Source organism: Aplidium turbinatum, chromosome 2, assembly GCF_918807975.1.
Source record: "Aplidium turbinatum chromosome 2, kaAplTurb1.1, whole genome shotgun sequence".
Taxonomy (NCBI): domain Eukaryota; kingdom Metazoa; phylum Chordata; class Ascidiacea; order Aplousobranchia; family Polyclinidae; genus Aplidium; species Aplidium turbinatum.
Window position 1 is genome coordinate 30,360,889 of NC_137473.1, and position 144,179 is coordinate 30,505,067.

The following is a 144,179-nucleotide window of genomic DNA, read 5'->3' on the forward strand; positions in this document are numbered from 1 at the left end:
TCTTTTTTTGGAATTAAAACGTTATGTACCTACTGAAAGCGTTTAGTAGCCCACCCGGTTCAACTCAATAGAACCACCTTGTCCACAGCTAACACATTCTTTACTCTCTATGTCTCTACTTAGTCAGGCTTTAAGTCAGTGGTTTTCAACCAGGGTTCCGCGGAACCGTAAGGTTCCGCCAGTAAGTCTAGGCGTTCCGCAAGTTTACATTCAAATCCGAGAGTCTATTATATTATTATATGCATATTGTTTAAATATAATCAAATATTGATTAAGTTTGCCACTATTAATAAATTTTCTACACTTTAACACGTTCTCTGCGATCCCGAATTTTCGTTGTTTTCTTGTGGTGCGATAACCTTTAACTTTCTGCTTTCCCGCCAAATTTTGTCGACATGTTTTCTTCGTTTTAAGGAGTTCTTTCAGACAGTTCGTTTGTACACCGGTGGGTTAAATTGCCGTTAACGTGTTAGAGATCATTTTGCTTTGCCAGTAGGCTATTAGGTTTTTACAGTTTGTATTTTTATTGTACATAAATAAATCTGAACATGAGTATTTTAATTTAATTTTATTAATCAAATGATGTTTTTTGCATAAGGTAATTAAATTATTGAACAGGGGCTCCTCGAGCTTTTGGAATGTTTCGTTGGGTTCCGTTCCACCAAAAAGGTTAAAAACCACTGCTTTAAGTGATACATTTATTTGCAATTTACATAAAATAATACTTTTTAAACCGGTCAAAATTTGCAGCCATAAAAAGGGCCAAATAAGGCCAGATTTTCTGGTCTTATTTGCATCAATTTTTTTAAGCCAACTGCAATTTAAAAAGGCCAGATTTTTGGAATTTTGCCTAAAAGCCATCTGGCAACCCTAATGTTGTTCACTCGCATCAAAGCAAGCTTTGTGATGTAAGAATGCTGCCTTGCAATTTTGCAATGCGGGGTTTTGAGCACTTGGAACCTGTATGGAATTACGGGAATTACAGTACCGTAGTTGATACTTCATAGAGATTTTGTTGGTGCTGAATAGATGCTGTTGGATATGATTTCAGCTTAATTTAGTATCCAAACGACGATACCAGCCAGCACAAATAAACTACCGTACTCGTAAGCGTTACGTAACGTTTTGCTTGAACCCCCTCCCCCCGATGTGACGCTAACGTAACGCTTTTCATAGACCTCCCCTCGATAGCGTTACGTAATATTTGAACGGTCCCTTAACCGATGACGGTTCTATCAAGCCTGACGTTACCTAGATAGAAGGATATCGGTAAAAATCACCGAAATTGAACGCATTGGTGTAGTCGTCTGCCAATTCCGAGACGCGCGATCACCACATTAGCGATAGAATTCTTTTGAAATGCAGTATGCATGTAAAACGAATGTATTTGTAGACTCTGCGTCTAACGCAAGAACACACTGGCAAAAGTTATATCTTCAGACATGCGTGTCGGAATAATCTGTAGTCACTCAAAACTTTTGAAAACAGTTACGGAAGACGAGTTTCTTTGGAAAACTTACAAAAAATCACGGTCAAAAAAGTCTTCTATTGGAAAACGTCACTGACATACCGCCGAAAATTCCACCGACATCTTTTCAAGTTACAGTACGAGTTTGGGCATTTGCGCAGGAATTTTGCGTTAGGATGGATTACTGTTCATGAAAGGAAGAAATCCGCAATAATTTATTGCGTCATATCAACGGAACAATAGATAAGAAATTTCTCGCAATAAGCCACGTTACGTTTTAGCATAAAATGGCAAAACTGTCGGGCAAATCCGGATAAAGCGATAGAGAAAGCGCAACTTTTGTCCGGAATAGGCGAAGATCCGGATTGAATATTCCGGATAATCCGAAGCTGTTTCTCAAGAAAAAGATTACAAATCATTTGTACTTCCAGTTTTATCCGGATTAGGTGAAGATCTGGATTAACCGAATCCGGATTAATCGAGTTCTACTGTATTACAATAAAATTACACATCACGAAGATTCATGACTTGCTTGCAAAAAACAAACCACTACCGACCTCAAAGAATCACATTCATAATTCTCAAAATCGTGTGTGTTTTTTTACCCTACTCGTGTCCACTAAAACACCGAAAATTCTCAAGTGAGTCATCCCGTTGTTCAGAGATCCCTGTACCTACTGAACAAATAAGAAGTATTAAAATATGTTGGTAACACTGTGCCTGTGCAAGAAAGCGGGTATTTCACGTCCATAGGCGTAGCCAGGGGCGGGGGCGAAAGGAGCCATGGCCCCCCCAAATTTTCAAAGTTTGGATTCCGAAGTTGAGCCCTTTGTTGAAAATATAATAAAATTTGTAATAATTTATAACGTTTTCCAAGACATCTGGCTATTAATACCCTCAAGGATTTGTTTTAGACACACAGAAAGACACCAATAAATTTTGAAAATTGTAAATCGCGCAAAATTTACGCGATTTACGTTTCTTTTAACTAATTTGGGTGCTGGTATAGCGTCGGCCGCCTTGCTTTGGTCAGTGACGTCTAAAAAGTGTAACATCTTACAAAAAAACGCAACTACTTTTAGGAAGGGTGCAAAAACGCGGAATAGAAGTAAAAGGGGAATGGGCAGGGGCGCAGGAAGTAGGGGTGCTCAAGGGGCTGCAGCCCCCCCTAGAGAAAATTCAGCCTCCCCTGTAATTTTCAATAATTTCTTCAGCCCCCCCTACAAAATTTTTACAATTTAAGGTACATAACATATTTTCAGAAAAATTTTGAACAATAACTGCTACGATGAATCGAGTTCCTGTTACGTGTGGTCACGCTCATCATTCACAATAGCGCTACATAAATATAATGCATACTTTGGCAACTAATCCATCCATACATACTGGCAACTAATCCATTTGGGTAGATGAGGCATCATGCTTTACAACGATAGGAAAATTGTTAAAATCCGAGCAGAAATGAGAAAGCTACAGCATATTTGGTGGAGGCACTATTCATCGATCACATCAAACTGTGGGCGGCTTATAATGAACATGCGGGGGAGGGTCGCTAGTCCTCACACCCGTTGGTCGACGTTGCCTTACATGCGAGAGTGGGGTTTTTTTTTTTTTTAGCGCAACGCTCAGAGTTCAAGATGGATACCACTACATCTTGCAGGTTTACAATTTTCCATATGAAATGGATTTGTTTCCTGTCTCATCATTAGTGCGTTCGCTCCGGGAGCCGTCCACACACCCAAACACTCAGCAGGCACACCATACTTACATGGAAGATACCTACCAGGGAGGCGAGGGACTCACTACGACCGAAGGGACCCACCGCGGTAGATGGTAATCTGTGGATGTAAATGTTTGGTTAGTGGCTGCCTCAAGCTGATCTGCCTGTCTCGACTTTTCTCTTGCTGATCTTGAATCAAACTAGGAGATGGCGGGTCAAGCAAGAGAACTAGCGCGTTTTAGTAAAGAATTAATTTTTATTTTATTTGAGTTTGTTTGTGTGTGTGTATCTTCTTGTTGCCCGCTTCAAGAAGGGCACCTGTTCGGAGAAAACGGGCCACTGCAGTCTGACATCTCATTTGGCGGAGATGCCAGAGAGGAGTGGCCAGAGGGAGGGTAGCTTTCGCTGACCCTAGAGTCATCTTGGAATGGGCCGCTGCAATCCTGTCATCCCAGGGCGAGTGGGACGACGGAGAGGGACGGTTGAAGATCCCCCGCTGCAATCACTCTTCCGGCATCAGGCCGTTGCAGATGAGTGAGAGGGACGGGTTAAAAGTGGGTTGTTACGCCCTTGGCTGTCTAAGCTTCTTCAAAGATGATCTACGACCGTACTGTGCTAGTGAGATCCACCGCTGCAATCAGTCATCCCTACCACCGAGGACGACTGAGAGGGCGGTTGAAGAGTGGATCTCGACTGGTTCTTCTTTCTTCTGACCGTAGGAGGAGGTTTAGAAGGAGTAGAAATGTCAGATGACAAAGGAATGTTATGCTTTTGTGTCATGTTTTTCGTTTTTGTCATGATGACCCACAGGGCTTGAATGGTGGACCGTTTTGTGTCCTGTATATATGTGTCGCCATGTATCTCAGTGATAGAGCTGCTTTTACAGTTTTTTTCTTCTGCTTTGAAGAAGCTTTTTGATGGCTCTTCATCGCTTGTTGGAGTTGTTCTGGATCTGATTTGAGATCCGATTGCTTTATAATCGTAGAAATTTTGGATTTTCTCTAAGAATTCCGGTCGACTTTCTTCCAAGACGTGGTTTGGATGAGCGTCCAGAGTGAGTAGCATCTTTTTAGCCTGATTGTAATCTTCTCTGCGCTTGAGTGCGACATCTTGCGAGAGTTCGATTAGTCGATTTTTCAACATTTCTTTGCCTTGATCCCACCATATTAGCATGTCTGGTGGTTCCATTTGTGGTACGTTTATAGTCCAATTTTCCCAAGCCGTTTCGAGCTCTGTTATGACGTGTGCATATTGTAATATGCTATTATTGATTTTGTATGAATATTCACCCCATTTGATGTGTTGTTGATATTTGAGATGAATTATCGGTAATGTGCAGTGGTCTGATGATATGAAGTATTCATGTTTGATGTTATGATAATTTTCAAGTGCATGTTGATTTATGTGGTCCCTCTATTGCGGTTTTTGTATGTGAACAGTCTTTTGTATGGATGTTCTTGTCTGAATATATCTGTCAACTGGTTATGACGTATGAGTGTTGTAAGTGATGTTTTATCCTGTGTAGTTTTGAAGTTTTGCGGCTTAGCAGTGTCCAACGGATCAAGGATCATGTTAAAATCACCAAGTAAGACCATATGTTCGTGTTCATACTCCAGCATAGCATCGGAGAGTAGCTCAAAAGAGGACTTTCTCTCTCCGACGCTCTGCTGAAGGTATGCGTTGAAGATGTTTATGTTATTTTTGCCACATTTGATGTTGAGGTGATGTATTCGATTTTGTAGTATGGTGTGGTGTGTGATTTCGGACCTGTCGTGTATGTCTTTCCTGATGACGAACATTGTCCCTGCATAGAAGGGGGTTCTATCAGGTTCTATGTTGGTGTATGTTATGTAATTGTTATGTTGAGCCCACGTCTCGAGTTGATCGGTGGGGATTCTGTGTGTTTCCTGAATTGCCAGTACAGAGAGTCTGTGAGATGTAAAGAAGTGTTTGACATCTCGCAATTTCTTGGATATTCCGTTGATGTTCATTGAGCCAACCTTGAGGTTGCCCACTCCCAGTCCGGCGTCCGAATCGTCACTCTCCGTATCTGCGAACATGATTATAGATAGAGAAAGCAGCAGGTTAAAGTTTAAGAGGTTGGACTAGGCCGTGTGGATGGCTGGATCGTCATCTGAGTCCGTAAGCTCGCCCATCGAACTGAAGACATTTCGATAGGGAGGAAAAGTCCCGGGCAGTCCAGCCCGCAGAGACTCTCTCGAAGAAATGGACTCCGAGTCAGTTGACGTGTTGTCTTTGTCAACTGAGATCGGCGCATCCTTGGAGCTGGCGTGGGATGCGTCGTGATCTCTGGGATTCATCGTCTTCGGAGATTCAGGTTGGGTAACCGATCTCCGCGTGTGTGCGAGTTCTTTTGGAGTCGATGTCTTGGACTCTGTGTTGGACATGGGCTTATCCAATTCAGCATCTGGCGAGAAGATGCTGCGCACGTGGGTTTTGGGTTTGTGTTTCCCTCCTTTGCCCACGGTGGTAAAGCCATCGTCGCTCGTGGGGGGGGGTCTTCCTCTTCCTGTTGTTTGGGGCGGGGGGTGTTCTGCCTCTTCCTCTTCCCCTTCCTCTTCCACTACACGTTTCCCGGAACTTTTCTCTTGCGTCACATCCAGGCTTGTGAAGGCCTGTTGATCGGCAAACATGTCAGGGAAGATGGTACCTGGCCGGTGACGAATCCCGGGAGCGTTTTGAGTATACTTTGTCGCTCCTGTCCCGGGAGTGTTTTGTTCTTCTTTTAGGCGTCCGATTTCTGGTCGGCTTGGACACCCGGTCACGGGGTGGATCAGTTTTGGACGCCCCGTCTCGAGGTGGGTTGGCCTGGGTTTTCTTCGGCTCCGTGGGGCATTTGGAAGTTAAGTGGCTCCGGACTTTGCAAATCTGGCAGAGTGGCAAATGTCCCTCTCCAGGCTTGGTGATGGAGACCCATTCTCCAAACATCTGCACTTTCTCTGGGATGTTATCGAGTTGAGTGTTCTGCAGGTAGACATGCAGAAACTCATTGCAGATGGTGGGGTGCTGTTTATGTATACCTTTGGTCATCTGGTAGATTTTCCCCCAGTTTGCTTGGCAAGCAAACTCGTTGATTAAGTCCAGATGCCACTCGCCTGGCACTGGATATAAAGTAATCACATCGCATGGTGGCATAGGGCGCCATGCTTTGATTGCATAATCAGTTTCATTGTGATTGTAGGTCACGTGTGACTGATGGTCTAGCGCCAGCTGTTCCATCAACAAGGATTTTGTTTCATTCTCAGAAGCTGAGAATGTAACGGTGAAAATGTGCTGCCGCAGGCTCTTGGCACGAACAGAGTTTAGCTCCTTTCCATATTTGGCAAGGAAACCGCCTTCCATAAAGAAACCTATGAAGGTGCTTACATCAAGCCAGGACTGGCTGGATGCTTGCACAACCAAGGTTCTTTCATACTTAAACTCATTGGCCTTAGAATCGCCCATCATGAAGTAAGTATAGTGTAGAGATGTTTAATTAGGTAAGTAAGAAATAAATTCAAAAGGACTTACCGTAATTCAAGCTTTAAAAGTTTTAAATTTTCCTTCTGAAGGAAAATTTAGGTAATTCTGACTTGACCACACCCTAAAAGCTGGTCACGTACTGTCTAGACTCGCTGTAGCTAACTGGCTATTCTCACCTGACCTACTTTCTACGTGGCAATCAGCTAATTCCCTTAAGGGGAAAGGGCTGATACCAAAAAAAAATCTAGGAAGGGAAAAAAACTAACTACTCGCCTAGATCAGTGGTTCCCAGCAAGGGGGCCACTGATCTAGCTGTCGTAGGCTATTTTCTAAACTTTCTAGTTATTTATCTAGCTGACTTTTAAAAAAAATCTAAAAAGGCTGTTAAAAGTTTAGGCCGGTGTCGCTTTCACTCGCTCGCTCTAGCGAGGAAAGCAAGGCTTGCTGTTAATCGCTTTTTGGCAGCACTGTCTCCAATGCCACCAGGTCGCAAATAATCGTTCGCACTTTGAATCAGGGTTCACCAGGGGGCGCACTTACCTTTCAAAGAATGGGAGCTCCCGATGTTGGGGTGCTCAGCAAAGGCAACTTGTGTTGTATCCTTGTATTGTATCAGAAACAACTTAGGTTTGTGGTACGTAACGAAGTAAAGCAAAATCCCCAAAACGAATTTAGCTGCTTCGTGCCACATAACACCTCACCAGTGTATGAGGGCTGGGTTGGCCCGAGACACGCAAAGGTAGAGTGCCCTGCGTTGTTCTGAACGTCGGGGATCACCAGTGTGGGAGGGTCGCTACTCCTCACACCCGTTGTCGACGTTGCCTTACATGCGAGACTGGGAGCTCCCGATGTTGGGGTGCTCAGCAAAGGCAAGTCGACCCTTGTGTTGTATCAGAAACAACTTAGGTTTGTGGTACGTAACGAAGTAAAGCAAAATCCCGAAAACGGTTTTAACTGCTTCGTGCCACAAACACTCGAAATTGATCGCTTTGTGTTTGCATTGTTTTGGTAAAAAGCTTCGTCGAGCGGTTACGTTTGAACAACGATTGCTTGTTTTGTGGATTAGATATACTGTAAATGTGAAAGTTAACAGATGAATAAACCAAGACATACTCTTTTAATTTGTGTTGGTTTGGTATTTTTATTTTAAAAAATGAATTCCTTAGAACTGGTACAAAATAGTAAAGTTTAAGCTGGCGCTTCATAAATATAATGCCTACTTTAGACTGGCCATTAATCCATTCGGGTAGATGAGGCATCATGCCATCCAACGATAGTAAAATTGTTAGAATCCGAGCAGAAATGAGAAAGCTACAGCATATTTGGTGGAGGCAGTATTCACCGATCACATCAAACTGTGGGCGGCTTATGATGAAAAAGCTTCGTCGAGCGGTTACGTTTGAACAACGATTTCTCGTTTTGTAGATAACATATAAACGTGAAAGTTGTTAGGTGAATAAAGCAAGACATACTCTTTTAATTTGTGTTGGTTTGGTATTTTTATTGTAAAAATTGAATTGCTGAGAATTGGTACAAAATAGTAAAGTTTAAGTTAGCGCTAGATCAATAGAATGCATACTTTAAACTTATAACTAATAAATTCGGATAGATGCAGTATCGTGCTTTCCAACGATGGTAAAATTGCTCAAATCCGAGCAGAAATGAGAAAGCTACAGCACATTTGGTGGAGGCAGTATTCACCGATCACATCAAACTGTGGGCGGCGTATAGCCTAATGAACACTCGAAATTGATCGCTTTGTGTTTGCATTGTTTTGGTAAAAAGCTTCGTCGAGCGGTTACGTTTGAACAACGATTTCTCGTTTTGTAGATAACATGTAAACGTGAAAGTTGTTAGGTAAATAAAGAAAAACATACTCTTTTAATTTGTGTTAGTTTGGTATTTTTATTGTAAAAATTGAATTACTAAGAATTGGTACAAAATAGTAAAGTTTAAGTTAGCACTACATCACAATAATGCCTACTTTAGACTGGCAATTAATCCATTTGGGTAGATGAGGCATCGTGATTTCCCACGATAGTAAAATTGTTAAAATCCGAGCAGAAATGAGAAAGCTACAGCCAGTGGCGTACGCAGGATTTTGTCAAGGGGGAGGCCATTGACAGTAGCGTATAGCCATAAATTTGAAAAGGGAGGGGTTTGACAAGGGCGGGCGAAGCCCGACAGCGTTTTTGCCTGAGAGGATACCCAGCGGCGGGGGGTCTGGGGGCCACCCCCAGAAAATTTTGAAAAATTACTTTGAATTTGGTGCATTCTGAGAGCATTTTCAACAAAAATGTGGGTATGAATATTCCTGTAAAATGGTGCTGTCAGGTGGCATAGCAAAAGGATAAGATCATGTTTTCTTCGGCATTTTTCGGAAATAAAGCTAAGTCTCTATGTTTTCTTGTTGCTAATTCCTGGCTGAGATGTTTGAATGTTTGGTATTGGCAAAACTCGCTCTTTTAATGCAATTTTGTTTAAAATTAGGCAAGTTTTTTTTAGACTGAAAGCATCATTCCCAAGCATAAAGAGACTGAAAGCATGATTTTCAATATCGTGATGTCACACGCGTGCCAAAGGGGGGGTTGTAACCCCCAAACCCCCCTGGCTACGCCACTGGCCATTGATATCCCAGACGTCTTCATGATATCCCAGTATGGTTTTAGTTTAGACTTTATCCATTTTTTTCTCACTATAATAGGCTTACAGAACACTATGTTACATTGGCATACCTGGGGTGGGGCTGGTGGATTGGACCATGTATCTCGTATTAGCTTAGTCTATAGAACAACATTGTTAATTGCTCTGACAGTGCAATCCAAAACATATTAAATGCCTTAATCTACGTCGTTAACTACTAAAACATTTTTAGGGGGGGGCATGGCCCAATGGCCCCCCCCCCCTGCGTACGCTAGTGGCTACAGCATATTTGGTGGAGGCACTATTCACCGATCACATCAAACTGTGGGCGGCTTATAGGCCTAATGAACATGTACCGACTGCTGTCTTTTATTTGTCACCAGCGATCATTCTGTAGTGCAGTCCAACGTTCTCATAATTCCATAATTCTACTGTTTGGCCAACGTTCATGTTTTATTAATTTATTTCCAATGCGCCTGGCAGCACCGACATATTTTCTTGCATAAAAGCGACTAGCTTGGCAATATTCGTTCTTTTTAAATTGACACAACTTGGCGTGACCTGTTCTTGTCTCGGCTATCTGATGACATCGACTTGTATGCTGGGTAATCAATAAAGAAACCCTTTTGAGAAGCAACAGTAGTGCTTTGTTTATGTATACAGAATGTTAGCTTAACCACTTCTGTTACAATGGTGACCCCGAGTACATTTTTCGAATTCACGACCTTCAGCAAAGACATCAACGCCACCTGGTAATGTACCACGTTTTTGCAAAAATTTTTTTAACTTCTGTAGTTATCTTCTACTGTAGTCTACATGCATAGTTTCTAACTTCTATTCCTACGGTACCTTAACCTTGTGGTTGCCATACAAACCACCGCATGCAAAATTTGTTTAAATTTCTGCAATTATCTCCTACTGTATTCTACATGCATAGTTTCTAACTTCTATTCCTACGGTACCTTAACCTTGTGGTTACCATACAAACCACCGCATGCTAATTTTTTTTAACTTCTGTAATAAACTCCTACTGTAGTCTACAAGCATAGTTTCTAACTTCTATTCCTACGGTACCTTAACCTTGTGGTTACCATACAAACCACCGCATGCTAAATTTTTTTAACTTCTGCAATTATCTCCTGTAGTCTACATGCATAGTTTCTAACTTCCATTTTTTTCTACGGTACCTTATCGGTTGCAATAGAAACCACTGCATAAACAATATTCTTTAAAAACTCTTTGTAATCAACCAGTACCCACTGCACCCTACAGGCAGTTGCTAGCCATACTTATTAATCTCCCCACTATGCCTCGATTCGTTTCAGTTCTTACTGACATTCCGGTAACTCAACATTCCACTCCCGCTTGCGCTGTGGCCACACATTCCTCCAATCTCTTTTCAAACTCTCAAATACCAATGCATTCCAACAATTCCTTTTACACTTTAGATAGTACAGCTTCTACCACCCCCATTATGACATCCCACACTGACGCAACCTTCACCACACCCATGCGCTCCTCCGCAACTGCGCCACACGATATCACTACAATAGGCTCCACTTCTACGCCTACCTACTATTCACCCGTCGATATTAAACTTCCTGCATTCTGGACGGAGAACGTGCCACTCTGGTTCAGCATGTGCGAATCCTTATTTAGGTCGCACAACCTCAACAATGAACAGATCCAGTTCGATCTTGTACTAAATACTTTATCCTATGCTCAATTGCGTGATGTTGACCATCAGCCTTATTCTACATTCAAACAGGCTCTCATCTCAGCCAATCAGCAGAGCTTTTCCGCGCGTCTATCCACCCTCTTCCACAAATGCACTCTAGGTGATAAAAAACCTACCGTCCTCCTAAATGAGATGCGTAAGCTGCTGGGCCATGACAATGCTCACAATCCCACGGCTAATGCCATTCTAAAAAATTTATTCCTGGAGCGCATGCCGCAACAAATACGACCCATTTTAGCTGCCTCCACGCATCTAGATCTTGACGCCCTGGCCCTTCAGGCCAACGACATTCTAGACGCCTCCACTTCACATGACCCTCTCACATCCAACGATCATTCTTCTCAATCTCTAATCAATCAGCTCTTAGAACAAAAAATCTCTTCACTCACGCATTCTCTCAAAACCTTCATGTCGCTGACCAATCAGCAATCTGCACCTCTTCCCACGCAAAGCAATGGTCCACGATCACCCTCGCGCCCACGTTCTTATCCTCAGGCGATGCCGCCCTTCAACCCTCATCGTCGCACCAATAACAGCACACGCTTCACCCCCCCACCTATCTGTTATTACCATCACAAGTTTGGCCACAACGCACGGAACTGCTCCCCTGCTTGCGCATTCTCCGGTCCACCAAAAAACGGCGCCGCCCCGCTGCCTCGTCAATAGGACTCACAGCGGGGCTATCCACACAGTTATATCCTTCATCGCCTCAACCTTTTTACATTTACGATTCTATTACTCAGCTTAAATGGCTTATCGACACAGGTAGTCCTTATTCCATTTTTCCCGTGCAACATGCACCTTCTCAACGTAGTACATCCCATCTATATGCTATTAACAATACCAAAGTCCCCACCTTTGGCTACACTAAACTGCATCTCTCTCTAGGGTTCGACAAATCATTTTCATGGCGTTTCCTCATCGCGGATGTTCTTCATCCCATTCTAGGAATGGATTTCCTTGAACATTTCAAAATTTCACTTGACATCTCAAAGCGTAAATTAATTCTACCACCTGATAAGCATCCTCCATGCTCAAACGACGCTCGCTCTTCCACTAATGTTATTATGTGTCCCCGTAAATTGCCTTCAGCAAAGTCCATTCATGCAAGTCGCAACATTAATCGAGCTTCTACGGCGCCACTACACGAACTTGCCTCTCATAGCATCTCTAGTACAGTTCCTGCGCCATCTTCCATTGAATCTCTCCTCGACTCCTTCGCTGACGTTTTTGATCAATCGTCGTTTACTAAATCTATTTCTCACCACGTACAACATCACATCATCACCTCTGGCCCACCAGTCCGCTCACCCAAACGGCGCATGTCCCCTGAAATGCTCGACACATTGTCCAAGGAACTGAATACTCTTTTTGATCTTGGTGTCATTGAGTATTCTAATTCACCTTACGCTTCACCCATACACATGGTTAAAAAAAAGGACGGAATGTCCCATCGCATCACAGTTGATTATCGCAAACTTAACCTCCAAACTCAACCAGACCGCTACTCACTTCCCTTCCTTCACGATTTTGCTAACCGCATTAATGGCTGCAACGTTTTTTCTAGTTTAGACTTACTCAAGAGCTTTCATCAAATTCCTGTAGCACCTGAAGACATTCCCAAAACTGCTGCCATCTCGCCGCTTGGCTCCATTCAATTCCGTTTCATGCCCATGGGCCTATCGAACTCTAGCCAAACCTTTCAGCGCCTCATGGATGAAGTTCTACGTGACTTACCCTTCATTTTTTGCTACATTGACGATATACTAATTTTTTTAAAATCGCATGAAGAGCATTTATTTCACCTGCAAGAAGTCTTTTCACGCCTTGCCAACTTTGGCCTAACCCTTAACAAAAACAAATGCACATTCGCAGTATCCCAAATCACCTTTTTAGGTCACTTTCTCTCATCGCAAGGTATTCAACCCAATCCTGAAAAGGTAGACGCAATTCAATCGTTTCCTCAACCAATCACGATGAAACAACTACGCAGCTTTGTAGGTATGATCGCTTTTTATTCCAAATTCATTCCCAACTGTGCTGACACTCTGCGACCGCTACATGCTTTGCTCACACATAACAAAGCCAGTCGCAAACGTCTCACGTGGACTCCTGAAGCCGAAGCAGCGTTTGCTCAAGCAAAATCATCCTTATCCAAGGAGTGTCTTCTTGCATTTCCCGCACATGAAGCTCCCACTTTTCTTGCGGTGGATGCATCCGCCACTCACATAGGCTGCGCACTGCAACAAACTGTACACGACCAATCCCGGCCCATAGCGTTCTTCTCAAAATCTCTCACTACTGCACAACGCAATTACTCAACGTTTGACCGTGAACTTTTAGCCGTTTACCTCGGCATACAACATTTTCGCTATTTTTTAGAAGGTCGTACCTTCACCGTCCTCACGGACCACAAGCCGCTAATTAGCGCTCTCCACCGTCCTACCGCATCACATTCGCCGCGACAGATTCGCCACATGTCTTACATAGCTCAATTTACTAAGAATCTTCAGCATCTCGCCGGTGAAGACAACATAACCGCTGATTGTCTCTCCCGGCCTCCCATAGCCGCTATTTTTGAGGATGTACCCTCCCTTGATTATAACCGCATGGCTATTCTACAGAATCAAGACACTACGCTTCCGCCTCTCCATGACAACTCATCGCTAAAACTGACCACTCGACCCGCCCCAAATGGCCTCTCCTTGTTAGGCGAGACATCTACCGGCCGTTTTCGCCCTTATGTTCCTCCGCTCATGCGCAGACAAGTATTCGACATTACCCACTCCCTGGCTCATCCAGGCATCAAACAAACACAGCGTTTACTATCTGACCGCTTTTTCTGGCCTAAGCTTAAAATCGATGCTCGCGACTGGTGCCGCACCTGCTTACACTGTCAACAAACTAAAATCTTTCGCCACAATCTCTCACCCTTACAGCAATTTCAACCTCCAGCTGGTCGTTTCGCTCACATTCACCTGGACCTCACTGGCCCGCTGCCATCTTCCCAGGGCTTCTCCTACATTCTTACCATTGTGGATCGCTTCACTCGTTGGGTCGAGGCCATTCCATTACGTGATATAACCGCAAAATCCTGCGCAGACGCTTTTCTCATGCACTGGGTCAGTCGATTTGGCGTGCCTGCCAGAATTACTACTGACCGAGGCGCTCAATTCACTTCCACTTTATGGAAAGACATTGCACAATTTCTTGGATCTAAGCTCTCCCATTCCACTAGCTATCATCCTCAATGCCAGGGCGCTGTTGAAGAATATAACCGCGTGATTAAATGGGCTCTAAAAGCACAAACTACCTCTGCAGACTGGGTCTCCAACCTTCCATGGGTTTTATTAGGTTTGCGCTCTGCTTTGAAGGAACAAATCGACTGTTCTGCCGCAGAATTGACCCTTGGCACACAACTCCGTCTGCCGGGCCATTTTTTTACTCCTTTAGATGACACACCTTCATCTCACACTCCACTCGTCAAGGACTTTATTAAGTTCATGGCCGCGTTGCGTTATGCTCCCACCCGCGTATCGCGCAACGGCCAAACTCACATCGACGATGCCTTATTCTCCTGCTCCCATGTCTTCATTCGCGACGACTCAGTTAGATCTCCACTTCAACGTCCGTATCAAGGGCCTTTTTGTATTCAATCACGTTCTGACAAATATTTCACTTTAGACCTCGGTTCGCGCATTTCCAACGTATCCATAGATAGACTCAAACCATTCTACCCGCTTGCACCACCTGACCTCACCCTGTCACCTACAACCACACCTTGTCCACCGTCCGCATCTTCTAATAGTGAAGACAACTGTGTTACCTTTTCTCAATTGCCTTTCCCCCTATCAGAATCCATCGTGCGCGAACCTTCGTTCATTCGCTTTCAACCCAAAGCGACTCGTAGTGGACGCATCATCGTCCAACCTTCTAGGTTTACAGACTAACCTGCATCCATTCTACAGCAATTTACCGTCCTGAGCAAGACGTGAAAACTGCATCCATTCTATAGTCACTCGTTTAACTACAGTCACGTGACGTTGCAACCACTTCTTGTACTCATATTTGTCGCTACTTTTTAATGTATCTTATCTCAGCCGGCATTTGCCGCCATGACACGTCATGCTACGTCATTGCAACAATTTATTTCTGCTCGTGTTTGTCGCTTTTTTTTTAATGAGTGCTGGACCTACTCAGTACCCATGTACTACGACTCTCATACTTTCATGTCTAGTTTCCTACCCATCATCAGCCGGCGTCTGCCGCCATGGCACTGCCATGCAACATATTGCAACTACTCGTATGCCTGCATGCATCGCTATATTTTTTTCATTATGTGTCCCATCATCAGCCGGCGTCTGCCGCCATGGCACTGCCATGCAACATATTGCAACGACTTGTATTCCCGCATGCATCGCTTTTTTTAGTGTGTCTGAACTGCTTATGTGTTACTTTCTAGCGGACGCTACTCTGTATCAATTTTGTTTCAGACGTGCCCATCAACACGGTTGCTGTGAGACTTGATGCGCGACTTCCAGGGACTTCAATACAGCACCACGATGATGTCACGACAAGCTCACTGATGAGACCACTTCAACATGGTACCACAGCACTCCATGTTCTCCACGACTTGCACTGAGTTGAACAGTCCCTCATTACATACCTCACCACGAGATGTCTCCACGGAGATGATTTCAACACGGCTATCCTCAGCCGCCGACGCAAGCAATATGGTCAACCCCATATCTGCCGCTACTTTCTGCGACACACCTTCAACGTGCAATTGCTGCATCGTTCATCATTCAAGCCTTCTCTGCTGCGTCAGAAGCACACCGCGACGTCAAACAAACCAGTGCCGCTATTATGCGCCACTTTTGACATGCAATGGCTGCATGTCACACAGCTTGCAACTATACAAGCTGGCCTTTTTCCTGTCACATTCGTCCCACATCAACGGACTCACAACTCAACAGCTGTCGTGCTCGTCATCCATCAATGGACTACTAACTGAACTGCTTATCAACTGCTGTCGTGCTCATCTTATATCATCGAACTTACACATCAACTGCTGTCTCGTCCTCCCTCATCAAAATACTCGAACTAATAGTATGACTTTAGAACATTCTGTCTCGCACAACCGCGCGCGCGCGCACACCGTTAGGCTACATACATTTTTTTACTATTCTGATTTGCTTCCATGGGTGTCAGGTCCTATCTCTTCGGAGGCGGGACATGGACAGCCATGGACGCTTACCTGTTTGTATACATGCTTAATTTTTTCTCTAAAAAAACGCTTCTAAATATTTTTCTCTCATGGCTGATTTTACAGTTGCGCCCCCGTATTCAATTTCAGTTTCTAACCCTAAATCATAACTTAATGTTTTCGTCATTCACGACATCTCTCCTACGTTTCAATGTCGCTTTGACTGGGGCCAACGTATGTACCGACTGCTGTCTTTTATTTGTCACCAGCGATCATTCTGTAGTGCAGTCCAACGTTCTCATAATTCCATAATTCTATTGTTTAGCCCTTTCAAGTTTCAATTATTATTTAATTAGCTTTGCGCCTGGCAACCCGCGGATGAATATTGTTTCGCATATAAATTAAGAGACTAGGTATGAATCTGCCCTTTTTCGATCTACGCTCTCACAACGAGAAGTCAGTGACGTTTCTGAATCCGCTCTAATCGCTGCAACGATTGCCGCAATAAAGATGAATTCTCAAATCTAGTGTTGTCTTATACCCTCTAACTCAGCAGCGTCATCCCTTCAACCCAGAAGCGTTACAAACACTCGAAATTGATCGCTTTGTGTTTGCATTGTTTTGATAAAAAGCTTCGTCGAGCGGTTACGTTTGAACAACGATTTCTCGTTTTGTGGATTAGATATAAATGTTAAAGTTAACAGATGAATAAACCAAAACATACTCTTTTAATTTGTGTTGGTTTGGTATTTTTATTGTAAAAAATGAATTGCTGAGAATTGGTACAAAATAGTAAAGTTTAAGTTAGCGCTACATAAATATAATGCCTATTTTAGACTGGCAATTTATCCATTCGGGTAGATGAGGCATCATGCTTTCCAACGATAGGAAAAGTGGTAAAATCCGAGCAGAAATGAGAAAGCTACAGCATATTTGGTGGAGGCAGTATTCACCAATCACAGCAAACTGGGGGCGGCTTATGATGAACAATGATCGAATCGCCTTGGCAATTAGTTCATTCGGGTAGATGAAGCATAGTGTTTTCCAACGATCTAAGCAGAAATGAGAAAGCTAGAGGCACTATTCACTACAAATATTTAAAAATCAGTAGCCATTGCGCTTTTACTTCTATTTCGTGTTTTTGCACCCTTCCTAAAAGTGGGTCCACGTCTTTTAGGCGCTGACAGTTAGGCGCTGGTCTAATAGGCGCGCACACTGTGGCGTCTGGATATTTAGGTGCGGAGCACTGTGGCGCCCGTTCATTTAGGTGCTATTCCTACTAAAGTCTGTAGATTGTATCAGCTTGGCAGGTAGGGGCGTAGGGCAATGCTTTTCACACAAAATATCATATTGAACAGGAAAATATATTGTTTTGTTAATGCGTGTGCGTTGTTGGTCATGGCTTCAGTGAGTGAAGTTGCCTAAACTGGCAATGCTTTATCACACAAAATGTTTTATTACACAAAAAAATATATGGGTGAAGCTGCTTGAACCGGAAATGCTTTTCACACAAAATGTTATATTGAACAGAAGAATATGTTATGGCTTCCGTTAGTGAAGCTGCTTAAACCGGCAATGATTTTCACATAAAATGTTATATTGAACAGAAAAATATGTTGTTTTTTTTAATGCGAGTGTTCAGCATTTATTTGTTGTTAGTGCAGGTTTGCGCCGGCGAAAGCTTTATCAATAAATTATTCAAGTTTCCGAAATGTATGAGATTGAGTTCACTTTTAGTTAGGTCAAATAATAACTAAACATCAGTAAAAAATGTACCGTAGGCTGTACTCAAGCGGGCGGTAGGCTTGAGTGAAGAGTAACTTAGTTTTCCGTCAAAACCCGGACTAGGTTTAACGAGCGAAGTCTCACCATTATGCTTGCAACTTGTAGCCAAGGTGTAGCCTATATGCCCTGTAAAAATGTATTCATGTGAACAGTAGTAGAGCGTCTTACGCGTTCTCGTCACATGGCCAATCCATCCCGAACAGAAGTAATTTATATTTAATCTAAATTACCAGACATTTTTCACACAAATCTGTTGTATTTACGCAGTAAAAACATGTCATGTGATCGACGTAGACGCACAATCTTGACATCAAATGAAAGCATACATCTTCAGCTATCCGAAGATGCAAAGCTTTGCAATAAAATTTAAAACATTCTATGTACAACTAGCAACTTTCCAAAAGGTATTTTTTCTAATTTTTTTAAAAATTAATAATTGGCAGAAAAGTATACTCCATTATAATTTTTACTACCCAAGCATGATACAATAATATGAAAATATATGTAGTTTAATCGAATGCCAAAACAACTCTGCACATAAGAAAAAATTTACTTCGTTTCTGCGCGCAATGCTTTAGGAGGTATAGCAGAATGATTATGGAGAAATTTGGAAAATTTTAAGCAAAAAGTTTACGTAATTTAGCCTACAGTCTTTTTGATCGAGAAATTCCAAAGTAAGGGGTTGCCTAGCCAGTTTTGACTGCCAATTCCCATGAGTGAAAGAAAAAAAATCCACTGTGTCCCCATCTTTAAGAAGTCCTCATCTGATAACTGCACCGCCAAAATATATTTTTTATATTAGCCAAAAAAGGACAGGCAAAGACTATGGATCTGCCATCATTTACATTATTTTTTTGCTTGAAATAGGCTACCTTTTAACCTTGAACGTAGGGATACTTCCTTGGTCATCATGGCAAAAATCCCAACACGTGTGTATACGTCCGTGGTCGCGAAAGAGTTAACTAAAAATGATCTCAATAATGTTCGAAAGCTTCAACAATTTATTGATAAAGCTTTCACCAAAGCAAACCTGGACTAACAACAAATAAAACAATAATAAATCAACTAATAAAACAACAATATATTTTTCTGTTCAATGTAACATTTTGTGTGAAAAGCATTGCCGGTTTTAGCAGCTTCACTCACTGAAGCTATGATATAATTTTCTGGCAAGCTGCCAAGCTAATACAATCTACAGACTTTACTAGGAATAGCACCTAAATGACCGGGCGCCACAGTGCTCCGCACCTAAATATCCAGACGCCACAGTGTGCGCGCCTATTAGACCAGCGCCTAACTGTCAGCGCCTAAAAGACTTGCTCCCCTAAAAGTAGTTGCGTTTTTTTGCATGACGTCAGACTTTGTTATGACATCACTGATCAAGGCGGCCGATGCTATACCGGCACCAATTATAACCAAGGAAGATTATAGTCAAGTCAAGTCAAGTCAATTTATTTTGTTTTAACAGCGCCATATATTAACAAATAATCAGAGTAAAATGTAATTGTCAAAACAATGCATTGTACAACTGTTGGTTAGATTATGGCGCAATCAGGATGGTAGCGAAAGACCATAAGCAGTCATCTAGTCAGCCACCACCCCATCACAGTAAATCTAACTACACATTCATACACACTAGTGTGCAGAGGCAGGCACACTACTTCATTGAATAAAAAGAGTTCGCCACTGAGATTGAAAAACAACTACTGTTGGTTTGAATCTGCATTCTCAGACTGAGTAAGCCGAGGATGAAGATTCAAACCAACGAGCAACGACCAAGAATTGACCAACCACCAATAATTAGTGATTGTGTGCTATAATAGGCTACAGCACTTGCGAAAGTTTTCCTGAAATAACGAGGAAAAACGTGGATACCACCACCGAATTGCAACAATTTTTATGTGAAGCATACAAAAACAGGGCAATTTGATACTAATAACTGTAGAGAACAAATATTAATAAGTAACTTACGATATGATGATATAGGCCTACTGTAAAGGTAAGTTATCCTTTGTATTGAGCACTTAAGGTACGCATGTATATTCAATATTCATGTAACAGTTGGTTTTTGAGATTTTTTTTAAAGCAATGGAACGGTAAATCTTTTACATCGTGTGAAATTTCACTCCACACTTGCACACACAAGAAATGGAGTGTTTTTTTGCCAAAGTTTGTTTCAAACCTGGGAAGAAAAAATCTGGTTTTAGCCTTATGTCTTGTATCATGTTGATGTATGTCGTCTAATTTAACAAAGTAGCCAGAGAAACATGCTGGCAAAAAATTATTTTCGTACTTGAACATGAACTGTGCATATGCCAGCTTTGCAAGGTCACTCACTTTTAATACCTGAAATTTGCTGTACATGTAGGTCGTCGAAGTTTTCCTGTCACCAAACAAACACGCTCTAATAAATTTGTTCTGAATCACTTCCACCTTGTGTACTAACGTTTTGTTGGCCCTACCCCAATTAATTATCGAATATAATAGACGAAACATGCAGAAAACATTAGAAATAATATTAGATTTTGTAAACATTAGAATTTTCCTCTTGAATTTGTATCGATCGCTTTAAATGAATGATTTCGTCCGGGTACAGATAAGGCAATCAAGGCCAGGCTAGAATAGCTAATTCTTTGTCTTGATTGGGATTACGAGAATGAGGATGGAGAAACTAAAAGGATTTTTTTTCCTTTCTTTGAGTTTGGTTTCTAAAATTTGGTAAATTGGCTAACTTAGGATGCAACCTTATTAACCCACAAAACGAAACTGCAGCTGGCTTTAGGTTAGTCTGATTTGTAATCTTCATATAGTCGCAACTTCACACATTCTTAAACCATTTTTTTTTTTTTGGTATCAAAAAAACGGCAATTAAATTTTCTTTACAATCTTGTCAAACTTGACGTGTATCCAGTCCCTAAGCTTGTGTGGATTACTGTTTAAAAGGTGGGTCTGGAGAGCAAACAATTTGCTGCCTACTTTCGAAAGTGCAGGAAACTTTTTTGGGAGTGAGTAGCAAGCGCAGACAGAGCAAAAAAGGTCGCTTTGCACGCACAGAATTGGATCATTGCACGGTCAGTTTACACTAGGCTAATATTCTAACAAACTAACTGTGATATATCCACTTCTACAAATAATTGTTAGTTTTCTCTCTTGTTGCCGACCCCCTTTGATTTTTTCTAGTTGCACCGCTGGTTGCATTAGATATAATTAATCTTATATTTCAGGTGTAAGTTTTTACTTTTCTACGTTCTTGTACAACTAAATTATGTCTGCGCTTTCAGGAAAAGTGTCAATTGTCACGGGAGCTGCTAGTGGGATTGGACTAGCTGTGTCCAAAAGGTTTGCAAAAGAAGGTTCAAAGGTCATGATGATTGATTTTAATCTGGATGCTTTAACTAAAGCATGCAATGACATTTGTCTTAGCCATGGTGGTAAAACATGCTATTTCATGCAAGGCGATGTTACTCAGAAAGATTTTGCTGTGAAGGTGATGATTGCTACTGCAGAGTACTTTGGAAAGCCTGCAACTATTTTAGTTAATTCTGCAGGAATTGCCGAGGAATCGAATGTATTGATAATGACTGAGGCCCAATTTAAACACATGATGAATGTCAACCTCAATGGAACTTTTCTTTTTCTTCAAGCTTTTCTTCAACATCTCAAAGAGAATAATTTGGATGGTAAACAACTTGATTCAAGCATTGTAAACCTTTCAAGTATTGCTGGAAAGTTAGGAATGCCTGGAGGTGCTCATTATGCTGCGTCAAAAAGTGGTGTTGTTGGGTTGACAAAATCTGTTTGTGCTGAATTGGGAAAACATGGTGTGAGATGCAATGCATTACTGCCAAGTTATATTGAAACACCGCTGGTTGATTCTGCAGCAAATTCTAGAAGACTAAAATCTTTCATTCGCTCTCATCCCATGAAGCGCTTAGGAAAGGCTGAAGAGGTTGCTAACGCTTGCGGAATGGCCCGTTTCGGCGAGTCCGATTCGGCGAGTCCGATTCGACTAGTCCGATTCGGCGAGTTCCCTATTCGGCGAGAGCCTTTTTCGGCGAGTGCCCTATTCGGCGAGTTTTTGAAATTTTTAAAATGAAATTATCGGGTACCGTAGCCTAACTACAATTGCCGTTTTTACATCGTTTTGACGTCGCTAAACGTTGAAATCGTGCAGAAAGGAATAAAAATAAAATGTTTGAACTATTAAATTAAAATTCGTCATGTCAGTTCAGTTGTTTTTATTTTTGACCATCATATCAAAACCAATACACGTCAACATAGCAAAGGTCGAGAAAAAGGTAGAAGCGACAAAACGCGAAGTTAAAACGTGCTTGTGACCGAAGTAAGTTATTGAGTTGAAAGAAATTTGGCACGGTCGCAACACCTTCAGAAAAATTTAAGATATGAAGGGAAAATAAACCAAACAATGTTACAAAAAACATCATGTTTATGTCTATAAGTTAGTACTTTTGAATAGTTAAAATGATTAGTTTGGATCAACAAATGTGTGACCCACAGCTTAGATTGAAAGGAAATTATCGGGTACCGTAGCCTAGTTATCCCGACTAGCAAAAATTTGTTCCTAGAACCCAGTTAGCCTAACAGTTCATTTTTACATTGTAGTAACAGAATAAAAAGGCTAACCAAATGTGTGGCCTATCGTTTTAACGTCGCTAAACGTTGAAATCGTGTAGAAAAGAGAACTTTGCTGACTAGGATACGTTGAAACTGAAAAACATTCACAGAAGCCCTACGATACGTTGCATTTTTAAGATAATGTATTCAGACGTTGAATCAATGTACAAATGAAATGTTATGCTAAATGGGTTCTTGGAACAATTCGAAAGGCTTCTGTGAATTTTTGCTGGTCGGGATAACTGGGCTACGGCACCCGATAATTTCCTTTCAATCCAAGCTGTAGGCGGCCTACAGTAAGCCACACATTTGGTTAGCCTTTTTATTTTGTTACTACAATGTAAAAATGAACTGTTAGGCTAACTGGGTTCTTGGAACAAATCGAAAGGCTTCTGTGAATGTTTCTCAGTTTCAAAGTATCCTAGTCAGCAAAAGCTCCCTTTTCTACACGATTTCAACGTTTAGCGACGTTAACACGATAGGCCACACATTTGGTTAGCCTTTTCATTCTGTTACTACAATGTAAAAATGAACTGTGTTCTTGGAACAAATTTTTGCTGGTCGAGATAACTAGGCTACGGTACCCGATAATTTCCTTTCAATCCAAGCTGTAGGCCACACATTTGTTGATCCAAACTAATCATTTTAACTATTCAAAAGTACTAACTTATAGACATAAACAAAATTTATTTTATTTTTTTTTGTAACATTTTCTTTATTTTATTTTCCCTTCATATCTTAAATTTTTCTGAAGGTGTTGCGACCGTGCCAAATTTCTTTCCATAGGCGCCGACTTTTCAAAAAACCTTGGGGGGCGAGAAAGGTGATGACGTCATAACCATAACGCTATTTTACTCAATTAAAATAGTCTTTAATTAAGCTTAGTGTCTTGTTTATATTAACAAATAGGTCCCAAACCGTATTTATTAGAAGCGCTGCTTGAAAGGATTAGTTTTACGCATGCAGTACGCCTAGTCGTAAAATTTTTGAAATTGTTAGCTCATAATTGGAACTGTTGGAAAACAAGCCGATTCATTTCCTTTTCGTGCGAGTGAATAACAACGATCAAGACAGTGAAGTTATCGAAATAAAACGCAAAAATCATGATCTCAAGCAGAGTGAAAACCTGCTATCAGTTTTATTAACCTCGTTTCGCTAATTACTTTCAAAGCGTTGACAACGGCGAAGTGTTTTCTCTTCTGTTTTTTATCGAAAGTCTTTATAGTCTTTTATTGAATACAGTAGGCTATACTCGAGTAAAGGTCGAGATGTTCCCACGTGATTTTCACCTCAAAAAGACAAGTTCAACTAACACGGGACAAGCTGTTGTCTCCAGCTCGGCAATTTTCAAAATGAACGCACTAAAAATCATTGTCGACGTAGATTACGGAGTGTGAAATCGCGTCGGCCTAAGTAAAACTTTTGAATACGTTTATTTGCAGTGATTTAAACTTAATTTTCAAATTCAATGATTTCTTGTCAATTCTAAACTTTATGCACTTGTTGAGCAATATGCAAAGCTCACGAGACAAAACAGAAAGAGGAGATCAATTTTTTTATTTTTGCGTGTAGGATATAATCGTTCTTATTATAACGTAACATTCCATGATCGTTGAAGTCGATGTCAAACCTTAGCGGTCGCATAAAACAATGATGTCAGGTTAGCTAGGTGATAATAGCGGTAAGAGACGTCGTTAATGCAGGCAATATCTGCGACCAAGACCATTAAACACCTTTTCTTTTATCGGTTTTCGATTTAATTCTCACACATTGCGAAGAAAACAATGCGTTCTGTTGAATCATAATTGTCTCACAGCGGGAAGACCTCGTTGAAAATAGCGCGTCTAATTTAGCTGGTTTACTTAATATTGCAGTGAATAGTTACGTGACTATTCCAGCAGTGCAAGTTACTCTACCATCTACTTTGAAACTTCCATACCGTATGAGAAAGCCATGCGATCAGCTGCTGTTTTGCGGGCAAGAGCAACGTAGGCTTTTCTTGCTTTCGGCATTCTTTAAGTCCGTTTAAATTATCTAAATCTCTTTCACGAAGTGTTTTATCTTTGAAACACCACTTGTCATCACCATTTTTGTTGCCCTTCAACCATAAATTTACGGGGGGCGCCGCCCCCCGGAAGTCGGTGCGTATGTTTCTTTCAACTCAATAACTTACTTCGGTCACAAGCACGTTTCAACGTTCGTGTTTTGTCGCTTCTACCTTTTTCTACCCCTTTGCTATGTTGACGTGTATTGTTTTTCATATGATGGTCAGAAATAAAAACAACTAAACTGACATGACGAATTGTAATTTAATAGTTTAAACATTTAATTTTTATTCCTTTCTGCACGATTTCAACGTTTAGCGACGTTAAAACGATGTAAAAACGGCAATTGTAATTAGGCTACGGTATCCGATAATTTCCTTTCACAAATTTCAAAAACTCGCCGAATAGGGCACTCGCCGAAAAAGGCTCTCGCCGAATAGGGAACTCGCCGAATCGGACTAGTCGAATCGGACTCGCCGAATCGGACTCGCCGAATAGTAGCAGACCCAACGCTTGCTTGTTTTTGGCTTCTAATGAAAGCTCATATATAAATGGTACCTGCTTAGAAGTGAGTGGCGGCTTTGGTATATAACTACAACTCTTGTCATATATATTATATATGTCAGAAGTGGCCAACTTTTTATCGACTGCAATCAACTAGAAATTTTTTTAATTACTAGCGAGTAGCGATCAACCAGTCACTAATGAACTTTTTTCCTGTAATACCTTTTCTGTAAATGCATTCATATTTATCATACATTTACCATTGTCCGCTCTGATCAGTATATATTATTTAAGTTTCAGTTAATTTACCCCTACCGGTACCCCATAGGCGTGGATGTGCCTAGAACTTCTTCGAACGGATATCGGGCTTTTCTGCTTAACCATGCACCAGTGGGGAATGACCTTTTCTTGTGAATGTGGTGCTGAGGAACAGATCGCAGATCACATCATTGATGATTGTACCATTTAGCATTTATTTGATTTAGCACTATCGTTTAGTTTGAAGGACTTTTAAGTGTAGAATATATAAGGTGTTCGTTGTGGTGTGTAAAGCAGAAAATGAGCAAGCTCTAATAAAGGTGGAATAACGATGAAACCAAAGACTGGCTGAGTCTCTAGCCTTCCATTGTAGTCCGGGAACATTGTGAGACTTTGGAGGTAAAGGGATAGACCTTCAGTCCCAGAAGTTCATACAAAAAAGAAGAAGTTAGTTTATTGGTATAGATTAGACTAGGATTAAACTACAATAAACGCATGTAACAACTGAGGTTAATAACTAGCCTCCTCTTTCAATGCAAGCAACAATCAAACTGGAAAGTTACTGCTATCTCTTTGCTAAGACATCTGTTTTTTAGACTACTTTGATTTTTAAGCTTGGATGTTCGTACTTGTTACACCATAATATGGTTCCATAGACGTGTAAGACAGGTATTTTGTTTTTATACCTACCATAGCCGGGATTGAATTTATCCAACCAAGTAATTTGTCTGGGTTGATCGACAATTTTTCTCAAGAATATTCATTGAAAAATGCACTTTTTTTGGAATTTTGTCACATTAGCGCAAAATCAGACGTGATGACCACCTCTGCTATATGTTATTGTTTGTTGCATAGCCAATGTTAACTAAATGGTGTAATAATTTACTTATAAATTAGGTTTTAAATTGCTTTTATGCTGCTTTTACCGAACGTGTAATGATAAGGTTGAGAGATAAAAATTATTATAGTTTTTACTAGCTTTATCAAGTAGAAATGTGCCCCAAAGGCAAAGCAATGTAAATTTCCTCCACATAATTGATTTTGTTGTCGTATGCTTTTTTTTCGCAGTGCTCCAGTACTATAATGCAAGCAAATCTACCTGTAAATAAGCTGAATTGTTTTCTGCCTACGTTTTTATCGCTGCTCTTTGTGTTCTACTGGGTGTCTTTAATTTTGTTTTGGAACCGGTCTTGACAATCTTGTGTGAGATAAATAAATACTTTAATACTAATGTCTAGGGCCATTTTTATTTGGACCTAAAAAAAAATTTTGACTTTATTTTTATCAAATTTTGACTTTCCTTTGACCTAACAAAATTGCTTATTTGTCGAGGCCACAGTTCTTCCTTGAATTAATACCAGTTACCCAAACATAATATTTTGTCGATTTTAGGCCCAAACGTAATATTTTGTTGAAAAGTCAAGTTGTTTTATGGATTATAAAAAGTACGTCGTGTTTTTTGGCGATAGGAAAATTTCGACAAATCTGTCTAACTTTTGCTGAAGACGATTTAGCTTGCTTAGTCATTTTTGTATTACAGAATGTCAGTAGGCTATTCCTAAAATCTAAACTGTTGATCTTCGAAAAGAACACGTTTGTGAAGGGAGTGTTTTATAACAATTATATACTTATATTATATACCGTATGTAACAATAAATTTAAACAATGGACAATTTGCGGTAAAAGTTACTGTTGATCCAAGTGGGCATTGTGACATGTTTCCTGCTTTTATGGGTTAATATGGTTGATTGTGTCGTTGTTCCTGATTTGCAATGCTTCCATGAAGATTTTGACAAAAATTACTCTCAAGAAATACAAAAAGTTTGTCAAAAGCCATAATTTGACAATTGACAAATTAATAAAAAATTTGACTTTATTTTGCCCTATAAACTTCTTAGAAACAGTCCCTTAGGTGCTGAAAACAACTTTATTCTTTGATTCATGGATAAACAAGGTCTTAAAAAGTTCTGATTTTATTGACTATTGCAGGCCCTACTAATGTCACATTGTGTTTTAATTTTAAATGATGGCTAGAAAGAACATGTTTCCATGATTCAGCGCTGTGTTAACTCTGCGACAGTCCGATAATGTCTTTGGTAAATTCTGATTGTTTTTATTATCAGCAGGCTCTATATCTTGATCATTAATTGATATATATATGTCTGGTTTGTTTTGTCTTTTTCGTTTTTGTGTGGTTATAATGGAAAAAGTTTTGTCTGAAATAAGATTGTAATACAGTAGTTCAACATGTTATTTCTATACAATCAAGTTATTTGCTGAATGGTAAGTGTCAAAGAAGTTGTATGTGAGCCACTGCAACACTGGCTGTGTTAAGCAATTAGCCTTATGTGTTTGTTTATCATATGCACTTTGTCGCACTCAGATAATTGGCATGATACTGTATTTTGACGTCATTGATTGTTGTGCTTTATGTAGTTTATGAAATGATCATATCTTCGATTTGTATCTTATGCAAAAATATTAAACAGATTTAATTGCTATGTTTTTAGTGTTATTTTTTGTAATTTTACAGCGGAAGAACAAGTTTTATTGCAAAAAGTATGTTATAATTTGTTACCGGTACCGGTATGTTAGAATTGGCACTAAGAAAATTGCCCATAGGATAATTGCTTGCCAGAAACTTGCCCGTGTGGGAATATTGCCCGTCTTTGAGTAAGAAATAGCTTCGAAAAAAGTCCAGCTGTGAGTCTGTATTGAACCACTGTTCCTCTAAGTAATAGTTTAAACTTAGACCCAGCTGTGATACAAGGCGTGATAAGTTTTAAATTGCAAATGTCAAACTAAATGAAAAAAATGCTTCTGGGGAATATAAATATCAACTCTCTATCTCCTACCGACAAAAGTATACAGCTTTACACTGAGTTTTGAGGACAGTCTTCTTTCAGATTCCACTATTGTCTCAAATTTTGTCACCCTAAAATGGTGACCGTCATAAAAAGTGAGCGCGGAAAAGACATTCGTAGATGAATTGCAATTTATGTATCATTGGAATAAGACGAATAAAAGTGGTAGCCTACTACGATTTATTGGGAGTGCAGTAAAAAAAAACTACAAGTTGCAAAGCAAGATTACACACGAACTCGTATATTGACAATATTCAAATTTAAAAAAAGTAAATGAACATACACATTCATCAGGTAAAGATATTGTGGAAGCAAAACAAGCTTTGAAAGATGAGGTAGTTTCTTCTCACCAATCATGCCATGCCTTAGTTTCTGAGTGTGTTTCATCTCTAGACGAATATGCACTTCCCAAATGCCAAGTTTAAATCACATGAGTAGAAATGTTAGAAATTTGAGACAAAAGCATTGTCAACCGGACAGCTCAGACAAAAGCACGTGACCTAGTGCATTGCACCGGGTCACGTGCACTTGATTACGTCGTGCCGCCCTGTGGCTGTGAGTAGTTGGTAATTACAGCAGCATGACTTCTTGGTAGCTACACAATGATTTGTCCTTAGTTCTATTCTAGCTCTACTCGTGTTGAGACCTCTTTTCAATTCCTTTACGTTTACCTACAAGCGTAACAATTTTCCACCTGTTCCAACTGTATGAAGCGGTTATGATATTCCATTGCAATTCCAAAGTCTTGCTTCAGGTGCAAAATTTCTACAATACGATTCTGGAGTACATGATGCTAGTAGAATATTAATGTTTGCATCAGATGAAGGGCTCGAAGATCTCAAAAAGTACAAGAACCGGGCGGTCGATGGGATCGCTCCAGACATTTACAATCAAATTCTTACTGTTCATATTCAAATCACTAATGCAACAATTCCACGAATATTTGACCTTTTACCAAATAAAACCGTGGTACATATAGAGCGGTTTATGCCAAAATTAAGGAACTGGTTGATTATGCTCCAGAGTATGTGACAAGTGATTTTGAGAAAGCTTTGAAGCTTTAAAACAAGTCTTCCCTGGTGCTACTCATAATGGCTGTTTCTTCCATTTTTGCTAAGCTCATTACAGAAAAATTGCTGCCATAAGAGCAACACATGAATACCATAATAATAAAAGCTTCAGTTTGAAGATGCGTTATTTTTCTGCTCTCGCGTTTGTTCCCACTCAAGATGTTATTGAAGCTTTTGAGGAACTCTCCGATGATGGAGAAATCCCTCCTGAATTGTTATCCTATTTTGATTTTACCTATATAGGAATTGAAAGGGGAACTCGACAAAGTAGGAGGAGGGACCTCCCGCAATCCCCCATTACTAGTTGGAATGTTTATATTCGTTTTGAAAATTCATTGCCACATACCAATAATAGCGTCGAGACCTTTCACAATTCTTTAAATAAATCTGTTTGTTGTACTCATCGTAATATTTGGAAATTAATCAATGCCTTAAAAAATGAAGAAGGTTTAGCGCATGCGAGAAGTATTCAAATGGAAAGAGGGGATACACCTCCCATGCGAAAAAATACCGAGACTTAGATGTCCGGCTTTGAAATCTTATTTCAAAATATGATAGTAATGATAAAATGTCATATTTTAGAAGTGTGGCCTATCATATAATATGCATATATTTTTAATTTTTAAAGTAACCCCCATTAGGCTTTACCGACATGCTTTTGTAAATCTCTGTAATTGATGTTGTTATTGTTAACTATGAAGTGAAAACTTGCTGATCTGCCATGCACAACGCACATGACACGAACTGTTATGTTGCCACCCTTCTTAATTGTTTTACACTTTTTATATTATCATGGAATCAGAGTCACTATAGTCGTCCATTTTTTTTTATGGATGTATTGTATTCTCATTATTTGCCTTCTGTATGATCGCTTTGGTTAACACATGAGCAAAAATAGTAATGATGTGAATTTCTAATATCAATTAAACCTTCCCCATATTTGTGATTCCCGCATGAAAGTTGTTGCTACTTTCAATATCTAAATGATAAATTTATGATGTGATGTGCCTTTATTGCTGCAAATTACCTAATGTACCGTACACTTTCAAGCTTGCTACAATGCTACAGATTAAAGTAGGCTACTTCATGAATTTCGCTTAATACGACAAATATCAGTGTCAAGACGTGATAATTAAATCTCGTCGCACCAGTCTGGTTGCAAGTGTGCTAAGTTTAGACTACTTGAGGAACAATGGTTCAATACAGACTCACAGCTGGATTTTTTTGCAGCTATTTCTTGCTCAAAGACGGGCAATCTTCCTGTCACGGTTAGAATTGTAGCAATGTTCCCTGAGAAAGTATGTTTCAAGCAATGTGCAAAGGATCGAGAAAGAGCCTGCAGAGGCCATGCAGGCGTAGATGGAGTATTTCAGACAATGCAGGAAATGGATTTTGAGAGAGGACCTTGGTCTTCAGCATGCAATGGAGACTTCAGAGCAGTAGCGGCCTATCTTGAAAAGGGTGGTGCACCAAATTTGCGCGATTCATCTGGATATGCTCCGCTGGTAAGTCTTTCACACACAAGATTTTGTTTAGAATTAAGTTTAACCATGGTTTAACTTAAAAAGTTAACACGGTTCTTTGATTTCCATCTTATAACTACAGATATTAAAATCAGGTAATACATCAAATATAACTTAGTTACCGTATATACTCACTCGAGTAGTCGAGTATAGGACGAGATTTTTGCAAGTAATTTTCACCTCAAAAAGCAGAGGTCGACCTAAAGAAGGGACAAGATTTTGTCTCCATTAACTTTCTCCAGTAACAAAATTCTGTCTCTAACTTTTCAATAAAAAGGTGCTTTTAGCTTGTTTTGTTATGATAACTGATAAAACGTCTTTGGCTTCTGTCTGCAAAAATTTACATTGCATTTTCGATTTAAGCCCTCATTTTGAGATTCTCCACTTAATCCCTCTCCAACTACTCCTCTATTTCATTTGCTGGTTTCAGTTTAATCACATAGATTGACTTGACTTTGGTAATGGTATACTTCTGCCCTGCTTCTGCTGCAACAACCAATTGAAAACTTCAGGCTGACAACTGCTGCTTAAGATGCTTCTCAACAGCAAGTTGTGGTAATGGATGATTGCCGACGCGAAGTGGTTGTTGAGGAAGTTCTATCAAAAGGACACTACACAATGCGCTAATCCTGTGAAGTTAACTTTCAGAAGGTCTTTTTTTAAATTTCCTTAAAATGCACTGCATGGAATGCGCCGATGTGTCGGCCCTTGGCGATGTCGTCCCTTGCCGATATCGTCCCCTGCTGATATCGTCCCCTCATACATCGGGATGCGCAATTGTTTACGCCATCAGAAAAAGCTTCATAACAGGCAGGCTGTTGGATTTCAGCTCGAACGTTAATGCTCATGTGTAAACATGAGTAAATTCATCTGTTTACAAACACAGAAAAAACAATCGCACCATTTTCAAAGGCTCTGATTTTATTAGGCTACATTTCCAAAATAAAAGTTGCTCACTCATTATGAATTTTTTCAAATGCTTGCTATCCTGGGTTAATTATTTTGTTTGTGATGAGAGCACAGCATTCTGCACCACCAAGTATATAAATTTGTTCACTTTCGTTTAATTACGTGTCTGAAAATGCGCTATCGTGCAATAGGCTATACAAGCCAAATACAAAAAAATGATGCTTTCTATGATGACCAAGACATGAAAATAGCCCACTGCTCAGCCTAGACGAGACCCAAGGCTAGGCGATATCCCTGAGCGTGTAGGCTAAAAACAATCTTTTCTGTAAAGCTACACAAATGAAACATCTAAATAAACTTCAAATTATAACAAATCCCACTTTAAATGGAATAAAAAAGTCTTATAAAGGATAGGCATACAGACAAATGAAGCTAATTATTTTTGCTTTGTGTTGTTTACATTTAGGTAAGATAAAAAGCAGATTAGTTTTGGCATAGAAGATTAATTATCTTGTTGTTTTAACGTGGAAATTGGTGCCAATCAAACGACCCTTCAGGCAGTGGCGTAGGCCTACACAGGATTTTCTCAAGGGGGGCATTCGAAATTTTTTTTCGAATTGGAACTAAAACGAATTGAAAATACGCCTGTTTACTAATAATAACCAGGCTAAGTCATATTGTGTAAGATTAGTCTACCATAGGCTACTCAGCTTTCATTGACGATATTTTTTTAGTTTTCAGCAACTAGTTTACTCATTTAGATAGGCTAGATTTTGTATTAAAAACAAAAAAATGTGAACACTCTTGACTTGACGTCGCATATAAAGTTTTACGTAGACGACGTAGGCTAGTTAGCTTACTCAACCCATTGAACGACGCGTACTGAGGGTACATTTAGAGGCGTACGCAGTACTTTTTACTGGGAGATGGGAGCGTTCGATATGATTTGACTTTTTTTTGTTAGAAGCGATGAGATAACTTCCGCAACTGACCAAGTACCTACAAAGAAATCATGGTTTTGCATACATATTACAGTGTTTGGAAAACTGAATGGTGGGAATTTCTTTACGTTTGTAAAGCACCTTTTCCTCAGAGTACTTGCGGATTTTTTTTATCTTGACTTACTTTGGAAGACTTGCCTGATGCGGATGCAGCAGTTGCTTATTTTATCAGTGGATACATCGGACACATCCTTGTAAGACGTAAAAATGCTCTGTTGCAAAAATTTTTTAGTTAAAAGTGATAGTTTATCTAATTTACAAGACAAGACAACAAGCTAATGCTAAACAAATTTTTCAAGGAGAACAATCAAAATAAAAAAAATTTCTAATTCTGTTACTCAACTAGTCTTTGAGCGAACCACTTGACGTGAAATGCTCTAAACATCAGTTCGGCTTTCATTTAATCATACAGTGTGCTTTTAATTGTTTTGCCAAAAGAAAATAAAACGTTTAACAGTCGTTTGATCAACCCAAAAAACTATAATACCGCTAAAAAAAATCTGTGAAATGCGAAAACTGACTCCTAGTCCTAAAGCGTCCTGCAAGACATAGAATTTTGTATAGGTTTTTGGCTTGGAAGGTCGTCTGTAGCGTCGATGGTTTGCAATGTCATTATATTTGCGATTTTGTGAAACGTATCTGTATGCACTGGAAAGTGTTATTCAGACGTTATTGTTATGCAATAAACTGTTGTATAGAATAGATGACAGCTGGGGTCTGCTACTATTCGGCGAGTTCCCTATTCGGCGATTTTTTTAAAATCCAACGATTGAATATATTATTCAATATTCAGACATTGAATCAATGTAAATACGAACTGTTAGGCTAATTGGGTTCTTTGAACAAATTGAATGGCTTTTGTAAATGTTTCTCAGGTACAACCTAAACCTGGTCAGCAAAAGTTCCCTTTTGTACACGATTTCAACGTCTGGCGACGTTAAAACGATGTAATTGCATTCAATTCATTACATTCATTATTCATTCATTACATTCAAAAGTTTGTTGACATCAAAAATTCTTTGACTGTTTTGAGTTGCAGCATCGTTTTGTGAAAAAGGTTGTTTTGATGTAAACTATTCGGCATTGATGTAAAATATATTTGAAATACATATCATATAAAATCAACAAATAGCTTTACCGGTACTAGGAAAGGTTAAAAACATTTTTTTAGTTGTAATTTGTTTACTTCAAGTGAACTACCCAACTTCAAGTGCCACCGATGATAAAGACTGTTCGGATGATGAATTCTGGAAAATGGTCCCAGTGGTCCCAACTCGACAAAGTAGGAGGAGGGACCTCCCGCAATCCCCCATTATTTAAAAAATGAATGACATAAACATGACGCAAAGAAGGTAGATGACTTAGGATACATGTCAATTTTATGTGAGCAAACATTTTAATTTAATAGTTCAAACATTTTTCGCTAAATTTTATTTTAATTTTTTTTTTGTCAGAATGCAAAAGAAACGATGTTGTGGAATAAAATAAAAATTCTCTAAATAAACAGAAGGCGTCGTTGTATTTTCACAAAATCGCCGAATAAGGAACTCGCCGAAACGGGCCATTCCGGACAGCTGCGTATCTTGATAGGCTACGCTGGTTACACATTTTACTTAGTGACATCACAAACGTCACACGCTCCCAAAATTATAACTTTGAGGTGATTATTCACCTTTGAGGTCAGATCTTCACTTCATTTCTGTTTAGTTGATTGCCAAGTTAAGTTAAACTATCGGTAACCCTGTTCATGCCGGGTGAAAAACTGAGTTGCTCGTCCCGTAGTGACTTCACGAGTTTCAATCAGGGTTTCAATTCGCAAGGCATTTCGAATGACCCCTCTCCCCTGGAGGCAATCCCGTCTACGCCAGTGGGCCTACTTACCAGATAACGTACCACACTTGTAACAAACATAACAACTATTCGTTTTTTAACCATTGAAAGCTAATTGGCAATACAATTGCTACATGTCAATAATTGACGTTTTTTTGGCTGTTTCTGCGTTTTAACTTAAACTTAGTAAAAATAAGCTGGTAAACTTTTACACGAGAAAATAAGAATGTCACCGGTTTTCAGCAAAAAAGTAAGGGTTGACCTATACACGAGGTCGGCCTATACTTGAATATATACGATATTACTTTCTAAAACCTCTACAGCCTGTTTCATTCTAAAAAAAGGATCATCAGAAGATCCTTTTTCAAATAAATAAGGACGTTCTGATGACTCCCCTTTTAAGGGGAAACATGCTGTGGTGTAGAGGTTTTACAAAGTAATACCTACATTTGTTGTAATTTGTTCTGCTTGACTTTATTGCTTGGCATTGAGCATTTTTTGTAGTATATATATATTTATTGTTTAAAATCAGGTAACATATGTTTGAATCTTCCCGGATGCAGTTGAAACGGCAATGACTTGGTCTGGCAGCAGTGTAGTCACTACCGGTACTAGGAAAGGTTAAAAACATTTTTTTAGTTGTGATTTGTTTACTTCAAGTGAACTACCCAACTTCAAGTGCCACCGATGATAAAGACTGCTCGGATGATGAATTCTGGAAAATGGTCCCAGTGGTGACCATTTCAACCTATTTTGTTGCTTGTCTTACTTTCTTGCATAGGCTATAGCGGTAGCCTATGGCTACTCTGCTAGCCGACCGCGGTTCGAAGCCTGACCTTCTGGGTGTTAATGGTGGACCTCTGGCTTCTGGAAAAATAACCTCATTATGCTATTAGAGGTCAGAGGAAACATGAATATTTTAAGTTTCCATTGCTCGGTGGGACCCTGGTAAAACTTTTATTCATTTAGATTTAATGCGTGTTCGATTGTTCGTGTGAGGGGTATGGCTATGCCTGGCTCAGTGGCTCACCAACAATCATGTGTTCTATGTTGTTCAATTATGTCTTTCAGCACTATGCCGCTCGTAATGGACATGAATGTATCTCGAGGATTCTTCTGCAAAACGGCGCAGCTGTTGACATAGAGACTCGCTCAGGGATGGCCACACCTTTGCATCGAGCTGCTGGCAACAACGCAGTTAAAGTCGCGGAATTGCTACTGAAGCACAACGCTGATCCCTGCAAACAGGACAGTGATGGAAAGACACCTTTACACAAAGTAACTAAATCTATATGCGAGGAGTATACTCTAACTATTGCCTTTCCGACAGATTTTACTTTTTTACAATAAAATTTTGGCTTGTGCTAATTTGCAGCCACAGTATTGTTGACATATTAGTACTACTACTCTTCCATGACATTACTTTACAGTGTTTTGATTATGGACATATAGGCTATGTGCTCAGTTCAGAACACTGAGCTTTCGAGGGCCTCATGTTTTCAATGATGTTATGAAGTAGACTACAAAATTTCCGACTTGTATCATATGATTTTAAAATACAGCTAATGCTGGTATGCTACTATATTCATGAAAAAGTGAACAAGAAAATCCATTGGAAAGCTCATTCACCCGATTGATTTAGTCAACCGGCATTCTTCATAGATTTGTAGTTCGTTTACAATATTAGTAGATTTTGTACTTTTGCGTATGACGTGTTCAACTGTGTAAGCAAAAATGTGTACGGTACCTAAGTTTCAAGAGGTATTCTTGCTGCGCACTCAGCAAGGGTTTCCAGTGTTCACATCAGATGTACATGTAGCCTACCTTATTTGGGCCTGTGCGGTTTGAATAATATGTGGCATAAAATTGACATCGTACTACCGGTACGGTACTACTAAAGTACGGTCCCAAGGTAGCAAATCATTTTATTTTTACATTGATTTAACGTTTGTTGACATTGACTGATTTGCTGGTTGGGTAAAGACGATTTGTTTGAATGTCACGTTTCCACACCTCTTCTTTTTCCAGGCCGTAGATGGAAAAAGTGGTGAAATTTGTCGATTGCTGATAGCGAAGAACCCAAGATGTGCTGAAATCCAAGACAAAAATGGCAAAGAGGCTAAGCACTACGTGAGAGCAACATTAGAGTACAGTGAGGTTTATAAAGCGGTAAAATGGCGGAAATAGACAAAGAGCTTATAGCCTACATTATTAATTTTTTTCTGTTCAGCACCGAATTTACCTCAAAGCAAACGACTTTATCTACATTTATTAGAAACAAAGGCGTCGCAACTTTTGAAATAGATTTGGATTAATGCTTAAACCACATACCTATCTTTCAACCTATACAAACTACAAACCTATTCAACCTATACAATACTCCAAACCTATCTTTCAACCACATATCAAAAACCGTACTAAAATTTGGCAAGACGCACGAGATCGATCAAACTGGAACATCATTGTACATCGAGGGCTGTATCAGCCATGATACCTACAGAGAGAGAATCCTTAAAACTTTCAATACATTCACATTAAAGATTGTATGCTTTCAGTCTTGATATTTATAGTTTATTCTAAACTTTCCTGTTGTAAATGGATCAGGGATAGCCAAACTGTGCAACAAATGACCGACGCTTTTATTACACCACAGAACTAAAACATATACCGGTAGTTAATCTTGTGATGTGGGTGTAACAATATTGCTCACCACTTAAAACTTTTTATCGGCTATTTTACTGTGCTAGAAGCATATCCATTCGTAGTAACGGGCTGTCCATAAAAGACGCCTTAAGTCAAAGGGGAGGTACTGTAGTTGCAAATTGCGGAAAAGGGTTTTTTTGGAAAAGAACATCCTTTTTAATATTTACAAACAACAAAATCGTTTTACCAATAATGTAAAACCGCGTTCCTATACCTATTTTACAAATAATTACAACCATCTGATTGCGAAACCTGGAGCGGTTCAAACACGCATATCAACTAAAAAATGTTGATATGTTGAAAAAAGTTGATACGGTACGAACATCATGATACAATGTTTATAGGGATGTTCGTTTCGGAATAACGGATCCCTTAGAACCGGTTCTAAATTTGAACCATATCCAAATTATGAAACCGAAATAAGATACTCACCAAATGTTTGCGTTGCTGCGCCGCGTTCTGGTTACTCTGGTGGTCTGTGGTTCTAGTGTTGATCACACAATCTTGTGCGAAAATTCGATACTTGTGTGCGAAGTGGGAGGAGACTTGCCGCGTATCTTTGCAAAGCCTCCCAGTGCGGAGGTCGAGTGAGGAAGATCTTTGTTTGAACTATTGAATGCCAAAAAGATTTAATCACACGGTGAAAATGTTTCATGCACTCACAGCGGGTCTGCTGCTATTCGGCGAATCCGATTCGGAAAGTTCCCTATTCGGAGACGGCCTTTTTCGGAGAGTTCCCTATTCGGAGACTTTTTGAAAATCCAACGACGCCTTATGTTTATTTAGAGAATTTTGTATTTTATTCCACAATATCGTTTTTTTTGCATTCCGACAAAGACAAATAAATTGAATTGAAGGCGTTCATGACCACCTTCAGTTTCGAGAATATATTCTAAGTTTGCATACAGACGGCGACGCAGGATACATGTCAATTTTATGTGAACAAACATTTTAATTTAATAGTTCAAAAATAAAGTTAATTCGCTTTTTATTTTTCGCCAAATTTCAATTCAATTTATTTTTCTTTGTCGGAATGCAAAAGAAACGATATTGTGGAATAAAAACAGCAGCCAGTGCAGATCAAGCGTGCATATGCTGGTTTGTAACAGGGACAATTGTGCATGCTGCTCGGTCAAGTTTAGGCATCTCCATATCACCACATGTTGACTGACTTTGTATGAAGCCTTTTAAGCTAATACTTTTTACTAGGAATCTGAAATAGTTAACTATAGACTACAGAAGACATTTACTACCGGTGGCCTGCCTTGTTGCTTTGCGCGTCCCACATGGTACTCAGTACAATAGGCTACTGAAAGTACTTACTGCATACTAGCCATCACAAGTTATATCTTATGATTTCCAGCTTTGGCTGTAGAATAAGGAAGGTCGATTTTATACTATTTTTGGAGTATTGAAGTGAGTAATGTACCGGTAGTTAGATTTAGCTGAAAAACTCACTTCTATGAAATATCAGCCATACCTGATAAAAAACGGCTTTCGGAAATTCATTTGCTGCTTTGTTTACTACAACAGTATTTTGTGTGTTGTTCAATGTAGCCTGTATGGTGTTGTGTTAGTCTGATATTTTGTGTAATGATTGTTAAAAATTTGAATTCTATGGACTTTGTGTCTGATGCAAATAAATAATAATTTGAAATTTGTTTCGATTATTAAAAAAAAATTTCATTACCGCTACATGGCGCCCAACCAACTTCGAAAATGGCTGCTTATTTTTCATTTAAACTACTTTGACTCAATGACTTAGACCAGCGTGGTCCAACTGCAGGCCCGCGAGCTCCGTTCTTTTGGCCCGCGAACTGATAGTCAGCTTTGCTTTAATCCAGCAATAACACTTCCATTTTTGTTCACTTTGTTATTATAATTGACAAAAAACTTTGTGAATGATCCTTTGTAATGCATAACAATACCACTTTGTTCAATGGGCGTGAGAGTTAGTACACAGCCCCCAGAGCTCCAATTATGTAAACTTAAGAACAATCCGTTTTTGCTGTCAAAGAAAATGGAAAATTCTGCAAGCTTTTGGAAGTTAGTGTCAAAGGAGAAGTTTCCCCTTTTAAAAGATGCTGTTCTAAACCTGTAGGCCACTCGATGTTTGGAAGTACATACATTTGCGAATGTAGCCTACGTTTTCGGCAATGAACAATATTAAAACAAAAAATTGAAATCAACTTGGAAACGAGGCTCTTTACGCTTGCGTTCGCATGGCCACTACGATTCTCGTGGATATCAGCGCTATTGTCTAAAATTAAAATCTAAAGTTGATAAAGAGATTATCTCCCTTTTAGGGTGAAGCAAGCTGTAGAGGTATTAGAGAGTAGTAGCTATATGTCATAGGCTATGTATAATTAGCCAGCAATAAGCCTATGAATCGCTATTTAAAAACATTGGCCGCAAGATAAAAAAAATGTTTTTGGCCCGCGATGAAAAGAAGTTGTACCACGCTGACTTAGACACTCAAAATGAAAACATTTTATGTCGAAACGTAGCCTACTCTTCGAAATATCAAATTAAGAAAAATGAAACAAATACATAAGCTTATTCAGTGTAGGTGAACTACAGTAAGTGAAGATAAGAAATTGGTTGGTAGAGCTACAGCTCGTACTGTAATTTGTCGTAAGAGTGATTATAATGACCTTTTGACGGAAACGGCGGGCGCATATTTCTGCTGAGAGCTTTGTCAACAATTGTTTGTGACGATGACGAAAGAAACTTCCGAAACCAGTTTTACGCATCTCCACACTTTGCGCATGTACGTTACATCAGAAATGTTCTGTTTCCGATCATTGTCAATGAATGATTGAAGGTTCTTGTTTGAAACTTCCTGTCTCAGTAGTGGGTTGGTGCTTTCGCTGATACTGTATCTCCCAACTCTTGCCACTCGTTTGCATTCCTGTTGACTAATGGAATCTTTTTCGCCGCCCTGTACTTGCTAGAAAAGTACTAAAATAAGTTTAAAAAGGTAAAAATGATTCAAGTATCGAGTATGAGAAGATAAGGCTCTCACTGTACTAAGCCATCGGCACTAAGAAAGAGTATGGTGGCCAGTTCCTTTTTCTCGGCGCCTTTCAGAAATTATACCCACCCAATTTAAGTTATTAAACCCTAGGTAGAGGTGAGCGGTGTTTTCAACAACCATTTTAGTCGGGAGTCGAACCAGGTTTGTAATATTGGAAAGCCAACGCCTTGTCCGCTGCTCCATCCCACCGCCATAAGTTACCGGCTGCTAAAATAAATATACAATCGGTATTGAAATTACGTTATCAGGTTAGCAAGATGTCGCACAAAAAAAGTAAAGATTATCGGCCTATGTATCAAAAGTATGAAATTGACATTTTCTAAAATATATGAGTTAGGCCTACTGTAGGTACCGTTTTCTTGGGGTCTGCTACTATTAGGAGAAATCTCTATTCGGAGACAGCATTTTTCGGAGATTTGTAAAATCACAGTGGCATATGTAGGCTATATTGAAAGTAAATAGCTTACAATAGAGAAATGTATGACTTTGAATGTGATGATGGCTATCCCTCGTCTTCGAGGATGATGGTCTTCGCAATAAAATAAAAGCTAACGGTAAGTTCTTAAGTGGCTAACTTTGAATGTAATGTAAAGGCAAACCAAACGTGGTAGCCTATAGGTTTCATCGAAAGGAAATATGTTTGCAACCGCCTAATTGGTCAAGTTCAACTTCGGTACGGTAGCCTAGCTTCCAGCCAGCAAAAATTGTCATTTTTACATCGTTTCAACGTCGCCAGACGTTGAAATCGTGTACAAAAGAGAACTTTTGCTGACTAGGTATACGTTGCAACTGCGAGAAACAATTTACAAAAGCCAAGAACCCAATTACGGTAGCCTTACAGTTCGTATTTACATTGATTCAATGTCTGAATACGATGAATCACTCAGTTGGCCTATCGTTTTTCTTTACATTGATTTCACGTCTGAACAGATTGATTCAATGTAAAAAAGCTGTTTTACTGACTGGCGCGGCGCTTGTAAATGCAATGGTTATTTCGCCAATGAATTGCAACACCGATTTGCTCTAAAATTCCAAAGTACGTTTCAATAAGTGAATAAAAAAATAACAGTTAACCTCTCAAGTACATGTAGCTCCACACAGAGTGAAATTTACATGCCTTTTGACTCTTTTTTATTTCTTTAAAAGTATTATTGACTCAAAAAGAATGTCTAAAAAGACATTACGAAAAGTAACTACGGACAAAGGCCAGTGTTTCGATCTTCCGATCTCTTCAGCGTAGTAAAGTGAAAGTAGTTGTCTTGAAGCGTTGGTTGAGAACTTGAGATGATGATTTGAAACTTGAGTGATTGTTGTGACTGTGAGACAATGAGACTGGATTTAAGTTTTAATTTTGGACCTCAGCGAAACGTAGTTTTACAGCCTATTTGAAGGTGTGATTTTTTTAAGAGAATTTGTGCTAAGAAATGGCAGGAATTTGTTAAAAATAAAAACTAGAAAAAAAGACAAGAATTTACAACTGAGCTAGGACAAAACAATCATCTGAGATGGATCTAAAATACAAGAAATTAGATTCTAGCGGCACATATAAGTATTAAAATTCAAAGAAAATGAAGGGGTGTACCAAGCAGACATCTATAGGATTGGCCCATGATACAAGAGAAGGATCCCCAGAGGATACAAACTGATATGAATGAATCAACAAGTGAATAAAAAAATAACAGTTAACCTCTCAAGTACATGTAGCTCCACACAGAGTGAAATTTACATGCCTTTTGACTCTTTTTTATTTCTTTAAAAGTATTATTGACTCAAAAAGAATGTCTAAAAAGACATTACGAAAAGTAACTACGGACAAAGGCCAGTGTTTCGATCTTCCGATCTCTTCAGCGTAGTAAAGTGAAAGTAGAAAGTTGTCTTGAAGCGTTGGTTGAGATGATGATTTGAAACTAGAGTGATTGTTGTGAGACAATGAGACTGGATTTAAGTTTTAATTTTGGACCTCAGCGATGATGGGTATAGCCACTAGCGTACGCAGGGGGGGGCATTGGGCCATGCCCCCCCCTAAAAATGTTTTAGTAGTTAACGACGTAGACTAAGGCATTTAATATGTTTTGGATTGCACTGTCAAAGCAATTAACAATGTTGTTCTATAGACTAAGCCAATACGAAATAGATGGCCCAATCCACCTACCCCACCCCAGGTAGGCTATGCCAATGTAGCATAGTGTTCTGTAAGCCTATTATAGTGAGAAAGAAATGGATAAAGTCTAAACTAAAACCATACTGGAATATCATGAAGACGTATGGGATATCGATGGCCAGTGGCGTAGCCAGGGGGGGTTTGGGGGTTACAACCCCCCTTTGGCACGAGTGTGACGTCACGATATTGAGAATCATGCTTTCAGTCTCTTTATGCTTGGAAATGATGCTTTCAGTCTAAAAAAAACTTGACTAACTTTAAACAAAACTGCATTAAAAGAGCGAGTTTTGCCAATACCAAACATTCAAACATCTCAGCCAGGAATTAGCAACAAGAAAACATAGAGACTTAGCTTTATTTCCGAAAAATGCCGAAGAAAACATGATCTTATCCTTTTGCTATTCCACCTGACAGCACCATTTTACAGGAATATTCATACCCACATTTTTGTTGAAAATGCTCTCAGAATGCACCAAATTCAAAGTAATTTTTCAAAAATTTCTGCGGGAGGACCCCCAGACCCCCCGCCGCTGGGTGTCGCCTTCGGCAAAAACGCCATCGGACTTCGCCCGCTGGTCGTCAACCCCCCCTTTCAAAATTCCTGGTTACGCTACTGTCAATGCCCCCCTTGAGAAAATCCTGCGTACGCCACTGGGCATAGCAATGTTCCACCTCAGTCCATGTGGGGGCTTCCTATGTGGTATCAGCCATAATTTCCAAATGGACGCATAAACTGTTATTATTTCTTTGTTTTGTTATTTGACATCAATTGAATCATCTCCGGCGTTTTTGTATTGGATTGTTAAACTAGGGATTGGAATTTTCTAACAGTTGAGGATTCGAATATATTCTAAGTTTGTATACAGACGGCGACCGGGCGACGCAGGATAGGCCTACATCATCTACATGTCAATTTTATGTGAGCAAACATTTTAATTTAATGGTTCTAAAATAAATTTAATTCGCTTTTTATTTTTCACTAAATTTCAATTTATTTTTCTTTGTCGGAATGCAAAAGAAACTATATTGTGGAATAAAATACAAAATTCAAAAGTGTAAAGACTAAATAAGCAAAAGGCGTCTTTGGATTTTCAAAAATTTTTGCTTTGCATTTCGTTGAACATTTGTCCACAATTTTTTGATGTCATCAATTGTAAGAGTCCTAATTCTTTGTATGGACTTGAAGAGAATTTTTGGTGGTTTATGAAGCTTGGAGGATGACTTGATTCCAAACAATGCAGGTGCATTTTTGTTTGTTTGTTTTATATTTATCCTGCATTGCGGGAAAGCGGACTTGAGCGCTATGCATCGGTGTACGCCTTCCGACGTACACCTGACCCACGCTGCAGCCGATGGCAATGTCTGTTTCCGGTTGTCTACTCTATTTATGACTTAAATTTGGTACTACCCATTACTCGAAAATCGATCACTGGGTAGAGGCAATTATCGTAAAGTTTCTTGCCCAGAGAAACAACAGAAAGTGCGAGTGGCTGGAATCGAACATGCAGGCTCTCGACTGCGAGCCCAACGCGCTAACCACTCGGCCATTACTATAGACTTGGATAATAAACTGAACTAACCTTGTTAATTACTTCACAGTGTAGATTCTAACGATCAGTGGCGCCGCCAGACCTTCAACAATGGGGGGGAAAAATATTGACAGTGCAAGACAGTAGCGTAGTCAAAAATTTTGAAAGGGGGTGTGTTGACAGCCGGCGGGCGCAGCCCGATGACGTGTTCGCCGAAGGCGACACTCAGCGGCGGGGGGTCTGGGGGGCCTCCCTCAGAAAATTTTGAAAAATTACTTTCAGTTTGGTGCATTCTGAGAGCATTTTCAACAAAATTGTGGGTATGAATATTTCTGTAAAATGGTGCTGTCCGGTGGCATAGCAAAAGGATAAGATCATGTTTTCTTGGGCATTTTTCGGAAATAAAGCTAAGTCTCTATGTTTTCTTGTTGCTAATTCCATACTGAGATATTTGAATGTTTGGTATTGGCAAAACTCGCTCTTTTAATGCAGTTTCGTTTAAAATTAGACAAACTTTGTTTTAGAGACATAGGTTGATTGCTTTTTCTTGCGAGATTATTACGGTTTTATTATTTATCAATTTTCTCTTTGGTTGATTCAAAAAGCGATCTTATTCCGGTAAGTCACTAACTTTTATGCTTTGAAGTCAACCCAAAGTTTAGAAAATGTAACGTCATAGAGGTCATACATCTTGATGAGTGTCAAACAAAAAGCTTTGAGACAATGAAGTTACTTTAGGCTATTTCTGATATATTCAAGTTTTGTATAACAAATAGCTGTTTAGATGTTAATCTAGATCGAACAAGCGATCTCAGCAGTTGCAGATGGCTTGCATTCTTGCACAGTTTGATGAGAAATTACATCATATTAAGCTAATGCTTTTCTTGTAAACAATGTAGACCTATTAACATCCGTAAATTCAATTTGAAAGGTTGAAACCCTCAAACCCCCGTCCCTTGGCTACGCCACTGGTGCAAGACAATGGTATATTATTTAATTGCTCTTGTTTTCTACCAGGGCTGGAAATCCTCACTAAACCAATCAATCAATGGTCTTGTTACACCGAAGATGACAACCTTATATTTTACTGATCTCCGGAGCTGACGTAAACCTTAAGGCATAGATCTGTTGACTCAATGCAAACCCTTTGAAGGTTGGGGGGGGGGGGGCTGTCAATTCAACTTTTTTGTATTAACAGTTGTATCTCTAAAACCACTGAGGCTGCGACTACGAGATTTCTTGACTTTTCCTAACTTTTATTCACCTCTATTGAGCTGAAATTTTGAGCGAATAAAGGTTATAAATTGAAAGATATAAGGCATTTCTCAGCACATCCTCTGAAATATTTCATATTCTATTGTGAAACATTTTCCCACCAGCTGGATGAAAGTAATTAATTTGGCCCATGTCTCGTTAATCCTAACTGTTTCACAGCGTGAAGGGCATTGGCTGTATGTAAAATAATGTAAAAAAAAATTAATTACAACATTACAATGCACGTTCTTCATTACTCTACCAAAATATAATGTGTAAACTCACGCTACAAATTACACTCATAAGTGACTTCAACATTACAACGTAGCAGTTCTAAAATTCACATGGTTTTAATTTTCGGATATACTCAGCGTGAATATTTTTACAAAGTGAATCCCAAATTTTTAAACCGTGCCAAAATAACAGAGATATCACTCCTAAAGCATAAGAAGAATCGACAGCCCCCCCCCCCCAAACTGATCAAGACTCCAGGAGCCCAACCTTCTAAAAAGGGTTAGAAGTTATGTCGACTTATTCTTGATGCCCCCCTTATCGAAAATTGTTTTTTGTAGTACCGCTTTGAAAGTGGATTACGACTATGAACATTGAACAAAAGAATAAATTTTAAACTTCAATTTGTATTGAAAATACATAACGTAATGTCTTCCAACCTTATCACATTTTTTGCATTACGTAATATTTACCACCACCAAACCACTTTTGACGATCGAATTTGTCAATATATTATTCGGTAAAATGTTTAGATGATGTCACGTCATAACGCCAATTTGAGATGTAATTTCATTTATGACGTCGTATGGATGAAAAACTTTTACAAGTTTTATACTCTGCTGAGATTAAAGAAGAAACATAAATGATAAATATTGGAGAAATTGAGTCTCCTTTACAACTTAAGAATTGAACAACTCAAAACTGCTGAAACAAAACGTTTTGTTTAAGTGAAAGAATCACTACAAGCAACCAATGCCAAAATGCGCGCGGAAGAAGTCATGGGAGTGTGAGATATCAAAAGTTTTACAGGTTGTTATTTTTCTACATCAATGTGACGTTAGTTAAAACTTTAAAAAGTGTATATCTTTGCTTCTGTAGAAAATCTTTTTATCTTCTGTACAATTTAGTCATCAAGGTTTTCCATACTTTATTTTAAAGAGAGAGCTTTTACCTGCCTGCCCCCCCCCCCCCCCCTGCCGGCGCCACTGCTAACGATCTGTATTAGCCTGATGCTGCGGGTTCGTGGTGACAATATCGAATTACACGAGCTTTCGGAACACAGTTCCCTAGTCATGTGCTATGACGAAGGTTAGAGTCGGTTGTAATTCCCGCGACTATAGGCAAAGTATTTAAAGAGTTATCAAGTTATCAACATCAAGAGTTATCCATCGCGCATGATTTAAAGGGTCCATTTTCCAAGCAGCACATCCATTGTCAATTCTACCTGACCCAATACCTTTGCTGTATTCGAAAAGAAATCTCTGATCGCCGCTTTAGTCGCCCAGTAGCCTACTACATCAGAAATATAGTGTTCGTGTATTGGAGTATCAATCGTTTTGAATGATACTTGAGGAAATTTATGAATGTTCTCTTTGCACTTTTCGTAATTTCTCCGTGGACCTGTTGTTCCTCCATTACGTTTTTTAAACAGGGCTTTTAATGGAAGCTTATTTTGGTGCAAAGCACATCCAACTGTGTGAAGTCTCCGATTAATAAACCAGGCTTCCTTTCCATCCAGCGTTGACAGATGTATTGTCTACAAGTATTGCCTTGATGATCTCACAGCTGTCATATTCTTCTATCACCATAGGCATACTGCTGTATTCTTACTTCTGCCTCGTTATTAAGTCAGGAGATACTTTGGTAAGATATAGGTTTTTTGTATATTGAACGAAACGCTTATAAGTCAGACAACACAATAACAACGCACTGTACTTCACAAACTACTCTTTTTCACTGCATAAAGATACAACCACGTCTTAGCACGAGAGTTTACGCCTCATTGAATACTTAAGCTTCCATGCAATTTTCCGCAGACCATGTGTCGAATCTAAAAGCAATGACCAATAGCGATACACAACACCTCCCTTCTACTCTGAAAACCCGTGAAAGAGTTAACATTCAAACATTCTTTTTGGCTTACATCTTCTTGAAGACGTTCTTGGTGGTTGTTGTTATTGCAGGCCCGTAGCCAGACATTTTCAAGGGGGGGTTCCCAAATCCAAAAATATGGACCTTTTAATAACACTTTCTTCTTTGCCTGTCCCCAAGCAAGCAATCAAAACAAAGGAAGTGGCAGTAGCCTACATAATATATAGACCAAAAAACAAAACAAACTTCAAATTGTCAACGTTACAAAAACGAATAAATAAATAGGCTACGAACAATTTTCACATTAACAATAGCACATCTACAAGGACGCCGGAAACGGAGGGCAGAGGGGGCGGATGCCCTTTTAAGGTCATGTAAACTACTGCACATTTTGCAATATAACAATTTCTGCTATTCGCTTTTAGCCTAAATTGTCTACGATATGCGAGGTTCTAAACCAGGGATCCGGAAATAGTGGGTAGCGACCCAAATTTGGATCGCGAGATCATCCACAGTGGGTCGCAAAAGGGTTTAAACTTACTATAAATATAACTAATTGTATGTTAAAAATAAATACAATCATATACTCTTTGACGTACTGAGTTTCGTCTTTCCACCTAAAACATCGGGAAGCTGATCGTGAGCTGCATGTTCAGAACAAATGGAAAACCTCTGTCCTTCTGTCCCGAACCAAAATATCTTAGGGTGACACTATAGTGACTAGACAGATCGCTCACATACCACCATCATTTAGTGTCACTGCGCAAGAAACTGACATCCCGCACTGGGCTACTCAAGCGCCTGGCAGGCTCCAGCTGGGGTGCGAGGGCTGACACTTTGCGTATAGCAGCCTTTTCCCTTGTCTACTCTTCAGCAGAGTACTGTGCACCTGTTTGGTGCTGCAGTGCTCACTGCCATAAACATCGTCACAGCCATAAACAGAGCCTTGCGCACAGTGACCGGATGCCTGCGTCCCACACCATTGGACAATCTCCCATTCTCGCTGGCATCCAACCCGCTGATCTTTGTCGTGAAAAAGCGACTCTGTCTCTCAGTCGACGGGCACCGGAGCCTAACCATCTTCTTCATCACAAGATCTCTGCTCTCCAAACGAGCACCCCGTCGACTGAAATCAAGACACCCATTCGTGCCAGCCGCTCAACTTCTGATCAACGAAGCTGATGAACAAAACATCTCTGTGGCCACTTAAGCAGACCATCTATTGAATTCTGACCGGAAGTCAAGTAGCCTATTACCAGACTCCATTCGTTCATTTCCTACGCCGACACATGCTCCATAGGCCTGACACCACAAAGACAGGCATGGGTGCGCCTCAACAGTCTTCGTACGGGCGTCGGGCTTTTCCGCTCAACCATGCAGTCCAGGCCCGTAGCCAGCCGGGGGCCAGGGGGGCCTCGCCTCCCTGAAAAAAATTTCGCCCTCCCTGGCAAAATCCCAACATTCTTGAGCAACAGCTGCAATTATAATGATTTTGCCCATTTTCGCGTTGCAGAGCTCCAACTGGCCCAATTAACTACAATTGTTTTGTTTAGTTAACAGCTATGATGATTAAACAATTTCGCCCTCCCCCCTAACTCCTCCTTTGGCAACCTCAACAGGTTCAATTCAACTAAGGCCGACACGTGTTAGGTTGGTAAAAAAATTGTCAAAAACTGTGTAAAATAAAAATGTTTTGGGAAAGAATGATAACCTAACAAAGAGGGAATGGATTTCCAGCAGGCCTACAAACCGGTACAAATTAGGCTATACTTAATTCTAACCATTCTTAAATACTTACCATACTTAATTCATACCCATTACTTACCATACTTAATTCTAAGGGTCAGTGATAACCAATTTGTGCAGTGATAAACCAAATTTGTGCAGTTAAGCAGTGTTTATTTTTTTTCTTCAATCCAATCAGTGTAAATAAATTTTGTTTCTAGTTTTCTGATCTGTGAAGTGTTCAACCTTGCAGCAGATATTGCTACATTTGAATCTAGCACTGCCGTTTGTGAGTGTGGATTCTCAGTGTTAACAAGGGCTGACGCTCCCACTAGACGGAGCATGTTACAACCAAGACAGGCAAACTTAGTGCTTATGGCCTTTGAACATTCTGTATCGAAATCTATCGATTTAGACGTGTTTGTGAGACGGCTTGCATCCAAACATCCGCGACTGCAATTGCAATAGACTAGCTCACGGTTGTATAGGCGGCAGGGGCGTTGACAAGGGGGTCTAGGTGGTACTTTTGGACCCGGGCCCGGAATATTTAGGGGCCTGGATTTAAAAGATTCCCCGCGACTTCCAACATTATCAATATCTTAATATAATCAGATCTAAAGGAATTGCCATCAGAGGTTAAAACAGCCACTTCAGCTGTCAGATGGTAAGTACGGTGCCCCCTTCCGGGTATGATTTCCCTAACCACGATTTTTTTTTTCATAAACACGAAAACATTTTCTCAAAAACACGAAATTTTTTTATTCACCCACTCTTAATTCTGAATATACATATTTTTTGGTGGTAATCACTTTTAGCTACTTGCGTCTACTTTATAAAGACAACTTTAAACATACTGACGACGATCGTGATTGAGAGCAAAGATTTCGCGGTTTACGGAGAAATCCCTAATGCGCAGTTGGAGAAATTCGTGGATACAACAAATCTTTGAGAATATAATAATACATGTATTTTTGAATAAGACCCTTCTGATGATCCGTTAAAGGTGAAACAGGCTGTTAAAGGTTTCAGATGGTAATAGCTATATTTGATTTAATAATACAATGTATATATAAATGATTTTATACGAATGGCAAATGACAGAGAAGTTTGGAAGACCATGATCGCCAACTGTATCAGATCAGGCACATAATCATCATCATAATCATATATAAATTACAATTTTGGTAAAGAGGTGACTTTTTTCAACCATAAACAGATGAAACCAAGCAACCACACGGCATTTAACATAATATATTAAACTGAACATAAACTACAAACGTTTTCGGCCATACACATGTTAGCCCTTGTTAAGTATCGAAAAAATAACTGATTTTACACCTACATTGAATTCACATCTACATTTTCAATGTAGATTTAAAATCAGTTATTTTTTCGTTACTTGAAAAAGGCTAACATGTGTAGTGTGATCGAAAACGTTCGTAGTTTATAGTTTATGTTCAGTTTAATATATTATGTTAAATGCCGTGTGGTTGCTTGGTTTTATCTGTTTACATATAAATTATACAAATGATATTCCTTTTAATTTTCTACTTTGAACGGCATGTGTCATCCTCATTTTAACAGCACATCAATAAAAGTTTGTACACAAATCAATCATTTTATTTTTCGTCATTAACGCGTCCGGGGCGAAAAAGATACTAACTACAAAAATCGATATAGACCTACCAGCACGTTAATGAACGGGAAAAGGTGGCAAAACCTTTAAAGGTTTAAAACGTGCCTGAATGAAAAATTATGTAGTAGGCTATGTATCAGTAGTTAGCACGGCTACAAAACCCAAAAAACAAATAGCAAAAAATAAAACAAAAACAGAAAGAAGCACACATGTAGTAATGAATGACAGCCTAATGAAAAGTGTTGTGGATTGAATTTGCCAGTTCTAATATTGATGTGGATGAGCAGTCATAACCTTTGTATTCATAACATTGTCGATAAAGGGGCCCGAAAATGAATTGGTACCGGGCCCGAGAAATCCTGTCAACGGCCCTGATAGGCGGAATGTAATCATATGTATCAAAATCCTCGGCACTAGCTTCTTCGAGCCAGTTAAAGTTTTTGCTCGTAACAAGTACCGCTATTTATACAACAAGTCAACAATTGTTTTGTTATGTTGGTCATTGTAATATGGTTGCCGTGATAAGAGACCAGTGTTGGTCTTAACCAGTGGCGTAGCCAATGGGGGGGGGGGGGTTACAACCCCCCCCCTTTGGCACGCGTGTGACGTCACGATATTGAGAATGATGCTTTCAGTCTCTTTATGCTTGAGCATGATGCTTTCAGTCTAAAAAAATTTGCCTAATTTTAAACAAAACTGCATTAAAAGAGCGAGTTGTGCCAATACCAAACATTCAAACATCTCAGCCAGGAATTAGCAACAAGAAAACATAGAGACAGCTTTATTTCCGAAAAATGCTGAAGAAAACATGATCTTATCCTTTTGCTATGCCACCTGACAGCACCATTTTACAGGAATATTCATACCCACATTTTTGTTGAAAATGCTCTCAGAATGCACCAAATTCAAAGTAATTTTTCAAAATTTTCTGGGGGAGGCCCCCCAGACCCCCCGTCGCTGGGTGTCGTCTTAGGCGAACACGCCGTCGGGCTTCGCCCGCCGGTCATCAAAACCTCTCCTTTCAAAATTCCTGGCTACGCTACTGGTCTTAACACTAAACTGACATATTGCAATTTTTGTGGATACCGGTGTTTAAGAGGTTAAAATGCCAAAATCATTCAAATTTTTTCGGCCCCCCCTAACAAAAAGTTGGCCCCCCTTGCTCTACGGTTTGGCTACGGCCCTGCCATGCACCAATAGTGAATGGCCTCTTCCTCCTCCTGTGAATGTGGTGCCGAAGAACAGACCGCAGACTACATCATCAATGACTGTGGAATGGAGTGGAAGGTCTGCGTGTCATGGATGATGAAACCAAAGACTGGCTGCTCTCTGGTAGCCTTCCAGTGTAGTCCTGGAACATCGTGAATCTGGGGTGGTAAAAGGGTAGATCCTCGGTCCCAGAGGCTTACATGACGACGACCACAGTTAGTAGATCCACTCGCTTATTAAGCCCAATTTGGTCCATTCCTGAATAACTGAAAGTATAGGAGTGGTAGAAAATCCCCCCCCCCCGCCCAATAAGCCCAAAATTGTCCGGTTCCGATGTGGGCTTAATAAGCGAGGACGACCGTATTGAAATTGATATTAAATTGCAAAAGATTTTGCGCAAAATTATATGCTTCTCAAACGTTCGGGCTGCGAAGATTTCGAACGATTGTCTTTTGGGTCGGGCCAACAAGTATTTGCGGAGCCCTGTTCTAAACAAGCAACAATATATTAACATGTTTATTCAGAACTCTCTGGTGGAAGGTTTCAGCTGATCATATGTAGCTGATCCTGTTATCGTATGTACACTACACCTTCTCCAAAATGTGGACCTTTTCGACTCAAGGGGGGTTCCCGGGAACCCCGAGAACCCCCTTGGCTACGGGCCTGTTATTGTTATTGTTTGTTTATTGGCCGCTGCGAAAAATATCTACAATAAATCAAAACACTAAGTACAGTAAAACTGTTGAAAAGTTTACAATAAAAAAAAAACGAGTAAAAAATGATGGTAGCATCACAGCAGCGGGAGGCTGCGAAGTGACCGTTCAAGGTCTTCAAGTCAAGCAGCCACCCTTAATTCATCAATGATAATTATAATTGAATAATTGAGACAAAGAGATAATAATACATAAATAACGGTGAAGCTGTCCAAGATGATAAGAAATCAAAAAACTGATTAGTAGGTTAATTTAGCATTTGTTTAATATGAGTCAATAATTTTCTTTTTGTACATTCTTTTAAAAGTTATGAATGAGGATTTGCGAATTTCATCTGATATATTATTCCAAATTTTTGCGCCAGAGTATTTTATAGAGCGTTGTAGTTTTGTGGTTGTGTATCGATAATAATAGTAGGCCTAATCTAGGTTGGTCGAGTTTCGAGTAGAAAAGTTGTGAATTTGGTTACATTTCTTAAAGTAGTTTTGAAAAGTGTCGGGTAATAAATTAAAACTAAACTGATACATAAACTTAGCAATTTCAAAGTTGTACAGATCTTTTAACTTTAGGATATTTAGTTGTTTATAAAAGGGTGTGACATGGTCAGCCCATTTGCCTTTCACAACAGCTTTGACTGCCTTATTTTGCAAAACACCAAGCTTTCCAATATGTGTTTTGTATGACGACCCCCAAATTGTCAGTCCGTATATTAGGTAAGGATGCACAAGAGAATAGTAAAGCTGAAGCATAGCTTTGGTAGATAAACAATGTTTTAATTTAGAGAGTATGCCAACAGATTTGGAGAGTTTGGAAGATAGAGCATCAATATGAGGAAGAAAAGATAGATTTTTGTCAATTAAGATACCAAGGTATTTAGCAGTGTGAACATTTTTTAGTTGGGTAGGCTATTGCCGTAAAATACTTCAACATTAGTTGATTTTTGGTTGGTTTTGGGTGCAATTATTAAAAAGTTAGACTTAGAAGCATTTATCGTAAGTGAATTGGCTGTGATCCAACGTTTGATTCCTTTCAGTTCAAGATTAATTAAATTTTGAAGACTTAATAAATTATCGGCTTTAATAACAAGACAAGTGTCATCAACAAATAATCTAGGAACAGAAGAAACACAGTTAGATATATCATTTATATAAAGTAAAAAGAGAAGCGGTCCTAATATGGACCCTTGAGGGACACCAAATTTTATTTCTTTTAATGTAGAATTTTCTTGACCAATAGACACAAATTGTTTACGATTTTTCAAGTAGGAAGTAAGTAAGGCATTGGCAACTCCTCGAATTCCATAATGATCAAGTTTATGCAAGAGTTTTTCATGATGAACTCAGGGATATCTAGAGAAGGGGATATGAAGGCTTTTAATACGTCTGACAATAGAAGGGCTTCTGTTTATCGTAAATAATCTCTGTTTACCGTAAACTGACAATCGGCACTGTTAGTAGTTTAATAACTCTTGTTATGATAACCTGCATTGCGCTATCAGCATCAAGCCTGGATACTCACTGCACGCTCATGGTTACTTGATAATTCAACTACCCGTTTATTTGCTTTAAATCTGGCCTACTGCAAAGACTTTGTTAAAAAAAGCAGCTAACTTGTAACTTTTCAACTGTCTTTCCAAACAAGTATTCTTTAAATATGCTCTATGTAACATTTACTAACTGTCATCTGTAGCTGACTGTACCAGTTGCACAACAAAACTTTCTGCAATTGTGAAAAGAACTGCATGTTTTACGCACTACAAACTACCGCCCTGGTAGCCTAGTGTCATAAGAATAAGGCAATCGCTGTGAGCCTTCGCATCCCCTTGTTTAGATATCCCTGGATGAACTGTGTCAAAGGCTTTTTTAAGATCTAGTAAAACAAGTCCAGTCAATTCATTGTTCTGCATTTGCTCGTATGAGGAGGTAATAATGTCTAAAGCAGCATGACTTGTTGAATGGTTGGCACGAAAGCCATACTGAGTAGGCGTTAAGATCGAATGCTTATTTATAAACGACGTCAAACGTTTGAACATTAACTTTTCTAGAATCTTTGAAAAGCATGAGAGTAGAGAAATTGGTCTATAATTATTTGTTTCGAGTTTGTTTCCAGATTTATAAATTGGAATGACTTTAGCAATTTTGAGAACATCTGGAAATATGCCATTCGAAAATGCGTGGTCGAAAAGGATGGATAGAGGCAAGGCTATGATAGTCGAAGAGATTCGAAGGAAATAAGGCGAGATACCATCACTCCCTGCTGATTTATTTAACTTTAGCTGATGTATTTCTTCTATTATTTCGTACACGTCTGGTGGTTCAAGGAAAATTGAAGAGGAAACACGGTTGCTTAAAAAGTCTTTAAAATTATTTGTTTTATCAGTTTCGACTCGTTCTGCGAGGTGGCTTCCGATATTGGCAAAAAAGGAATTAAAACTCTCAGCTATTATTTTTGGATCGCTTTCCAGTTTATCATCAACGCGAACACAATCAACATTTTGGGTTGTTTTCTTTTTATTGGGCAAAAGAGAATTTATAATACTCCTGATTTTTTTTTGGTTCATTACTATTAATGTTCAGTTGGTTTTGAAAATACTGCTTTTTTGCTATACTTTTAATCTTTGTTAGTTTATTTGAGTATTTTTTGTAAATGTATTTTCCTGTTTCGCCTCCTGTTAGAAAGTGAGTTTTGTACATTTTTTGTTTGTTTCGTATGGAAACAAGCAATCCTCGAGTCAGCCAGGGTTTACTTTTTAATTTAGTTTGTCTACGAGAGAGTTGTTTAAGTGGAGCATGTTTATCAATTACGCTAGTGATTATTTTCACAAAGCGAGCAAACTTCAAGTTTAAATTATCAGATGTCAATTCAGACAATACTGGTAGTAATTCAGACATATCATTACTAAGATCATTACAATATAGCTCAAGGTTAAAGTGCCGTTTGTCTCTGACAAAGTAGGCATTTGAACGAGAGCAGTTCTTTAAACCAGAAATAATACAGAATATAGGATAATGGTCCGAGAGGTCACTAGTGATTATACCAGGCAGGATAGCGTTTGAAGTGTCATTTGTTAAAATGTTGTCAATAGTTGATGAAAAGGTATCAGTCACTCTGGTTGGTTCAACTATCAGAGGGTACACTCCATTGCTTTCTAGCATGTTTAAATATTCGGTCACACCAGGGAGATTGCAATTAGTGATGTTTATATTAAAGTCCCCTAGAAGATAGTACTTTTCATTCTTTTCGTTCAGAGTGGTTAGGGAATTATTTAGATCTTGAACAAAAGAAGATAAATTAGTTCCTGGGTGTCTATAGAGTGCACCAACTATTAGTTTAGATTGAGTGGTCAAGTTTTTGATACTAATCCATAAGTTTTCACAGTAATTGGAATCGACTTTACAATGATTTAAAACAGAAAAAGAGTAACGGTTGGAAATATATATCATGACCCCACCAGCAGAGGTTAACGAGTTTTCATATACAAAGTCGTAGCCAGGAATAGCAATGTTTACCAATGGTGCTGTTTTAATGCGAGTTTCAGTGATACATATGACGTCAGGAAGGGTTTGTAGTGTCGTAAGAAAATCGTACAAAGAATCATAGTTTTTTTGGATGGACCTAATATTAATATGAAGAAATGCTATAGTTTTATTTTGGTTTCTATAAAGTGCTGGAGAATTTTGTTCGTAATAGTTACTTGGGCTAATATTCTGTACAAGCGACTTGTTTAGAGTTTCACACAAATCAAAGTTGTCGTTTGGATTGCAAATGAACGTGGCTGGTTGACTTGAACGCAAAAATTCAAAAGGATTATAATCAATCGAGCTAGACATGAGCAAGCCATTTCAGGCGCATTCTTAGAACAACACATTAGTTCAGGGCTAGTCACTTTCTATTTCGGTGTCAGAGGCAGTTTCCAATGAAGTATTTACGTTTAGTAGCAAAGGTTGATAATTTAGCTTATTAAAGTCAATGTCAATTCCAACCTTAAACAAATCATTATAACTATTAATATGCAGCCATTGTCCAGTACCTTCATCTTTTCCATCTTTTACCACTCCTGCTTTTTTAGCCGATCTTTTCATACGAATTCTTCCATTGATGGTGTGCGCTAGAACAAATTTACCGTCGCAATGATTTTTTACATATGAAAGCAGTTTGGATTTTAGAGTGGTTAGGTCTTCTGTGATAAAAGCATTGTTGAAATCGTGGTTTGCCTTCAGGTTTTTCTTCGCTCTAATTATTTCATTCCGTTTTTTTGCAGTTGGAGAAGCGAACGATGATCGCTCTAGGCTTGCCTCCTGAGCGCTGTTTCCCAAGGCGATGCGCTCGCTGAATTTCATTCTCGTTCAAACTAACGTGTAGTGTTTTTGCAATTTTTAATATTGTTTCTTCTCCATCGTCACTATTAGGATTGGTTTCAGCTACTCCATGGATTCGTAAGTTTTCACGTCTGCTGTATTGTTCTAATTCATCGGTCTTTGCAATGTTTAGATTCAAGGCTTGTTTTAGTTTCAAATTTTCCTCATTCAGTAATTTTAGATGGCTTTTGCTCTCTTTGAGTTCCTTTTTTATAATTTTAATTTCTTTAGCTAAACTCTTTACTGTATTGTTTATTTCTTTAAGTTCTTGTCGGTCTTCTTCGCTGAAATTGGTTGAAATTTTCTTGCCAGATGGCATCTTGACAGCGCACAAAAAACACGTCCGTTCGCTGGAATGACTGAGAATGAATGTTGGACCAGATTGGATGTTTCCACATCTTCTTCATCTGCTGGATGGTCAAAACGCGGTTGTAGCTGTTCGATGTGCCTTTTCCACATCGGACCGTGGGGTAATACCCGCACGTTTACACTGCGGCTACCGAACACTTTCGTTACCACAGCTGGGACCCACTTAAGGTCTTGTGTCTGTCGAGGTCCGCAATACAGCGCATAACAGGGGGTTCCCACTTCAAACTGAGGTCTTTCCACGCTCTGAAGTGCTTCCGCATTTCCTTGCCTGTTGACTTGCTTACTTTGTGCGAAGTGGGCTGGTGACGGTAGCATGACGTCGATCTTGGCGCGAATGCGGCGCCCCGAAAGCAGTTCATCTGGTGATAAGCCACTTGATAGCGGTGTTCTTCTGTATAGAATTAAAAACTCTAGAAGTGCTTGCTTGGGTGGCAAACTCGACTCCTTTAGTGCTTGCTTGAACGACTGCACAAGCCGTTCTGCAGCCCCGTTCATTGCTGGGTGATAAGGTGCCTCTGTCAAGCGCACTATACCCCTTTCTTTGCACCACTGCTGGAATTCCTCAGATTTAAAACTTGTGGCGTTGTCCGATACAATTGTATGTGGATAGCCAAAATGCGAGAAATCTTCTTCCAGCAGCTCAGTTGTAGCTTGCGTTCCCACTGATGTAGTTGGGTGAATGCAAGGGTAATTAGAGCACGCATCTACAATGACTAGCCAATTGCGTCCCATAAAATTAATTGCATGGTCAATATGAATTCTACTCCACGGCTTCTCTGGCAACATCCACGGGTGGTTGATTGCTTTTGCCGGTATGTTTTGATGTTCGGAGCATGCAGTGCACTGACGGCAGTTTTCTGCAATGTCTTGGTCGATTCTGGGCCAATAAACTGCTGACCGTGCCAGCTGTTTCATTCTTTGTATCCCGAAGTGCCCAAGATGAAGAAGTTCCAGGACTTGTTTGTGAATACTTCGTGGAATGACTAGTCGGGCTCCATATAGTAAGCAACTATTCTCTACAGACAATGATGGAGCGATTCTTCTGAAGTCCTCTGTCGAGTAGGTGTCACAATTTGGTGCTTCAGACGTCTTTGATTCAGGCCATCCTTCCCTGGTGTATCTCATTACCGTTGATATGACTGGATCCTTGAGAGACTCTTTTGGGATCATTCCAGGCTCTGTTGGATTCAGCTGAGCGTTAATCATTTTGATGGTACTCACTACAAAAGTGTTCTCTTCCTCTTCCTTTCCGTTGAAGATGGCGTCTTCTCCCGCAGGCAACCTGCTGAGTGCGTCAGCGTTGCCGTGCTCTTGCGTTTTCCTATACTCAATTGAGTAGTCGTATTGACTCAACATGAGTGACCATCTTGCCAAACGGTTGGCTGCTAAAGCTGTTGTGGCTTTGTTTGGCCCGAATAATGCCAGTAGTGGTTTGTGGTCTGTGAGTAGAATAAACTTTCTTCCGTAAAGATATTGGTGGAACTTTTGTAATCCAAAAATTATTGCTAGCGCTTCTTTCTGTATTTGGCTATAACGCCTTTGCGTATCTGTCAATGTTTTTGACACATTGGCGATTGGTCGTTCTTGGCCATCATGGAAACGATGGAAGAGTACCGCTCCAATTCCGACACTTGACGCATCGCATGATATGTCGACGGGCAGAGAAGGATCGAAATGAGCCAATACAGAATCTGCGCAGAGCACCTTCTTTAGAGTTTGAAAAGCGTCTTCCTGCTCTGCTTCCCATTGCCACTTTACTCCTTTTCGTGTGAGCTTATGAAGTGGTTCTGTCGTGGAAGATAGGTTTGGCAAAAACTTGCTGTAAAATTGCACGGAACCAAGAAAAGACCTCAAGCTTTCCCAGTCCGAGGATAAAAATTCAATCAATCAAAACTGCGTCCACTTTATGTCCTTTTGCAATGCCTGTCTTGGATAGCCGGTGACCCAGGTACTCAACGCTTGGTTGAGCAAAGGCGCATTTTTCCAGACGACATCTTAAACCCTTTTCTTGCAAGCGATGCATAAGAGCTCTCAAGTTTTGCAGATGCTCCTCGGCGTTGTGTCCACTCACCAAAATGTCGTCTAGGTAAACGGCTACTCCTTTCAAATCAGAGGTGAGTTGACCCATAATTTCTTGGAAATAGCCAGGAGCTGAGCTGATGCCAAAAGGTAATCTCATCTGGAGTAAGACTCCTTGATGGGTGCTCAGAGCAAGCTTCTTTTGGCTTTCTGAATTCAGTGGTATTTGATTATAGGCATCAGCCAAGTCGATCTTTGTGAACCCATAACCACCTCCCAGCTTGTGCATGAGCTCTTCCGGCAGAGGAAGAGGTTGTCTATGTGTTTCTAGCTGAGAGTTGGCGGTAACGGAATAATCTCCACAAACCCGGAGGGATGCTGTGCTTTGCCCTGGAAGTTTTGTCTTGCGTACAGGCACCACAGGAGTACCGTAATCATTAAACTGGGTTGGCTTCCAAACCCCTTTCGCAATGCCAGCGTCATACACTTGGGCTAAATCAGACTGTATGGCAAATGGTACCGGTCTGGGCTTGACATTCGGTTTAAATTTGACATCAAGCTCAAAATCTTTCAAACACCCCAATTCTGGTTTAAAAAGGTCAGGGAACTCATTGCATAATTGCTTACAAGCATTTTGGAGAGATGTGTCTGCGGAAAGGTTATCAAAAACATGATTTACACCATTCAAATTACACACTTTAGTATCAGCAGGAGATATTAAAGCATCTACAGAAATTTGTAATTTAGAAATTGCATCTCTACCAAGTAAGTTCAAATCATTCACAATAAACGATAAATTGTTACAGTTCACTTTAGAGCAGTGATTCCCAAACTGTGTGCCGCGGCACACTAGTGTGCCACCAGAGATTCTCAAGTGTGCCGCCACTCTTTTTGGAATTTTAGAAAAGAACTGTATAAATATTTAAAATAATCTACCTCAAGCTGCAGGAAAAAGGACTGATTGCAATTTGCAAGTTACAAAGTGGCACACTTGTTCGCAAAACGTAAAAAATCATACACAGAATGAGTAGGCCTAATTGGATCAGCATTGGCCATTGGTGTTGAAGAAATGCTTGGTAGTGCTGCCCCGGAAAAAGTTGGAGTTCCGTTGTCAAATAACACAATTTCACGAAGCATACAGTAGAAGAGCTATCCTCAGATTTAAACTAAAAGAATCAAGTTCGTGACTACTTTGTTGCTACAGACAGGGACCTATCTGTACTATGGTCTTAACAAGTTAACGAATCCACTGACAGAACTGGGAAATCTCATCTGCTGGCTTTTATTCGCTTCATTAACTATGAAACGTTGGTAAATGAATGTTCGTTTTGCAAAGAAATGAAGGGCACAGCCAAAGGAGAAGACATATTCAAATTGGTAGATGAAAATATTTTGCTTTCTGAGTTGAAATGGAGTAACTGCGTGAGCGTTTGTACTGATGGTTGTCCTTCAATGCAGGGGAAAAATAAAGGTCTCGATAAAAGTCTTTGATTCGTTTCCTGCTCTTAATAAATCAACTCATCAACAAGAAATCATCCCGCAAATTATGAGCACATTGTCTGGACTTCAGCTTGCACTGCAACATTACTTCCCACCATGTGGAAGCAATGAATCAAGCAATCTTTCTGCAGAAGAAGAACAGCTCATTGATTTACGAAACAACTCGTTTTTTCAAACGCTGTTTCCACAAAAAACTTGGATGAGTTTTGGCTGTCTGCTTTCAAATCCTATTCCATGTGGTCACAGCGGTAAACCATAATCTCTTCGTGGGAAAATTGTAACATAAAGTTCCCGGATCCGTTCGTCTGTATGTAATGACCGAAAAAGAAACACTCCTTTGAAACGTCTATTCAAAATTGTATTTCTGTAAAATTAGCCACCTGGCTGTCGAAAATGGAATGCAACGCCGTACACCACTAAAACTTGTCACTACAGAACACCATGATCGGTGCAAAAGCAATCAAAACTATATTGCCAGTTGCATCTTCACGGCTATTTGAACATGGCTTTTCTGTTTTGACTGACATTAAAAGCTGTAAACGAGAGAGACTGCTTTGAATTGACGATGAAATGCGAGTATATTTGTCAACAATGCTACCTCGTTTCAGTCATATAAACAAGCACATCCATCCCATTAACACGTGAAAATAATTTTTTTAAAGCAACTTTTCTTCTCTTGTAGCCTAAGTGTGCCGCGAGCATTTTATAATTTTTCTAGTGTGCCACAAGCTGAAAAAGTTTGGGAACCACTGCTTTAGAGCCTTCTGTCGTAACGGAATTCGGGTAAAAAATGCCCATAATTGGCAATTTGTGTCCGGAAGCGGACTCGAATTTCGAACTGCAATGTTGCAATGGTGGCTTGCCAAGCTGCAGCCAACGACGTTTACACATGAAATTCTCCCCAGCTCCAGTATCAACTTCAAAACTAAACATCATGTTATCAATAGAAACAGATTGTTGGAGCTGAGGCACATTATTAGCGGTTTTTACTTTTTGCAATTTAGTTTTACAAATCACCTTAACATGCGCAGTTCGTTTCTTCTTGAAACATGCCGGTTCGATATTGGTCACAGCGGTAAACCATAATCTCTTCGTGGGAAAATTGTAACATAAGATTCCCAAATCCGTTCGTCTGCATGTAATGACCGAAAAAGAAACACTCCTTTGAAACGTCTATTTAAATTTGTATTTCTGTAAAATTAGCCACCTGGCTGTCGAAATTGGATGCAACGCCGTACACCACTAAAACTTGTCACTACAGTACAGATTACTTAGATAAAAGCGGAAAATTTGTCCAGCTAGCAAGCACCAAGCAAACAGTTAAACTTGCGACTGACTTCCAACAAACAATTTTACGAATGACCAGAATAGATAGCAATATCTCAAATGCACGTACGCAGTACTGTGACGCAATAGTGAAAGACATTGTCACGCAATTCAAACCGGTGTTCAAAGGTAGTGATGCAATATTTCATCAGGTCTTACGACCGATGGTGCAATATTTGGACATTTTCTAGCAATTTCCATGACGTAAGATGCCAGCTAGGTTAAGTAGACCATAACGGTTTTTATATGACGTTTGATTAGGTGAACAATTGTCTGGAACAGATATGTCCCTTCTTGTTGCAAATGGAATCTTTAAAACGGCAATCTTTTCCAGTGTGGCCCTTCTTCCAGCAGCGTCCATACTGTAAGTTTCTTTTCGTATCTGCTTGCTCTCTATGGTTAAAGGAATTAGTTTGTCCTCTGTGCCATTGTCTCTTTTCCTTGACCACGTTAACTTGGCCAGGTGTAAACGTCTTTGATCCATAAACTGTCTCTTTTGCTACCTTAGCAGCATCTTCTGTCTCCAAGGCAATTTGTATGTCCTTGGCAAAGCTTAATTCTTCAGCGTCTACTTTGAACAAGAATTTCAACACCGCTTCATTGCTGACGGAGCAAATAAAGCGTGTGCACATGGCCTCATCTTGAGCATGCTTTATGGAAGAAAAATCGCATGTTGAAGCGTCCTGTCGTATTCGAGCTGCCAGCGTGTTGATAGACTCGCCTGGCTTGCGGTGCATGTCGCTCCAGAACTTAAATCTTTCCCGTATCGTAAAACGTTTTTGGTCATATTGGTCGTTCATGAACTTTGTTATCTGTTCTAAAACAAGTTTGTTTATCTCCACAGGAGGGCTCTGTTGAGCTGCAAGATTCTGCAACATCTTGTATGTGACTGCACTTTGATTTGTCACGAAAACTTGCGCAGCCTCTCCTTCGTGGACAGAGTGTGCTCCCAAAAATGTTTTGAATCTGGCGTGATAGTCAGACCATAACCCACTCGACGGATCGAATGCGCTGAAGTTAGGAACAACAGAACTACTCTCTGTTTTAGTAGTAGTTGTCCCTTGTTCTCCAAGCTTTCGTGAGCATTTGTTGCATCTGTTGTTCTTGCTGCTGCTGTAGTGCATGTTGTTGAGCTTCGTTTTGTCGATCAATTTGCAGTTGTTGCTGCTGTAGTTGAATGTTGAATGAAGCTCAGTTGAATGAGCTCTTTGTTCGACATTTTTATTCACTTTAAAAACTGATTTCAACTTGCGTTAACTTCTTACCAACTCACTGCTTAAAACGAATATCCGATCCTCGTCGCCAAAACTTCTGTTGTATTTTTACTTCTGCCTCGTTATTAAGTCAGGAGATACTTTGGTAAGATATAGGTTGTTTGTATATTGAACGAAACGCTTATAAGTCAGACAACACAATAACAACGCACTGTACTTCACAAACTACTCTTTTTCACTGCATAAAGATACAACCAGTCAACCACGTCTTAGCACGAGAGTTTACGCCTCATTGAATACTTAAGCTTCCATGCAACTTTCCGCAGACCATGTGTCGAATCTAAAAGCAATGACCCGTAGCGATACACAACACATACGAAGCCGAGTAACGTGATCAAGTTTAACATCTTCAAGTTTATTACATTTAGAAACACAAAACTACGCAACAAATTAAGTATCGAACGTTTTCGACATCACAAGATGTCCTCTTCACTTTGTCGTCCTTTGTGATGTCGAAAACGTTCGATACTTAATTTGTTGCGTAGTTTTGTGTTTCTATATGTAATAAACTTGAAGATGTTAAACTTGATCACGTTACTCGGCTTCGTAGGCTATGCCTATGGTTCAACAAGACAAACTCTCTACCGAAGCTCTATCTTCTATCACCCCTAATGTTTCGTTAGCGAGAATTTGATCAGTCACTCCTGCGGTACGTAGGCCCTGGGGTTTTTTTTTCGGTCATTTATCGGTCATTGACCGATTTTTTAGCAAAATGTTCGAAAAAAATATAGTCAATTCGGTCAAATTGTCCGAAAAATATATAGTCAAATCGGGTGTTGCAAGGTTGAGTTTCGCTGATGAACGTTGAAGAAAGTTTTCTCAGATAAAACACGACAACGTTTCTCAGCGAAACTTAATGTTGTAGCTCATAGGCGCCTAACTATTTTTTTGGCCGTGGGGGCGAAAGCGTGTTTCATCAGCAGCAACGTAAATTCAGCAAAATGTCACGCAGATGGATGACGTAATTATGCCGTCACACTAGGATTGCTTTTATTGCCACACTCGGAGTTATCGCTACGTTCGACCTACCATTAATTATTATAAACAAAACTCGACCACTTCGGTTAAGCAAACACATGCCATGCGTCTGCGTTTGCGTAGGCTAGCGGTTGATGGACTGCGACTCTTTAAGCTAAGCACAACATAAAGTTTAGCAACGAATTAGATTTATTACCATGAAACAAGAGACGAAAAGGTTTACTAAAAAGTAAAAGGTATACTGCAAATGGAATGACAATGTTTTGAAAATGGAATGCAAATACTAACTTGATTATACGCTTGAAAATGTACCTGTTGAAAGTAAAATCATTCACGTTTACATCAATTCAACAGCACATCACCTTGAATAAATTTAAAAGTTGCTGACATCCGTAAACAGCCCTTGAAAAATAGTTACGGAGAGACGTTTGATTAAATTTTCGACTTGACATCCCATAGCTCCCTTTTGACTACAATATCGCAACTTATGACTGACCTGCTTTCAACTTTATGACTGACCTGTTTTCGCGTTGCAGATGAAACAAAAGATGCACATATTCCCCCGCCTTTGATCGGGTTTCTATGGCAACGGTCGTGTGTGCGCCATGCAGTTTACGCGAGTCCGTTACTGCGTAGATTATGTCGTGTGTGCGCAATGCGGTTTGAACCAGCCCTTGTTGCGTTGGTTGATGGTTACGTCGTGCCGAGACTTCAAGTTCATTTTCACAGCGAGCGTTTCACTGCCGCGACAATTCACTGCAGAGGTTTCGACTTTCGAAAGCAACATCGAGTCTGTTTGCAAGCGCATAAAGCTAAACGCACGCTCCATCTACGTAGCAGATTATGTTGTTTTTGGGTGCATTCAACATCTGATGACATTGAATCGACACAAAATGGTAGATTTTTGCTTTGTCCCAGGCAGCAAAATCAATCATATTTACATTGATTCAACGTCTGCAGACGTTAAATCAATGTAAAAATGACAGATTTTGTTGTCTGGTGTGGAATTGTAGCATCCTACTCGTTCTAGTGATTATTTATCGCGAAGCTGTTGCGGTTTGCTTTCAAAAAATGTTGTCCTGCTGCCGATCGCTAGTTCATCTATTGTTTTATGTATCAATACAGCATAAAAAGTTGGCGCCTATGTTGTAGCTAGTCAGGAAGTGCAAATTTTGGTTTGTATCAGCTACTTGAAAGGAAATATTTTCATCAGAAAAAATGACCGAAATAAATAAAAAATGACCGAATTTTTTCAAGTCATTTCGGACAAATGACCGAAAAGTGTCAGCGAAAAAAAAAACCCAGCGTAGGCCTATTGACCTATGGGTCAGATATTCACCAAATGATGCTCCATTTTCAAATGTGAGATGATGCTCAACTTTTCTAATGTTTTGCAGTACTGTCTCACCATAATCGGAGAAAACTTTGGAATATATGAGGATGTTTTCATCCATTTTAGTATCGACGCCAAGACAAAACAGTTTAGATTTTGCAGCCGTCTGCAATTTTTTGATTTATAACTTTGATTTTTGCTTTGGCTCGGTTCGTGACGTCATATGTGAAGGCAATATAAATTGCTTTAAAATTGATGTTAGCTGGAAAAAGTCTTGTCCCTGGTAAAATGGATCTGGCTCTGCCACTGGGAACAGTTAGCTACCAACCTTGCAGTATTCCCGCAAACTTGGGTTTGTTTTTTTGAGTTAGCATATTTTTTTTAGATTTGCGGGTTACTTGTTTTTGTGAACTAGCTTTTTTAGTTTTTGTGGTTGATTTTGAAACAGGCTTGCCAGATTGGCTTTTTTACGGCCAAATTTCACAAATTTGGCCTTTTTTGAAGTCGTTTGGCCACAAAATTTGGGTTTGGCTTTTTGGCTTTTTTTTCATATTGGTTTGGCCGCAAATTATTTGTTTGGCTTTTTTTACATTTACTGTATTTTGTAAGATTGAAACAACAATGGCAACACTTGTCCTTTATTCTTTCACTGTGGATTGAGGAATTGCTATTTGTTAATGCGCATGTGCACTGTGCGGAGACTGCAGGGGCAGACTGACAGCGTGTGCAAGGATGAAGTCTTGCTCTTTTGGCGATGCTTGTTAATTTTTATAAAGTGACCATTTTGACAGGCTATTATTTAAAGTACCGTATTAATTATTATCTGTTCAAAAGTATTGTAGCTGTTGATAATATGTCAAAACGAAAGTGGAAGGCAATGTATGATAGCAGCAGGAAATATCTACCTGAATGGGAAAATGAGTTTTCTTAGCTTAAAAAAGATGAACGCACAGGCAGGGCCGTAGCCAGACCGCAGAGCAAGGGGGGGCCAACCTTTTTTTAGGGGGGCCGAAAAAGCTCTGCAACGGGAAAGATGGGCAAAATCATTATAATTGTAGCTGTTGCTCGAGAATGTTGGGATTTTGCCAGGAAGGGCGACATTTTTTTCAGGGGGGCGAGGCCCCCCTGGCCCTCGGCTGGCTACGGGCCTGCGCACAGGTGATGCTTTTTGCAAGTTATGCCAAGCAACCATTGTCCCAAAGAAAAGTAATTTTAATAACCATGAAAAGACAACGAAGCATAAACGTAAAATTCCAGTACAAGCTCAAAATTCTTTATTATTTGATACACTTGCAGCTACTGCACTTGATTCTGAAAAAGCAAAAAGAAGATTGAGCTGAAACTAGCATTGTCTGTGGCATGCCACAGCTCTATCAATGCAATTGACCATTTCCAAGACATAATTGTTGCAAATGCAAAGGAAAGCATTCTAGCATACTGCAACAGCTAAAATCATCACTAATTACCAGCTCCTGTTGCTTTTTTTTAATGAATTACAAACTGTTAGAACGCAACGTGAGTATTACCTATCAAACTTGGTTTTTACAAGTGACTTGTTTGGCTGGTTTTTGGCCTTTTTTAGTTTAATGTTTGGCTTTTTTTTACAGTTTTATTGGCCTTTTTTGGCTTTTTTTTCAATTTAAAATCTGGCAACCCTGTTTTGAAACTGAAGTTAAGAATGTTTTGCTGTCGTCAATATTCTGCCATTTCCCAATTTTTTCTTCTTTTCAAAGTAATGGTTGTGTGAAAACCGGGACGGCGAAGACCTGCAGCTCTTTCTTTGATGTAGATTACCTTACAACAGTTCATACACGTAAGAATGACGTTGGTGAAATCTGTGTTTTAAAGATTATTTTTAAAACTTTGCCAAAACCACCAATTTCTATTGACCTGCGTATTTTGGATTTGTTTTTTCAGATTTACTTAACGACTCTAAACTTCCTTCTAAAAAAGTTGATGCGGCCCTGGGTATCATGTCAAGTTTCGCATTTGTCCCGCTAGTGAAAAAGGTTACACACGCCTGGACTAGAGGATTAATAAACCGCCACTCCAGAGGATATCTGTGGTCTCACGCAAGCAATGCGTAGAACGAGCATGGCTATCGGTAATGTTGTCCGCACGGACAAGGGGGATATATTTTATAAGAACATATTTTTGAACAGCCCCCAACACGCAGAGGGCTTTCGTGAGAACATTATCGAAAAATCCGTACACCAGTCTTCCCTCATATATTTGGGGCACATTAAACAAATGTGGTGTTTCAGCTCGAAATGTTTACAAAGGTTATTTTTGCAGTAAGTTTCTCATTTATTGGCAAAGTATTAAGCGTTATATTTTATTTGTGTAACAAAACAATAAAGCATCTGAGTACACAAATAGTATGATTGATATAGTTAAAGATTTTGCGCTAATATTCAAGCAAAGCGGAAACCTAATCTACAAAGCCCAGGGTGCACGGTATAAAGTATGATGTGCAGCGGCAGAGTTTCTGGGCAGCAGAATGTAGCAAAGATTGACAGCTGTGGACACGTGTGATGACCATCCTCATCGACAAAATACATCAGCTTATAACGAATTCATGCCCCAGAGCTATCGACCACCATGATTTGCCAGTTAACTTGAATAAATAAACATGAAATTGTTACTTTTGAATAGAACAAGTATTTCCATCGGGTTTTGTTTGATAAACCACACCGCCTGGCCATCCTGGTGCTCTTGATCATCACTTGGTTCTTTCAGTCTCGGCTGCTTTTTTCAGTCGCTTCTTCAACTCCAGAGGAAACTTTTCGTAGCATTTCCGACATACCGGCTTCATGTCATATTCCACAAACTTGTTCCTTTAATTGTGAGAAATTAAGAACATGTTTATTGTTTACTCTCGATGAAGAACTGACAAGAATTGTGTGTTTTAATGAAAAACTAACTCAATTTTGGTTTGGTTTGAAATGTTTATCTTCGGACTGACAAAGCCTCTGATATGTTATATCTGGTAGTTTCGCACACTTGTAGAGCAGAGATGACCAAAGTCCGCCCGGTGATACGTTTTAGTATGGCCCGCAAGTGTTGTTACACAATGTGTTATTTTTTGCGCCAGACACACAGAAATCATACCAATTTAACTTGGATTTTTAAAAAGATTAGTTAAGTTAAAACCTAACCCTGATGAGGCTCCAGCTAATTGAGCTTCTGCGACGCCGAAGCCGACAGTAACATCTTTCCCGCTTTTTTACCAGCAGCTGGATAAAAACAAATTTCCAGAAATGCAACTGTTTGCAAAGAAAATGGTGAGCTTGTTCGGTTCAACCGATTTATGTGAGCAGACGTCCTCTGTTATGAATTTGAATAACAACCGCTGGAGATCAAAGCTGGGCGACTGCCACCTACGTGATATTTTACGCTTCTAACATTACTCTCGAACCAGACTTGACCTAGGTATAGAAATAGCTATAGAAATCAAGACGTCAGTTTCATCCTTCACATTAACCTTAACAGAATACTTGAACCTGCTTATTGCTTTATTGTATGAAAATGACATTAAATAACATGATATCACTATGGATGCAAAACAAGACTCTCAGAGGCTGTTGGCCCGCGGGTACTTCTGTATTATCAAATCTGGCCCTCATCGGAAAAAGTTTGAACACCCCTGTTGTAAAGGTTTTTGACGCAGGGCCGGTTACCGAGATTGGCAGAGTGAAGTTTCCGTTTGTTGAAATGTTGTTGCCGGGGTCCCGGGGAAATATTCCATTCACTAGATAAAAGTCAAAGCCCCGTTAGGCGTTAGCTCAGTGGTTAAGCGCCCAACTCGAGATCACGCCTAGTTCGGCTCTCGAGTATGCGCAATTTCGGCTCTCGAGTACACATTTCAGTACTGCTCTCTATACAGCGGTAACTAGTGAATGGAACAATTCCCGGCAACAACATTTCAACAATCGGAAACTTCACTCTGTCAATCTCGGTAACCGGCTCTGCGTCAAAAGCCTCTTTAGTCTACAGTCTACAAGTATGCCAAACTACCAAGAAAACCCCATCAAGGCTTTGTCAGTCTGGGAATAAAGATTCAAAACCAACCAACTAATAGTGACACTTGTAATGAGAGTAGTTTTCTTATATAAAATAAAAAACACTTTTGGTGCTACAGCCATCCATGCCTTTTTTGCGTGCTTTACTTAGCCTCGCAGCAAAAACAAAAATTTTCGGTACTTTTGCCTTTTTAACACTCATTTGTGCAATTAAACTTTAACAAAAACATGAGAGCAAAGTTAATAAAATCATTGCAAATAATATAAAAGTAAACTAAAAAGGAACACACGTCGAAACGCCCCTTACTTTAAAGTGAGCTTCGTATTGCAGCTTGTGCATTGGAAGTGCTTCACACACCAAGACTTGTTGAGCGCTGACACCACTGAAAGATGAAAGCAAATATCAAAATGGATCTAAAATTCTAAATTAAACATGTTTCTTCATCGATTGAATATGTGACAGTCAATCTTAATTTAGTCGTGTAAAAGTTTGAACAATTTTGTAGTATGATGTGCCCAATCCCTGCATCATTGTGGCGGTTCAGTTGGAAAAATGCTTCACGGATTCAGAACACGATTTCCAAGAATTTTTAATCAACTCATCTTGGAGTGATATTTGTAAACTTGCTTGATCTAAAATGAAACTACAAGTTTAAAAGTTATATTTGACCTCGAGACTGTGAGAAACTTTAAAAAAATTAAAACTACGTCTTCGAATTACAAAGTGTCATGTGTCAAGTGGTAAATATATAATTTCTTTCTGGTTATACGTTCTGTATGTAGCCTACACTAAGTTGAACTTACAAGCATTATTATGCTTTGACGAGTTTGATTGAAATAATAAAAAACCTATTCAAAAGTAATTTTGAAATAGCTGTCAATGGGAAAGTCATGGAGTACAGCTATTGTAAAAAACACTTTAGCCGAAAATTCAAACATCTGGCAACACACACATTTATCATACCCTCTTGGCAGATAGGTACTTCCAGAAATCACTGAACTGGCTTTACATCTTTCAAAATCTTAACAAGTTTTAATATGAATGCACACTGCACAGGCATACCATCTCCATCAATGACTTCATTGCAGTGATAGCAGACATCACCAAATAGCTGGTTGTAGTGCGTCTCGCAATAAGCCAGTCCGTTTTTCTCGTAATGCTTCTGGCCAAGGAATGGTTTCTCGCATTGAGCGCACACGAAATGTTCCACGTGCCTGAAAACGACGTCGTGTGATTCAGAGAAATGATTCAAGCCGAATAGCTAAAACACCCAAAACAAACCATCCTTTTTCATCAAATTGCAGTGACAAAGTCGGATGGTTGGGAAAGCTTCTTGTAAAGGACAAGCTCAATAAACATGCAGTCAAGGCCGTGTTAATCGCCCCCCCCGTGACCCTCGCCCGGAAGGAGCACTGCTGTTTAGGGGCCCACTCAGGTTAGTATGCATGTTTTTTAACTGTTTAAGAAAGAAAACATCTAATACAGAAGCTCGATAATAATCAACAGCTTAAATCAGGTCAGGGGTGTGCAAACTTACAGAACTGCTGGGCCAAATACACATAACCAACTTGGTTCGCGGGCCACAACCCACAACTGTAAATATATATTGTTCACTATGTTATGACAAATGTACACGCACTGAATGACCATGCAGCGACCTCGCGCCTAGCTGATCTAAACGCGCCTCACACACAGCACCCGAGTAGGCTTTCAATCGCAAAACAGCAGCGGACTTTTGTCTGTTTTTTTTTTAGCTAAAAATTAGTTAAGTTTTGCTCTGCGTGCGAGCGAGAGAATAGAAGTAGGCTACCACAGATAAAATGTGACTGCAATCAAAAAATGTAACTACAAGGGATATAGGTAAAGTTTTGTTTTAACCACAAAACTTCGTGTTATTTTGATAACATATCGTTGTCGATTATTCATAACTAATATTTTAGAAAAACAAAAGGACAAATTTTGTTCCAACATTTAAATTATACACAGATTGTTAGTGCAAAAAAAACGATCGTTTTTTATTTTTGTTTTAAAAAACAAAAACAAAACATGTTTGCACAAAAAAAAAACGTTTTACATCCCTAATCACACAAAATCAGTTTATTCAAGAGAACTTTCGCCACACAAGTGTGGCCTCGTCAATATAATCTTATTCAAATAGAAACAATTTCTAAAACAAAAAGCATGTTTACTATACGTTGTAAACTTGGCACATAAATGAAAATGTCTCGCGGGCCTATTGAAACTCCGGACCTTTCCGTCCGCCACGGTTTGCAGACCTCTGGCTTAAATCGTGCAAGACCGTATTTACCGCTTCCCAAACCCCTCGCTGGGGGTACATGCATATTAGTTTTTGTAGCGAATGTAGCGTTTATACGTGTTTTCTTCACATTTGCTCTCTTAATCACATCTTATTCACCTAACCAGCCATATTGGACAATGGACATGTATAATTTCAAAAGTGGGTTAAGGAGGTAAAAAGTTTTTTATGTCCCACCACAAAAAACTAGCAAAATCATGTAAAACTCGGAAGTAATCACTGCTCATTCAAATAACCTACTTAATTAACAATTAAATTAATAAATTTGATAGTTGATGGAAACAAGCAATAAAGTGAAATGTGCCGTGAAAATACATTAGGTGAAGCGAAGGTGAGGATACTTACTGACCGACCAATTGTTCCATACAAAGCAACCAATGGTAACATACAAAATGTGTATATTGATAAAAAAAACATTAAAAATGTTTTGGGGACAAACCCAACCCTGACCTCCTATCCAACTTTATTTTTTCTGACATTAAGTTTTAAATTGTCCATTCACCTTATTTAGTTTGCTTTATTATAACTCTGGTGCTTCCCACACTTTTTTCCAGATTCGCTATTGCATTGTCGTCTTATTTACTATTATTACTAACATAGGGGCCAACTATTGGATTTCGGGGTATTACGCAAGTAGTCATCGAACAACCTCCGGCTCCGGCCGCTTTTTTCAACTCCGGGCCGGAAGTGTATCGAATTGTGCGTGGCTGTGGTCAAGTTAATGCCCTTGGATATTGGATAAATGTAATCAGTGCAACTGCACGATCGAATTAACATTGGCTAGAATCCATTGCCAAGACATCTGGTACCTGTTGAAAAATTCACTTCCTTACAATTGAGGCCCACAGCTGAGAAACCGACCCTTTTCCCACGCTCTCTAGCGCTTCTCTCTCACGCTACCTGGAAGTGACAAACTCGTCAACGCCACCTAGTGATATGACGTCACTTGGAGTCGAGCTTAGTGGAGACCAAACTAGCCGAGATAGGCTTGGTTGCTAGTGAATGCGCAAATTTATAAGGCATCCATAATGAAAACGCATCTTTCAGCCAGCATTATAGGCTACAAGTTTAGTTGTTCATATGCCTGTGTGCCAGGGGTGGTTTGCGAAGCCCATCGCCGAAGGCTAGTTTCGTAGATTACAACAGCCAAACTTGGTTATATGATATCGAAAACATTATGTATTGTATTGTAGGACATAGTACAGTCGACTATCAAGCGATAACGCTTTAGCATTCATTGGGACTGTCTTCGGCAGTGTTGACATCTAGGTTTTTTTTTAATAATGTAGATGAAGCTAAAAAAAAGACCAGAATAAACCAAATTGAAGCAGAAATAAACTAAAAAATAAACCAACATACAATACTGATGAGAAACCGCATTACGACACACAAATCGAAAACAAACCAAACCAAAAAAACACACCAAATCGAAAAAAATAAACCAAACGGTTGCAAATAAACCAGATTTGGTTTTAAAAAGACTAAAATGGTAACACTGGTCTTCAGAACCCAGTATAATCTCCATCGTCGCTGGGGTACTCTCTGCGGATGAAAGAGACAATGCAGGATGGCAGCACGACTCTGTTCGACTTGCCCAGAATTTCTCCATCCAACAGCCACTCCAGCACGTGCCTACAAGAGACCAGCCTGAATTGCCTGAGAGATATAACAGCTTCGTTTAAATATGAATGGAACAATTAAGCAACCAGCTCTTGAAAGGCTGTTGAACAGTAAACAAGCTCAAGTAAACTCACTCATTAGACAACTTCCCCTCGCATCCTCTGGGCTTGCCATCTTCTTCCCAATTCTTCCTATCAACCCTGAAGAATGTTTGTAGGACTGCTGGATTGACCATTGCATGGAAGTCGTCCAACACAGTGATGCAAGAGGTGCTCTCCGCCATGCCGTTAAGCACCCTTACAGCTTACACACTGCTCGATTTCGTGGTTCGAATGTCACATAACATTGGTTAAGACGTACCGTACCTTACCTCGCATGGGCCTATGACAGCTTTGGTCTGTCCCTTAACCAATAATTTCAATGGATAAATCAACAGACCTGGCTTATTTTTTTCAAACTCGAGATTGCAAAGAGCCTATAGGCTACTACCTGCCTTCACATAAAAAGCACGTGCAACAAGATTGAAGCAGCGGAAAAGAAAACCTCTTTCCTCTAGGACAGTAGTCGGCAGCCTGCGGCTCCGGAACCGCATGCGGCTCTTTAGCTCCTCTGAAGCGGCTCCCTCCAGATTTGACATGATTTGGTATAGCCTATGCGTTCGACTGTGATAGGGGGAAAAAAAAACGGCATCAAAACGTTGTTTACTAGTTGTGCAAGATGATGCAGCAATGAGCCAACTCTGATCGAGTGATACTCTGTCAGAAAATAATAGCCTTTTACAATTTTTGTTATTAAATTTTTGACTATCAGGTCAGTTTACAGCTTTTGACGTGAACAGCATACCCTTGTTTATCAGTAGCCATGCACAAATAAAAAATAGAAAAGTTTTAGGCGAAAACAGAGATGTTACTCAGCATGGACAATTGGACATAAACATGAACTTTGCATTCAATGCAAATGATGTTGGCATTTCTGCATGCTTTAATAGCCTATGTGGGAAAAAACCCCAAAACAAATTACTTCAAAAGGCACTGTCAGAACAGCCATAGAGCATTAATTTTGCTGCACATTATCCCCTTTTGGAGATTAGATAAAGTAGGCAGTATTGGAACTTATGCAAAGATCGGAGCAGAGTAAGGAAGCTTTCAATAAATGGAAAACAGCCACATGCCACACCAATGCTGCTAGTTTTGTGGAAGCTCAATAGATTGTAAGCGAGGAAAGCCGTACACAGATAGAGATGACGGCATAAAAAAGAATTGTTCGGTAGCAAAGAAACTGTGGTCTGATCTACTTGAAACACATATATTACGTTTTGTGGCTCTCAGCTGGTCATTTCTGCCAAAATACGTAACAGAATCGCTCTCTTGTTAAAAAAGGTTGCCGACCACTGCTCTAGAACAAACACAACTAAAGGACTTGCAAAAGCGATTGTCGCTTCTGTCTGACTCCAACTGACGTCATAATCCGCGTGTTGCGCAATGCAATCCGCCATGGCAAGAACGTGGCCAAAAATACAAGCGCGTGGAAAACCATAGTTTTGATAATTTTTATTGAGATAAATATAGCCTTAAAAAGTAAGGGCGAGGTTGGTATTTATAGATTGAAACATGCTCTTTCAGATAAAGTGCGGTCAAAGTCATCGTGCAGTTGCACTTCAACCAATCAAGTATCATTGTGATATTGCAGTAATGCAAGATTACACATGTTGGCTGTCACATTGGTCTTAAATGTATAAAACGTAAGATGCACATATCTTCAGTACGGTATCTTAAAAACAACACTACAGGGTGAACAGAAAGTCGTTGGACTAACTTATAAACGATTTATTAATAGAAAATAAATATAATTTCATCAAAAAAGTATCACTAAGAAAGCTTTCATTACTAGGAATAAATTTATTTATTTATTTTCAATGTGGCCACCCTTCACTTGGATAATTATCAATTTTTTGCCGCAAGTTTTCGATATGAGGTAGACATTAACAAAGGCCGGAACATCCTGCCTCCGGCCAAAATCTTGCTTTCGGTACATCACTAAGGACAAGACGGTGCTCACACGGCCCTGCATCCAGTGCACACTCGAAAGTTTGGTGAAATGCTTGAAAGTTTCCATGTTTACATTGAGTGCCAAGGCGATCTTTCCCACACAATTTGATAAAAAAAATTGATGCTTCAATCGACAATCAAACTACAACCCAAGTTTTAACAACTGCCACCAAAGTAACAACATATTTTTTCAAAATACCGCAGTGTTTTGAGCTGATCAACCATTAATCACACTCCAATTTCAGCATGTTCCACATCTACTACTTAATGTGGAACATGCTGAAGTTTTTGCAGAGTTGGATATTTACCGCAACTCAATGGTGTAACATGGGCCTCTTGCCCGAACCACTTCTTACCAGTGCTTTCCCATGGCGCTGACAACTCTTTCTTCAATTGGTCGCCTGCAAGCTCCACATATAGGAATGCCCTGCTTGTCGTGACAAGGGAGGCAAAATAGTTCGCCTCTCAGCTCTCGTGCTTCTGAAGTAAGTTCTTTGCTGAAAACGAACAAAACAGTTCGATTGGTAAATGAGCCGCTAACAGAAAAGACACAATTACTTATATATTTTATCCGCACAAAAAATAACAATGTCAGAACGAAACCGCCCTTTCAACGGTCAGCTGAATAACGCCATGTCAAGTCAATAACGTCATCACTCCTAGTACAGGACCACTCCCAATAGTGTCACCATGCCAAAGTTTTAATATGCCTTTTCAACTCACCCACAGTTGTCACAGTTGAAGTGGAACGGGTGGTAGGGATCTCCCTTGAAGCGAAGAGGTTCGTCCTCAATGATGGTGCTGCATTAAAAAATGAGAGCTGTTTCATTTAACCGCTTTGAACCGTAAAGAACATTCGAACAGTATATTCAATTGTACGAAACAAATTAAGAAAAAAAACAACAAATGTACACAAAAATGTTTGCATCCCACAACAGAAATTAAGAAACTTACGATACAAATCTTTGTAAAACACTCACTGGCATTTATTGCAGACATATCTTCCCAGGCCAAGAGCCTTCTCTCTGTTATGACATGGCCTGCAAAGGCTTCTCCCAGCATTTTTAACAAAGCCAACGTCAGCCAAAGGAGTATCGCAGAGCTGACAGGTGAAGCATTCCGGGTGCCAGTTATTGTTCATGGCTTTGATCACACGGCCAATGATGAACTCCTCTGTAAAAGTAAGGAATGATGAAAATCAAGCAATTGAGTACTTGCAACGGTGAAGACTGTATCACACACGAGAGAGTAGTAAGACAGTGGCTATTTCGTTACTGAAGACTACTTGTTCGAAAAACTTTAAACTAGAGATGTACCGATGTATCGGTATCAGTGATATCGGCCATTTTTTTAGTATTGGTATCAGCAAAATTTGGCCGAAACTAAACATGTACAAAAAGGCGTTTACTGCGGATTTTCTACAGAAGCAAAGATATAGATTTTTTAAAAGTCGGTTAAAGATTAGAAAAAATTGACAAATTTCTCGATGACCAAGTTCATCAAGAAAATAGGACAAACTTATTTATACTTACCGCACTTTCCACAGCATGGAGCAAATAACATGTGGAAATCGTGCTCACAATACTTGACTCCTTCGAACTAAAAAAGGGACGGAAATGTGATGATTACATTCTTTGGTAATTTAGCAACGATGTTCACAAGATCAAGATCTTGCAGGATCCGCCGGATCTTGATTTTCGCGAAAGGTCAGGACCAGGACAGGATTTAAAAGCTTTTGCAGCAGATCAAAGGTTGAAAACAGCGTATAAAATTATTCATGAACTTAACAGATTTTATTCTTTGCATTTTATTCATAGCCTATATATGACATGAAGTGGGCTATAGTTCCGGTGTGCCCTGTGCGTCCGAGCAGGGGCGTAGCAAACAAAAATATGAGAGGGAAAATAAGTATCATTGCACATGTCAGGGATCCCGACGAGTTGGCGAAAGCGCAGTACCCAGCTGGGGTCTCTCCCATAAAATTTTGAATTAATTACTTTAAAATTGAGCATTCTGAGACTACTTGTAGCCAAAATCCATAGTAAAACTCCTTCAAGTGATGCTGTAACAGAAGGTGAAATGTTTATCCAAATATTTCAGGAGGGGGAGGGCAATCGATCTGCTACTATTCGGAGAATCTGGTTTGGAGAGGCCGATTCGGAGAAATCCAAGTTTGGAAAACGCCCTTTTCGGAGAATTCTAAACTTTCACAGCGGCATCTGTTTATTCAAAGGAATTAGTTTCTAGTACAGGTTAACCAAGTAAAGTGTCAACAAAAACTCAAAAAAAAAACAGTTATCTAAAGGCGTTTCATGATTAACTATAGGGGTTAATTAAATAAACTCTCAGCCCAAAAAAAAATAGTGGTCAACCAGTAACTAAGTAAACTGTCAGCGAATAAGTCTCAAGAAAAATAAATAAACAGTTATCAAAAGTTAAATGGCCTTCGAAATTACCATATTAGGCCGGCTTTCACAAGCCAACATTTCGCTATTTCATTGGTATTCGAAGTGTTTTTCTCTTCTCGCATTTGCAATATTTTTTCACAAACAAAGCAAAGTATGAATGTCGCTGTCGATCTATAAAAACTCCAAGACTAGCTCTACACCTACGTGGGAAGCAGTGCATCTAAATACAACTGCAAACATGTTTCAGGTCCTTGTTTGCGTTGTTCTTATCTGAGTAAACGCAAAAACACGATATCAATTAACGGATTTTTATAAACACAATGTTTAACAGATATTTTGTTTTGGCTGCCACGCGAGAGAATTTGGCCGCCAAGAAGCAGCTCTGATAGACCATGCTTCTCTAGAAAAATAAACGCTTACAGGACAGCTAGAGTAACCTAGATAGGCCTACATCGAATCCGACTCGATAGATTTCCGCCATACGAAATGAAGCAAACGCAAAATAAAGTTAATGTTTTGTTTGCGATCATATTATAGCCTCCCCATTAAAACGTACAGTTTTTTGCAGTTGTACTCTGTGTATATTTATTTTTCTTTGTCGGAGTGCAGAAGAAACGATAATGTGGAAATAAAAACAGTGACACAAACAAAAAAAAAAAAAGGTGACCAAGCCGTAATGATATAAGACAAGCATGCAAAGATCCAATGCCAAATTTCCCACCCATATTTGTTACGCATGAGTCATTACCACGGTCGACATATCAGTGGCGAATTTGGCAAACGCTTCCTTAAAACGTAATAAATAGGCCATTTTTACTTTGACCTACAAGAATTTTTTTTTTACTTTAATTTTTATCAAATTTTGACTTTATTTTGACCTAACGAAATTGTTTGTTTGTAGAGGCCACAGTTCTTTCTTGAATTTATACCAGTTACTCAAACATAATATCTTGTCGATTTCACACCCAAACGTGTTCAATAAAAGTTTGCTTTGATTGCGATGCTTGTTGTCGCTCCAATCCAGCTTGATAGCGCTTACTTTTCCTGTGGCTTTCAACAAAATACATTTTCTCGCACTTCACTATAAACTTGCAAAAATTGCACCTTAAATCGGGAGTTGCATTAAATTCACCAGGAAAATCTCGACCAATCTGCCTAACTTTTGCTGAAGACGATTTAGCTTGCTTAGGCAATTTTGTATTACAGAATGTCAGTAAGCTATTCCTGAAATCCAAACTGTTGATCTTCGAAAAAACCACGTTTGTGAAGAGGAAGTGTTTTATAAGAATTATTTAAAACGTAACAATGAATAAACAATGGACAACTTGCGATAAAAGTTACTGCTGATCCAAGTGGGCATTGTGATATATTTCCTGCTTTTATGGGTTAGCCTAATATGGTTTAATTGTGTCGCAGTTCTTGATTTAAAATGCTTTTATGAAGATTTTGACAAAAATTACTCTAAAAAAACACAAAAAGTTTGTTAAAAGCCATAATTTGACAAATTTTGACTTTATTTTGACCTATAAACTTCTTAGAAACAGTCCCCTAGGACCTAGGTGATGAAAACAACTTTTTTCTTTGATTCGCGGACAGACGAGGTCCTTAAAAAATTTTGACTTTATTGATTTTTGTGGGCCCTAGTAATAAATTAACTTTATTATTCCAGGCCAGCTTGTGGCTCAGGGTTGATCGGTTTAAACCAGGGCGGTTTAAACCGCCCGGTTAAAACCGGGCAGTTTTGACCATCTATTACTGGTCAAAACCCCTTTAGTGTATGAATCAAGTTGCTTTTCAATTGAATTAAAAATATTACCCTCCGTGTTTAGTAATGATGTTCAACTATATTTTGTTTTGATCAACAATAACCTAAATGCTGGATTTGAAACAAAAAATATTCAATTTCTCTGTTTATTTTTGATATTTCAAACAGTTGGTTCTTTTAATTATTGAGAAAATTCAAATTCTAAAAATAAGTTTCTGATGAACCAAAAAATGCTTGGTAGAACGATGAACCATTTACACAGCCAACTGAAGAACAAGAATTTATTCCAACAAATATTTTTTTTTATGAAAAACATTTGCCATCAATTTTGCCATAAAATTTGCGCAACATTTGCCCTCCCGTTGCGTAGCACATAAGACGTAGCACGACATGTAATTAAAGTAGTAGTCTTAACGCTGTTTGATGTCTTGTTTTTGGGAGCAAGTCTTTTAGGCGCAGACAGTTAGGCGCCGGTCAAATAGGCGCGCACACTGTGGCGTCTGGATATTTAGGTGCGGAGCACTGTGGCGCCCGTTCATTTAGGTGCTATTTGCACGAATGCACGTAGCAAACTTGCATCTAACTTTGACATGCCCAACCATCAGATATGTATTCAGCAAAGTTACGAAAATTTCTAGAAATCGTTCCTACAGTTTTCACTTATATTTTTCTAGGCAGCTGAACGTTCTTTAGTCGGTCTTAAATAGACCGTTTTTCTAACAATCAAATCCAAGCACAATATTCACACACATCAAAACCAAGCAAGAAACAAAAGATCTTACCTCGTAAAATAATCCTTCTGGAAACTTTTGAAAGCACTGAGCGCACACAAAGCATTCCTCGTGGTAAATTTCACCATTTGAGTTCACCATCTGCTCGTTGGCATTGAACCCAGCCCGGCACCGCACGCAGACTGCCTGCGACAGCTGGCTGGTCATGCTCACACTGAAATGAAAAACAAGAATTGGGGATTATATTTAAAAGAAAAAAAACTAATGTCTTAATACTACAGACCGAGCGGAATGGCCCATTTCGGTGAGTCCGATTCGGTGAGTCCGATCCCTATTCGGTGATTTTTTCATTTTTTTTTAATTATCGGGTACCGTAGCCTAATTATCATTGCCAAATTAGGGTTAGGGGTTAGGAACTCACCGAATCGGACTGTAGCAGACCCCAGACCGAGAGAGGTAAATCAACACGAGATGGTGCATTTTAAATCATGCTGTACGCATCCCCAACGATATTACAGTACCTATTTAGCCACAGTAGAATTTGCTGACTAATCCATTGCAGTAGAAAAAGACCTGCTTTGATTTGTGAAAAAGTAACTGAATTGAGATTACATTGTACTTGTAGCAATAACGTAGAAAGTCTGCACGAAACGATGAGATGTATAATGTTTCAATACAAACATATCCAGTTTCGGTTATTTAATAGAAGCACTTCTAAAAAATTGCAAATATTCACTGCGACATATATTTGATAAACCGATGTCCTACGTGCTTTATGGCTACTTAATATATGTGACTGGCATGTGAAGCAGTAACTAGCATCTAAGGCTTCATTCCGGACAGTAAAATCAACCATTTTTTACATTAATTCAAAGTCTGCAGACGTTGGAGCAATGTATAAAAACGGTTGATTTGCTGTCTGGATTTTGTGTTTGACATTATCTTTGGTCAATCCGAGACTCATCGTCAGTATAATGTTCTACTACATTGCACCAAAGCAAATCAGTAACATTTTCGGGTCATGGTTTGCCCAACCTGTACGGTATTTCAAAACCAATCGTGGCCATTCGTATACAAGCTACAAACAGCACATTAAAACCGGAAGTACCCGGCACGCGTTAACTCTTCTAGTCATGCATGGCAACCACAAACAATCTTGCATGATTGTATTGATTTTGTCTAGGGATGAGTTTCTTATTTGGCAGTTTAACTGCAGTAGACCTTCTGCAAACAAATTTACCAACTTCACATCATCAAGATAGATGAAGAAGAAAAACTAACCCCCAGCAAGTAATACAGCCCTACGAACCAAGCCTACCTGTCACCATTCGGCAATGCATCTTTACTTGGTTCAGTTCGTCGGCGAAACAGGTTTGAATCACTCAGTTCAAAACCACGCAAATGTGCGTTGTTTGACATTACGATATATTACAAATAGTTTTAACAGTCGAACGTTTTCGGCTTAACTCATTATCAGAAATCTGAAAATATTTATAAAATGCAATAAATTTCAACTTCATGAAGGTAAACTGACTATAAGCATCAAGAAATACGCAGCCATTAAAAGCAATAGTATGGAAAACGACAGACAGACGGAAAACAAATTACATTAGGAACTGGACTCTACACTCTATAGTCAATGATAAATCGAATGAATTTCAGACAGCGGCAAATCACATCCTATCATTTCAAACGAAAAATCAATTGCGTACTACATTCGTAAGTATTTTAAAGACTTCGACAAACACTTGACAGCGAAAGTGATTCTATCGGGCAGTAACTCCAGTAAATTATATGGCTTGGTAAAAGTGCACAAGGAAGTTAACCCTCTTCGGCCTGCGGTTTCTATTATAGGCTCTCCGGAATACGAACTGGCAAAAACTCTTAGATTAGATAGTATGATCAAGCCGTACATTCCAAATTCGTATATGCATAACTCCGCAAATCATTTTTTGGAAAAACTAAAAGACAATGATCCGTCTTCCGGACAAATAATGGTCAGTTATGATGTTAAATCTATGTATACCAACGTACATTTGAAAGAGACAGTTGACATCATTGCTGACTACATTTATTCGGAAACACAACCAACTCAATTGGCTTTCAAGCGTGACGTAATTTGTCAAGTTAATGAATTTAGCTACCGAAGGCATATTTATGTACAAAAAGCAATTGTTGAAACAAATTGACAATGTTGCCAGAGGATCCCCATTAGGCCTAACTATTACTAATTTTTTTCTGGCACATTTGGAAAAAAAGGTAAAGATGGTCCCATATATACTTGATTCAAGCGTTGGGTATGAGAAGATAAGGTTCTCATTGTACTAAGCGTTCGGCACTAAGGAGAGTAGGCCAGTTCCTTTCTCTCGGCCGCCTTTCCTGCAGCAAATATGCCCACCCAATTTATTACACCCTAGGTAAAGGTGAGTGAGAGCGTTTTCAACAACCAGCTGAAGCCGGGAGTCGAACCAGGTTTGCATAATTAGAAAGCCAACGCCTTATTTGTTGCGCCATTCCACCACCGTTTTGGATACATTTGGAAACAAAACAATTTAATAAGCATCTAGCATTTCACCCAAAGTTGTTCTTACGTTACATTGATGACATTTTTGCGGTATTTAATAAGGAGACCTCATGTGAAGCTTTTTTAGAATTGCCGAACTCTCAACACGAAAACATCAAATTTACAATTGAAATAGCACACAAAACCTTGCAATTTTTGGACGTAGAAATTAAAGTTAATGGCACTGGATCTGATACTTGGGTTTGGCGCAAACCAACCCATACTGGTTTGTTTTTAAATTTTGATGCATTATGCCCATGGAAATCTGGTTTGATCATGTGCCTATTAGCTCGGGCTAAAGTGATTTGTTGTACTGATGCTCTGTTTTGATATTGAAACAGAGAAATTAAAACACATTTACAAACTTACATGTATCACGTACCCTGTGGTGCAAATTCTTTTGTAGTTACGTAGTTGCCTTTTCCTAATGTACAGTAATTTGTTTGCCGTCTGTTTTACTATTGCTTTTAATCGCTGCGTATTTTTTGATGCAAATAGTCAGTTAGCTAGTTACCTTCATAAAAATGAAATTGATTGCATTTTATGAGTATTTTCAGATTTCTGATGAGGGCTTAAGTTAAGCCGAAAACTCGACTGTTAAAGCTATTTGTAAATATGTAAAATACATTGTTATAATGCTCAACCCTGTTGTATTATTGTGTGTTGCCTGTTTTTGGTACAAGAAAGAAAACTCTCTCCCGAAACTATATTACAATAATTGGAAAAACTTGAAACAAGTAAAGCAGCTATACTGAGGACAGGTCAGAGACAGACCGTCGCCTTCGTGATATATTCCAAAATTCAGCTTTGTCACTACAAATGCTGCTCTCTCACTTGGACAAAAGTAGCTCACACATTACTCTTGTGTTATAACTCAGTAATTCTACAGCTTTTCACACTTGGTGCAATGCCAGCATTCTACTTGAAAATATGCAATTCATCTACGGTGCCTCATATGTCAGAAGGTTTTCTATAAACTTAAAAACACCTTTACCGTGTACCTATCTTTCCAACGTTTGCAGACGTTGAATCAATGCAAAAAGCTGATTTGCTGGCTGGGAAAATACGTTTCATATTAGTTGAATGTATTCACGAATATAGGCTTCGATATTAGCATATTTTTACTGCGGGCAAAATTATTACCGACGTAAAAACTTTGATCACGTTTATTTTCGGTAATTCAAACTGCATTTTTGGTTTAATGATTTCTTAACGATTCCAAAATTGCATGTGCTTGTTGAGCAATAATAATAACTCACGAGACAAAATAACTGCTTATTGGGAAATAATATTGACTGCTCAGTAAGCAAAAAGAACGATCAATTTTACGATTTTTGCGTGTATAATCGTTTTTGATACATAACATGTCATGATCGTTTAACTGCAACAGTGTTACTCCGCCCTTTAGGCGTTGTTAACGCAAGAAGATCGTTGTATTCGATCTCAAACCTTAGCGCCTGCATAAAATAGTGGTGTAAGGTTGGCTTGGTAATGATAGCGGTTATAGAGGTCGTTAATGCAGGCAACTGATCACACAAAAAACAATACTAACAGAATAAAACACAAAAAGAAAGTAAACATGCTCGAAAAGTAGAACGCAATACACCCATCGCCAACGGCAGTGGTAAATCTTCATGGTTTAACAGTAATTTGCATAAGGACAAGGTAGCCTAACCATTTTTAAATTGCGTGACGTTTTCGGCACTCAAATCGAAAAACAAATGTAGAGAACGTCTGAACTGCATTATTTATGTTTGCGACCAAAACTACAAAACATCTTTTGTCGTTTTTTAATCTAATTCTCAATCGTACATTTTATTGGCCTAGTTTTGTTTGAAATCGATGGTTTTGATCTTTCTATCGAACAATCACGTCAGGAGTTACAGTTTTCCCTTTAAACCACCGGAAACACTCTTTCACGTCAGTAAGTCAGCTCTATTTTATGTCTGCAGGTGTTAAATCAGTGTAAAAAGGGTTGATTTGCTGACTGGGTTTCTGTGATCAATACGTTTTCAAAATTTACGTCGGCACTTTTTTGCCGACGCATTTTATATTTTGTTTAGATTACTTCGGCATTTACCTCGCCAAATTCAAACGTTACCAGTAGAGTCAAAACCGTGTTTAAGGAATAGATCAAATAATTTGATTTGTATAGTAAACAAAACATCTATATTTAGTTATTTACGCTATTGGCGATCACAAAATTGTACATTTATTGGAACAACATCCCAGTTCTCCAGCTCACAAACTACAAAGGTTGTTTTTATAGCCTATTGCTTCTACAACTGCAAACGTTGAGACGATACACACGAACAACTTGATGGATTTGATCTTTAACCTCGGACTGGAACAGCTTCTTTGTGAGCTTGATCTTGGCAACAATTATGGATACTCAGGACGCGGGATTGTCATTTTACAGTTTCAACTACCTTCGTTGAGAATTGAAATTGTTAAGGTCACTTCGACTCTCCTGATCAAACATTAAAATGAAGGTTAAAGGTTATGCTAACGCTCAGGCGCGGATTTATGGGGGGGGCCCAAGGGGCCCGGGCCCCCCCCGAAATTTTGTGAGAAATTGTTGAATGGTTTGATATGCTTCTAAACAGCTTCGATATGCTATTAGTCCCACAGCTGACTTACAACCCCCCCTTTGGCACGCGTGTGACGTCACGAGATTAAGAATGATGCTTTCAGTCTCCATGTCTCTAAAACAAAGTGTGCCTAATTTTAAGCGAAACTGTATTAAAAGAGCGAGTTTTGCCAATACCAAACATTCAAACATCTCAGCCAGGAATTAGCAACAAGAATACATAGATGCTTAGCTTTATTACCGAAAAAATGCCGAAGAAAACATGATCTTATCCTTTTGCTATGCCACCGGACGGCTCGGGTTCCAAATAGCGACTGTCAGAACAGCGACTGTCAATAGAGCGACCACACGACAGCGATTCATTTAAAACAGCGACTGTCAATAGAGCGACTACACGACAGCGATTCATCAAAAACAGCGACTGCCACAACAGCGACCTCACTTCTTTTATTAAATCCAAGTTTTGACTTTTATTAAATCCTATTCATGAAGTTTGACTCTGTCGAAGCTGGTATACAAGTCTCCGCCTTAGTCAAAACTAACACATTGAAATTGACCAAAAATGTAAAATAAAACTTTGTAAAAAGCAATTAGTACAACATATAAAATACAGACACAGGAGCTAGTATTCAAGTCTATGCACCAGTCAAAATGCCATGACGTCATAGATTGGAATTGACCAACAAATAGAGGGTGAAGTAGGTACATATAGTGCCTTCACTACTTTACCTTTGCTTTGCTATTTTCTAACCCTACAAGTTAAGGTTTAAGATGACAAAATAGCAAATGAAAGTTACAGCAGCAAAGGCATAAAACAGCTTTTGCCTGGATGGTATTCACACACTTCACCCTATATTTGGTCGATTCTGACTCATGACGTTTTTGACCAAGAAGCTGAGCATCTGTACTTCCAATACCTTAGCCTACTAATTCTAACTGTAAACTTGTAAACTAAAACTACCCTAAAAATACTTTACAAACTTTATCACAGATCAACTAGACTAGGCAATCATTGTCAAGCTGGTGCCATGGCGCCTACAATAAATAAAATTCAAAAATATGCCACAAAGTGTTATGTCGCTATCATAACAGTCGCTGTTTTAATGCAGTCGGCATTTATACAATCGCTGTTTGGAATGTCGCTCACTTCATTACGTCGCTATTATGAAGTCGCCATTATGACAGTCGCTGTTTTGACAGTCGCTATCCGGCCTGGATGCCCACCGGACAGCACCATTTTACAGGAATATTTATACCCATATTTTTGTTGAAAATGCTCTCAGAATGCACCAAATTCAAAGTAATTTTTCAAAATTTTCTGGGGGAGGTCCCCCAGACCCCCCGCCACTGGGTGTCGCCTTTGGCGAACACGCCGTCGGGCTTCGCCGCCGGCCGTCAAAACCCCCCAAATTCCTGGCTACGCCACTGATTGTTCATAGGCTATCTGTTTACTTTTTAATTCATTTTCAAATTTTCTGGCCCCCCCCAAAAAAAATTCCTAGATCCGCGCCTGCTAACGCTAATACTACATTTAGAAACTTAAGACCTGGAAATTACGTCTCAAAACAATCTCGAGAGGTGGGTTGCTTTGTTGGTTTTAATCTCGGACAGATAAAGCCTCTGATAGTAGCCTACCTCACGGACTAACAAGCAAATGCAGAAATAACAGTTGGTAGTCTCAGATGAAATAACATTTCAGATACAAACGTACAAGATAAACTAACGCCTGCCCATTGCCCAAATAACAACACAACGCTGTTGCTGAAATGTAAATAGCGTAAATTCGTATTAGGCTACATTTAGTAGATTACAAAAAAGACCAACTTTGGCGCCTTTTCAGTTTATTGCAACGAAACATGATATCGATATCAACACTGCCTCGTCTAACTGGGTAAGAACATTAGAAGTAGATCAGCATAGATTTGGCCAAATTCTAAATCAACATCGCTGTAGCAGAACAAATATTTGGTTCTGGAGAAAAAGCACAAAGCCTTGGCATTCCTATCATGCCGCTCCGCTTCAACAAACCTTTGACGTCACAACAGAAAAAATACAGCCAACCAAACATTATTTTGCCTCGGGGCTTAATTACCCAATAAACTGAGCAACTAAATTAATTCTGTTCTAAACCGTCACCAATCCTTTAGAAAATTTAGATAACAGTGTATTACATTTAATAAAGCCGGATAATGTTTTTTTAAATAGAGTTTAGCAGTTGTGCTTTATCACACAAGAGACTAATTAAAAGTTTAGAGGTCAGCTAACCAGTGAAGAGCAACGTGGTCCAGGTGGACCACAAGTGGTCCACAGAAAATTTTCGGTGGTCCACGGATAAAATAATTAAAGACACACATATTGTTATTGTATTGTACCAATGCTAAGTTATTAGCAATTTAACTCCGTATTCACTGTGCTTGTGACATATCATTGGCCCCGAACAATATTATAAATATGTGTTTACGATTTCTTGAGGAATCCCCATGTTTCGCTTTTGGTTACGATCAGTTGTTTGCTATTTTTTCCCGAGCTACTGAGAACTGAGATGAGTTGAAAGTGCTGAATAGTTACTAGTTAGCGGATAACATAACGATATTGTTAAAAGTAACTGACTGAGTAATAGAGCAGAAGACTGATTATCTTATATGCCGCTGAAGTATATTCATGTGAGGCTGGATTTTCTGTTATTAATGACATTTTTTGTAAAAAAAGAAACCGACTTGATATTAATAAGCGTGGTACAGTAAGATTAAGATTGAATCAAACTTGTACTTGTAATTATGACTTAATGTGTGACAAATATCAAGAACAAGGCAGTCACTGACGTAAAATTTTATGATATTTGGTCAATTGCTACTTATAAATATTTGGTTAAATTTATTACTTATAAATATGTTGTTTTTCTAAACATAAGCCACAATTATAAATCTGATATACAAAAAAAGGCTATGGTCCACAGATATTTCTAAAAAAAAATTATGGTCCACAGTCACAAAAAGGTTGCTCATCACTGAGCTAAGCTACACCCTGAAGTTGTTTTTGACTGCAGCAATTTTAATTTTGCTGTTTCAAATTGCAGCTTTTTACAAAAACAATTGAATCCGTAAGAATTGTAGAAAAGGGTTGTTTCTGCGCTGAGCAAAATGTGACATACTAAAAAAAAAAAAACGGTAATCTAATTCTACATACAAATTACAAACCGCCTCAATCGATAATAATACTGCAATCTTAGCCGTTATTATGCCTTACGAAAACTTTCTCTCACTTAAATGTATTCTGTGATATTCGCCGCTGAACTTATTAATGTTGCTTTACAAATCAATGCAGGCTTAACAGTCAAGCAAGAAATTGAAATATCTCCGCTTCAGCTGACAAGCAAGTATAAAAATACTACAACCAAGAAAAAAAGTCAACACTATCTGTATAATGCCAACTCCCGAGGCGGTTATTAAAAAAACGCAATTCTTGAGTGACTTCAGAGAGTGTTGATGATTCAAAATGATATTGAAACACAACAAAACTGTCGTTAATGTAACGTAAGTTCTAAACATATGAAACTTTGAGAAAAAAACAAAAGTGAGTTTTACAGCCAATGAAAGAACCGCATTTTGGTCCATAGAATAAACCACGTACTGGAAAACAGCACATTGCAGTTAGAAACTACTAAACACAGAATAAGCGTAACACTTCAGCATCGAGTTTTATTTGATGCTGAACAATATTGGAGGTGTTAGAAACAACGTATTTCGAAGTGAAATGTCATTAAACGAAAACTGTTTTTGTTTTGTTTCGCATAAAAAAAGAGCGTTTCGAACACGTCTAATGTCCATTTTAACGTAATAAAATTTCAAATATGTACTATGTCGTAAAAAGCGAGAACTAAGTTAGAGCAGTATTCCACTGAAACATTTCTGCCTTAACCCTATTTCCTGTGACGTATTTTGGCCAGTTGACTTGCGGAGGGGGGGGTCGGTTCGACACTATCACTTTCAGCTCGTGTAACTCAAAAACCACGCAAAATAGATCAATCAAATTTTCACATGATGCAGATAATTTATCTGACAACATAGCATCGAAAATCTTTTGCAATTTGTTCAACAGAGTAACTTGAAAAATCAAATAATTTGATGGTTGGTCATATTTTTTTATTTGACTTGAGAAATCGTTTCTTAATTACTTTATAATTGAGTGTGACGGGATAATTCAATTGTGTTGGATTTTAATCTCTTACGCGTGGACATCGTCCACGCTTCAATGAAATCGTAATTGGCGTCTGACTTGCGTTTGCTTGTTGTTTTGCCCGAGGCATTGCAAAAATCTTTCGCTTTGTCTCAACATTTGCAGAGAATGAGACATAAACTGTTTCAAGTCATTTTTGAGCCATATGTTATAGTCTACACATTTTCAAATGTACTGTCATCGCTTGATATTAAAACTAAATCAAGCAATGAGCTTTAGTAAACATTTTATTTGTAACAATTGTGTTCAGTTCAGTTTTCTTTTTACACTCATACTGTCCAATTTGGTTATACATGATCAAGAAACACTTTGCAGTTTACAGCACATCCCAGGGAGCTATTTATTTGTTTTTAACATTGTTTCAACGTCTAGAGACGTTGAATCGATGTAAAAAGTATCTGATTTGCTTTCTAGCTAGCGGTTGATACAGAAAAGTAAGTTAGCCTATTGTTGTCACATGGTGTTTGAACCACAACCTATCCAAAGGTAGTTACTTGCTTCGATAGGAGCTCGTTCCAACTTGGACCTTCATGCACTTCAAAAACAAAAAGTGTCTAGAACTCCTGACTGATAAACTATGTCACGATGCATTACAAAAGTGATATGTTTCCATACTTACCAACAATGATTACTTTGAATGAAATAATTTTGCAAACAGTTTTGATAAAGTGTAGTGACAATAATCGTTTAGTCAAATCGTATTGGTAGGCTATAGAAAAGGTCGTTTGTACATTGCCAAAGGGAACTCCCGTTCTGCGTGACAAACTCAAAGTCGTGGCATAACGATAGGAAAAATAAATACATTTAGCAAGATATCAAATCTTGCAAAAAAAATCTTTTTTAGGTTGATTGTTATTATCATACAAAAAAAATCACTAAAATTTTGACTTTTTTCTTCGGCAAAATTGAAGGTTTTTGATATTTTGAAAATGCACGTTTGTGTCTAAACGATTGAAATGGCTTTTTTATGTTGTCAACTAGATTTGCAAGATAAGGTTTTCTACATGTTTTTCTAATTTGTTGGACATGCATTTTGTGTCAAGCTATTTCTTACGCATTAGAAAATTTCTTTCTCTTCAAATTTTGAAATAACATTTTAGATGCAGTTTGCTGTTGACGGCATTACTGCAAAAGCCATCTTTTGTAATTGATACATAACCAAAAACAAAAGGCGCATAAACTACTGCTGGCTGATAGACCACGTAACAATACATCATAATGATGTTTTTCCGAACCAAAGACCCAGAAAACCAATTTTGTTGTATATTAGTTCAGACGTTGAACCAATGACAAAAAGTGATTTGCTGATTTGAAACAAAGTGATTGCTGTTCCCAATGTGCAAACCTTTTGATAAAAGTAATCAAGTTTTGGCCACAGCTTTCTGGTCCACTGAGGCTACTCTGGTCAATCGACTCACGTTGCAAATAACTTATCGACATTATTGGGTAGGCTCACACTGAAGTTGTTTTGTGTAAAGTCTTGCTTGTGAAAAAGTCGAAGTAAAAACACAAAAATAAAGTAAGTTATATTTACAAAGTATTATATTCTTGAATCAACCACAGTTTTTAAAAAAAATAGTTTGAACAGGTTTCATGTAATAGAAACTACAATTGATATCATCGCGAAGGATCAAATAGCTGTGAAAATCACCCAGAGAAACAATTGTTTGTTATGATTTTCATTTTTCATCATGCAAACCAAGGTGAACCTCAATATCATATTTTTATGCCAAACGATAAAAATCGTTTTTATTTTTTTTAGTTACTTTTAGGAGACAAGGAAAACAATCCGTATAAAAAATAATTCAATTCAACATATTTCCCTTATTTTGTCAGATATGTATTTCGTGCAACAATTTTTTAGAAAAATTGCTGAGTATGGTATCGCGTTTTAGATGCAGTCAGAGAATGCAACTTCGCGGTTGATGGCGTTATTACAAAAGCCAATCTTTTGTCACGGAAATGTATTCGAAAACAAAAAGGCTCAAAAGCGGCTGACTGATAGGTTACGTTGCGATACGTTACAAAAACAAGGCATTGATTTCAGATTCTTTCAACCAAGCAAACAACTTTGCTCCAAATGACATAAACATCCAAATTTATTGAGAAAATGATATATGCCTACACCTTTTTGAGGTAAGCTTTTGTGAAAATAAGCTTTTGAAGATCAACATTTGAAAACAAAGTTTGAAATTATTGAGTTGGTCCTAATAGTGTTTCTGCTGAGATATATCAAACTTTTCAATTCTCGTAGAGAAAAAATAATTTTGTAATCTCTCAAGCAACTGCAAAATTACCATTTAGGTAAAGATTCATTGCTGACAATACAGTATGTGCAATGTTTGTCAAAGCACAACAATTTCGCTGCGCGTGTTTTTCCACAAAAGCAGAGCAGTTTAGATAGACGATGTCAAGTTCTTTTCAGTATCCTTCAATCTCTCGTTTTTATAAAAACGTTTTAACAACATCCATAAATATTTATGTGAATATAAGTGTACCGGTACATGCAGAAGTTTATTGGCGGGTCAAAAACTCACTCCTTGTTGCTTTCCGACAAGAAATCAACAAAAAACTTCCCACATCAGTTTGTTTGTTTTGTGAGATAGACTGAGTTTTGTCAAGAAATTTTCGTACGGCTTCTTGTTATAAGTTAGAAACAAAATGTATTGGCCATAGAAAACTATGTAAAATTACATCTTTTTCAGCATGGCTTATCGTATACTTACTCTCTGATATAATTTCAAAGAAACCCAGATGTAATTAAAAGATTAATCAAAGCAACTCAAAACTCGAGTTTGCAAACAAAAGGCGGAATCATTACGGTCGAATGCTTTACAACAAAGCCAACTCACGAAATATCTGCGTCGCAGTTCCACGCACGACGGCGCTCAGTAATCCTATTAATCCGTATAATTAGAAAACAAAAGGACTAGCTAGTAGCAGGCTAAAATATCCGAGTATGTTATGAAAATCATGTCATATCTCTAAAACTATAGACAATAGCAATGTCATTTAAAGCGGAATAAATACTTGAATAATTTTTAGGAAAAGTCAAAAAATTTCAAAGGTGTGGATTGCGTAGTTCTTTAGTGATATTGCTTTGAAAAGCGCCAAGTCCCACCCGACCCCCCCCCCCCCCACAGGACAAAGGGTTAATCAGAACAAATCAAACATCATTATTTATCTTCTACAAATAACCAAGCTCGAATCCTCCGATATGTCTCCTTAAATATTTTCCTGTGTCTGAACTAGTACAACGTCAAAAGACGCCAGAAACTGTTGCTGTTAGTCAGATTTGGTCAGAAAGATTAAAAACAGTTGGGTAAATGTCGTTAAGAGTTGAGACAGCGCTATCAGGGAGGTAAAACTGTTTGTGGGCCTACCTTAAAAGGGCTAGAACTAAACATGGGATATTCTTAAAAGCTTTACAGTAAATCTTTAATAGTGAAATTGTAACGTTGTATTATGACTTATCAAAATATTTAACAACGAAGCCTAATCTCTTTTAAAGACCTCATGCGTTTTTGGTATAGACAACAAAACTGATTACCTTCTTGCGTGTGTGCTTCAATTAACGTTGTGATTTGAACACACAGTTAATTTAGGTAATATGCTGTATGCGACTGCGCACTGGCAATTCATTGCTAAGTGCCAACCGAGTCCACTGCTAGTCCAATGAGTGCGTTATTAGTTCACCGTTGTTTGCGGTTACTTCCTTTTTTAGTTGACAATCAGGCTGTCAATATTAAGCTATATTTCATATGTATCTCATAGACAAACACAATATAACTTTTAAGAAGTAACAATAAAGCAGGATGTTTTCTTTGGCTTCTGAAGATTTTTTCAATAGACTACGGTATATTTAATACAAAACCTCTACTTTTTGAAATGTTATTTGTAAATGTCAATGTAACATCTTGCACAAGTTAAAACCTTGTCATTAGCAACTACAAAAATAAAACTCTTGTACGTTAAGGTCATAGGAACCCTCCTTGAAAAGCAGTTGCTCTCCTGCTACAAGATTTGGATTGACAAACAGTCAACACAGGTGGGAGTAAATTGAACAACTTTTCCGTTATCATTGTAGTCCCGCCTTAACAAACAAACAGGGGGACGAAAGCAAGTACCTCCACGTGGTCGTCCCCGCAAGTACCTACTTTGGGAAACTAAACTTGCTACAACTGTCGCTATAAAAGTCAACATGCGGAAGAACAATCATCAGAATGGTACCCCCAGACCAAGCACAGCGCCCTTGTCAGGGCGAACAGCACCAGCTGTTGTAGGTCAAGGAGTGACCATTCTGCAACTAAATGTTGAAGGCATCACCAACACAACACGAGAGAAGAACAAACAAACCGTTAAACTTTCACGAACGGCAAGGATAGTTGAAGTAACCACACAAAATATTCAGAAGACAGTGACACAGAAAAAAAGTGTGATAAAAATAGAACTTTTACAAAACGCAATGCTATTCTTACAATAAGCATTCACAAAGTAACGTGTCCTGGTACAAGGACAAGAAAACGTTTTGGAATTCTACATATCACAACTGTTTGATCTAATCTCTGACAACCTCTCATAAAACACGTCGTTAGTGGTTTGTTCTATATTACGACACTTAGTGAAACACACAGCTTCACTGTGACCATGCAGCGTCATATTTGCCAAGCACGCCTTGCTTAAAACAACAGGAATTTCCAAGTGTAACATCAACTTTGGCGGTAAAAGTTGTTATAACCCTGTCATCACTACCGCTTCTTTTGCGAATGGCTGCTTCCACTCCGTGTTTCAATAATTCGCCTTGAATTGCTCTGTAGTTGTGTAATTGAAAAAAAGTATTGACAGCAAGCATTTTATTTTTTAACTAACCTGCAAAATATAATACATACTCCTGCACTGAGGAGGCTGGAAGGGCGAAACGGTGTGCACTGTCTACAGTTATGAACGCTCTTGGCTTATGCCGATTGAGCACTTCACTGGAGGCACCTTGCTGTGCATTGCGCAAAGCTCACTGCTTGCAGTTTGAGCCCTTGGCGGTAATATCATTGGCAAGGTTGGCGGTAGTACCATTTTTTGGAGCTTGGATTCCACACATGGGAAAAGGTCACACAGAGGTATGTTATATCTCCGAGGCCATATCTACTGCACTGAGGAGGCTGGAAGGCCGAAACGGTGTGCACTGTCTGCAGGTACAACTACTACTATACGTATACACTGTTCATTTATATACCTACTGTAAAAGTAGAGCTCGGCTTAGCATTGCGCTTGGCATTAAGCATTATTAATACCACATACTTAAATCAAATATAGTTATTACTCTCTAGTCTAAACCCTTGACAGCTTGTTTTACCTAAAAGGAGGATCATCAGAAGGTCATTATTCAAATAGAATCCAAATACTTACATATTTTAATACTAAGTTTCAGAAATTTTGTGGTGAATATATTTTATGCATTTTTTATTGTTAGGATCTGGTCTTATTGTAATTTTTTTGTGAAGACATACTTTTGATGTATGGCTGGTGTTAAGAATAATTAATCTACAAAACGTCATTAACAAACCCAAGCAAAGCATTGTGATTTCACATAGTATACATTTAATAAACCTTTTCAATGCCATCAAACAAAGAGTTGGCCTGAAAAAAGAGTTATTTTGTTTATGTTGATATTTTGCACAAAAGTCAGCCAATCTTAAACCATCAGAATTTAAAACATTACCTCGGCACTAATGGTTCAAATGAGCTGACTGGGCGGATCCCACCGGTATTCGGATCGCTATTCTTAGCGCTTTGCTTCAATTGTTCCTGCTCGTATTGGAAGTTTTCTGCCGGAAGAACTGATCCTGGTTGCTTAATTTTGTGAATGGGAAGCACAACTCCGTCGTTTCCAGATCCGTTTAAAACTGCTGTAGCCATTTTAGTTGCTCTTAAACCTTTATTTTACTTTATTGTTTTTTACTTAATTACATTCAAAAGCAAACAAGGTATTTTCAAAACCAGTAACTTTACAAAAATTACAGATCTACTGCCTACAGATCTAGTAGATCTACTACAGGTATATATATCCAGAATGAGCAATGGGTTTTAACATGTCTCGGGTCACTACTAAAAACTAACCACCAACAGGCTATATGTACAGAATGAATTGCTGCTGCGCAATGAGCCTTGATAGGAAGGAACTACCAGGGATATGGGAACTACAACAAAACGCAATGAAATGAATAATAGACTAATGTTAAGCACAAAAATGAAGTTAAATCTATGCGATGAACTGGGAGACATAAAATCACGAGCTGATTTGGTTAGAGTTTGCAAGTAAATTAATTATATCGTGTTTATGACCTCTGAGCTTAAGCCTATGCATGTCAGATAAACTTTCCATCTTTAATGTTTTAAAAACCTTTTAATCTGAATGAGAACAATATACATCTCTATACTTAGTAGAGCAAGGAGTATCTGATTTTACAAATAGAAAATTAACAGACGCCGTTCTTAATTTGCAGTTCCAAACAAAGATGGCTGAAAGGCTTATCCTAGCTGTTTGTGTTCTTTCAGCTGTAAGAATTGACAAAGACAAAAAAATCTGCTTGTTCCAGCTGAATGCTTTCACTGCGATTTAGGTCTATAGCGTTGGCGCCTTGTAAGGTAACTGTCGCCGATTTTCTGCAGGTGTCGTCTTGCTGACCTAAAATAGACATTCCCTGAGGCGAGAGTTTACTCTACAGATGTTGCCGCAATGCTGACTTTCTGTGATTCAACTAGAGAAGTTTTGACTTGCTTTTCGACAGCTATTAGGCAAGCAAGCCCAGAAAGCAGAAATAGCGATTGATATCTTTAGTATAGCAGTAAGGCGCAATATAACGATATGAAAAGATAATTTTGTCTGTAACCGTGACAGTAATATTTGGAATAAATCGTGATAGCCTTCTTGTAAGCCCACAGACTTCGTTTCCGTTTAAAATCACATTTTTGATGATTGTGCTTGTAAATAAAAAAGGTTTTAGACACAAAATTTAGATAAAAAACTTACTTATTCATCACCAAGCAAGCCAGCAAAAACAGCAAGTGGATTAAAATAAGCATACAAGTAAACAACATAAAACTGAGCCAAAATACTAGAATACACTCAGCTAAAAAAAATTACATGCTGTCGACGTCAAATCTACTTCTACACTTCCAAATATGGATTGGTCAAGTACTCGTGCTTTCATCGAGCGTGTAGAATTACAATATAACCAATCGCAATTGTACAAGTTGTGGCAAGAATAATAATAATCGGTTGTTTGAACGTCTTCAGATCATAAATGATAGTAAACACTAAATTTTGCCAGTTGTGCTACGAATTAAAAACACCAAAAACTCGCTAGAAATCGCTGGGTAAAACAGCGTGTAGACTAGAGTCTGTAGACTACATACGTTTTTCTTGCGTGAGAATTCCGACAAAACGCATCGCTCGATCCATTGCACACAGGTGAATCAGACTGTTTACATTGCGCAAGCATTTCGTGCAGTCGCACGCAGACAATCGCAAGCGATCCAGCTGAGTGCAAGCTGAAGCTGACGCAACGGATTCTAGGTTACGTCAGCGATAAGTCAGTCTAAAAGCTAAGGTATTTTTGCGAAAAAACACCGAAGCTAGGCTAGTTTCTTGCCAGGTAATGACAGAAAAACAGCTCTTCACAGCAAAAGTAACAGCAGATTTTAGCTGAAGTTGCAACTGAAGTATCTTCCAAGAAGTTTTATTGGATTTTAAAGCAACATAGATGCCCTCTACAATGTTTTTTTTTCCCAACTTAACTTTCTTTCATTCATCTAGGACTAAGCCACAATTTTGAACTTCATGTGTGATGGTGGTGGATTGTTGCTCACAAAAAAACTTCTTGACAGTAAAGTAATATTAATCACCATACCTATGAGAGCTACCAGTAGGTAAGAACAAAATAAAAAGTTGCATATCAAGTCACTAGGCCTACCAGCTAAATGTCATTTCAAATTATGAAGCAAATGGTTGTACAAAATAGGCTACCTAGTCTAGATTTGAAAGTGCTGATTGCCTTTAACATGAAAAATCATTTAAAATGCACAAACATGTTACGTCTATTATTGTCGATACAGAACCACTAATCTGCAACGCTCTACAAAATACTCTGGTGCAAAAATTTGGAATAATATACCAGTTGAAATTCGCAAATTCTCCTTCACAACTTTTAAAAAATGTACAAAAATATAGGGTACGTACGCCTACCGAAGTTTTCAATTTTTTATTATCTTGGATCATTTCAACGTCTGGTGATGTTGAAACGACGTAGAAGAAAAATAATTTTTTCATTTTGTGGAATGTGATTCAACAATCGCAAAAGGAAAGACTCTCTTTGGAGTGATGTTTCTCTTCATTACAAATAAGGCAGTCAGTCATCAGTACTGAAGGTTTGTGCACGGTGTCTAGGCCATGTAGTACCGGAATGGCCTGTTTCGGGGAGTCCGATTCGGTGAGTTCCCTATTCGGTGAGAGTCTTTTTCGGTGAGAGCACTATTCGGTGATTTTTTTTTAGGGTAAGGAGTTAAGGTTAGAGGTTAAGGGTTGGGGTTAGGAGTTAGGAGTTAGGGGTTAAGAGTAGAGGTTAAGGGTTACAGGTTAGGGTCTTATTTCAACGTTTAGCGACGTTAAAACAATGTAAAAGCGGCAATGATAATTAGGCTACCATACCCAATAGTTTTCAAAAAAAATTACCGAATAGGGCTCTCACCGAAAAGACTCTCACCGAATCGGACTCACCGAATAGTAGCAGACCCAGAAAAAGTAACCCAAACTTTCCCTCAAAATAACAATTTGTAATTTCACAGCTCTAAAAACAAACAAAGCCTTGTGATCTTCATTGAAAGATTTGATGTTTTTTGTTAAAAAACGTTTCTCGTTGACAGCCGCGCACATGATTTTTTGAGTTTCCAGGTTTTCTATTCCAGAAAGTTTTTCTCCTTTGTGTTTACTGCGACAGGGTTGAATGGAAAAAGCTCTTCACGGCAGAAAAAAATCAGTAAAAAGAATTTCAGGCTAACCAATAGCATCATTTAAAGAGCATGAGTAAGGTTGACAGCTAGAAATCCGTTGAGTTCATTCTGTGTGGCGGAATGGCCCGTTTCGGTGAGTCCGATTCGGTGAATCCGATTCGGTGAGTCCGATTCGGTGAGTCCGATCCCTTAACGGGGGATTTTTTTTAATTTTTTTTTTAAATTATCGGGTACCGTAGCCTAATCATCATTGCCGTTTTAGGGTTAGGGGTTAGGGGTTAGAGGTTAGAAACTCACCGAATCAGACTCACCGAATCGGACTCACCGAATAGTAGCAGACCCCTGTGTGGAGCCACCGCTTTCCATTTCCGGCAAAATTGCAAAACTTTTTAATTGAAATTGCGTTTCTTTGCAGTAGACTTATGTCATACAACTATGACTGCGGACCAATAACTGATATGCACTAATCATGACAGGTTTGAGTCGCATTTGAGTTTATCCAGAATCTACCAACGCAAACGAAAGTTCTGCTGCTTGCCCACGTCTGCACGTTCAACGGCAACCAATGTGAAAAGTCTATTGCGATGCTTCGCTATTTTTTTATAACTTCTGCTAAGCCGATTGTTGTTTATTCTTCCATGATCAATGCTCTTTAAATGATGCTATTGGTTAGCTGAAATACTTTTTCCTGCCGTGAAGACCTTTTTCCATTCAATACTGTCGCAGTAAACGCAAAGGAGAAAAACTTTCTGGAATAGCAACCCTGAAAACTAAAAAAATCATGTGTGGCTGTCAACGAGGAACATTTTTTAACGAAAAACATCAATTCTTTCAATGAAGATCACAAGGCTTTGTTTATTTTTAGAGCTGTGGAATTACGAATGTTATTTACTAAGTGAGCACTGTTTATCCTGAATTTTTGTTTAAATACTGGGTGCGCAACTCATAGGTTTGTACTACATGGCCTGGACACCGTGCACAAACCTTCACTACTGCCTGCCTTATTTGTAATGAAGAGAAACATCACTCCAAAGAGAGTCTTTTCTTTGCGATTGTTGAATCACATTCCACAAAATGAAAAAAATATTTTTCTTCTACGTCGTTTCAACATCACCGGACGTTGAAATGATCCAAGATAATAAAAAAATTGAAAACTTCCCGTACGTTCCCTATATTTTTGTACATTTTTTAAAAGTTGTGAAGGAGGATTTGCTAGATTTCAACTGGTATATTATTCCAAATTTTTGCACCAGAGTATTTTGTAGAGCGCTGCAGATTAATGGTTGGGTATGTCTATAAACAATGCTGAAATTCAACAAAACGTATCAAACTATCACAGATTATAACACATGAAATACTATATTACATCAAAATCAAAAAGCATTATCATTAAACTCAGTAAGGTCTTATCTAATAATAGGGAGAGGGGGTTTAATTGGCTTTTTTCAAATCCAACTTTAGCCTTAGTTTTAGAATACAACTGGTTATTCTTGAACCTCTGGAAAAAAATTAGAAATTTCCTAATATTGTATTAACGTTACTTTTTGTTTATTGCATTTAAAGTTCAAGTGTTATTAGCTACTGTACTAAAACACATTAAATAAGTTGCAAGACTGCCCTATACATTTTCCTGATCTTGGTTTCATCGTAAAACATAGTAAGTTGGTCATTTCGATTTGGGAGCATGACTATGCGCATGTGCAAAAGCATGACATTAATGCAAACAGCTTGTATGAAGCTGATTGTAGTGGAGCTGCCGTAAATTGACCAAAACCTATCTCCAAAAACTACTTAAAATCAAAAAATATAGTTGCTTTTAGTTTGTATGTCTTTGGCTTTCTTCAGCAAAGATTTACGGTACGTACTTTGCATTTTTCATTCAAACCTTCATTCTGAGATTCTCCCTCAATCTTTCTCCATCTACTTGTCTATTTTATTGGCTGATTTCAGTTTAATCTAGTAGATTGACTTATCTTTGGTATGCTTCTGCTGCAACAACTAATTGAAAATTTCATGCTGACAATTGCTGCTGGACGGAAATTTCAATTTTTTTTCTAGAGGTCTTAAATACACTGTAGTACCCTAAAATCAGAGTTAAAGTTGAAATAAAAATTAACCTAACACCCCTTACTAATAAAACCTTTCTATTTCTGTGACCCAACCCAGCGAACCAATCACAATGCGTCTGGAACACTGAAATGTACCCCCACACAATGGTTACCAACAATAAGCAATATTCCTCCACCACACACCCAAAGACCAGCAGCAATTTCGAATATGCACTAACAAATTCTCAACCAAGCAGAAAATCTTCCAATGCCGTAGTTTAATAAATAGGGTCCACGTCTTTTAGGCGCCAGTCAAATAGGTGCGCACACTGTGACGTCTGGATATTTAGGTGCGGAGCACTGCGGCGCCCGTTCATTTGGGTGTTGTTATTCCTTGTAAAGTCTGCAGATTGTATCAGCTTGGCAAGTAGGGCAATGTTTTTCACACAAAATGTTATATTGAACAGAAAAATATGTTGTTTTGTTAATGCACGTGTGGAGATGAGGTACGAGACAACGCTCTGTCGCTCTAGTACTTTTGATATTAGTACATCTCCACAGGACATTCGCTATGCATCTTGAACACCAGAATGGCCCGTTTCGGCGAGTCCGATTCGGCTAATCCGATTCGGCTAGTCCGATTTGGCGAGTTCCCTATTCGGCGAGTGCCCTATTCTGCAAGTTTTTGAAATTTTATTTTTGAAAGGGAATTATCGGGTACCATAGCCTAACTGTTTTCACATCGTTTTAGCGTCGCTGAACGTGCAGAAAAGAATAAAAATAAAATGTTTTAACTATTAAATTAAAATTCGTCATGTCAGATCAGTTCAGTTGTTTTTATTTCTGACCATCATATTAAAAACAATACACGTCAACATAGCAAAGGTAGAAGCGACAAAACGTGAACGCTAAAACGTGCTTGAATTCGTCATGTCCGTTCAGTTGCTTTTAAGGTAGAAGCGACAAAACGTGAACGTTAAAACGTGCTTGTGACCGAAGTAAGTTATTGAGTTGAAAGAAATTTGACACGGTCGCAAACACCTTCAGAAAAATTTAAGATGTGAAGGGAAAATAAAAAAAAGAAAATGTTACAAAAAAAAAATTCATGTTTATATCTATAAGTTAGTACTTTTGAATAGTTGAAATGATTAGTTTGGATCAACAAATGTGTGGCCTACAGCTTGGATTGAAAGGAAATTATCGGGCACCGTAGCCTAGTTATCCCTACCAGCAAAAATTTGTTCCAAGAACCCAGTTAGCCTAACAGTTCATTTTTACATTGTAGTATCATCATCATAATCCATCGTCGGTTTGTTCCCCACTAGTGGGGGTGGCCGATTGTTTCCGCGCAGCAATTGTTTTAATCCCTTTTCTCCATTTCACCCTGTCCCTTGCATCTTCCTCCTTCAGTCCGACTTTTTTAAATTCATCCTTCACTTGTTGTTTCCACGTTCTTCTTGGACGACCGCGTTTCCTCTTCCCATCCACCTTTAGATCTAGTGCCTTTCTAAGAAAACTTCCTTCCTCCCTCCTTATCACACGTCCATACCATCTTACTCCATTTGCCCTTGCCAGTTGGTCTATGGTCTCTCTCATCTCTAGCATATCCAACAATTCTTCAGCCGAGAAGGAGTAACAGAATGAAAAGGCTAACCAAATGTGTGGTCTATCGTTTTAACGTCGCTAAACGTTGAAATCGTGTAGAAAAGAGAACTTTGCTGACTAGGATACGTTGCAAGCCTTAAAGCAGCCGGCGGCCATGGCCGCTAAGTAGTGCTTAGCGGCCATGACCGCCTGCCGCCTGTGCTACCTCCGCCTGTGAATGACCGCCTGTGCTACCTCCTCCGTCGGCCAAGTTCGGCCGCCGGTTTCTCAATTATTTAATTTCGCAATAGAATGTTCGTGGATTAAATGTCGAAAATATGTAGTGTCAAAGAGTGACGCAGAATTAGGTCAGCGCATCAGAATCACTACTGTTGTATTGAATATATTCAGCTGCGAGCACCAGCGCTGGAAGTCTTGTTTGCAATTCCCGAATGTTTATTTTAACGAAGTGTTAATCCGAAGTGCTAATTTACATCGGCTGGCGATATTGTCGTTTTTATATCGATTCAATGTTGTCGGACATTAAATCGTTGTTAAAAAGGAGAACTTTGTTAGTTGACATCCATGGGTAAAACACGTGCCTTCATAATTGAGAAATGTCCCCGCTGTGGGTTAGTAACTTCACACCCTCAATGGTGACATCATAACGATATAAATGGTCAGGTTTTATGAAAGGCGGTATGCAGTTGAAACAATTTACTGAGCTGCGAGCAGTTAAAACAATTAACACGAGTTTTCAGGCCTGCGTTGAAACTGAGAAACATTCACAGTAGCCCTTCGATACGTTGCATTTTTAAGATTATGCATTTTTAAGATAATGTATTTAGACGTTGAATCAATGTACAAATGAACTGTTAGGCTAAATGGGTTCTTGGAACAAATCGAAGGGCTTCTGTGAATGTTTCCCAGTTTCAACGTATCCTAGTCAGCAAAGTTCTCTTTTCTACACGATTTCAACGTTTAGCGTCGTTAAAACGATGTTAAAATGGCAATTTCTGCTGGTTGGGATAACTAGGCTACGGTACCCGATAATTTCCTTTCAATCCAAGCTTTTGTTGATCCAAACTAATCATTTTAACTATTCAAAAGTACTAACTTATAGACATTAAACATGATTTTTTTTTGTAACATTTTCTTTTTTTTATTTTCCCTTTATTTTGTAAATTTTTCTGAAGGTGTTGCGACCGTGCCAAATTTTTTTCAACTCAATAACTTACTTCGGTCACAAGCACGTTTTAACGTTCGCGTTTTGTCGCTTCTACCTTTTTCTACACCTTTGCTATGTTGACGTAAATTGTTTTTGGTAACAACTGAACTGACATGACGAATTCAAGCACGTTTTAACGTTCGCGTTTTGTCACTTCTACCTTTGCTATGTTGACGTGTATTGTTTTTAATATGATAGTCAGAAATAAAAACAACTGAACTGACGTAACGAATTTTAATTTAATAGTTAAAACATTTTATTTTTATTCCTTTCTGCACGACTGCAACGTTTAACGATGTAAAAACGGCAATTATAATTAGGCTACGGTACCCGATAATTCCCTTTCAAAAATAAAATTTCAAAAACTCGCCGAATAGGGCACTCGCCGAAAAAGGCTCTCGCCGAATAGGGAACTCGCCGAATCGGATTAGCCGAATCGGACTCGCCGAATAGTAGCAGACCCTTTGAACACAGGTTGCAGCCAGATGGAACCTTACTTAATCTGTTATCTTTCGCAATTACTTCTACTCGGGATGGATTGGTCGTGTGGCGAGTGCGTATGAGACAACGATCTACTACATCTACATGAATACATTTCTAAAGGGCATATTAACCCTGGCTACAAGTTGCAAGCATAATTGTGCAACTTTGCTCGTTATTAACCCTAGTCGGGGTTTTGACGGAAAACTAAGTTACTCTTCACTCAAGCCTACCACCCGCTTGAATATAGGCTACGGTATATTTTTTACTGATGTTCAGTGTAGTCATTATTTGACTCACTAAAATTGAACTCAGTCATGTTCGGAAACTTGAATAATTTATTGATTAAGCTTTTGCCGACGCAAACCTGGACTAACAACTAATAGATGCCGAACACACGCATTAAAATACAATAAATTTTTCTGTTCAATATAACATTTTGTGTGAAAAGCATTGCCGGTTTAGGGTCTGCTACTATTCGGCTAGTCCGATTGGGCTAGTTCGATTGGGCTAGTCCGATTCGGCTATTACCCTATTCGGCTAGTCCGATTTGGCTAGTCTGATTGGGCTAGTTTCCTATTTGGCTAGTACAGTCTTTATCAGTTAGTTCCCTATTCGGCAATTTTTTGAAAATCCAACGATAATCCTTCTGTAATCCAACAAAATCCTTCTGTAAATCCAAGGACGCCTTCTGTTTATTTAAAGAATTTTGTATTTTATTCCACAATAGGCTATCGTTTCTTTTGCATTCTTGCATTTTATCCAGTTTTTACTTTTGAGTGCCTTCCCAGACGGCAAAATCAGTCATTTTTATATTGATTCAACATCTGCAGACGTTAAATCAATGTAAAAATGGCGGATTTTACTGTCTGGGTGAGCCATGTGATAAATTAAAGCCTTCGGTTGCGTCATAATGAATTGCGTGTAATTACCACTCCTTGACGGACGAGCAAGACTACGCGCGCCGGTATTTAAGAGAATAGCTGAGAAAAAAGTGGGAAGCGAGGTAAAGTTGTTTACCATAGAAATGCTTGTCACAAAGCAATAACGAAATTCTGGAAAACCTTTTCGAATGCGCTGACCGCTGATCAATGATTTTAATTGGGAAAGAAAGCCAGAAGTAGAAATTTTTTTATTCAGGTTAAAGTGAAACCACTCTACGTTGGACTAAAGTTCAAAGTAACTATCAAGTTGCCTTGCAAAGCGGAAGATCAAAGTTCGCAAAACCGGTCGTAAAGTTGATTTTGCCCAAAAATTAGGTCGTTGAAATCAATGCTTAATTAGTATTACTCGTAACTTTCGCGTGATATAGGTCCAATTTTTTTTTGTAGTCAGAGTGTAAAGATGGAGGTTTGATATTATCGAATTGAATCGCCGGTTAATACTTACCGCCGATTAATTCTCTAAATTGATGGACCGTGCATTATCGTAAAAACTGTCCATCCGCGCATTTGCCACTTTGACTATATATGATAATATATGACTTTGTTTTAGAGCATCAAAATTATGCTATCTCGGTAATTAATAACTCGTATGTAAGTTTTTACATGTATTTTAGACATAGGCGTCTAAGCCGTGGGGGCCTGGCCCCCACGCATATTTCTGCGTGGGGGCAACTTTTTATGCTGTATTGATACATAAAACAATAAATGAACTAGCGATCGGCAGCAGGAAAACATTTTTTGAATGCAAACCGCAACAGCTTTGCAATAAATAATCACTAGAACGAGTAGCGATGCTACAATCCAACACCAGACAACAAAATCTGTCATTTTTACATTGATTTAACGTCTGCAGACGTTGAATCAATGTAAATATGATTGATTTTGCTGCCTGGGACAAAGCAAAAATCTACCATTTTGTGTCGATTCAATGTCATCAGATGTTGAATGCACCCAAAAGAAAAACATAATTTGCTACGTAAACGGAGCGTGCGTTTAGCTTTATGAGCTTGCAAACAGACTTGATGTCGCTTTCGAAAGTCGAAACCTCTGCACTGCAGTGAATTGCGCGGTGTCCAGTGAATCGCTTGCTGTGAAAATGAACTTGAAGTCTCGGCCCGAGGTAACCACTAACCAACGCAACAAGGGCTGGTACAAACCGCATTGCGCACACGCCGCATAATCAACGCAGTACCGGTAACGGACTCGCGCAAACTGATTGGCGCACACACGACACACAAAGGCGGAATATGCGCATCTTTTGTTTCATCTGCAACGCGAAAACGGGCGTTTTACGGACAACACTAAAAGGCAGAAATGCGGAAACGCGGAAATAAGCCGCAATAACTTTAGAATTAAAACAGTCATAGTATTTAATGATCTCACAATTGCTTTTTAATAATATCTTTCAATGATATTTGAACATAAGAAAATGTTCGTTATTGAGTTGTGGCTAAAAATCGCATTTCCGCCTTTTTCCTATTTCAATAAATTCCATTAAATTTCGAAATTTACTCCAATAACTGTGGAATTAAAACAGTCAAATTATTTAATGACCTCACAATTGCTTCTAAACAATATCTTTCAATGATATTTCAACATAAAAGTAGGTTCGGTGGTGAGTTGTTGTTAAAAATCGCATTTCCGCTTTTTTCCATGTTGCAACATTTCATTCTTTCATGATGAAGTTATCGCTATGTTAAACAATATGGACGCCAAGATCGTACTTCCGCGTTTTCTGCATCGGCATTAAATCACTACTTCTGCGGACAATACGCCATTTCAATCATAAGTTGCGATATTGTAGTGAAAAGAGAGCAATGTCAAGTCGAAACCTTAATCAAACGTCTCTCCGTAACTATTTTTCAAGGGCTGCTTACGGATGTCAGCAACTTTTAAATTTATTCAAGGTGACGTGTTGCTGAATTGATGTTAACATGCAGTCTTCGAAATTAGCATATTTTTACTTCGGCAAAAACGTTGCCGAGGCCAAACGGCAAAAGTTGAAATTGCCTCGGCAATTGCTGTGAACGTTTATTACAAAAAAATTGTAGGCTACCACAACATGTAAAACGTGAAGCGAAAAATATAATAGAGTAGTCTATCAAGACCGCATTGTTTGATTTGTTGTGATGTAATAATACCAAAAGTAGCGATAAAGCGAGCAACGCGATACCCACACTGTTACGATAATTCGTGTTAAATAACTCATGGGGGGAAGTATGTTAATTTTGGGTTGATTCAACGTTCGAGTCAGCACAAATCGATTTAATTTTCCCGACCGGTTGTATTGCCTATTGCGTAACAACAATGCCCAATAAGAAATGACGACAACGTTATTTTTTAAGACGCAAAACTGCCCGTTCATGAACGCGCGATGTCATATGATCGGAAGCATTACTTTTCTTTACTGCTGAAGTACCATTTATCCAATTTTGAACTACTTTTTTAACTGGGCCCCGTAGCTTTTCTAATTCTGATTTGTTTCCGTCATAAAATTCTATACAAATTTTGCAAAATACTACACTAACTTTTCCTTCTGTCCCCTCTGTTTCATAACCTATAGCACAGTGGTTCCCAAAGTATGGGTCGCGACCCAAACATGGGTCGCGAAGGGTCAGAAAATGGGTCGTGCAGAGACGATCTAAATCTGCCAAAATAGGACTGTTGTAAATTAATTTATAAAGAAACTTTTTTTTCTTCTATTGAGTTGTTTTAATCCCAACATCGACAGTATCATTGCATCCTACACTTTTATTTGGCTTCTCTTCTATCAATCAATTATGGCCAACAGTTTTACCGACATTCAAGTCACTTCCTTCAACAAATCACGTTAAACGTAGATTACTCTCTGAGTTGACAATTAAAGATTTCTGAACTATTTTTTTAATTTGAAGTTAATTTTTATCTGCGACCCTGGTTGCAGGGAAGCCGCTACGTAGGCTGTGTTATAAAATGTTGTCAAACGAATACAAAGAAGAACAAGAAGAGACATCCGACATGTGCAAAAAAATGTGCGTAGGCTATTTTTAAGCACCAAGAAGAGGCACTGAAGCCAAACCGGTTTGACTCTACAACGAATCCAGCACTTTTACTTACTCTCTGAGCAAGACGAGCTACAGTAGGCTACACCACTCTACAACTGGTTGTCTGTGTCTTGTTTATAGCAGGCATTTAAATAATCGGGAATCCCAGCGTCAAATGTCTGTCTCGCTAAACGGAAATCCTTTACCATATTATACTGCAAACCCAACTTACCTTGGAGTAAAACTTGACCGGCAGTTGGCCTACAGACCCCACATGGAGTCACTCCGTGCCAGAGAAATAACTTATTGAGAAGCCTTGCAGGAACAGGATGGGGAGCCCGAGCATCAACCTTGCGTACAAGTGCACTAGCCTTGGTCTACAGCTCAGCCAAATATGCCACAGCTGTGTGGAACCGTAGCAGAAACACAAAAAAGATAGATGTATGCATTAACGACACCTTGCGCATCATCACTGGCTGTCTCCGCCCCACACCTACTGCTTATCTACCAACTTTGGCTGGCATTGCTCCTGCTCATGTCCGTAGGGAAGAAGCCTCTCACAAACTGGCTTTGCATGCAAGACTCGATCCTCAACACCTTCTCCACAGTCACTCCCAAAGATATGGACCAGTCAGGCTTCAACGCCTGTCATCAACCATTTCATCGATATGCTACACCGCTTGTGGATAAGAACTTCAGCTGCATGGAGACATGGGCCCAGGAATGGAACGAGCTGCCACATATCCCTCCCCAGTTTTCAGTTATACCAGCACTCTCCATCCCTCCTGGAGCAGACCTCTCAAGAAAGGCATGGGTCACATTGAACAGGATCAGATGTGACGTTGGCTGCACTGGAGCTAATCTGTTTAGGTGGGGGTTGCACAATACGCCGATATGTGTCTGCGGAGCGGTAGAACAAACAATGCTACACATATTCCACGAATGTCCCATCTTACGGCCTCCAAGTGGAAACATCGGTACCGTATTTGACAACCGGACCCAACTACCGTATCATGGCTACACGATGAGGCATTGCCAATCTAAGCTACTACAAGTCAAACGAGAGAAGAAGAAGAAGCAGGCAAACATTGCAAAAACAGTATAGACTGCTGAAATTGTTTATACAGATTTTCTGCGTCTTGGGTCGCGAGATGTTCACCAAACTCATATTTGGGTCGCGCTCAAAAAAGTTTGGGAACCACTGCTATAGCAGGTAATATCCACTTTTTAACTGTATCTTCCTTTACCATGATTTATATTGGCAATGACACTGGTAAAGAACAAGCATTCGATGAAAGAATAACTTATTGCGTAACAATTAAGCCAGTATTTATAAGGTTGCAAACTTATTTTATAGTTTACATGAGCAATGAGCATTGTCAGCGCATAAAATTGCACCTGTTGTTGTTACGCAACCAGACATCTATCACAAACCACAATTAACAAAGCTCACTCTAAAGGTTAACGCGTTAACCTATTACTTACATGTATTCGACGTCTGTTGATGTTGTGTGGTTCGTTGTGAAAGCGGCGCGATCGTTTCTGATACAGCTGGACAAGATAACGAAAGGCAAAGCGCGATAAGGAGTAAATGCTTACAATAATTTGACGTCTACTGGCGTTGAATCAATGCAAATAAGGTGATATTTCTATAAAAGATTCAATTCTCCCAGCTGGGTACGTGTCTAAGCGCCGGCGAAGTAGAAAGTAACCCAAATAAAAACATCAAGCAATAGGAAGATTGAATCAACCTCCTAGTCTGGTGTGGTCTGAGAAAATTAGGGTTATTTTTGTAATCTTGTGGTCCTTACAAGCGCTTGTGTGGCCTCGGCAATTGCCGATTGCCGAGGCTAATTTCGAAGACTGAACATGAATGATTTTACTTTCCACAGGTATACTATATTTTCAAGCGTAGGATCAAGTTAGTATTTGCATTCCATTTTCAAAACATTGTCGCAACAAGAGAGCCGCAACAAGATTGGCGAAGTGTTTTGTTTGTGGGAAATGCAGTAAAGGAAGGAATGAAGTGGAAGGCCATGATGATGAGTTCTGCCATGGCATCGAAACAGTGACAGACTTCTGTTATCTGGGTGATCGGATAAATGGAAGTGGTGGATGTGAAGCAGCGGTGACAACAAGGGCAAGATTGGGCTGGGCAAAGTTCAGGGAATGTGGGGAAATGTTGTATGGCAGAAAATTCTCACTAAGGATGAAAGGGAAAGTATATCGGAGCTGTGTGCGGCCTGCAATGCTATATGGTAGCGAGACATGGATATTGAGAGAGAGTGAACTGGCAATCCTGAGAAGAACGGAAAGGTCAATGGTGAGAGCAATGTGTGGGGTGAAAACGAGAAGGGAAAAAAGGACTGAAGAATTGTTGGATATGCTAGAGATGAGAGAGACCATAGACCAACTGGCAAGGGCAAATGGAGTAAGATGGTATGGACATGTGATAAGGAGGGAGGAAGGAAGTTTTCTTAGAAAGGCACTAGATCTAAAGGTGGATGGGAAGAGGAAACGCGGTCGTCCAAGAAGAACGTGGAAACAACAAGTGAAGGATGAATTTAAAAAAGTCGGACTGAAGGAGGAAGATGCAAGGGACAGGGTGAAATGGAGAAAAGGGATTAAAACAATTGCTGCGCGGAAACAATCGGCCACCCCCACTAGTGGGGAACAAACCGACGATGGATTATGATGATGATGATGATGTCATTCCATTTACAGTGTACCTTTTAGTAAACCTTTTTGTCTCTTGTTTCATAAATCTAGTTTGTTGCTAAACTTTATGTTGTGCTGAGCTGAACGAGTCGCAGTCCATCAACCGCTAGCTAACGCAGATGCATGTCATGTGTTTGCTTAACCGAAGTGGTCGAGTTTTGTTTATAATAATTAACGGTAGGTCGAACGTAGCGATAACTCCGAGTGTGGCAATAAAAGCAATCCTAGTATGACAGCATAATTACGTCATCCATCTGCGTGACATTTGCTGAATTTACGTTGCTGCTGATGAAACACGCTTTCGCCCCCACGGCCAAAAAAATAGTTAGGCGCCTATGATTTTGAACAATAACACACTCGAACAACTAACAAAACACTTCTGTTTATCCCATTAACCTGTATTGTTAATCAATCATGAAAAATGTTGTTTTGGTGTAAAACACATATTTTGAACGAACCCAGACAACAAAAATGACGGATTTTGCCATCTGGGAAGGCACTCAAAAGTAAACACTGGATAAAATGCAAAAGAAACGATAGCCTATTGTGGAATAAAATACAAAATTCTCTAAATAAACAGAAGGCGTGGTTGGATTTACAGAAAGATTTTGTTTGATTACAGAAGGATTATCGTTGGATTTTCAAAAAATTGCTGAATAGGGAACTAACTGATAAAGACTGTAGCCAAATAGGGAACTAGCCCAATCGGACCAGCCAAATCGGACTAGCCGAATCGGGCTGTAGCCGAATCGGGCTGTAGCCGAATAGGGTAATAGCCGAATCGGACTAGCCCAATCGGACTAGCCGAAACCCTGGGCCATTCCGGCCGGTTTAAGCAGCTTCACTCACGGAAGCCATGACACATTTTTCTGTTCAATACAACATTTGGTGTGAAAATAATTGCTTTACCTGCCAAGCTGATACAATCTGCAGACTTTACTAGGAATAGCACCTAAATGAACGGGTGCCACAGTGCTCCGCACCTAAATATCCAGACGCCACAGTGTGTGCGCCTATTTGACCGACGCCTAACTGTCTGCGCCTAAAAATTTATATACTCCCAATAAATACATCAAGCACCAAAACCTCAGAATTTAAATCAAAACACCCCTACCACAAACTCGACCCATCTCCAATTAATATTACAACTGAGTAGCAGAAATTCTGGAAAAACAAAATCACTCCTGGTGGAGAATTACTCACAGATTCAACAAAAGCGTTCCCAGGATTTAATGCGGCTTCCAGAAAATATTGGTATACTGCAAATAGCATAAGAACAAACCAAACTAAAACAAATGACAACCTTTATTGATGGGGGATGACAATTCGAGTAAACTGCACAAAATGCAATGTTCCAAATCAGCCCACAGATCATCTCGTATTGGAGTGCCCAATAACCAAGCTTCAAGGAAGATACTTTACAGCCCACCAATGCTACATCGTCCTCATGGCTAAATAAAAACTGCTTGGACTTAGTGTCATACGGATCAACAATCACTTAAACAGTTTACCAGGTAGGTAAGGTAGGTAAGTAAAAAAAAATTAACACATATTTTTTAACTTGAAAATAAAACTATTTAATAATATTTTGCTCATAGTTGATTACTTTCATGTGAGGCTAAATTGCTCACAAAGCAAGGTTTGCCTAATTTTGGTTTAGATGTAGCTTGGGACTGACCTCACAACATAGGCGCCGACTTTTCGAAAAACCTTAGGGGGCGAGAAAGGTGTTGACGTCATAACCATAACGCTATTTTACTCAATTAAAATAGTCTTTGATTAAGCTTACTGTATTGTTTATATTGACACCTAGGTTGCAAACCGAATTTATTAGAACCGCTGCTTGAAACGATTAGTTTTACGCATGCAGTACGACTAGTCGTAAAAATTTTGATATTGTTAGCTCATTGCATAGTTGGAAAACAGGCCGATTTGTTTCCTTTTTGTACGAGTGAATAACAACAATCTAGACAGTGAAGTTATCGAAATAAAAGGAAAAAATCATGATCTCAAGCCGATTGGAAACCCGCTTTGAGTTTTATTAACCTCGTTTTGCTAATTACTTACCTTCAAAGTGTTAACAACGGCGAAGTATTTTCTCTTCTGTTTTTTATCGAAAGTCTTTATAACTTAGTCTTTTATCGAATATTATACCGTATATACTCGAGTATAGGTCGAGATGTTTGCAAGTGATTTTCACCTCAAAAACACGGTTCAACTAATACACGGAACAAGCTTTTGTCTCTAGCTCAGCAGTTTTCAAACTGAACGCATTTTTGCTGTGGCAAAATCATCGCCGACGTAGATTACGGAGTGTGAAATGTTGTCGGTCGAAGTAAAAGTTTTGAATACGTTTATTTGCAATGATTCAAACTTAATTTTCAAGTTAAATGATTTCTTGTCAATTCTAAACTTTATGCACTTGTTGAGCAATATGCAAAGCTCACGAGACAAAACAGCAGGAAGAGCTGTTTTAAGAGATCAATTTATTTTTATTTTTGCGTGTAGGATATAATCGTTCTTATTACGTAACATTCCATGATCGTTGAAGTCGATGTCAAACCCTAGCGGCCGCATAAAACAATGATGTCAGGTTGGCTAGGTGATAATAGCGGTAAAAGACGCCGTTAATGCAAGCAATATCTGCGACCAAGACTATTAAACACCTTTTGTTTTATCGGCTTTCGATTTAATTCTCATAACATAACGAACAAAACAATGCGTTCTGTTCAATCATAATTGATGTCACAGCGGGAAGACCTCGTTGAAAATAGCGCGTCTAATTTAGCTGGTTTACTTAATATTGCCGTGAATAGTTACGTGACTATTCCAGCAGCGTAAGTTACTCTGCGCTCTACTTTGAAATTTCCTCAAACATACGCAATTACACTTTAACACTACAACATAGTCCACACCAGTGGTTCTTAACCGCCAGTAACTTTTGTGCTGGTCCACCAACATTCAACAAGTTGCTTCATTTGTTCAATTTGCTCGATAAATCACCATTCGCTTCACTGTTTTGTCATCTTCCTTTTGTAGGCACAATTTTATGCCATTTTGCTTAACTGCTCTCAACAGAAAACGTGCCATTAAAGATCATATTATATACTCGATTGTCAAACTTGTTCAAACAATAAACTATCCTTGGAGTCTTTTAAAATTGTACGTAAATGCTTCACCAAATTTGATGCTCAAATGCATGAGGCTTTGCTTATAAAATCTTGCAATCCTCACCTCAATAGGCAGCTGTTTGCGGCAGGCGCCTCCTATCTGCTAAATGTCTTCACGTAATTTTGCGTCATTGATTTGTGTTTTTTTCCCTAGGCAATTAAGTGTCATGTGATTTTGCCTCTCCTCTGCCTTGCCGTTTCATTTTTATGATATTTTTGATTTTTGTGTATGTAGATCAGATCTGTAATTTCAATTTATGAGGAACATCATTACAATGAATCATTTGACTAGGCTACATTCTGAATATTTGAGCATAGTTTCGCATAAGTTTTTTTTTTATTTCCGAGTCTATCTCTCTATATTGTGCCTTCAATACTATGGTTATCAATTGGCAAAAAGATTTTTATATTTTTACCTGTCTGGTAGTGTTAAAAAAACTTTCATCTTAGCTTTGATAAGCTGCTGCAACCAATTAAATAGAACTGGCAACCTTCGTTTGGTCACTTCTGGTCTGGCAGCAAGTCCTGGACAGAGTATACAGTACACGGCACGCGGTCTGAAAGCTTCTGGACCACAGTAACTTCTAGACAGTTACACTAGCAATGCCTGATAATTTTCAAGAGTTGCCAGACCTGCAAGTTTTTCTTCCAAGTTGTCGGAAATTCTTAGCAGTTGCGAGTTTTGGTGTCGTTGATTCAGGGTCATTTTGTTTTCTCCATATCAAAAACAAAACATAAAATTTGTATGAATTGTTGTTTTATGTCTCCTCTGTGTTTTGTTTATATGAAAATAAATTGAAAATATACAACTTCATTAATACATAGTCGCGCTCGATCAGCAATCACCCCAAATTTAAAGTCTTACAAAATAGCAAATGTTATTATCAGTGGTGGATTTCCAGAAGATTAGCTTCCGGAGCGCTAGTTTTTTACTTTCCAAATGCGCTAGGTGCCGTAGAAAAAATTCAGAAATATGTCTTTATAAGACTTCGAAACAACACACTTGATGAACCTAAAACGTTGCTAAAGTAAGTATCATGGTTTATAGATGGTATAGCGTTGTTCAATGCAAATATTCATATTTTAGTGAAACAATAATACAAAAAATACAAGTTATAGCCTAGAAAAAAAAAGAATAAAACTTGTTTTTAGTTTTTTCCACTTTTGATTTTTCAAGTTATAGCCTACAATTTTTAAGACACTTATTGTATTCAAAATCATAAAACCTCTGGCGACTTCGGGTCTCAATTGCCGGGTTACGTCCATGGCGTAATCAGGATCCAACATACTTCGCTGGTTAAAAATTTCTCAATGGAAGACGGATCATTCGTATAAAGAGTAAACTTGAAACAGTTACAGTGTGTAGAGAAGCACGGTCAGATGTCAGTATGAGGTTCATTTGTGAAAATCCGCGCTCACACTCGCTCGATGAAATTGGAAGGGATTATAATGACGTTATCAAATTTTGAAGACTCTGGGATCTTCTTTTCGTACTTCTATATTCACGAAGTCCTCTCACAGCAGCTTCGCGTTCATCTAAGCACAATCTCTTTGCCACTTCAATGATTTCGTTTTCTCCGTGTGTCATTACTGTGTCCTCTGGTCAAATAGTTGGATCAAGTACTTTTCAGCTGTTAATAAATGACAAGTCTGTTGAATTCAGCAAGCGATCTTGGATGGAATTTCCTAAGTGATTATACACCCTTCTCTGTTGGGTGGAAAATACCATCCTTTGGTAGGGTGGAAATGACCATCTTTCGCAATAGGCTATGGGGTGGGAATGAAAAAGTAGAAGTGGAATTTTTAAACCACCCCTAGAAGTGGTTAAAACTACAATTTTTGATTTACAGTGGAGAAAATGCGGGGATTGATTAGCGGGCTATTTCTGCAATTGTTTACTTGTAATTCTATACCTTTGAACTCTAAGTTTTCTTCAGCATCCTTAGCAATGCCATAATGTCGTCCGGGTTCGTTTCTTCTTGTTTCAAATAATTTGCAAAATTATTAATTTTATTATCTGTATCTCAAATAATAGCCTACATGCTCTGTTTTACAGTTCAAGGCTTAGGCTATTTCGGATCATTCTTGCGAGTATTTGTATATCAAAGCCAAGTCCAACAAGAAATCCATGGATGTTATCTTTAACAAGATTCCTTGATATTTTGCACGTTCCCGAGAATCTCTTGTGTCGCTAATAGCCCCCTTTTTGAAAAATTCGAAAAGTGATGGGAAATCATTCCAAACGGCACTAACTGTGCGGAAACTCGAGGCTACCCATCAGGGGCGCCGGAACGATTTTTGACTGGGGGGGCAAGATTACGAAAAAAGGGCACTTTTGTTAACTAAAAAGCCAATTTTTTTTTCAAGTTTTGAGATAAAATATAGCGATAATGCTAATCTATCAGCTCACTATGTATTGAGTAATGGTAGCCTACAAGTGTCCGGTACACAAAGAAGGGCATCATGCTATGTTATAATGATGTAACCTACTGTCAATAAAGCAGCCTGGGGCCATGGCTGCTAAGTAGTGCTTGAATGACCACCGGTGCTACCTCCTCAATCGGCCAAGTTTGGCCGCCGGTCTATTCTAACCTATTATTTAATTTCGCAATAGAATGATCGTGGATTAACTGTTGAAAATAAGTAGTATCAAAAAGTGACGCAAAATTAGGACAGCGCGTCATAATCGCCACTGTTGCATTGTGCGAGAATATTTTTTATTGATGAAATATATCCATCTGCGATCACCAGCGCTGTAAGTCTTGTTTGTAATTGCCGACGTTTATTTTAACAAAGTCTTAATCCGAAGTGCTAATTTACATCGGCTGGCAATATTTTACAGCATGACGAACCGATAGTTCCAATTTATGGTTGCACAATACCACACCACAATGTCTGGAAATTAATCACGAAGCCATTTTGCTACACCATTTTTGCAACCTATCATCACAGCCGCGCCATCACATACAACACCAATCAAACAAGAAGATAAAAATGTTGTAGGCATGCCTTGCCATTTGATTTTAGGCAGCTCTTCAGGGAATCAAAGATGCCATTCGCCGTAAGAATAGCGAGCTCAACAAGGCAAATACATTCACAGGTTCGCTTCCGTCAAGACTGGTACGAAGATAGATTATCAGAGTGAATACCCGATTTAACGTGTTCGACTCATCAAGAAATATGGATATACTTTTACTGAACAGGGCAAAGCATAATAAGATTATAAAATATTTGAGCTTCCGGAACGCCGTTCCGGAGAAGTCAATTTTTTGATCGAGCTTCCGGAGCGGCGCTCCGGCTGAAATCCAGCCCTGGTTATTATTATTTGTATTTTGGTCCAGTACACATGATACCAGTACTACAGAGAAAAACATTAACATACTCGCAAATAACATTTGATATAAAGAGAATACAAAAATCACAAGGAACAGAGAAGATAAGACACAATCATAAATAGTTTTTGACACAACGAATGCACAACAATTATCCAACAACTAACAATACCGGATGCAACCTAGTTTGTACCCTGAAAAGATCGAGAAATAATTAAATAAAGCCGAAGCCAGAAGTTGCTGATCGCAGTTTCCGCAAACAAACTAAAACAATTAGGGATCCTTACCGGAAATTTTAAAATGTTTGCAGAAACTCCGATCAACCCTAACCCTTTTAAAACGTTTGCGGAAGCTGCGATCAGCGACTTCGGCAAACTCTTAGGATCATTGCTGGAAATTTTAAATTGTTTGCGAAAACTGCAGAAAAACAGTTCCATTTTTTCTCTTGATCTTTTCAGTTTGTTTGTTTGCGGAAACTCTGATCAGCGATTTCGGCTATTTTTAATTTTTTCTTCTCGATCTTTTCCTAACCCTATTAAAATGTTTGCTGAAACTGCGATCAGCGACTTCGGCAAACTCTTAGGATCATTACCGGAAATTTTAAAATGTTTGCGGAAAAACAGAAACTCCGATCAAGGACTTCGGCTTTGTGCTATTTTTTCTCTCAATCTTTTCAAGGTGCGAACTAGGTTGCACCCAACAATACCAACCAACAAGTAACAATTTTGTAATGGGTTGCTGTTAAATTATAATGTGAAATCAGTCAATAGCAATAGCATCTCATAAAATTAATTGGAGCTGGACCTGTTTATCAAACAACTATAGCCTATACCTCCAGCTCAGACTCAAGCTCCATCTGATTTTTACATACAGCTCAAGCTCTTTTTGAAAATGCAAAGCTCTGGGGCTCGCAGAGCTTTAATCAGAGGTATGTATCCGATTAAAGTGTAACTATGGTAAGTAGCCTAACGTTATACAATAGAAAAAATTAAATTGCTTACCTAAGTTTATTGAAGCTGCCAGAACTTTGGATAAATGTTGACTCAGAACCCAATCACAAAAATGAAGCCTAACTTAAACTTGGCATAAACATACAATGTACTGTAAAATACTGTTTTTAGAAATACAAGATTGCTTACGTTAAATCTGATTGGATGCAACCTAATTCGTACCCTGAACCATTCGTACCCTCATTTCGTACTACCCTGAAAAAAATTAAAAAAGCCAAAATAGCACACGGATCGAAGTTTCCGCTTAACACTACCCCTAACTTTAAAATTTTTGCGGAAACTCTGATTAGTGACTTCGGCTTTGTTGCAATTAGCGACTTTGGCTTTGTGCTATTTTTTCTGTCTTTGGTATGAATTAGGTTGCGCTCAATCTGATTAGCCATGATGAGTCAAATCAACTTTCTGTTAAGATCAAATATTCTCAAAAAGACACAGGTTGAACACAGCTCCACAGAAAGTGATGCATCTCGACAAGACACATACGGTAATTGCATGTCAAAACAATGGGCAGCAGCTGAGGGTTCACGTCTTTTAGGCGCAGACATTTAGGCGCCGGTCAAATAGGTGCACTGCGCGCACACTGTGGCGTCTGGATATTTAGGAACGGAGCACTGTGGCGCCCGTTCATTTAGGTGCTATTCCTAGTAAAGTGTGCAGATTGTATCAGCTTGACAGGTAGGGCAATGTTTTCGCACAAAATGTTACAGTGACCAGAAAAATGTGTTGTTTTTTTTTAATGCGCGTGTGGAGATGAGGTTCGAGACAACGCTCTACTACTCCTGATATCAGCACATCTCAACAGGACATTTGCTATGCATCCTGAACACAGGTCGCAACCAGATGGAACCTTACTTAATCTGTTATCTTTCGCAATTACTTCTATTCGGGATGGATTGGTCGTGTGGCGAGTTCGTATGAGACAACGCTCTACTACATGAATACATTTCTATAAGGCATATGAACCCTGACTACAACTTGCAAGCATAATGACGCGACTTTGCTCGCTATTAAACCTAGTCGGGGTTTGACGAAAAACTAAGTTACTCTTCACTCAAGCCTACCACCCGCTTGAATATAAGCTAAGCTATATTTTTACTGATGTTTAGTGTAGTTATTATTTGACTCACTAAAGTGAACTCAGTCATGTTCGGAAACTTGAATAACTTATCGACAAAGCTTTCGCTGACGCAAACCTGGACTAACAACAAATATATAAATGCTAAACATGCGCTTTAAAATACAATAAAATACAATATATTTTTGTGTTCAATATAACATTTTGTGTGAAAAACATTGCAGGTTTAAGCAGCTTCACGCACAGAAGCCATAACATATTTTTCTGTTCAGTACCGGTACAATATTCTGTTTGTAAAGCATTGCCCTACCTGCCAGGCTGATACAATCCGCAGACTTTACTAGGAATAGCACCTAAATGGACGGGCGCCACACTGCTCAGCACCTAAACATCCAGACGCCACAGTGTCCACACCTATTTGACCGGCGCCTAACTGTCTGCGCCTAAAAGACTTGCTCCAGCGCAGCTGACCTGACAATTGACATGTTCCTTTGTTACGGTACTTTTCACTTGTCTTGAATTGAATTAATCAATCAATCAACTACAGAATGAAAAAATGAAAGGAAAAATATATGCATATTGGACAATGGACGGTAATATTTTCTATTCAAAAAGTGAAGATAAAAGCAAAAGGTATTCCTTGTTGCCTTTTCAAATCCTTGCTCTCAATTAACTTTAATACTGTATACATTCTACATTTAATCTTCATTTAACTACGTACTGTTTTAACATTTAAATGGTGGTACAAGTTTTGATGAAACTGCCTTGACCAGTCCTGTTGAAGGTACTATGGTATGCCGTTAAAGTACCCATGCATAGGCGCCGACTTTTCAAAAAACCTTGGGGGGGCGAGAAAGGTGATGACGTCATAACGAGAACGCTATTTTACTCAATTAAAATAGCGTTTGATTAAGCTTACTGTCTTGTTTATATTGACACCTAGATCGCAAACCGAATTTATTAGAATCGCTGCTTGAAACGATTAGTTTTACTTTTACGCATGCAGTATGCCTAGTCGCAAAAATTTTGATATTGTTAGCTCATAATTAGAACAGTTGGAAAACAAGCCGATTCATTTCCTTTTCGTGCGAGTGAATAACGATCAAGACAGTGAAGCTATCGAAATAAAACGCAAAAAAATCATAATCTCAAGCAGAGTGGAAACCCGCTATCAGTTTTATTACCTCGTTTCGCTCGTTTTGCTAATTACTTACCTTCAAAGCGTTAACAACAGCGAAGTGTTTTCTCTTTTGTTTTTTATCTAAAGTCTTAATAAGTTAGTCTTTTATCGTGTCGCGGTACTCCCCTCCATGGAACCCAAATAATAATGTGTTTTGTGCATCACTGGGCAGATATGCTCGTAGTAGCACGTGATTGGTCCTCTTTTCCACAGTTCTGGAATGTGACGTTAGATTTAGTGAGAGCGCAGTGTTTGTTTCTTCGTTATGAGAGATGCGCTCCTCTCTTGTAAGAAGCCATTTTTATTTCTGAAACTTGAAAACGAAAGTTAGTTCGTTTTGGACGTCTGCTTAACGGTCGCTTACAAGGATGCCAGACCTTGGTTTTTCCACCTAGATCTGGGTTTTTTTGACCAAATCTGGGTTTTAAGTTTTTTTATTTCAAATTTAGGTAAATCTAGGTTTTTTTGGTTTTTAACTTTGTACAGAGCTTGCACGGTATTAAGGCACTGGGATCTTCGATAAATGGTCCCCACTGCAACACAAAAATGATAAGGTAGCCTACTGGTAATGTTTTTTTGCATCAGCTACTGCAGTCAGTGAGGTACAGGATGCTAAAGAAATGGTCCAACTTTATGAAAATGTGGATGACTAAAAATTGGAGTAGTACAACTATTTGTGTGACTGAACATTTACTTATTGTGAATTTGAGTTATTCTTTTCAACATTATGTTCAAATGAAAAAGGCTAAGCAGGGTTTATTGCTAAGAACCAAGTTATCGTAGTTGTACACCAAGCAGTAAGCAGGCATGATGATTCTCCTCAGCCGCAGTCTACAACTCACACAGCAAAAAGTTTAGTTCAAAAGTCAAAACTAACCTTATTGGTTTTGTCTAGTCAATTTTAGAAATTTTGGTTAAACACGCACTGAACCTTGCTAGCTAGACGCTTTACCATAAAGGTAATTTTGAACCAAAATCTTTGCTGTGAGCCCATATAGGCCTACCAAGCTCTTGTTTTTGTATATAGTTATATTACATATATATTAACTACCATACCAACATAAGCATGTATATATATTGTATAATTATATATATATACCGTAGGCTACGTGTTACTATTTGTAGCTTTCTGAGGCTTCTGTGTAATGATTTAAAAATGGTGCTGAAAGCGCACGCAGGTTTTTTTAACCGCTTTACTACATATTTTCTGGACCTGGGTTTTTTTTGCCTCATCTGGGTTTTTTTTAGCGCACAATCTAAGTTTATTGGAAATTTGTCGCTGGCATCCTTGGTCGCTTATTACAGTCAAGCACTGGATATATGTTTAAATGCATAATCGATTTATTTCGGATCTTGTATCAAAGTAATGATTATATATTGGAGATACAACCCTCAACCTTTGGATGTACAGTAACGTGGAATAAACTACTGGACGCAGTGAACACGGTAATAAGTAGGCTACACAGTTATTGTTATACAATTACACGGTCGCGTCGCCGAAGCGACTTCCATCACAGTTGCTTCGTAGACCGTGTGGCGCTTAGCAAGGGGCTAAGCTGGTGACCCCAACCCATCCATACGCGGAAAGGCGACATTGGTGACCCCGACGTGATTGGATTTGGAACGTTGCAACAATTTTTTATGTAACTTAACTTGGCCTAATTCAACCAACATGGAGTTTATTGTTATTGTAGTGTCACTTTTGGCTATTGTGACGTCATTTTTAATACCTTACTGTATTTCGTAGTGCATAGCATTAATACTAAGGCAAATAATAACGCCACAGAGGCTTTTCACACTGCTGCACAAAATATTATGAACTTGTCGGCAAACGTACCAGTATCAAAAAAACTTAAATTACCTGTGTTTACTCATAGCAATGTGCAATTATGGTTATCATTGTGTGAATCTGCGTTCATGCAGCACCCTGACATGAGCTCACGTGATAAGTTCGATTGCATCGTACAAAAATTTGATCCTAAGCAATTGGCTGATATGACAGAAATTTTGGATAATTGTGTACATTGTGATTTACCGTATGAAAATTTTAAAACTTTGATCACTGCCGAGAATATGAAGTCTTCTACGGAGAGACTTCACGAGTTCTTACATGGTAACAAAGATCGAGGCCTTAAGCCGACCGAGCTCTTAAAGCGTTTACGTCAGTTAGTTGCTATAAACGGTCGTGTTCCTGAGAATTTTTTTCCTCTCCTTCGCATAGTTTTTCTTGACCGTCTTCCTCCTGGAGTGCGACAACTTTTAACCATCTGTAAGGGTGACGATCTTCAAACGCTCGCCGAACGAGCAGATGACATCATTGCTGCGGGAGAGCCATCTAATTCTGCTCCCACGCAAGATACCAATAAACAGCCAGAAATTAACTTCCACTTGGAGAACCGCATTTCTTCACTCGCGGACCGCCTGGAGGAGCTCCAAACCTCCATTACTGCTTCTTCTGACTCTCGTTCATGTACAACCTCGATGTCTACACTGAGCTCGCCTGCGAATTTTAGGCGCTCGGAGCCGAGTACCTCTACTCCGAAAATTACGGACTCCACCGACTTCAAACCCAAACCGAGGTCCAATGACTCAAGGCGTGTTTTATGCTATTACCACCTCACATATGGTAATAAGGCACATCGCTGTGAAAAACCTTGCTCTTGGGTCCCAAGAGGCAAGCCAAAAAACGAATAACGCCGAGGGATGGACGAGTGGGCAGCCTCGGCTCCGCAGGACCTACGACACATTCCGCTCTTTTCATGATTCTTGACACTCTTACTGACATTAACTTTTGTGTTGATACAGGATCGACCTTTTCGTTGTTGCCGCGTTGTTATACCGACGTTTCCGAACCGCAATCCAGTCTACGCGCAGCTAATCACACTGCGGTTAACATTTTTGGCAAAAGACCATTGACTTTGTCGCTTGGTTTTGACCGCACATTTGAGTGGACGTTCCGCGTTGCAGACGTAGATTTTCCCATTCTTGGACTGGATTTCTTACGCCATTTTTGTTTAACACCTGACGTTGTTAACGGCCGTCTCCTACAGACGACCCCAGCCGATCCCTGTGTATCGAGTACTGACTTTGCTCCTGATACGGATTTGTCTACTTCACCTACTGATGCTTCTGAAGTTCAACTCTATTCTGATGCCTGTTCACCTTCTGCGAGCACGGCACAGATTCCTGCTGAACTAGCTTTCCTAGAGGAAGAGTTTCCTTCTGTTTTTGAGCTGGAGAACTTCAACCGTCCAGTTCGCCACACAACGGAACACTATATTCCTACCAATGGTCCACCTGTGTGCCAACGGGCACGACGACTATCTCCAGAAAATCTGGAGGGTCTCCGCAAGGAACTGCAGACGCTCCTTGACTTGGACATTATAGAACCGGCGAACTCTCCATACGGTACACCAGTACACCTTGTACCCAAGCCAAATGGGCGGTACAGAATCACGGGTGATTTTCGCTTGCTCAACAAACAAACCACGAAAGACTCCTACCGCATACCCTATCTTCACGACTTTGTAGACCACCTCTCTGGATCCACTATCTTCTCCAGCCTGGATCTCGTGAAGAGCTACCACCAGATACCCATAGCAAAACAGGATCGTCACAAGACGACCCTTGTGACTCCAATGGGGAGTTACAACTTCAAACGTACAGCTATGGGTCTCTCGGGTGCCGCACAGACGTTTCAGCGCTTCATGGATGAAGTGCTGCGGGGTCTTCCCTATGTCTATTGTTACATTGACGACGTCCTCGTCCATTCTCGAGACTTAGAGGAGCACAAACGCCACCTATCTCAGGTGTTCAAACGCCTTGACCACTACGGTCTCATCCTCAACAAGGAAAAATGTTCCTTTGCGGTACCTGAACTGAAGTTCCTAGGACACCAGCTCGACTCGAGCGGCATACGGCCGCTTCCTGGCAAAGTCTCAGCTATCCTGAACTTTCCTCTACCCACCACCGTAAGACAATTACGATGTTTCCTGGGTATGCTCAACTTCTACCGCATGTTCATACCACACTGTGCGGAAATCCTTCAACCTCTGTACACTTCCTTACCGCCTGGTAAGTCGTCAAAGAAACCTCTGATCTGGACTGACATCATGAAGCATGCTTTTGAGACTGCGAAACAGAGCCTCGCGAAAGTCACGTTACTCTCTCACCCCGTTCATGGTGCTCCCATCCAACTAGTCACAGACGCGTCAGATACTGCCGCTGGCGCTGTTGTTCAACAACTCATCGATGGCGAAGCCAAGCCGCTCATGTTTTTTTCTCGTTTCTTTAATACAGCTCAACAGAAGTATAGTGTCTTTGACAGGGAGCTTACAGCCATGTACCTCGCCGTCCGACATTTCTCCTACTTCCTTGAGTCACGTGATTTCACAATCTTTACAGATCACCGTCCGCTAGCTGCAGCTTTCAGCGCAACGATGGCGAAAGCCACAGCACGACAGTTACGTTACTTGGCCTACGTCAGTGAGTTCTCCACTGATGTTCGCTACTTAAAGGGTAGTGAAAACTTGGTCGCAGACTGTCTCAGTCGCGCTGCAGTCAATGCCATTTATGAAGATGGTATCAACTTCGACTTTTGTGACCTGGCCATTGCTCAACACGATGACACCTCCTTAGCTGACTTTCGTATGAGTCCTACCTCTCTTACGTTGGAAAAACGACTCCTACCTGAACACGGCATCTCCATCGAGGGGGATACCTCAACTGGACGCTTTAGAGTCCTGTTGCCGACGACGTATCGCCAAACAGTTTTTGACAAACTGCACAACCTCAACCACGGAGGAATCAAATCAACACAACGCCTTATTGCTCAACGCTACGTTTGGCCTGATATGAAGGCTGACATTAAAGCTTGGGTTAAGACATGTGTCTCTTGTCAACGCGCCAAAATTCAACGGCACGCCTCGGCGCCTCTAACTCATTTTCCTACTCCTGACAAACGTTTTGCGAATGTCCATGTTGATATCGTTGGAGAACTACCTGAGTCCAGCGGATATTCGTATCTCCTTACCGTTATTGACCGCCACACGCGTTGGGTCGAAGCCCTACCGTTGACCAGCATTACTGCACGTGCATGTGCTGATGCCTTTCTCTGGGGTTGGGTATCACGCTTTGGCGCACCTGTCACCATGGTCACTGACCGTGGTCGACAATTCACCTCTCTCCTGTGGAAAGAGCTATGCCAATACCTTGGGTGTGATCATCGTACAACTACTGCTTACCACCCTGCTTGCAACGGATTAGTTGAAAGGGTGCATCGCACACTCAAAACTGCCATCAGAGCTCAATCCAACCCAAACAACTGGTTCTCCCACCTCGGATTGGCACTCCTGGGCACTCGTGCAGTGATAAAGGAAGATCTTGGTTTTTCTTCTGCTGAAGCCACACTTGGCACCACCCTTCGTTTACCAGGTGATTTTTTTGCAGACCCCGTTGTAGGTCCTGTCAATTCCCACTACGTGCGTCAGTTACGTGATATTTGTCAACAATTTTCCTTACATACGCCCGCGTCATGGCAAACGCTCTGTTTATATGGACGCTGACCTTGACACATGCTCACACGTTTTTATACGACATGATGCAGTGAAGGGACCGTTACGTCCACCTTACGACGGGCCTTACCGTGTAATCGATCGTTGTGATAAGTACTTTACCGTTGACATCGCTGGTCGCACTGATACAGTTACCATTGACAGATTAAAACCTGCTTATATGGACACTTCCCCTGATGAGGATTTTTCAAGTCATGCCGAAACGTCACTGCCGTTTCGAGACGATACGTTCTTAACTTCTTCGACTTCTTCTATGCAGTACGTTCGTTTCCAGGATGATCCTAGGGTTTCCGATGAGCTCCCAGTCTCATCGACCGCTTCACACTACGTGACACGTACCGGCAGAGAAGTCAGGTTACCTACTCGTTTCCGGAAGTGATGAACCCTTGCCTTTACCGTACCTTTCTGCTGTACACAGTTCCTTTTTTTACCTTACCTTGAGTCTAGGGATTCTGTGTTCGTGTCCCTTCGTTTCTCTGGTGAGTCTTGAACATCTTTGAGTATGAGTGTGATTCAAAATTTTTGACTTACTTTAGACACCTTCCTTATGAAGGACTCTTACTGCCTTGTATATACTTTGTAGATATTCACCTCCAACACTGCTGTAGACTGGGTGACACAACTTTGAAAGATCAGAAGAAATCTAAGGACTGATTGGACAATTACGGACATTATGTCATCGCGAGCAGGGATACTCTGCATGTCGATCGCTCACGCGATACTGCGGCCGTTCCGCGGGATTTTTATCACATCCGGATTGCTACTCGGAATGACCGTCATGCTAGAAGAACAACGATCATTCTTCTCCGCCTGCTTCATGCCGTAACAACGACCATCAGCCGATTCACCCAGAACTACCAATATTTTTGTCATTTCGTTTTGTATTCTTGTCGTGTGTTCGCATAACTTCGTACCCACTTAGAGGGGGAGCTATGTCGCGGTACTCCCCTCCATGGAACCCAAATAATAATGTGTTTTGTGCATCACTGGGCAGACATGCTCGTAGTAGCACGTGATTGGTCCTCTTTTCCACAGTTCTGGAATGTGACGTTAGATTTAGTGAGAGCGCAGTGTTTGTTTCTTCGTTATGAGAGATGCGCTCCTCTCTTGTAAGAAGCCATTTTTATTTCTGAAACTTGAAAACGAAAGTTAGTTCGTTTTGGACGTCTGCTTAACGGTCGCTTATTACAGTCAAGCACTGGATATATGTTTAAATGCATAATCGATTTATTTCGGATCTTGTATCAAAGTAATGATTATATATTGGAGATACAACCCTCAACCTTTGGATGTACAGTAACGTGGAATAAACTACTGGACGCAGTGAACAGTGAACACGGTAATAAGTAGGCTACACAGTTATTGTTATACAGTTACACGGTCGCGTCGCCGAAGCGACTTCCATCACAGTTGCTTCGTAGACCGTGTGGCGCTTAGCAAGGGGCTAAGCTGGTGACCCCAACCCATCCATACGCGGAAAGGCGACAATCGAATGACCGCGTATACTCGAGATGTTAGCAAGTGATTTTTACCTCAAAGACAGGTTGGTTCAACTTATACACGGGACTAGCTGTTGCCTCCAGCTCTGCAGTTTACAAAATGAACGCATTTTTGCTGCAGAAAAATCATTGCGGACGTAGATTACGGAGTAAAAGGTCGAAGTAAAAGTTTTGAATACCTGTATTGGCAGTGGTTCAAACTTAATTTTCATATTCAATGATTTCTTGTCAATTCTAAACTTTATGCACTTGTTGAGCATTGAGCAATATATGCAAAGCTCACGAGACAAAACAGAAGAAAGAGCTGTTTGAAAAGATCAATTTTTTTATTATTGCGTGTAGGATATACAGTAATTGTTCTTATTACGTAACATTCCATGATCGTTGAAGTCGATGTCTAACCTTAGCGACCGCATAAAACAATGATGTCAGGTTGGCTAGGTGATAATAGCGGTAAGAGACGACGTTAATGCAGGCAATATCTGCGACCAAGACCGTAAAACACCTTTTCTTTTATCGGTTTTCGATTTAATTCTCACACATTGTGAACAAAAAAATGCGTTCTGTTAAATCATAATTGATCTCACAGCGGGAAGACCTCGTTGAAAATAGCGTGTCTAATTTAGCTGGTTTACTTGATATTGCCCACAGACCAATAGAGTACGCGGACGAGAAAGCTTTTTCTATCGTAAGAGAGAAGTGACATTAGTAGTCTCGTTCCATCGCTCGTCTTTATCTAGCGCGCAATCGCAAGAAAAGCAAGTCTTTCGCAAGGTTCTTTACGCAGCGTTAGCTATGTTTTTGCTTTGGAATGAATATTGATTGGTTTTTGTCATTAGTTGACCTGTTTGATTTAGACAGGCTTAAGGCTTGGAAAGCGAGTTTTAAATAAGTCTTCAAAAGACCTTTGTTTTAAATCGCTAAACAAGTACAGTAGGATAGGCTACGGTATTTTGCAACGTAAAAAGTTTAGATAACATTGTGAAATAAAGACAGGCAAGACACAACAATACAGCAGGGTTGAGCATTATTGCAATGTATTTTACATATTTACAAATAGTTTTAACAATCAAACTGTAAAATATATTGTTATAATATAGTGATAATGCTCAACCCTGTTGTATTGTTGTGTCTTGCCTGTCTTTGGTAGGCTACAAGAACGCAAACTCTCTCCCGAAACTGTATTGTGCCATAACGTGAACAAAAGACATTCAATTCAGTTGGTTTTGCTATAGAAGCATGGCAGCTAGCATGGTCTTCGGATAGGTTTTCTGTGTCTTAATGTTTTACCTGGAGTAGCCTGGTCAGGCAGTATTTATTGTATAAAGAGTTTCAGTTATTTTTAAGGTTGACTTGTTTCAGGGGGTGCAGCAGGTGCATTCTGGTGAATTTTTTGGCTAATACGATGGTAACAATGTGATTTGAAGTAGCCCGCCTGTCTACTGAACGGAAAGTTTGACTGTGGGCCTGGCCTATAGCTAGGGTAGGCATGCCCGAGTTATATGCCAGGAAAAATGTCACATGTTGAAGTAAAGAATTACTTTGAAACATTTTTTTTAAATATGCAGAGATTCTTATTAACCACTGCGCGTCGGCGTTTTCGCTAACCTACGCAGCGGCGTTTTTTTTGCGAAAATCTTTGCCGGCTTTTGGGCTGTACCAAGGTCTTGTAAACCGATATAAAACTAGTTCAAATGGCAGATATTGTTCTTCAAACAGTAAATCAGCCTCTTTTACATAGATTCAACGTATTCAGGCCTTCAATCAACGTAAAATGACTTGTTTAAAACCAGTTGTGAACAAACAAGCTTTCTTCAATTTTGAGACTCCTCAAAAGCATGTGAACTCATGTGAAACGATTTCCGCTAGGTAATCTAGCCGGCGTGGAGTAATCAGCATTTTTTACATGGATTCAACGTGTCCAGGCCTTGAATCAATGTGAAAAAGCTCATTGAATGTGAATAGCCAGTTTGAACAGACTTTTCTCGAAACTGCTTGTAAGCAGACCTGCTTTTCGCTGAGAAAACAGAATCAAAAGGATGATTTATTGAAGCCAAACTATTTCTGAAATAGATAACAGAAGCTTCAGGGAATTCACCAAATCATACAAGCTGTATACGACCAATAACGCTGTTCCAACGTTAAGCAACAAAAAGTTGCGTCGTGCTTACCGTACTGAAAACGCGCCGCGTCGATCAGCGCTTGCGGGGGCAAAGTGGTTGATATAAGCATTGAAATGAAAGAGAAATAAATTGCCAGCGATAATGCTACGATACACATAGAAGCATACAAACTGGTATGGTAACCTAGTGGCAAGGGCGGACTGGAACTTCAAATTGGCCCTGCACTTAAAAGAAAAACCGGGCCAAATAATTTTATCGGCCAACATTGCGAAAGCAACGGCCCACAATTGTGATTAAGCGGCACATTTTGGCCAATAAGCACCCATTTCAGTATTTTACTAATTGGATGTCATTTTACTCATTGGTGGCATCCAGTTTAGATTAGGTGCTCCGACACAACTGATAGGATTAAGTTTTTCTATGTGACTTTCAGGGTCTGAAAGACACATGAACAATTTTACATATAATAATTAGTAGTATGTACATTTTATTTCTTTCAGGCTAATACTTTACTGCAAGTAAAATTTCATATTCTACTTTGAAAACAATACCTCCCTTCTGAGACTATGGGGTTCAAATGCAAAGATGCAGCATTACGATAAAGTTGGGTTAAAGCTATTCCTCGTAAGGATTGGATTGTGTCAGATACACATAAAGTGTGTGCAAAACATTTTCACGAAGAGGATTTTATACAGGTTTCTTCAGATATTCGCAAGAATAGACGTCTTGCCAGAGACACGCAAGAGTTAAAGCGCTTACGCTACGCATAAAATCCACTGCTGTTCCAAAAGTATTTCCAGAATTGCCAGGATACCTTTCGAAACAATCTTCTTCAGCCCGTGCTACTTTTGCTAGTACTGCGTCAGCAAGGCGATATGTGGAAAATGAAAGAATCCAGCAGCAAAATCAGCGCTTGCTTCAGCAAGACGTTTTTGATAACTTTGCATCACTTACAGCCAAACTGAAAGATGCGCATCTTCATCTACCTTCTGGATTTGTAACTGTTTTTAAAGAAACCACAGTTGTCTTTCATTATGTAAAATATGCTGAGGATTTTGCAAGTGCCCCCCAGCTGCTTGGATCTGTTATAGTGACTGAGAGCTTGAAAGTTACTGCATTTGTTTCTTTGGCTGTATAGTGCCACCACATTTGTATAAGCATTTGCTGCAGTCTCAATCATTGAAAACTATCTCTGAATTGGCAAATATTCTAGCTTTCTGCAAATCTATTATGGATGAACAAGATTCTAAAAATACCAGCAATCGTATAAATTTTGTCAGCATTGCTGTATCTGCATTACAAAACTATCTATCAGCGGAGACACTGCCTGACTGCGGAGATGATGGCCATTCAGATGCATCACTAATTCTGTTTATATGTGAACAGCTTAACCTGCTTCTAGTTGCAAAACAAGGACGCCGTTACTCCAGCAACTTAACCCTTTGAGGTACAGTGGCACGCATGTGTGCCACAAAATTAACTGTGATTTTATGTTAGAAAATCGTTATATTTTGAAACGATTTTTATGCTGGAAACTCTGTATACATCAAACTTTAATTTGAAACTAATAGTTGGAAACTCTGAATTAATTTCTTCAGACAAGCCTTAAACTTGTTTTGCCTATTTTAGCTATTGCTTCAGAGGCATGTTTGGAACTTATTTTTATTAGTTTATAATTCTTAATTCATCATAGTATTTATTTAGAGTACACTTTAGAGTGTCTAGGACACCATTTTACCATTACCTAAGATAAAAACTAAGGTTTACTGGTTGTGAGGCTAACTATTTATGTGTGGCACACATATGTGCCATTGTACTTCAAGGGTAAAAATTGCTACACAAGTTTATGTGAACCTTTGTGAGAAAGTCTGGTAATGTTTGCAATGTGTGAAGAAAATCTGTTTAGTATAGTAATTCAAAATGAAAACATATTGCAAAGTAACCTGATATTGAGCTTATTTTCATGTTTTATTAGTGCAAACTAAGTATTTTCAAAATAATAATATGGCTAAAAGGCAAAAAGTTTTCCATTTGAGTGAAGTCGCTGTCAATCGTGTGTTATTTGCGGACTGCAGGATGCCCTTTCCAAAAGAAATGTTTTCAGTACTGGCACAGTGAGATCCAATAGGAAGCATTTGCCAAAATCACAAGTCCTTGCTGACAAGAGCATGAAGAGAGGGGATGTTGCTTGTTTTCAAGCTGAAAATCTTGTATACTTTGTCAAGTGGATGGACAACAAAGCCATCAACTTTGTATCAAACTTTTTGACAGCTTTTCCATTGTGTGAAGTGAAAAGAAGAAAGAAGGAATCAAGCTCCAAACAATCTGTTGCCTGTCCAGATGTTGTGAAGCAATTAGCATTACAACCAGCACATGGGTGGCGTAGATATAATGCATAAAAAAAAAGTGACAAATCAATTTGATCACAAGTCTAGAATCAAATACTACTTGCGAATTGTACTTGACCTAATGGACATTGCTGTAAATAATGCATTTGTTATTTACAACAAACTATGTGATGAAAATCCTGATATGAGCAACTTTGACTATAAAACATTTTGACGACTTGTTGCGAGGAGTATGATTGGAACATTCACAAACAGGAAACGAGCAGTCGCATCATCAGCTATCATGACCTCCAAAAGAAGTCTCTCCATGGCATCAGTTGATATGAAACATACAATGGAAAAAATGGAAGACAGAAAGCAATGCAAGTTGTGCACTAGGCCTACCCGGAAAACACACAATCGGACCAACAACCAATGTTTGGAATGTTGTAATCATCTATGCCATGTGAAAGACAGAGACTGTTCATTTTCAATGCATACCACAAATCTTTGTAGTACAGTATGCATGTTGTATGATGTGATTTTAAAACCAATGAACAGTTTTTATCAATATCTCGGGAATTGCATCCTAAATTCATCATCATTTTACATTGATTCAGGTGGCTATAGATCCTCTAATGATTTGTACACTTTATTTCAATCTGCAGTGATTGTTTTTACCTCAGAATACTGTATTTGCTGTGTCCATTCTCTTACTTTATGTTAGTGAACCAGATGGTTCAAGGTCTTGAAGTCAGTTTCCTAGGTCTCTACAATGCATGGGAATAATATTTGCATAGAACTTGAAGGTTGCTTAATTTTTAATCAGTCAAATGTTGTGTTGAGTGTTCTTGCTAGTTTCCAGAATTCTACTTTGCGGATTTCATTTGGATTCCACAGTTTTTATCTGTGTTTTCAGTGTCTTTGTGGTGCGTTGTTTGTCTATTTCATTGTTTGTGATTAAAGCAATGTGATCTGCAAAACCTTGCATTGGTTATCAGGCTGCTGTTGAAAACCGTATAACAATTCTACCGTTTCTATTGCCATTTTGGCAACACAGGCTGGTGCTAAGAAAATAGACAAAATCCTTACCCTTGAGGCACAATGGCACACATACGTGCCATACATTATTTCTCTTACTACACATAATTTTTTTTAAATTTCTTCAAAAGTCCTCTTAAACAACACCACTAACCATAATAAAACAATGGTTGACTGAAAATTTATTTCCAGTACCTTATGTGCGTCAAAGGGTTAATAACTGTGTCTTACTTGTGGCAGCTGACGAGCACTTCTTTGTACAAGATATTAAAGAAGTTTTTTATTTTGCCTTCTATAAGACGACTTCAACAGCTCTCTGTTTCAAACACTGTGAATGGTGGACAAATTGATGTGCAGTACATAAAGCAGCGCACTGCTTCCCTACGGAACGAAGAGCGAATTGTCACTTTGATGATAGATGAGGTTTATACAGCGCAAAGAATAGAGTACATTAATGGAGCCTTTGTTGGAAAAGATGGGACTCCTGCAAAGACGAAAGATGGGACTCCTGCAAAGACGGTTCTCACATTTATGGTGCAGTCAACATGTGGAAAATATAAGGATGTCATCTGCTTGATACCTGTCAACAAATTGGACACTAAGTTGCAGCGCTTCTGGTTCAACAAGATAATGGTGTTGGTGGCACTGCATGACATTTTGGTCGTGATAGCTGTATCTGTTGACAATCATGTTTGTAATAGGTATGTAAATTAATTAGGCCTACTGTATATATATAATAGTTAATTATATGATAGGTACATTAACTTTGTTGGTTGAACTACAATGCATGTGAAGTAGACTAGACCAGTGGACAACATTAAAATATTATCAAATATCCTCTATGGTATGAACTTTTGAACGGGTAATTCCATCTTTGATTTAGATTTTTTTTTAAATTTGACATTAAATATGTGCCATAATTGTTTGATTTTTTGAACAAGGAAAAAAAATTAAGATTTCTATTGTATGGTTTTTGCGGATGCTAAATTGTTGCGGCAGTTTTATCTTTTCTACAACTTCCTCAATTGTTATGTACCGTATAGTAGCCTATAGTACCATTGTACCAATATAACCGTAATAGTTGTGCTTTGCTGCTATTCTATATTATTTGTTTGAACAATCTGTCATGGGTTGTATTAGACTGTCACAATTTACTAGTGCTGTTGATAAAGTACCGTTACTAAATGGAAAATGGTAGGAGGGTGCACATTTTAAAGATACATGTAATGTAACATCTAACCATCAATGGTTGGATGCATCCGTCGTCACATGGTGTATACCTTGACTGGTAAGAAACAGTGGTTGTGGAGCACTAATTGCAATTCATTTCATCATTTGTTTTAGGAAGATGTTGATGGACTTGTGTGGAGGCAAACTTTCACACAGTATTGTCCACCCAACAAAGTCGGACGAACGCCTCTTTCTACTTTTTGATTTTACCCACAATTTCAAAAACATATTCAACAATTTTGTCAACAAAAATCGCATGCATATTCCTACTGCTGGTCATGAGAACATTCTTGGAGAAATCTGCACACCACTGTTTGATCACGTAAAAAGATTGTATTCTATAGAAGAGCACAAAACATTAAAGATTGCTCACACACTGAAAAAAGCATCTTTAAATCCAAGCAATCTTGCAAAGATGCGCCTGCCACACTGTCAAGTAACCGTAAAATTCGCAAATTGACTGGAAAAGGTTCTGTTAGAAAAGAATCTTTGTAATGCCTTTTGTTGTTTTCTGTTTTATTTTTGTGTGTTGGAAGAATTTTTGTCTGTAGCGCCTGTTTTGAAAGTTATAAGCTTTCGATTTCTTGCAGTAAGTTGTCTACTGCTGGTCTACTTATGCTGTTTATTGACAAGAGGTTCATCCTCTGATGTTTCTACATACTTTGCTTTTGTCGTGTCTTACCCTTACCTGGTATTTTTTGAACATTTTTTTGTCTAAATGTTCCCCGATAAACTTCAAAAAAAAGTCAGAAGATATCAGCTTCTTGCATGAACCGTTTTTACGTGGTAAAACATTTATCGCAAAAGGAGGGCCAGTATGCGCGCCGGGTGGGTATGTATTAACCTCCGACGAACCTTTTATGTTTTACCAATTTACAACGTCCAGGTTGCTATTATTATGCGTTTAATATACTTTTGTGTTGCTTTGTGAAGCACCTTAGAACTACCATAAATGCTGTGTTTTCCACTGTGTAGATCTGGTTGCAATACTGCATGACATCATTGACTTAGGATCTATGCTATGATATCCATTTGTTTAGTCACAGTTATTGTCCTGTACTATGCTTAGTGCTGGCATGATTTACCTATACCAGTATCAAGTTATTCATGCCTTGTGTTTTTGGTGTATAAAACGTCTTAGTTTTTTGTTTACCATATTGTCACTTGTCAGGTTTGGTAGTTTATCAAGCATGAATCTTGCTTTGTTGGGTTTAATGTTGTTAAAAAACTGATCTTTTTAAGATCTTTTTACGTTGATTTAACGTTTAGTGACATTGAATTGATGGGAAATATGACGATTAGCTGTTAGGTTTGTATAGCGTACACTTCTGAAACATAGATCAAGCTTTAGCCTACTGCAAGCTATACATGGATTTCATTGCACATATGAAATTTTACGTTGAAATTACGAAAATAAACGTTTAATTAACGTTGATATAAGTCTAATTTGTATTCACCTGGTGACCATTATGCTCAAAACCAGGTGTAGAAGAAAGAATTGCTTTGGTTTTACTCAAATACTATTTTGACTAAGTAGGACTACTAATGACAGGGCAAAAAAAGCTTTCGCGTCCGCGTACTCTATTGGTCTGTGATATTGCCCTGAATAGTTACGTGACTATTCCAGCAGCATAAGTTACTCTAAGATCTACTTTGAAATGTCCTCCAAGTATGTTAATGCCAATACTTAGATGAACCATCGAATGGTAGTGTCGGAAGCTATTCGACTTATACACTGGAGAAGGAAATATCACCGATTTTCAGCTCAAAAGTAGGGGTTCGACCTATACTCGAGTACTATAGGCTACTACACGGTAGCGCAGGAGTGTATATTGATGAGTGTATGGCAATGAATGAGATGTAGCCTATATATTTTCACAATATTTACATCAATACAGTGTTTATTGAAGCAAAATACGGATGACAGTTTTGAAAAATGCATTTTTTCTTTAAGCTGTATTCACGTAATTGTTCGTTGCGTCGATGTTTCAACTCGATAAAGTTTACTAAAATCGATTTCATATTTGAAGTCACCAAAAATCCAACGGACGTTTGGATAACTCGTGAAATAAGAATAAACATGCAACCTCGCATTTGCTTTTTCGCTACCACGCGTTTTGACTTTGAAGTTGCTCCTCACGCGCGGGAAGATAAGCAATGTGTGACTGTGAGCGTGCATGCCGTGCGCATCTCAGTAGTAATTCACGTTCCAGAGAAAGCCATGTGATCAGCTGCTGTTTTGCGAGCGAGAGCAACGTAGGCTGTTTTTCGCTTTCGGCATTCTTTAAGTCCGATTAAATTGATCAAAATCTCTTTCGTATATAGTATTTTATCTTTGAAACACCACTTGTAATAGCTATTTTTGTTGCCCTTCAATCATAAATTCACGGGGGGCGCCGCCCCCCCCCCCCCCGGAAGTCGGCGCATATGTACCCATGTAGTAAATGTTTCAAACCTTGTAAATCCAACCAAAACTCTCTATGCTGTGATGTTTGTAATGAATGGATACACTTAAAATATACCTGTATGAAGACTTTGTGTCTCTTGGGGCTTTCACTGATCCATATCTTTGCTCTCAATGCTATCCAAATATGTTTCCTTTTACTTCAGTACCGTACCTACCTGTGAACTAACTAGCTTATTTTCTGATCAATCTCATCCTGATGTATATAATTGAATCTTCCAAAAGATTATCCCAAAATTTTGACTCTAATTATTGTAAACCAGACTGTCTAATAAAAACTGTTGCATTAACTGTGGAAAAAGCTTTAACACTACTGCATATAAACATTCGAAGCCTTTCAAAAAACTTTGCTAGTCTGGAAGAATTATTACTTCAGCTGCAAGTAATGCCTGATGTGATTGCAATATCAGAAACAAAACTTCAGCAATCTACATTCTTCCAACTTTCGCTACCTGGATATAACTTTTTGCGTAATGATTCCCCAACCTCAGCCAGGGTTGATCTCTAAGCGGTTTAAACCTGGTTTTAACCGGTCAAAACCCAAAAAAATATTTTTATGTAGTGAATGGCCGTGGTCGGCTACCTGGGCTATTTAGGAAATATAAAAGCAGTTGTGACCATTTTGATATGCAGGCCTCGAAATAGCTGGCGGCCATGGCCGCCTGAACTTTCATTAATGGCCGCCAATACCGACCTGTCAGGCAAAATTTGATAGCAAATGTTTTTCATAAAAAAAAATTTGTTGGAATAAATTCTTGTACTTCAGTTGGCTGTGCAAATTGTTCATCGTTCTACCAAGCATTTTTTGGTTCATCAGAAACTTATTTTTAGAATTTGAATTTTCTCAATAATTAAAATACCCATATTTTACGGACCATAAGGCGCAATTTAAACTGTTTTTTTTTTATCTATAGTTGAAATAAATTCGTCGTATATATGAGAGACAGCAATTGAAGTAGAATGACCACTTCTGAAACCATGTTGACATGAAGTCAGAAGATCTGATTTGGCAAAATAATTGTAAATCCGTTCATAGAGGCATTTTTCAAATATTTTAGAAATTGGGGAGAGAAGTGATATAGGTCTATGATTTTTACAGGTTTCAAATGAACCAAACTTGTGAACTGGTACAATTTGAGCTACTTTAAGCTGGTCTGGATGCGTAGTTTGTACAATACATTCATTAAATAAGGTAGCTATGATTGGAGAGGACATTTTCAAAAACTTAATTGGTATTCCATGCAAGATGAAACCTAGTTCGTACCCTGAACAGTTCGTACGCTGAAAAAATCGAGAGAAAAAAAAAAAAAAAAGCCGAAGTCGCTGATCGCAGTTACCGCAAACAGTTTTCTGCACATTCCGCTAACCCTAACCATAGGCTAATCTATGCTCTAACCCTCGCTGATCGCAGTTTCCGCAAACATTTTTCCGCAGTTTCCGTTGACCTTTACCATAACTCTAACAATAGAGTAATCTATGCTCTAACCCTAACTGATTGCAGTTTCCGCAAACATTTTCTCGCAGTTTCCGCTAACCGCAGCTTCCGCTTACCCTAACCGTCGAGTAATCTCAATGCCACCTGGTAATCTACGCTCTAACCCTAACCCTCGTTGATCGCAGTTTCCGCTAACCCTCGAGTTGTTTGCGGAAACTCCGATCAGCGAGTGCGGCTTTGTGCTATTAAACTGCGATTAGCGACTTGGGCTTTTTTAATTTTTTTCTCTCGATCTTTTCAGGGTACGAACTAGGTTGCACCCTTCCATGCATCCCAGTGCTTTTATTTGCATTCAAGTTTTTTAAATGTTTTGATACTTCTTCTGTGGTAATAGGTTTAAGAAAAAATGTTTTAGGGTGGTTAGGAATAACTGAGACAGGGTCATGATAACAATCTTGAGATGGAGCAGAAATTTTTGATGCCATTTTATTGGGTGCAACCTAGTTCGTACCTTGAACCATTCATACAGTCAGTCCGTGCCCTGAAAAGATCGAGAGAAAAAATTAAAAAAAGCCGAAGTCGCTGATCGCAGTTTAATAGCACAAAGCCGAAGTCGCTGATCGGAGTTTCCCCAAACAATTTGAAACAAACTCGACGGTTAGGGTTAGCGGAAACTGCGGGAAAATGTTTGCGAAAACTGCGATCAGCGAGGGTTAGGGTTAAAGCATAGATTACTCTATGGTTAGAGTAGGGATATTGGACTTAGTGTATGAGATTTTACGCCCTTTATTTTTTATTATTGTTCCGTAGTTGCGGTTACCACATTTTAGTTGTCGTTTGCTGCTGCGAAACCTTCCGAAGTTTACCATGACAGAATTGTTTTGTAAGCAAGTTAGCTAATATTTTTTTATGTGCAGTTTTTTATCTGTAAATATCAGCAGCCGATTTGAGGTAGTAAGGGAATTCTTAAGTTTATAGTGAACTTATTTTACAGTAGTTTTGTTAGTGAAACCCGTGTGTGTTCGGTTTCAGTGCACTGTACAGTTAGCCTAATTATTTTGTATTCTATTCTTTGAAAGACAATTAGGCTGTGAATTGTGATGTGATTCAATGTGATCAGTACGTGTGGAGCACATAAAAGTTTGGTAAGTGCACTGGCATGTTTGGTGGTAACCGCTTAATTCGTTGTTTTATGTATTTATGTTCGTTGTATTATTATTTCACAGTAAACCGTCCTGCAAAAATCTACTGAGTGTGTCCAGTGTTGCCAGGTCGCGTTTACTCACAAAAAAGGAAAATCTTATCAGAACGCGAGCGTCACGCTCCACGGCGCTGTGCGCGAAGCTGATACACTTAGGTATCCCTGGGTTAGTGTCTAGGTATCTCTGGGTTAGAGTTAGGGTTAGCGGAAACTGCGGTTAGCAGAAACTGCGGAAAAATGTTTGCGGAAACTGCAATCAGCGAGGGTTAGGGTAGGGACTTTATATTACGGGACGCGAAACTCCGCTTATCCGCCAACACTAGAAGGGTCACTTCACAGTTTAAGTATATACGCAGTCACATCGAACAGCACCATCAATTTTGAACATATTGAAGTCACCAAAAATTTGATCAGTGATAAATGTGATAAATGTATCAAAACGCTTATATGACATTTTTTAATAAAATGACATAGGCCTATGCATATTGCATATTATATGCCACAGGTTATATAAAGCTATGTTGCATTCTTTTCACATACCATAGCATTATAAACAGTATTCATATATTAAAACATGTCATGTACAAAAGTAAACAATTACACAATGTAAATATGGTTCTTCTATAACCAAGCAACCTCTTCTCAATATATAATGGTTGCTTACAGTTAGTTTTTTGAATATAGTTTTTGAATTTTCCGTGATGAACTGGCAACCAAATCTTTTTTAATGTCTTCAAAACGTTTAAGTTCATTCTTTGCGAAACAGTTGAAAGCAGTTTCTACAATCATCTTAAAGTTTGCATGACCAGAATCACACTTTAAAGATACGATGCCAAGAAGGTGATCAGATTGAGACACTGACTCCGTGAGAGCGGAAACAAAAATATTACGGTGATTTCCAATAGTGAACAGTCTCCTTTTATTTCCCACCCTAATAACACAGCATAATAATGGTGCACTGCAAGAAAAGTTACAATGAAACATAGTTCTGTTGGCTTGGATAAACCATTACGATCAGCTAAAGCAAGAAGCTTGCAAAACTCATGCTTTCTTCTACTAAAGTGTCATCTTGACCGGCAATAAGAAGTTCCTTGCAAGTATTACATTTCCTACGACGAGAAATGCTTCTGCCAATATACCCAGCAACATAGTATGCCACATTCATGTCAGATGTGGATAGGTCATCTAATGTCACAATCCTAAAAAAATCAACCAGCCAAGTTACTGACAATGCAACTTTTGTTGCTGTAATTGCTGGGAAATTTGAGGATGACAATTTGGCTCCAGCTAGCAAAGCTTCTTGTTGAAGACAGCATCATCTCGTATTTTATTACCTGAAACATTCAGTAAATGTAATATCTATACAAGAAGCTTAAACTAATTTCGGCATAACCATAATCTTTGGGTAATGACAGTACTTTATGAAGATAATGTGTTTTTTTGGTAACATGCCAGAAAGGTAACATGGTAACATGCCAGAAAGTTTCAGTCTCTACAAATAATTAAGAATAAACAAATATACTTCTTCATGTGTGCCTTTGCAGCAAAATGTTAGTATTTATGTGAAGTTGCTCTAACCTTTAAACAGATGTTTCACAGGTCACATCACTTTCCACAAATTCTCCATCATTTTGATAAATCGAGCAGTTTCAAGATGGGTGATCTTCAGCATAAAATTCCAATCCTCGACAAACTGATCCATGGAAAATGCCTTAAAATGTATCATATGTTTAAGAGTTAATACATTGCAACTTTCAAGAACACTGAAGTTAATGTAAATGACAGTCATGCAAAATTGATAAGCAAGCATATTTCTTTATATTGTAAACAAGCATATTAGATTGCAACACAAAATACAGACAAAACCGGATAATTGCATAGTCAAATTGTCAATTTTTTATGATACATGCAATTATCCAAATATGTTATGGTTTGGTACATATGTGCCGACTTCCGGGGGGGCCGGGGGACGGCGCCCCCCGTGAATTTATGATTGAGGGGCAACAAAAATAGCTATTACAAGTGGTGTTTCAAAGATAAAATACTATACGAAAGAGATTTTGATCAATTTAATCGGACTTAAAGAATGCCGAAAGCGAAAAACAGCCTACGTTGCTCTCGCTCGCAAAACAGCAGCTGATCACATGGCTTTCTCTGGAACGTGAATTACTACTGAGATGCGCACGGCATGCACGCTCACAGTCACACATTGCTTATCTTCCCGCGCGTGAGGAGCAACTTCAAAGTCAAAACGCGTGGTAGCGAAAAAGCAAATGCGAGGTTGCATGTTTATTCTTATTTCACGAGTTATCCAAACGTCCGTTGGATTTTTGGTGACTTCAAATATGAAATCGATTTTAGTAAACTTTATCGAGTTGAAACATCGACGCAACGAACAATTACGTGAATACAGCTTAAAGAAAAAATGCATTTTTCAAAACTGTCATCCGTGTTTTGCTTCAATAAACACTGTATTGATGTAAATATTGTGAAAATATATAGGCTACATCTCATTCATTGCCATACACTCATCAATATACACTCCTGCGCTAACGTGTAGTAGCCTATAGTACTCGAGTATAGGTCGAACCCCTACTTTTGAGCTGAAAATCGGTGATATTTCCTTCTCCAGTGTATAAGTCGAATAGCTTCCGACACTACCATTCGATGGTTCATCTAAGTATTGGCATTAACATACTTGGAGGACATTTCAAAGTAGATCTTAGAGTAACTTATGCTGCTGGAATAGTCACGTAACTATTCAGGGCAATATCAAGTAAACCAGCTAAATTAGACACGCTATTTTCAACGAGGTCTTCCCGCTGTGAGATCAATTATGATTTAACAGAACGCATTTTTTTGTTCACAATGTGTGAGAATTAAATCGAAAACCGATAAAAGAAAAGGTGTTTTATGATCTTGGTCGCAGATATTGCCTGCATTAACGTCGTCTCTTACCGCTATTATCTCCTAGCCAACCTGACATCATTGTTTTATGCGGTCGCTAAGGTTAGACATCGACTTCAACGATCATGGAATGTTACGTAATAAGAACAATTACTGTATATCCTACACGCAATAATAAAAAAATTGATCTTTTCAAACAGCTCTTTCTTCTGTTTTGTCTCGTGAGCTTTGCATATATTGCTCAATGCTCAACAAGTGCATAAAGTTTAGAATTGACAAGAAATCATTGAATATGAAAATTAAGTTTGAACCACTGCCAATACAGGTATTCAAAACTTTTACTTTGACCTTTTACTCCGTAATCTACGTCCGCAATGATTTTTCTGCAGCAAAAATGCGTTCATTTTGTAAACTGCAGAGCTGGAGGCAACAGCTTGTCCCGTGTATAAGTTGAACCAACCTGTCTTTGAGGTAAAAATCACTTGCTAACATCTCGAGTATATGCGGTCATTCGATAAAAGACTAACTTATTAAGACTTTAGATAAAAAACAAAAGAGAAAACACTTCGCTGTTGTTAACGCTTTGAAGGTAAGTAATTAGCAAAACGAGCGAAACGAGGTAATAAAACTGATAGCGGGTTTCCACTCTGCTTGAGATTATGATTTTTTTGCGTTTTATTTCGATAGCTTCACTGTCTTGATCGTTATTCACTCGCACGAAAAGGAAATGAATCGGCTTGTTTTCCAACTGTTCCAATTATGAGCTAACAATATCAAAATTTTTGCGACTAGGCATACTGCATGCGTAAAAGTAAAACTAATCGTTTCAAGCAGCGACTCTAATAAATTCGGTTTGCGATCTAGGTGTCAATATAAACAAGACAGTAAGCTTAATCAAACGCTATTTTAATTGAGTAAAATAGCGTTCTCGTTATGACGTCATCACCTTTCTCGCCCCCCAAGGTTTTTTGAAAAGTCGGCGCCTATGGTTTGGTATTCAAGAATCTCATGCGATAAAACGATTTGTGTATTTAACCAAGATATTTTTTGATTTTGATTTTTACTTTTTTATTTTGATTTTTATTTTTTGATTTTATTTATTTTTATAACCAAGATATATGTGATAACAATTTTTTCTGCACAAGTCAAAATTTTAGTTGACGATTAACAAAAAATACTGTAAACATACTTTTTGACCAGTGACGTTCGGTGGCTTAAACCATTGGGAAAGCAACTTGGAAATATGTTGCAGCAAGGTAGTAGGCACGAGGGGCGTAACCGTCGGGCGAAGCCCGAAGGCGTGTTGCCGAAGGCAACACTTCCAGCAGGGGGTCTGGGGGGCCTCCCCCAGAAAATTTTGAAAAACACTTC

The 144,179-nt window shown here is 39.1% G+C and overlaps 3 protein-coding genes across 8 annotated transcripts; 2 read left to right on the top strand and 1 right to left on the bottom strand.

The window, feature by feature from the left end:
* Positions 1 to 21,308: 21,308 nt before the first annotated feature.
* On the top strand, positions 21,309 to 28,774 carry LOC145788496 ((3R)-3-hydroxyacyl-CoA dehydrogenase-like). Its single transcript, XM_082600257.1, has 2 exons — positions 21,309 to 22,023; positions 28,644 to 28,774. The coding sequence occupies exons 1-2, from the start codon at positions 21,309 to 21,311 to the stop codon at positions 28,772 to 28,774; spliced, it is 846 nt and encodes a 281-aa protein (XP_082456383.1).
* A 1,880-nt stretch (positions 28,775 to 30,654) lies between these two features.
* Positions 30,655 to 71,534, top strand: LOC145765259 (uncharacterized). Of its 4 annotated transcripts, XM_082577052.1 has the most exons (5): positions 30,655 to 30,924; positions 35,754 to 35,960; positions 36,711 to 36,812; positions 42,537 to 42,584; positions 45,130 to 45,367. In XM_082577052.1, exons 1-5 carry the CDS (start codon positions 30,703 to 30,705, stop codon positions 45,214 to 45,216), a joined length of 666 nt encoding a protein of 221 aa, XP_082433178.1. In that variant the 5' UTR covers positions 30,655 to 30,702; the 3' UTR covers positions 45,217 to 45,367. The 4 variants fall into 4 exon arrangements, with proteins under 4 accessions (XP_082433178.1, XP_082433181.1, XP_082433179.1 ...); XM_082577055.1 differs by lacking the exons at positions 42,537 to 42,584; positions 45,130 to 45,367 and adding an exon at positions 71,237 to 71,534; XM_082577053.1 differs by lacking the exons at positions 42,537 to 42,584; positions 45,130 to 45,367 and adding an exon at positions 67,827 to 68,445.
* LOC145765257 (LIM and senescent cell antigen-like-containing domain protein 1) lies at positions 68,231 to 118,846 on the bottom strand. 3 transcript variants are annotated; one of them, XM_082577051.1, is made up of 9 exons: positions 118,745 to 118,846; positions 80,873 to 81,035; positions 77,450 to 77,516; positions 76,898 to 77,090; positions 76,641 to 76,718; positions 76,274 to 76,414; positions 70,995 to 71,146; positions 70,239 to 70,314; positions 68,231 to 68,746 (listed from the first exon to the last, which is right to left on the bottom strand). In XM_082577051.1, exons 2-9 carry the CDS (start codon positions 81,026 to 81,028, stop codon positions 68,632 to 68,634), a joined length of 978 nt encoding a protein of 325 aa, XP_082433177.1. In that variant the 5' UTR covers positions 81,029 to 81,035; positions 118,745 to 118,846; the 3' UTR covers positions 68,231 to 68,631. The 3 variants fall into 3 exon arrangements, with proteins under 3 accessions (XP_082433177.1, XP_082433175.1, XP_082433176.1); XM_082577049.1 differs by lacking the exon at positions 118,745 to 118,846 and adding an exon at positions 95,927 to 96,777; XM_082577050.1 differs by lacking the exon at positions 118,745 to 118,846 and adding an exon at positions 82,140 to 82,288.
* Positions 118,847 to 144,179: the final 25,333 nt, after the last annotated feature.

Excerpts from the sequence above, each read along its gene's own strand:
- LOC145765259 (XM_082577052.1), top strand. The coding sequence starts at position 30,703 with ATGTTCCCTGAGAAAGTATGTTTCAAGCAATGTGCAAAGGATCGAGAA. Across the intron at positions 30,925-35,753 it reads CATCTGGATATGCTCCGCTG|CACTATGCCGCTCGTAATGG; the intron begins GTAAGTCTTTCA and ends TATGTCTTTCAG. Across the intron at positions 36,813-42,536 it reads GCAAAGAGGCTAAGCACTAC|ACTAAGCCAATACGAAATAG; the intron begins GTGAGAGCAACA and ends GTTGTTCTATAG.
- LOC145788496 (XM_082600257.1), top strand. The coding sequence starts at position 21,309 with ATGTCTGCGCTTTCAGGAAAAGTGTCAATTGTCACGGGAGCTGCTAGT. Across the intron at positions 22,024-28,643 it reads TTGCGGAATGGCCCGTTTCG|GTAAAGATATTGTGGAAGCA; the intron begins GCGAGTCCGATT and ends CACATTCATCAG.
- LOC145765257 (XM_082577049.1), bottom strand. The coding sequence starts at position 96,123 with ATGGCTACAGCAGTTTTAAACGGATCTGGAAACGACGGAGTTGTGCTT. Across the intron at positions 76,719-76,897 it reads TATGTCTGCAATAAATGCCA|CACCATCATTGAGGACGAAC; the intron begins GTGAGTGTTTTA and ends TTTTTAATGCAG. Across the intron at positions 71,147-76,273 it reads AGCGCCATGGGAAAGCACTG|GCACGTGGAACATTTCGTGT; the intron begins GTAAGAAGTGGT and ends CGTCGTTTTCAG.